The sequence below is a fragment of the Musa acuminata genome, chromosome BXJ2-11, assembly GCF_036884655.1.
Source record: "Musa acuminata AAA Group cultivar baxijiao chromosome BXJ2-11, Cavendish_Baxijiao_AAA, whole genome shotgun sequence".
Classification (NCBI taxonomy): domain Eukaryota; kingdom Viridiplantae; phylum Streptophyta; class Magnoliopsida; order Zingiberales; family Musaceae; genus Musa; species Musa acuminata.
This window is the reverse complement of record NC_088348.1, coordinates 23,306,077-23,448,939: the sequence shown is the minus strand read 5'-3', so window position 1 is coordinate 23,448,939 and position 142,863 is coordinate 23,306,077. Positions and strand designations below refer to the sequence as shown.

General features: G+C 38.8%; 10 protein-coding genes, 1 long non-coding RNA gene, 1 other non-coding gene and 1 pseudogene across 27 annotated transcripts; 8 read left to right on the top strand and 5 right to left on the bottom strand.

The window, feature by feature from the left end:
* The first annotated feature begins 17,399 nt into the window (after positions 1–17,399).
* Positions 17,400–23,980, top strand: LOC103971407 (protein ALTERED PHOSPHATE STARVATION RESPONSE 1). The gene is made up of 4 exons (XM_009385424.3): positions 17,400–18,607; positions 19,853–20,028; positions 20,898–21,121; positions 23,003–23,980. The coding sequence occupies exons 1-4, from the start codon at positions 17,548–17,550 to the stop codon at positions 23,796–23,798; spliced, it is 2,256 nt and encodes a 751-aa protein (XP_009383699.2). The 5' UTR covers positions 17,400–17,547; the 3' UTR covers positions 23,799–23,980.
* Positions 23,981–26,066: 2,086 nt separating this feature from the next.
* On the top strand, positions 26,067–29,180 carry LOC135626383 (pentatricopeptide repeat-containing protein At3g06430, chloroplastic-like). The gene is made up of 2 exons (XM_065131625.1): positions 26,067–26,603; positions 27,640–29,180. The coding sequence occupies exons 1-2, from the start codon at positions 26,124–26,126 to the stop codon at positions 28,747–28,749; spliced, it is 1,590 nt and encodes a 529-aa protein (XP_064987697.1). The 5' UTR covers positions 26,067–26,123; the 3' UTR covers positions 28,750–29,180.
* Positions 29,181–33,199: 4,019 nt separating this feature from the next.
* LOC103971409 (protein GFS12) lies at positions 33,200–45,123 on the bottom strand. 8 transcript variants are annotated; one of them, XR_001976264.2, is made up of 19 exons: positions 44,803–45,123; positions 43,375–43,409; positions 43,171–43,242; positions 43,019–43,101; positions 40,927–42,919; positions 40,284–40,611; positions 39,953–40,168; positions 39,790–39,862; positions 39,489–39,694; positions 39,337–39,399; positions 38,965–39,173; positions 38,565–38,676; positions 37,887–38,423; positions 36,164–36,459; positions 35,282–35,525; positions 35,132–35,205; positions 34,296–34,431; positions 33,699–33,913; positions 33,200–33,501 (listed from the first exon to the last, which is right to left on the bottom strand). XR_001976264.2 is itself a non-coding variant. In XM_018820578.2 (18 exons), the coding sequence occupies exons 1-18, from the start codon at positions 44,929–44,931 to the stop codon at positions 33,761–33,763; spliced, it is 4,959 nt and encodes a 1,652-aa protein (XP_018676123.2). In that variant the 5' UTR covers positions 44,932–45,123; the 3' UTR covers positions 33,200–33,760. The 8 variants fall into 8 exon arrangements, 4 of the variants coding, with proteins under 4 accessions (XP_018676123.2, XP_009383701.2, XP_018676124.2 ...); XR_001976263.2 differs by having other exon boundaries at positions 33,200–33,484; XM_018820578.2 differs by having other exon boundaries at positions 33,200–33,913.
* A 2,073-nt stretch (positions 45,124–47,196) lies between these two features.
* On the top strand, positions 47,197–48,350 carry LOC135626382 (short-chain dehydrogenase reductase 3b-like). Its single transcript, XM_065131624.1, has 2 exons — positions 47,197–47,330; positions 47,406–48,350. The coding sequence occupies exons 1-2, from the start codon at positions 47,317–47,319 to the stop codon at positions 48,181–48,183; spliced, it is 792 nt and encodes a 263-aa protein (XP_064987696.1). The 5' UTR covers positions 47,197–47,316; the 3' UTR covers positions 48,184–48,350.
* A 3,149-nt stretch (positions 48,351–51,499) lies between these two features.
* On the top strand, positions 51,500–55,587 carry LOC103971411 (gibberellin 2-beta-dioxygenase 1). Its single transcript, XM_009385428.3, has 3 exons — positions 51,500–52,010; positions 53,849–54,257; positions 55,110–55,587. The coding sequence occupies exons 1-3, from the start codon at positions 51,628–51,630 to the stop codon at positions 55,389–55,391; spliced, it is 1,074 nt and encodes a 357-aa protein (XP_009383703.3). The 5' UTR covers positions 51,500–51,627; the 3' UTR covers positions 55,392–55,587.
* Positions 55,588–56,659: 1,072 nt separating this feature from the next.
* LOC103971413 (shaggy-related protein kinase alpha) lies at positions 56,660–62,029 on the bottom strand. Its single transcript, XM_065131623.1, has 13 exons — positions 61,946–62,029; positions 60,696–60,877; positions 60,471–60,563; positions 60,300–60,359; positions 59,838–60,110; positions 59,451–59,525; positions 57,947–58,003; positions 57,720–57,860; positions 57,587–57,637; positions 57,401–57,496; positions 57,206–57,289; positions 57,001–57,103; positions 56,660–56,879 (listed from the first exon to the last, which is right to left on the bottom strand). The coding sequence occupies exons 2-13, from the start codon at positions 60,807–60,809 to the stop codon at positions 56,797–56,799; spliced, it is 1,230 nt and encodes a 409-aa protein (XP_064987695.1). The 5' UTR covers positions 60,810–60,877; positions 61,946–62,029; the 3' UTR covers positions 56,660–56,796.
* A 1,103-nt stretch (positions 62,030–63,132) lies between these two features.
* Positions 63,133–66,365, top strand: LOC135626381 (universal stress protein PHOS32-like). The gene is made up of 4 exons (XM_065131620.1): positions 63,133–63,379; positions 65,598–65,707; positions 65,803–65,921; positions 66,074–66,365. Exons 1-4 carry the CDS (start codon positions 63,202–63,204, stop codon positions 66,153–66,155), a joined length of 489 nt encoding a protein of 162 aa, XP_064987692.1. The 5' UTR covers positions 63,133–63,201; the 3' UTR covers positions 66,156–66,365.
* Positions 66,366–72,959: 6,594 nt separating this feature from the next.
* LOC135627543 (calreticulin-like) lies at positions 72,960–77,823 on the top strand (annotated as a pseudogene).
* On the top strand, positions 77,184–108,449 carry LOC103971415 (GTP-binding protein SAR1A). The gene is made up of 6 exons (XM_065131619.1): positions 77,184–77,205; positions 77,293–77,370; positions 77,830–77,902; positions 98,018–98,379; positions 98,464–98,595; positions 107,903–108,449. The coding sequence occupies exons 4-6, from the start codon at positions 98,251–98,253 to the stop codon at positions 108,221–108,223; spliced, it is 582 nt and encodes a 193-aa protein (XP_064987691.1). The 5' UTR covers positions 77,184–77,205; positions 77,293–77,370; positions 77,830–77,902; positions 98,018–98,250; the 3' UTR covers positions 108,224–108,449.
* Positions 108,450–109,904: 1,455 nt separating this feature from the next.
* On the top strand, positions 109,905–117,299 carry LOC135586194 (agamous-like MADS-box protein AGL65). Of its 8 annotated transcripts, none has more exons than XM_065132243.1 (8): positions 109,909–110,574; positions 111,312–111,330; positions 111,467–111,625; positions 111,726–111,787; positions 112,857–112,953; positions 114,469–114,513; positions 114,638–114,759; positions 116,846–117,299. In XM_065132243.1, the coding sequence occupies exons 3-8, from the start codon at positions 111,560–111,562 to the stop codon at positions 116,985–116,987; spliced, it is 534 nt and encodes a 177-aa protein (XP_064988315.1). In that variant the 5' UTR covers positions 109,909–110,574; positions 111,312–111,330; positions 111,467–111,559; the 3' UTR covers positions 116,988–117,299. The 8 variants fall into 8 exon arrangements, 5 of the variants coding, with proteins under 5 accessions (XP_064988311.1, XP_064988314.1, XP_064988312.1 ...); XM_065132241.1 differs by having other exon boundaries at positions 111,312–111,369; XR_010492414.1 differs by adding an exon at positions 115,640–115,917 and having other exon boundaries at positions 109,905–111,625.
* Positions 117,300–118,086: 787 nt separating this feature from the next.
* Positions 118,087–121,819, bottom strand: LOC135626709 (probable polygalacturonase). The gene is made up of 6 exons (XM_065132238.1): positions 121,656–121,819; positions 120,777–121,093; positions 120,076–120,196; positions 119,804–119,978; positions 119,617–119,687; positions 118,087–119,086 (listed from the first exon to the last, which is right to left on the bottom strand). The coding sequence occupies exons 1-6, from the start codon at positions 121,669–121,671 to the stop codon at positions 118,428–118,430; spliced, it is 1,359 nt and encodes a 452-aa protein (XP_064988310.1). The 5' UTR covers positions 121,672–121,819; the 3' UTR covers positions 118,087–118,427.
* A 2,021-nt stretch (positions 121,820–123,840) lies between these two features.
* Positions 123,841–128,782, bottom strand: LOC135627214 (uncharacterized). 2 transcript variants are annotated; one of them, XR_010492556.1, is made up of 4 exons: positions 128,677–128,782; positions 128,515–128,604; positions 128,044–128,433; positions 123,841–124,288 (listed from the first exon to the last, which is right to left on the bottom strand). It is a non-coding gene; the product is annotated as an uncharacterized LOC135627214 (long non-coding RNA). The 2 variants fall into 2 exon arrangements; XR_010492557.1 differs by lacking the exon at positions 123,841–124,288 and adding an exon at positions 126,320–126,458.
* On the bottom strand, positions 127,093–127,170 carry LOC135628044 (small nucleolar RNA snoR53Y). The gene has a single exon (XR_010492770.1). It is a non-coding gene; the product is annotated as a small nucleolar RNA snoR53Y (small nucleolar RNA).
* Positions 128,783–142,863: the final 14,081 nt, after the last annotated feature.

The following is a 142,863-nucleotide window of genomic DNA, read 5'->3' as shown; positions in this document are numbered from 1 at the left end:
CGATTCTTCAGCGCATCGTCCTCTCTTGTGGCCTATTGCCCAATCGGCCAGTTGACTCTGCAACTCCGATATCCTTAGCGCAATGCCCACTCTTCTTGGCCTGATGCCCGAATCCACGGCCTAAAGCCTTATGTCGATACGTCGACCGATCCACCAGCCCGACGTCCAATCTTCTGACATGTTCCTCCAGCGCAACATGATTTTCCTGCTTTAATTGTCTCATCCTGATCGAAGTATCCTACGTCACTCAAAATACAGATTAAATCATAAATACATATTAAGTGGTTTCATCATCAAAATATGAGATTCAATAGATAAACATACGAAAGTAGAACAAAAACTCTATGATTCTAAGGTTGTAATATCTTAAAGTGTAGAGTCTCTCCTCCTAGAGCTTAGTGACAACACTAAGGGAGGTGTGTGAGGGAACACTTATATTGAATCTTGGATTTTGATGATGAAATTAATTAATGAGTTTATGATCTAATTTACATTTTGAGTAATGCATGACTAACTTCGATAAAAAAAAAAAATAAATCGATTAAAGTAGAAAGAATAAGATGTTGGGCTAGACTGAACATGTCGGAAGATTGGATGTCGGTAGGAGGATCGATCGATGTGGCGGTAGCAAGACTTCGTGCCAAGAGTTCGAGCATCGAGTTGAAGGATCAGACATTGTGCTAAGGAGATCGGATGTTGCAGAGGTCAACATACCAATTGGGCAATACGTCGAAAGAGAGGATGATGTATCAAAGGGTTAGACGAAACGTTGGATGAACCAATGACATACCAGATAATATAGAATTCTAGTTTTGTAATCGGTTGTATCTTAACTGGTCATAGTTAGGTCATAATTGAGTTAGCTTTTGGTGTAACTATGTTAAGTCAATTAGGGGCCCATTGGGCCTGAGTGGGACTATTTTGGGCCAAGTGGAAAGCTCATTCCGTGACCCAAGGATAGGTGAAACTTCCTATTACCTGGAAAAGTTAATAGAACACTTTTTCAGGCTATCAGGCGATGGTACCATCAAGTCAGGTGGTGGTACTGTCCAGACACACTCTCCCAAACTGTGTCAGGAGGTGGTACCACCCAAACACAGTCTCCCAGACTGTGTCAAGCGGTGGTACCGTCGGACTGGGTGATGGTACCATCTAGTGTCAATGCTATAGGCAGTGGTACCACCCAACATAGGCGGTGGTACTACCAGGACCCGGGAAACCAGAGATGAGACCTTTTTTGGTTTTATTTTTGAAGTCATTTGGGGTTTATAAATACCCCAATCTTTCATGGTTAAGAGAGCATGAAAGGTAGAATAAAATTCTATGATTCTAAGGTTGCAAACCCTATTAGAAAGTTGAGTTCCCTCCTCTATATGCTTAGATGTTATTCTAAGGGAGAGTACGAGGGAATACTTGTAATAGAGGGGTGTAAAGATTTTCTCCTAAGCCTGTGAAAAGAAGAAAGAGTTATAAGAGTAGTTGATCTTCGCCCATTAGAAAAAAGATCGTTAGTGTACGCCGGTGGCCTCGATAGAAGAGGAATCGGGAGAGGACGTAGGTCACGATGACCGAACCACTATAAATTTGGTGTGCACTCTCTTTTTGCTATTCATTATTATTGTTCTTTGTTTTAATTGCTTATTACATTTACTTCAAGTGAAGCACACTTTCAATATCATTTCCGAAACGGGTTTCATCGAATCAAACTTTTCCAAATCATTGAGGTTTTTCCTCCTATGTTCAATAGGACGGACTACACATATTGGAAAACATGAATGAGAGTTTTCTTACTTTCTTTAAACTTTGATTTATGGAATATTATCAAATATGGTTTTTAATAACCTTCTAAACCTATGAATGAATGGAATAATTTTGAGAAAAATTTATTTTTGTTAAATGCAAAAGTTATGAATGCTTTGTTTTGTGCTTTGGATAAAAATGAGTTTAATCATGCTTTGACTTGTGAAACTGCACATGACATTTAGCACACACTTGAAATCACACACGAAGGCACAAGTAGGGTAAAAAAGTAAAATTTAATCTTTTGATGCGTAGTTTTGAATTGTTTTGAATAGAACCAAGCGACACCATTGGAGACATACACTTATTTTACGGATGTCATCAATAGGTTGAAAGCACTTGGTAAATATTTTTTAAATTTTAAACTTGTTAACAAAATATTAAGATCTCTTCCAAAAAGTTGAGATCCGAAAGTGACAGCAATACAAGAGACAAAGGATTTGAATAATTTTTCTCATGAAGAACTTATTGTGTCTTTAATTGCCTATAAAATAACTTGTATTGAACATGATAAACATGAAAACAACATTCCAAAGAACAGGAAGGATTTGACACTTTGAACAATAGAAGACCACTTGGGAGAAAACTCAAGTGATGATGATGATGACGACTTTGAACTCCTTACAATAAAATTTAAAAAGTTTATAAAACAAGAATCAAAGAATAAAAATGAACCTAAAAAAGAATAGAATAATTTGCTATGAATGCAATAGGCTATGGCACTTCAGAAGCGAATATCCTAACTAAAGAAGAAGGTGCTCGTACAAAAGAAGAAGAAAGCGTTCAATGCGATATGAGACGAAACAAGTACATCCGAAGACGAGGAGCAAACCATTGAAGATAAAATGGCGAACTATGCTTTGGTGACTTTCGATAACGAGGTAAGTGACTCAACTAAAACTCCTTTACTTTACTATAAAATTACTTGATGCATTTCATGAGTTATTTTTAAATATATATAAAATATAAAAAAAAGATGAGGGACCATGCTTCTCTTTCTAGTAATTTTAAAAATAAAAAAAATTGAGTATTATAATTGCATGGTAACTCCTAGAACTAAGTATGAAGAGCTAAATTCACTCAAGAAGAAAAATACATTACTACAATAAACAAAAAAATTTTGATTGAAAATAGTTTATGTTTAATGAAACCAGATGATTTAATGATGCATGATGATTTGAAGTAATGATAATTTTTGTGATTTATGGTTTATTGATCTTGATGACTCTTGTGATAGATCTTATTTTTTAATTTTAAATGATGATGCATGTTTTTGTTTGACATAAAAGACAAAGGCATACTTGTATGAAATAAATCACATAAATTGAAACACATTAAAAAAAAGAATGTATTATTCTTGAAAATATCTCTATCCATAAAATCTTATCGAGTTTTCAATAAGAGGTTAATCAATCTATTTATGTCATTTTGAATCTCTTGAAAGTGATTTTAATGATTTGACGATTTGAATTTGGATGAGTTTTATCTATATCATGATCTTGAATTCTCGGAATTATAACTTAAGATTTTCTTTTTATGAATCAAGATCTCCTATTCTTTATTCTCATATAACTCTTGCATTTTATTAAAGAGAATACTTATCTAAATAAATCATGATTTTTAATGACTTGCATTTTTCATTTAAATCAAGATCATTTATTTGTTGAATCTCAGATTTTGATGATAAAACTAATTGATAGTATTTATGATTTAATCTGCATTTTGAGTTATGTGGGAAGCTTCGATAAGGATGAGCCAATTAAAGCAGGAAGAATCATGTTGGGCCGGAGGAAAACATGTCAGAAGATTGGACGTTGAGCCGGAGGATCAATCGACAGAAGGCTTCGGGCCATGGTTTCGGGCATCGGACCAAGAAGAGTGGATATTGCACTTAGGATATCGGAGTTACAGAGGTCAACTGGTCGATTGGGCAATAGGCCGCAAAAGAGGACGATACGCCAAAGAATCAAACGAAGCATCGATGGACCAATGACATGTCGAACAATATGATTCATTCTTAGTAATAATTATCTAGATCGAAGTGTGTTTATGTGTGCAGGATTAACTATGATAGAAAGGCATAAAGCAAAATGAAGTCTTGGAGTCAAGAACGCGATTTCGTTTGGAGTTCGAGAGTTCATCGGAAGTCCGGACGTTCGTTGGAAGTTATGCCGGAACTGATCGAGAAGTCCAGGAGCTTGCCAAAGAAGCTCATCAGAACTCGCCAAGAAGATCGACGTGAAGTCTAGGAGCTTGCCGGGAGTCCGCTAGAACATTGCCGAGAGATCGTCAGAAGTTTGCCCGAAGATCGTCGGAAGCTCGCTAGAAGAAACCTAGACTTACGGACTTTGTTTAGCTTAGTAAATATTTTAAAATTTATAGTTAGCACATAATTGAGATTAGAATTGGGCCAACCCAATTAGGGGATAGTTGGGCCAAGTTTGGACTGTGTTGGGCTAAGAGAAATGCCCAAACAGTGACCAAACAAGTGAAACAATTGTGGCACAATCTCCGAGATTGTGTCAGGTGATGGTACCGCCAGTCTAGGCGGTGGTACCACTCAGACACAGTCTTCTAGGCAATGATACTGCCCAGTGTTAGGCTGCAGGTGGTGGTACTACCCAGTGCAGGCGATGGTATCGCTCGTAACTTGAAATTTCAGGGGATTTGAATTTTGGCTCCATTTTTTATGCCATTTGGAGTCTATAAATACCCTAGCTATTCATGTATGGAAAAGAAAGAAAAGTGAACGAAAACTCTATGTTTCCAGAGTTGAAAACCCTTGTAAAGTATAGAGTCCCTCCTCCTAAAGTTTAGAGACAATTTTAAGGAGAGTGTGAGAGAAACTTTATAAAAAGGGGGTGTAAAAGTTCTCTCCTGAGCTTGCAAAAGGAGAATAGAGTTGTAAGAAGGAGATTAATTTTCATCTATTAAAGGAAGATTATTAGTAGATGCTGGTGGCCTCGATGGAAGAGGAATCGGTGGAGTGGATGTAGGTCACGATGACCGAACCACTATAACTCAATTTGCATTTACTTCTTATAATTTATATTTACTGTAAACTACCCTTCTTTACTTGCTTTACATCCACTATACTCTTCTGTATGCTTTCAAGTTAATATCTTCCGAAATAGGTTTAATCACAATGAGATTTTCAAACCGACGTAATTTTTACCACTGCACTAATTCACCCCCCTCTTAGTATCGATTTGTTCCTAACAGTTGGTATCATAGCCTCGTTTTTCTCATTTGGTTTAACACCTAGAGAGAAATGGCTATTTTCGGCTTTCAAGAGGGTCGCTCTCTCATTCCTTCTCCCTTGTTCAATGGGACGGACTACACATATTGGAAAACTCGAATGAGAGTTTTCTTGCTTTCGTTAAATCTCGATTTATGAAATATAGTCGAATTTGATTTTCAAAAATCTTCTCTTCCAATAAATGATTAGAATGAGTTAGAGAAGAAGACTTTTTCTCTAAATGCAAAGGCTATGAATGCCTTATTTTGTGCCTTAGACAAAAATGAATTCAATCGGGTTTCTACTTGCGAAACGACTTTCGATATTTGGTGCACTCTTGAAATCACACACGAAGACACTAGTAGAGTTAAAGATTCGAAGATTAATATTTTTATGTATGATTTTTAGTTGTTTCGAATGGAACCAAGTGAGACTATTGGAGACTTGTACACCCGTTTTACGGATGTCGTCAATAGTCTAAAAGCACTTGGTAAAAGTTTTTCGGATTTTGAACTTGTAAACAAAATTTTAAGTTCTCTTCATAAGAATTGGGATTCAAAAGTAACTACCATACAAGAGGCAAAAGACTTAAACAAGCTTTCACTCGAAGAACTAATTGGGTCTTTAATGACCTACTAAATGACCAATGTAGTACAAAACGAACTTGAGGACAACCTTCCAAAGAATAGGAAGGATTTCGGACTTAGAACAATTAAAGACTACTCGAGCATAAGCTCAAGTGATAGTGAACTTGAACTCCTTACTATGAAATTTAAAAAATTCATGAAACAAAAATTAAAGAATAAAAAGAACGCAACTACTTACTATGAACGCAAGAAGAGGGAACTACTTTGGGATGAATTGAGCTCCTCCGAAGACGAGAAGAAAATCAACAAAGGTAAGGTGGCAAACTACGCCTTAACGGCTTTCAACGATGAGGTAATCATAATGCCCTTAGTTTACTTTGAAATTACATAATGCTTTTTATGAGTTATTAATTTAGTTTAGAAAAATTATTTTTCTTGAAAATTACATGTTTAACAATGTAATGAAAATGTAAAAATTATGATCATGCTAGTAATTTTGAAAATGATAATAAAATTTACATACTTTATGATAAAGAAATAAAATGTTAGATTTAAATCCAATGATAATCCTATGTATGTTTTTCAAGAAGAAATAATGTGTATTTTGATGATTTTCAATTTTGATTGAAACCATACTTGATGTCTTAATGAAAATATAATGATGATTTGAGATCATGCTTAATTAGTTTATCTTTCAAAATTATGCAGATCATGCTTAATTAGTTTATCTTTCAAAATTATGCATGATAATTCTTATGATTTATGGATTATCAATTTTTATCGTAATGTAAGTGACTTTTTTGTTTTAAATGATAATGCATATTTTTTTTTGCATAAAAAGACAAAAGTATGCTCATATAAAATCAAATTACTTAGATTAAAACAAAAAGGAAGAATGCATATTTTTTCTTGAAAATACCTCTAAAGCTTTTTGATTTTTTAACAAGTGATTCTTAGTGATGAATCTATCTTATGTAATCTCTTGAAAATGATCTTGATTTGATGATTTAAATTTAAATGAGCTTTATCTTGATTTTTTAAAATTTATAACTTGAGATTTCTTTTGCACGAATCAAGATATTATATCATTTGATCTCCTATATTTCTTTTATCCACTTATAAAAGAAAAGATTTGTTGAAATAAATCATATCTTATGGCATTCATGAAAAATTGAGATATTATGCATGAATCGAGTTCTCATGAGAATCTATTTACGTTGCCTTCATTGAATTTTCTTTTCTTGGAAAGATTTTGATTATTTGAATTTAAATCATAAAATTTCTTAGGCATGGATTGAAATTTTTTTTCCTATGTTTCTTTTTACGATTTACTAAAGAGAATATCTTTTTTGGAATTCATGACTTAAAATTTCTTTTGAATATACTTTATTATTTGATCTTCTAAGACTTTCTTTTAATTATTTAAGAGGAGATTTGTCAAAATGAATCATGTCTTTTGGTACTCACTATTGAATCTCGTATTTTGATGATGAAACTACTTGATATATGTTTATGATTTAATCTGCGTTTTGAGTGACGCTGGATGCTTCGATCAGGATGAGACAATTAAAGCAGGAAAATCATGTTGTGCCGGAGGAATATGTCAGAAGATTGGACGTCGGGCCGGTGGATCGGTCGACGTATCGATAGAAGGCTTCGGGCCGTGGACTCGGGCATCGAGCCAAGAAGAGCAGGTATTGTGCCAAGGATATCGGAGTTGCGGAGTCAACTGGCCGATTGGGCAATAGGCTGCAGGAAAGGACGATGCGCCGAAGAATCGGATGAAGCGTCGAGGGACCAATGACATGCCGGACAACTTGGTTAATTGCTTAGGATTAATTGTCTCAATCGAAGTTTTATTTTAAGTGTGCAGGATTAACTACGATGAAAGTAAGATATGCAGCAGGAGTTGCGCTGGAGTCAAGACAATGATCACGTTGGGAGTTCGAGAGTTCGACGAAAGTTCGGACAGTCGTCGGAGGTTCTGCGGGAACAAATCCGAGAAGTCCATGAGCTTGCTAAAGAAGCTCGTCAGAACTCACCAAGTGGATCATCGCAAGTCTAGGAGTTTGCTGGAAGTCCGCAGGAGCATCACCGAGGGTTCATCGGATGATCGACGGAAGTTCGCCGGAAGCTCGCCGGAAGAAGCGATTGACGCACCGGAGCAAGTTGCAGTAAATGTCTTAGGAAATATCGTAGTTAGCACAATGATTAAGTTGGAAATGGGAGGTGATCCCATTAACTTAATCTTGGGGCAATTGGGCCCCTGAAAAACCCAAATTGGGCCGAATGGATCAACCCATTCGGACCCTGATTTATGGCAGGAGGTGCAACCGCCCAAGCCAGGAGGTGGCACCGCTTGGGCTAAGTCTCCGAGCGAGACTGGGCGGTGCAACCACCCCAGTCAGGAGGTGGCACCGCCTGGGCTCAGTCTCCGAGCGAGACTGGGCGGTGCAACCTCCCCTGACAGGAGGTGGCACCGCTTGGGCTCGGTCTCCGAGCACTGGTTGAGCGGTGCAACCGCCTCAGTCAGGAGGTTGCACCGCTGGAGCTCGGTCTTCGAGCTCTGGCAGGAGGTGCAACCGCCCCTGACAGGAGGTGGCACCGCCTAGAGGCTCAGTCTTCGAGCTCTGCCAGGCGGTGCAACCGCCCCAGTCAGGAGGTGCAACCGTCATATCCCGGAATTTCGGGAATTGATAGTTTTGAGCTCCAAATTTGAACTGGGTTGGGGCCTATAAATACCTCACCCATTCAGCACTGAAACAGCAAGAAACTAACACCGAAATTCTGATCTTGTTTTGTGATTTTTAGAGCTCTAAATTGTTGTAAAGGCCAAAAGTTCTTCTCCCTCTTTTCTTCCAAGTTCTAAGCTGTAAAGAGAGGAGAGAAAATTCTGTAAGGGTTGTCTCCTAAGCCCGTCAAAAGGAGTGAAACTGTAAAAGGGTGGTTGGCCTTCGCCTATTGAAGGAAGGCCTCTAGTTGACGTCGGTGACCTCGTCGATGGAGGAAGCCAAAAGTGGAGTAGGTCAAGATTGACCGAACCACTCTAAATCTCGGTTTGCATTTACTTTGAGCATATTATCTTTACTACAAACCTCCTCTAAAGTTTACTGCTTTCTGCGCATATACGATCGGGTTTCAAGCTTGGCACTTTCCGAATCAGCGTTTAGACGTAAATCTGTTTTTTCATACGATCATCATATTTCAGTTTACGTTTACGTTTTGATTTCTATCATAACTGCAAACTGCCTTTATATCCTTGCTTAAACTGCATCTCGCCTAATCAAGTGATTTACGGATCAGCATTTAGACGTAAATCAGTTTCTTCGTGCGAATATCATATTTCAGTTTGCGCCTACTATCAGATTTGAATCATAACTGCAAACTGCATTTATATCTTTGTTGCATCTCACTTAAACAAAAGTTAAAGTGATTTACGAATCGGCTTTCTTACCGAAATCACTTTTAACGAACGAACGCAGTTTTTATCGTAAAAGGTTTTCCACTATACTAATTCACGCCCCCCCCCCTCTTAGTGCTCTTGATTCTAACACTCACATGATATGATTTTTCTTTGTATAATTTCTTGTATTCATAAAGTATATCTCATTACCGAAATTTTCTTAATATCTTCCATGTGATGACTTGAATATTTACACCATTATGTTCTTTCCTTCTTCTTTCTTGTTTACAATGAAAAAGAGGGGGAAAAAATAGCTAACATCTCAAGACAACCAAATTTGCTAGCTTGAATGATAAATTTAGACATGTTAGAGCTCCTAAATGTATAAATTCTTCTTATATATTTTCTGGATCATGATCTTTATTTCTCGATTTTTAGACTTGATCTTTCTTTTTTTATGATTGAAATAATGATTGGAATATTGATGTAATTATAAATGATGATTTGGTATTATGCATGTAATACTTTAACTTATGATAATGATGCATGCAATAATGAAATATTCATGATGAAAAATTATTTTGACATTCATGACTTGATTTTTCATCTTTGTTATTTATCTTTGTCATAATTTAAAAATTATTATAAAAGAAAAAAAAATTATAAAATTATATTCTTCCCTTCTTTTTACCAATGACAAAGGGGGAGAAAGAATTGCTAGTGTGCATCTCAAAAGAGAAAAATTTGCTAGCTTGCACAATTCAAAGAAAATACGAAAATATGCTAGAGAAGCAAAAATTGCTAACTTAGATATTTCAAGAGGCAAAAGTTGCTTTCTTGAACATCTCAAATATTGTTAGCTTACATATTCTAAAGTGATACATTGCTATCTTACTAGCTTGCTATTTTGTATTTTTTTTCAAAAACTTGCTAGCCTTCATACTTCAAAGAGAAGTAACACTTGTAAAATTTGCTAGCTTGCATGGTGTAAAATTTGTTAGCTTGCTTGATGTCAAACTTGTTAGAATTGCTAACTTGAACATTGCAAAGGAAGCAAAATTGCTAGCTTGCACTTCTTAAAAGAGAAGAAAGAACTTGCTATCTTGAAGATCACCAAGACTTGCTAGCTTACAATCTCAAGAGAAGTAATAGTGCTATCTTGCCTATCTTAAAAAGCAAAAAATGCTAAACTTGCACATATAGCAAAATTTACAAATTTATAAAACTCAAATTTTTGCTAGCTTGCATGATGATAAAACTGAAGATTATATTTATAATGCAATGATTTGAACTGTAATATGTCCTAAACACTTGATAGTTGAACTTCTCTTTTTTGTTGATGATGAAAGAGGAGAAGGATGATGTTATGCATAATTTTATGATAACATATTGCTTAGATTTTTTAATCCAAGAGTTCTATCAATATGACGTATTGATAGGAGGAGTTAAGGTTAACTTCATCATCAATTGGTTGTCATCATAAAAAAGGGAGAGATTATTGAATCTCGAATTTTGATGATGAAACCAATTGATAGTATTTATGATTTAATCTGCGTTTTGAGTGACGCAGGAAGCTTCGATTAGGATGAGACAATTAATGCAGGAAGAATCATGTTGGGCCGGAGTAAAATATATCAAAAGATTGGATGTCGAGTTGGAAGATCAATCGATGTATCGACAGAAGGCTTCGGGCCATGGTTTCGGGCATCGGGCCAAGAAGAGCGGATGTTGCACCAAGGATATTAAAGTTGCGGAGGTCAACTGGCCGATTGGACAATAGGCCGTAAGAGAGGACGATACGCTGAAGAATCGGACGAAGCGTCGATGGACCAATGACATGTCGGACAACATGATTCATGCTTAGTAATAATTATCTAGATCGAAGTATGTTTTATATGTGCAGGATTAACTATGATAGAAAGGCATAAAGTAAAATGAAGTCCTGAAGTCAAGAACGCGATTTCGTTGGGAGTTCGAGAGTTCATCGGAAGTCCGGACGTTCGTCGGAAGTTCTGCCAGAACTAATCGAGAAGTCCGGGAGCTTACCAAAGAAGCTCATTGTAACTCACCAAGAAGATTGACGTGAAGTCTAGGAGCTTGCTGGGAGTCCGCTAGAACATTACCGAGAGATCGTCGGAAGTTCGTCAGAAGTTCACCGAAAAAAACCTAGACTTACGGACTTTGTTTAGCTTAGTAAATATCTTAAAATTTATAGTTAGTACATAATTGAGATTAGAATTAGGCCAACCCAATTAGGAGATAGTTGGGCCAAGTTTGGGCTGTGTTGGGCCAAGAGAAAGGCCCAAATAGTGACCAAACAAGTGAAACCATCGTGGCATAATCTCCGAGACTATGTCAGGCGGTGATACCACTAGTCTAGGCGGTGGTACCACCCAGACATACTCTTTTAGGCAGTGGTACCACCAGACTTGGTGGTGGTACCGCCCAGTGTCAGGCTACAGGCGGTGGTACCATCCAATGCAGGCGGTGGTACCGCCCGTACTCTGAAATTTTAGAGGATTTGAATTTTGGCTCTATTTTTGAAGCCATTTGGAGTCTATAAATACCCGAGCTATTATTGTATGGAAAAATAAGAAAAGTAAATAAAAACTCTATATTTTTAGAGTTGAAAACCCTTGTAAAGTATAGAGTCCTTCCTCCAAAATCTAGACACTATTCTAAGGGAGAGTGTGAGGGGAGCTTTGTAAAAAGGGGATGTAAAGGTTCTCTCCTGAGCCTGCAAAAGTAGAATAAAGTTGTAAGAAGGAGGTTGATCTTTGCCTATTAAAGAAAGATCGTTAGTGGATGCTAGTGGCCTCGATGGAAGAGGAATCAGTGGAGTGGATGTAGGTCATGACGACCGAACCACTATAACTCAGTTTGCATTTACTTCTTGCAATTTACATTTACTATAAACAACCCTTCTTTACTTGCTTTACATCCACTATACTCTTTCATATACTTTCAAGTTAATATCTTCCGAAATGGGTTTAATCGCAATGAGATTTTCAAACTGATATAATTTTTACCGCTACACTAATTCACTACCCCCCCCCCCCCCCCTCTTAGTGCCGACTCGTTCCTAACATTATTATGATTCTTCCTTTTGCTATTCATTAAAAAGGATATTTCTTTTAATCATGATCCTTCTCTTGATTTCTCGATGTTCTTAAAATTCTCTATAATGTTTTTATTTAAGAGGATATTTATATAAATTAAATATTAATTTCTAAACATGAGATTCATTATGACTCCTATGTATTGATCATCAAATTGATCTCTTATGTTTTGAAGGTTTTCTTTATAATACAAAAGACCAATGATCTTTTTGTATTGATCTTTCATGATCCTTAATATCTTTCATGTGATGATCATTGATGTAAATTTTTGTATCTCCCCTCTTTTTCTTTCTTGTTTGCAATGATAAAGGGGAGAAAGAAAATTGTTAGCATCTCAAGAGAACCATAATTGCTAGCTTGAATGTTAAACTTAGGCATGTTAAATCTCTCAAATGCATAAATTCTTCTTATACATTTTTCGGATCATGATCTTGATTTCTTAATTTTTATGAATTGAGTTTTCTATAAATCAAGATTTTTGCTTTAACTAAAGAAAGAGATGTATTCAAATTAATCATGATATGTCACTTAACTTCTTGATATTTATGACTTAAATTTTATTATGTACAATTGCCTTGTATTTATGATTTGTATATCTCATGATATGATTGAATCATTGATGTAAAAAAGAGAGAAAAATTATACTATTGTATTCTTCCCTTCTCTTTGACAATTACAAAGGGGAAGAAAGTCTTGCTAGCTTGCACATAGCAAAGAAAAGAAAAATTGTTAGCTTATACATTATAAAAGGAAGCAAAAATTATTATTTTGCCCATCTCAAGAAGTAAAACTTCTAAACTTATCTCAAAAAAGAAGTAAGAATTGCTAGTTTGCAATATCAAGAGAAGCAAAAGTGTTATCTTGCCCATCTCAAGAAGCAAAGAATTGCTAAACTTGCACATCTCTAAAACTTGCTAGTTTACATATTCAAAACTTGCTATCTTACTAGCTTGTATATTTCAAAAACTTACTAGTTGTATTTCTCTTTTTTTGTTGATGACAACGGGGGAGGTATGATGATGATCATGCATGATATAATGAAATTTTATTATGTATGATGGTTTGGATGCAATGCTTGAGCTTATGATATAAGTAATGATATGATGTATTGCATATAATTCATGATTGAAATTATGGCATATGGATAGGGGGAGTTTAGTTTAAACTCAATCATCAATTGATTGTCATCATAAAAAAGGGAGAGATTGTTGAATCTCGGATTATGATGATAAAAACAATTGATGAGTTTATGATCTAATCTGCGTTTTGAGTGACGTAGGACTAGCTTCAATCAGAAAAGGCAAATTGATTAAAGTAGAAAGAATCGAACGTTGGACCGGAGTGAACATGTCAAAAGATTAGACGTCGGTCGGAAGATCGATCGACGTGTTGGCAAAAGGACTTCGTGCCATGAGTTCGAGCATCGGGTTGAAGGATTGGACATTACACCAAGGAGATCGGATGTTGCGGAGGTCAATATGTCGATTGGACAATACGCCAAAGGAGAGGACGATGCATCAAAGGGTTGGATGAAGCACCGGATGAACCAATGACATGCCGAACAATATAGAATTCTAGTCTTGTAATCAGTTGTATCTTAATTGGTCGTAATTAGGTCATAATTGAGTTAGTTTTTAGTGTAACCATGCTAACTCAATTATGGGCCCATGGGCTTGAGTTGGGACTGTTTTGGGCTAAGTGAAAAGCCCGTTTAGTGACCCAAGGATAGATGAAATTGCCCATGACCTAAAAAAGTCAAGAGCACACTTTTCTAGGTTGTCAAGCAGTGGCACCGCTAGGTCAGGCGGTGGTACCGCCCAGACATAGTCTCTCAAACTGTGTCAAGCAGTGGCACTGCCAGATTGGGCGGTGGTACTAGTCTAGAAGTTGTATGAGTCAACATGCCGATTGCGTAATATACCGAAGGAGAAGACGATACGCTGAAGGATCGGACGAAGTACCGAATAAACCAACGATATGCTAGATAACATAGGATTCATATTTATAATCATGTGTCTAGATCGAGTTAGTTTAGGACTAATTGAATCAGTTTTGTGATGAAACAATGCCAACTCAATTAGGGGTCAATTAGACCTATTGTTTAGCTCATTCAGTGACTTATAGTAGGGTCTAGCAATAGTATTACCCAGATTAGGCGGTGGTACCGCCTAGATATAGTCTCTCAAATCATGTCAGGTGGTGGTACAGCCCAGACACAGTCTTCCAGATTGTGTCATGTAGTGATAGCGCCAGACTGGGTAGTGGTACTGTTAGACTAGGTGGTGATACCATTAGTATTAGTGTATTAGGCGATGGTACCGCCTAATATCAAACTGACAAGCGGTGGTACCTCTAGTACCCGAAAACCCAAGGATTTAAAATTTGGCTCTACTTTTTTAAGTCATTCAGGGTCTATAAATATCCCACAAATTTCTGCTTAATAAACACATAAAAGTAGAACAAAAACTCTATGATTCTAAGGTTATAATCTCTTAAAGTGTAGAGTCCCTCCTAGAGCTTAGTGATAATTCTAAGGGGGGTGCGCGAGGGAATACTTGCAAAAGAGGGGTGTAAAGGTTCTCTTCTGAGCTTATGAAAAGGAGAAAGAGTTATAAGGATAGTTGGTCTTTGCTCATTAAAGGAAGACCGTTAGTGATCGTCGATGACCTCGATGGAAGAGGAATCGAAAGTGGACGTAGGTCACAATGACCGAACCACTATAAATCTGATTTGCACTTTCTTTCTATGTTTCATTGATATTACATTGAGTTAATTATTTAGTTTACTTACTCTAAGTCAAGCACTCTTTCATTATCGTTTTCGCTGAACGAAGATTTTTTAAAATCGATGTTTTTATCAAAAACACTAATTCACCCCCCTCTTAGTATTGATTTCAATCCTAACAGTAAGAAGATCTATCACGGTGGAGGCACAAAGTAAAATGTGTCCAAGACATGTTAGTTAGGAAAACCCGACCCGTGTAAAGAGATTTATCACAATAGAAGCCTAAGGTAAAATGTGTCTGCTGCGTGTGAGTCAAGAAAATCTAACTAACGTAAGGAGATTCATCACGATGGAGGCACAAAGCAAAATGTGTTTAAGACACACGAGTCACAAAAACCCGATCCGCTAAGAAGATATCTTATTGATCATATAGTATATATATGAATAAATATTTTTTAGTGTATTTATTTATTTGATATAATTGTTCTATATATCTGAACGATTTTTTTAATGTTTTACGGGGGATTATTAAGAGAAAATATCAGATTGTCCTAATTGTTATCGAGTCACGAGCGGAGGATTTCTAGAAGGGCGACTTGCATGCACGTCATCTCCCATGCACAAATTAGTTTGTGCAACAACTTTTCTTTCTATCCCATCACACATGGATGACATGGCACATATTTTTCTTAGACAAAAAGAAGCTATAAATCCTTCTTCCTACTTCGCGAGAGGTGTGAAGAAAAACCAATCTTATATAGTATTTGAGTTATGATTTTTTAATATGTTAGTATTAGATTATAAGGATTTTTTTTACGTTGATGCTTGAAAAAGGAGTCGCTCCGGATTATATCTTTAGGATGATTTTTCCAATCAAATATGCATGAAGGCAGAGAATATATATATATATATATATATATATATATATATATATATATATATATATATATATATATATATATTTTAGGATAGCGATTTACGTGTCCAGACTTTTGTTTTTATTTTTCTAATTTCAATCACATATTATTTGATTATATTTCTTTTTCTTTTTTTTTTTCTATCTTGGGCCTACATCCACTATCATCTCCAACTTGTAGATACAAGCCAATTTATCATTTATTGGATTGATCTCCTTCCAAAGGTTGTAAATGTTATATTTATCGTTACAAACTGCGATACAATATATCCTTTTAAATCCTCCATAACTTTTTAATCATGATTAATATTGGTTTATTTAATTTAAAAAAAATTAAAATAAAATAAAAGCATTTAATATATCCCCATTTTGAGGGCAGAATGAATTAATCGAGCTTGATTGAGCGAGGGACAATCTCTCGTTAGGCAATACGCTCCAATGATTAGAGCTATTATTGTTCAAATATTATGGTTGATTTGAAAAACCCATTCTGAAACCAGCCGATATGCTATTATTGTAGAGATTTATGGCAGGGTGATGAATCATAAACTCTTGATTGAATCTAAATGGGATACTACTAAAAATAAGCAGTGATGAATCTGTTCATGCATATTCCCAACAAGGTGGGGTTGGGTTCCTGATAAGATCGGAAGAAGGTGTTTGCTTAATCGCATGATTCATATTTTAGATTGTGTTAGTTTTTGATATATTATTATTACATCTTGATGATGAGACATACAAAGGTTATATTAAAAATTATAGGGAAAATATAATATTTTCAAATTTTGAGAGGATAGATAGATATGTTAAAAGTCCCCCCCCCCCCCCCCCCCCCCCCCCAAAAACAAAAAAAACTTGTATTCCATTTTATTAGTTTTAATCCCGGAACTAGTCAATAATACATAAACACCGAAACAGAGATACTGGTCGAACCAATAGCACTCCAATCCGATGAGGCAGCCAATTCCATCTCCAAACTCGAGTCAAAGCGAAGAATCCATTCTGAGGTGAGGATTCAAAGCCGTAACGAACCAACGTTCACGTTTGTAACCGTAGCGTCGAATCCTTTATTCGACCGTTGAGGTGATCGATTCATCGCGAATTCAATTGACACTATATTTGTCGACACGACAGGTCCTCTCGTTGGTGGATCGGGTGGGCCATCGATTAACCCACACTAATCCATACTTATGGAGGAAATCACATGATCGATTTTGGGAGCATATTTCGCAATCATGTGTAAACAAGATGGGTCTGGAAGCCACATGGATGTACTACGTGCCGTGGCCCAGTGGGGCCAAAGCCACGTCCTCATTTTAGCGTTTCGAGAAAGTGGTTTTATTCCGCCTCACCCGTTAGCGGCCGCAGAGGCGCATGGAAGGGGCCACCAGCGCCCCCACTGGCCCCCGTCCCTCCGCCTTTTTCCCCTGATTCTTTTACTTCTTTCCCACCCGCTCTCTCGTCCCCGAAACACCCACCCGCTTCGATGTTTCGGGATGTCATGGTGGGTCCCGCTTCTTGAAGGTTGGTGGGATGGGTGGGACGCGGGGGTAGGAAAGCGTTGTTTCCTCCTTTTAATAAAAGAACTCTTTAATCTTTATGTGGAGCGAGGCGGTGGGCTGCGGGCAGACTGCTGCGGTACACCTCTCTCTCTCTCTCTCTCTCTCTCTCTGGGAACGATACGGTCACCTGCGGACCTTCTGAGTTTTGATCTTGGGAGCTCACTCGATCGCTGTCGAGGGAGAGAGGAGGAAGGAGTTATGGGTTGCGCGCAGTCGAGGGTGGATAACGAGGAGGCGGTGACGCGGTGCAAGGAACGGCGGCAGTGGATGAAGGCGGCGGTGGCGGAGCGGAACGCCTTCGCGGCCGCGCACTCCGCCTACGCCGTCGCGCTCAAGAATACCGGCGCCGCCCTCAGCGAGTTCGGCCAGGGCGAGGCCCACGACCCGGGCCCCTCTTCCTCCACTGCCACTACTGCCGCGGCGGTCCCCGGCCCCTCCGGTGGCGTCCCCCCGGCCGTCCAGCCGCCCATCGACCCCCTCCCCCCGCCTCCGCCGCCGCTGCCGGAGTTCTCTCCGTCCCCTATCCAGCGCTCCATAAGCATGCCTGATCTCCCCAAGAAGTTCCCCTCCAAGGCCCAGCCGAACGCCTCCATCCGCGAGGACGATGACGAAGGCGAGGAGGAGGCGGACGAGGAGGAAGAGGAAGACCGCGACGGCGGCCTCGAACACCGCCGCCGCCCTGCGGGAGCCGCTGCCGCCGCGAGCTCCCCTTCCCCGTCCCCCTCCCCAGCTCCGCCTCCGCTGCCTCCTCAGCCCAGCCCTCCGCCCCCGCCGCCGCCGATGCCCGATTCGAAGGCCTTGGAAACTTGGGATTACTTCTTCTCCTCCATGGACGACAACATGCAGGGGCCATCGCTGACCCCGGCAGACGAGATCCGACCTGCGAGGGAGGACGCTTCGGAGGATCGGTTCAAGACATCAGCTCCGCCGCCTCCAGTCACCGATCACCATGTGGTCGATGGCGATGATGAGCCGGTGACGCCCGAAAAGGTGGTCTTGGAGACTCCGCTACCACCTAAGGTGCCGAGGAAGCCGAAGCAGGGAACGCATGCTCATCACCAGCACGCGGCGTCAGCACCAGCACTGGATGCCAAAAGGGGGAAGATGGTGCCGGTAGATCGCCCCAGCAATAATCTCCTGAAGGTGCTCACAGATCTTGATGACCTTTTCCTCAAGGCGTCAGAGAGTACACATGAAGTTTCCAAGATGCTCGAGGCCACTAGAATGCACTACCACTCCAATTTTGCGGATAGTAGAGGTACTTTGATCCTTTCCATTGTTTATTACTTTTAACACCAGTTAATCGATTTATCCGAATCTATGAGGCCAAAATGCTTGGCAATGGGGTTCTACCAATTTGGCACTGTGAAATGTCACATTGTCATGGTTTGGTAGAATCCGTATCCATAGACTATTTTTTTTGTTTTTGCTTACAGGTTGTAGTGGATTGCCTAGAATAAGTTCCTAATGTTTCTTCCTCTAATTCCTTGGACGACCATGGAATCCTAATCAGGGAAAGGGCATTATTTTTTTTTTTTTTTTTTTGCAAAGAATAAATGATGAAAATGGGATTCGAGCAGAGTACCTCCTTGTGATGGACTGTCAAAATCTTTTCCAGCTAAAGTAGTTGACACTTTCGATGGCATTATCTTTATTTGATACATGCTTATCTGCTGGACCATGTTGCTAACTCACAAACTATCTCAAATGTGGTCTACTAATGCTCGTTCATTTTTGCATAATATGGCAAATCGTTGGATGGGAATGCCATTCATCACTTGTTTCAACTATAAGCATCGGTGGACTTAGTGAGGGCCTTGCCAAAATATGCAGTCCATCTATTTTCTCTTGATTAAACCTCACTTTTGTATGTGCTTGGATGCATCATATTGTATTCCAGGGGTCTCGTTGAAACCTAGGATTATGGCATTGTCTACTCTCCACATGTCGCCTAGTACATACTGTTCAATGGAAGTGGCATAGGATGGGGAGGAATATTCAAGACAAACTCGAGAGTGTCTTCATTTTGATTTCGCTGCCGCCTTTCTGGTTTGATTGCATTAGGAAGAAAACATTGTTCTGGCTAAATTTTTGCAAATTTTTCACTAGTAAATGGCAGGATTGATGCCATTTTTTTGTTCTTCAGTGACTATTTGTGTTTTCCTGCAAACAAACAATAGAAAACTGGAAAACATATCCAGTGAAAACATAAGTTACATTCTTTCTTTGTTTCATGAGTCATTCCCACTGCATGTGAATTGGCCTTTTGCATCTTATCAAAATTAGCAAAAACTTGATGTCAAGAAAGCAAAGCCATCTTGGCTGCACACATTTCCTGTGCATCCGGACATTCTGAGCTCCACAAATTCTTGTACGTTCAAAAAGGGAGTTTATTCCTGATTTGGCTCATAGTTGTTTTTTCCTTGAAAAAGTCTTCCTGATCTGTTATGTTTTGCTCTCATATTTCACTTGACCTATTTGTAACTTTTTTGTGTTTTTACAGGTCACATAGATCATTCTGCCAGGGTCATGCGTGTTATTACATGGAATAGGTCATTTAAAGGTATGGCTGATGCAGATGGTGGTAAAGATGATTTTGACAATGATGAATGGGAAACTCATGCAACCGTGTTGGATAAGATCCTAGCATGGGAGAAAAAGTTATATGATGAAGTTAAGGTAAACGTCACATTTCCGTTGGAGCTCTATTATTTCTGTTGGCATCATAAAGTTTTGCAATTTTTTTATTATCTGTTATGATTACTTCAGTCAGTGAATTTCGGGGTATTTTGTATTGCCACACAAGGTGAAATTTGGTGCTTCAATTGATCCTGTTTCTTCGTTTCATGCATTGGTCCTTGTCTCACATTAGTCTATTTGTTATTTTAATAAATACTAGTTACAGGCTTCTATTATCGCTATAAACTTGGTGGTTTTCAGTTGCAAAAATATCTGATATTATCTCTGTGGAAATTTTTGGACTTGATATATGCTTGCAACTGAACTAAGTAGTTTTCCCTAGCATATAATGGATATCGACTGGGAAATTGAACTTTGGACTTCTAGCTATAAATTTAAGTTTCAATATGGAAACAGAATCCTAATTGTGAATAGACATTGAATCTTTGGCTTGTTGGAACATGCAAGTGTATCCTTTTTTAATAGTCTGCACTTTTACATGGAACATTTTTGCATCGCTAAAGTAAATTCTTCACCTTCTGCTGCCAACTTCTTGTTTAGTATTATTTCAAGGAATAAACCATGTCCCTCTGTCGGAAATCTGTTATTGTCCTCCATAACACACTTATCTGGTTATCGATGATAAAAAAAAAATATATTGCATCTGGCTATCAATTTAGCAAAAGCTTAGCCCACAACTGCTGCAGATTTCAAACAGAATCTGCTCGATTCTATTCAACAGAAGACAAGTTTGAAGTTGATCTTCTGTCAGTCTTGTCCACAAGAGGCTTCTTTTTCTTGTCACCGATTGTTCATTGTCATCTTGGGCTTTTTCAAGTCCGTAGTCTAACTGTAAACTTGGATGGCAGGCCGGTGAGCTTATGAAAATTGAGTACCAGAGGAAAGTTGCTTTACTGAATAGGCAAAAGAAACGTGGTGTCAGTAGTGAAGCATTGGAACGTACTAAAGCAGCTGTAAGCCATTTACACACTAGATACATAGTTGATATGCAGTCAATGGATTCAACCGTGTCAGAAATCGAACGTCTGCGTGATAAACAGCTTTATCCAAAACTAGTGGAGCTTGTTGAAGGGTAAGTCCTCGCTTGAAGTTTTATGTCCAGGATGTATATTCATTTGTGATTCATTGTAGGTAATGGCCTATCTTATTAATGCTTTATTTATTATTTATTTTTGGTAATTGTTCTGGTAATGCATTACTCCTGACTTCTTGCAATATGATTTACCTCTTTTGTGACTATCACTGCAATTAGGTGAGGTGTATGATTTTCTTCTTAAGATTGTTCAAACTTCAAAATTATTGTTAAAACCCAAAATAGTTCCTATTTTGTTTAGCTAAATCACTTCTACCATGAAAGAAATCCTGCAAATAACCTAAATTCTCTTTCCATCTTAACATTAGTAATAACCTTTTACCAATTAATAGGATCCTTCCAACCCAGTCTCCCCCCTTTTGGCAATATTCCTGAAGTGCAAATCACTTATAATTCAAAAAGACTTATTGCTTTATTTTGTTCTATGGGTTCGCATATTTCGCATCGCGTAGCTGTATGACACAATTCGTCTTCTTGTAATGCTGCAAAGGTGTATCCAGAATAATTTTTCATCTGAACTAGTATGCTTCATGTCTTGGTGCTTGACATGCAAAAATTACTCAGCTTACTACAAGCAGACTACCTGTCATATATGGTTATATCATTGACCAACCTAAGTCCTAGTTCGGTTAGGCTAGGCTGACAAAATTGTACTATTCAGTACTGAAAAGCTTTTCTTTGCAAAATGGTCAATTGGAACAACTTTTGCGACTAGAATCTAGATCATAGTCTAACCTGCCTAATCCTTGATTTGGGATTGGTTGACTCTATACTTGGTAGACTTACAATGCAATGGTCTAGCAACACCAAATATAAATTGGACAATATTGTTCCATGCAACACCTTAACTTTTGTGTTAACCTCAGATCAGTACTGCTAAACAGATTAAACCACAATAGGAAGGGAAAACCTTGACCCACCCAAAAACAGAATGCTGTTACCACATAAGACAGTAATGCACCCAAAAATTACTGCATGGTGAAGTTTATTGGCTTTTGATTTGAGAAATATGTCCCTAGATCATGACCGTATGATATCATTCAAATCATTATCTTGATATAGATGGTTGTTTTGTTTACTGTATCATGGTTTAGTTTACTGTATGACTGTATGATATCATTCAAATATGTCCCTAGATCATGACTGCAATGCACCCAAAAATTACTGCATGACTTGTTTTGTTTCCCAAAGTAGTTTCTAGGTCGTCACTTTGTTTTATAGCTTTGGTGAGTTTGGAGTGCAAATATTTAGATTTTCATGGTTTTATTTGGATAGGATAGAAGCTAGCCTTCTACATTTCCCTGGGTTCATACTTCATACTTGTGTTGAATGTCTTGGCTAATGGATCTTCGCCTCGAGACTCTCAACGATGCATTTAAAATTCCCCTTTACATAATAGCCATTACATTGTTACAGTTAACGTCTTTCATATTTATCTGAGAAGCTAGATAAGCTGAACCTAGTTATTTGCCAATGATCTATGTCTACATCAGATGCCATCGTCATAACCACTCTTGCAATCCATCAATCTTTGTCATGGTTGGCCCGGTTTCTGCTTCTTGGAAAGGGGTTAGAGGTGTCCAAGAACCTGTCTAGCTCAGAGAAGTATATACAAGTTCAAACCCCCAAACTGGCAGCATGTGGCTGCCTTGGTTTTTTGGTAATTGCTCTTGAAGCTTCTTGTATCACCTGGAGGTGCATTGATACTTATGATTATACCCCTTGTGCCTACAATTGGTTTCTCATGCTCAATCTGTGATTGGTAGACAGTATATATGGTCTCGGCTGTCTACACTATACTGCATGCCTGTGCAGTCACTAACAGTGTTCAATTCTACTAACTACTATCTGCCCTCTCAGGATGGCCCAGATGTGGTACGCAATGTACATGCACCACCAAGCCCAGCTGAAGATAGTCGAGGGTCTTAAATCCCTTGATGTTACAAATTCTCCAAGGGAGACAAGTGAACATCATCATAAGCACACCTTTCAGCTGCTTGAAATTGCCAAGGAGTGGCATACACAATTCAACAAACTTGTCAGCCATCAGAAAGAGTACGTGGATTCTCTGAATAGTTGGTTGAAGTTAACTCTCATCCCTATCGAAAGCAGCTTGAAGGAGAAAGTGTCGTCTCCACAAAGGCCGGCTCATGCCCCGATTCAGTCTCTCCTGCATGCATGGCATGATTATCTCGGAAAGCTTCCAGACGAGCTTGCAAAGAGTGCCATCCTCAGCTTTTCAGCAGTCATAAACACGATAGTGACACTCCAACAGGAAGAGCGAAAGCAGAAAGAGAAGTGCGAGGAGGCCCACAAGGAGTATTCGAAGAAGAATCGGGCGTTCGATGACTGGTTCCAGAAGTATTCACAGAGGAGGATGGGTTCATCGGTTGGCGAGCCCGATGGTGGGGAGGGATCAAATCAAAAGGACCCAGTGGAGGAAAGGAGGTTTATGGTGGAGTCACTCAAAAGCAAGTTTGATGAAGAAGTTGAAGCCCACAGAAGGTTGTGCAAGCAGGTGAGAGAGAAATCACTGAGTAGTCTCAAGACCCACTTGCCAGAGCTTTTCCGAGCTATGTCGGACTTCGCTAATGCTTGTTCCAAGATGTATGCCAGCTTAAAGATGATCACGGAGCAGGATCCTCCAACTAACTAGCTCCTTAGCAAATCTGCAGAGGTGTCTTTTTTGTGCATTTTCGTGTCCTAGTCATGTTGTGGTTTTCATTTGCATGTGGCATTCAGCCTGGTGAACAGCTTTGTGTTGGATTAGCTTAAGTTTATCAGTGCATGTATTTATGTTCCAACTGGGTTGGGTAAAGAAAGCTTGGCATCCCTCCATCTTTTGCCTTGTACCCATTTTTGTGAGGGTCCCGAAGAAACGAGACCTAATGCTGCTTGATGGGTGATGTGTTGCTGCAGTTCTACAATGAACTACTTCCTATGTAATGGCTCCAAAGGATAAAGACACCAAATAGATAGAGATGAATGTAGTTTTGATTATTATCATCGTAAATAGTTGAGAGTTTATCAAATTAATAGATCAAGTCGGATGTTGATAAATAATATCATGATTGATATAATATTGGATACGATCAGACTATGGCACAGCCAATAGCTAATATTCAAAATGGTGAAGGATGTAAGGATTATTAGTGGACGGATAGGGTGGGAGAAATGAAGGATAGGCTTGGATGCAGATAAGTATTCAACATTATTATGGTGGGTTCAATTAGAAAATTATTACTCAAATTCACATTATGATAAAAAAAAAAAAAAAAAGATTTTCGGATTCTAATCAAGAAAGAATTATTGGTGGATGAAATTAAAGATATTACAATATGAAATAAATCTTTGATGAGAATATTCTCTCTTAAATATCAAAGAATGTAAAGGACTGAATAAGAAATGATTACATGTAGATTGGACCGAAAAAGCATTAGTGTATTTTATTTTCTTGCGGAAAACCCATTACATCATAATCAAATTCTATTTTTTTGTGTTTGTCTTGCAATCTTTTGTTTTCAGGATATTTCTCCGGGAATGAAATGGAGAAACAAAGAATAAATCCTTCAAATTAATGCGTAACATTTTTCTTCCGAAAAATACTTTTTTTTTTTTCACACTTCCTTCGATTTTATTTCCCTTGAAGCATTGGAAAATAAACTTAATTTATTTATCTTTATCCCTTGTGTTTAGACCACAGTGAATGAAAACAAAAGATTATAGTGAATAAGCCATCATAAAAAGGTATATACACCATAAAAAAAAAGTGTGAAGATTCGTTATCAAATGGTTTATTTTATTTTATTTATGCTTTCCATTAAATTCGTTTATGTTATTATGGTCTCATGAACATGCTTGTTTATAGACTTGCAAGTAAAAGAGTCAACTATATATGTCATAAAAAAACTTATAAGTTAACGATGAAGTATATATCTAAACACCTTAAACTACAAAATATAAGTCTTTAATTCACTTTTTATATGTTTATTTAATCAATAAACTATTGTCGTCAAGATCTTGAAACTTAATAAAAAATAGGTCTTGATTTCGATTCTCGCCGAAGATTAGACCATCGAAGATTTAAAAAGTTTACGTTGAAATTCCTATAATTATGAAAGTAAAACTTATATATTCATTTACTCTAGTACAATCGATTTTATTAATGGAAACACGAAAACAATAAATAAAAAGATAATTTCAATATTTCAGTTAGTGGTAATGGACAACGACACCATTGGGGAGCCGCATGTGACTATTATGGATAAGAAAAGTGATGACAAGATATGAGAATCACTTTACATCTACATCGATATTGATGTAGTTGCCAAGCGACGAAAGTGCCGATCACTATGTCAATGTCAATACAAATGCTGAGTAACGAAAGGATCACCAATACATATATTGAGCGACCATTTCGTTGCTCGACAACTATATTGACGTCGACGTAAATGTAAAACAACGAAAGGATTATTCATTGTGTCAACGTCGACGTAGTTGTCGAACGACAAAAGGATTGTCATTGTTGCACATTGATGTAGATAGAAAATAGCCCTCATCTTTTGTCATCGTTCTCCTCACCTATAATAACCATATGTGACCCATAGCGGTATTATCATTCGTCACAATCGACACATCCATTACCACTAACTGAAATATTGAAATTATCCTTTTACCTATTGTTTTTATATTTTTATCAATAAAAACCAACGATGTTAAAATAAATAAATCTAGATATTTTATTTTTATAATTAAAAAAATATTAATATAAATTTTTTAATTTTAAAAATTAAAATACTAAAGAGATTTAATTATAGGGGTGATATGCAATTATCCCCTTAAATGCTTTCTCCTCCTCCTCATCTCCGTCTCAGGTAGTTGAGGCTTTAGTATTTTAATATATAAATAATAAACGATAACGAATAAAAAGCCTCTCGCTCCATCGTCTCCCTCTCTCTCGCTCGCTCATCACGCGCACGCTATGGTGGCCGTATCGTCGAGCTTTCTGTCTTCCTTCCCCCTCACTGCTCCTGTTCTCCACCTCGGTTCGCGATTCGACGTCACGAGGACGGCGGCTACCAAAACGGCCGTAGATGACGCCGGGGGTTTCGCTAGGGTATTGAGGTGCGCAGTCGGCCCTCGGCCCAGGAAGGCGTCGGGCGCTCCTCGCCCTCCTACGACTACTCGTTCAACTGCGACTTCGCCCCGCTTTCGCTCGACTCCCAAGCGCGCCCCGGTAGCGGCTGCCCCCGCGGCCGGTGCTCCACCGAAGAAGCGGCACTGGAAGGAGGGGGAGTTCCCAGGGATCTCCGAGAGCTCCGTCTCTCGGCGGCCGCGGACGCCCATCAAGAACCTCAAGAAGAAGGCGGACGACCGCGCCACCGCCAAGGCCTGGGCCTGCACCGTCACCGAGGCCCTCGCGGATCGGATCCAGAAGAAGCAGTGGCAGGAGGCGCTCGAGGTTCTCGAATTCCTTCTCCTCCTCCTCAAATCATTGTTCTTGTGTCATTTTGCCCCTTTGCCTACTTTAATTTAAAGTTCCCCCCAAGTTTACTCGATAAGAAACTAGAAAAACTGGTTGTCAGCTGTTTAGTCAATTTCAGTGAAGTAAAATGCCATCCGAACCTACAATTAGAAACGCTTTCTTGGAAGAGCTTGTGCATTACTTGGGAAATGTTGATGGGTTTGTGGGACAATAGCACAATGCTAATCCATTTAATCTCTGAGATTTAAGATTGTATTTTTTTATTCTTTCAGGTGATAACACAGGAGTAACATTTTGTGATTGGAAAAGGATTACATAAATATATGGAATCCATGGTTAACTAATTATTTGTTAGAGCTGCAAGAAATGATGTGGACAAAAAAGGATATTAATTTTTTTGTTCTTTTGTTTTCTGTGATCTGCATCAACTAAAACTAGTGTGTTATATGCGACAATGTCCAGTTACAACTAAACTCAAAACACTGGACCACAATACTTATATGATTACATGCTTGAGTGAATTTAGTCTCCATCAGTGTGGCTGGGTTAGCTTTGATCTGGATACTTTTGGTGCTTGATGTTTCTTTAAGAACATTGGCAACTGACACAACACCACAACAATCGAGAGGGGAAAAGAAAAAGGGGCAAAATAAGGTATAACTTAAGGACTCTGAATGTATATGTGTGATACAATTAACCAAATTTCATTTTTGAAGATACTCTTGCAATCTAGAAAATGAATTACTTGCCACAAAAACCATTGTGACTTTTGCTTTCTACTTGACTGTGACTTTTGCCGTGAGATATCAACACTGTCCAAATCCATCCTCTTTCATTTTATTGTTTGTGTAGATCATCTTGTTTGGACATGCTAAACTTTCTACTCTGCATCTAATTCAATGTTTGTGCCGTCGTCACTTTCTCACGGTCCCAAGTTTTCTGCTGTGGTTTATTTCCTTTTGTAGTTATCTATGTCTTTTGAACTTGTAATTTATATTTTACTAGTTTGTAGGTCTTTGATATGCTCAAGGAGCAATCCTTTTACTCTCCAAAGGAAGGCACATATATGAAACTCCTCCTCCTCCTTGGAAAATCAGGTCAGCCCATTCAGGCGCAGAAACTCTTTAACACTATGGAGGAAGAAGGTTGTCAACCCACTTCTGAGCTATACACAGCATTGCTTGCGGCTTACTGTAGGAGCAACCTACTGGATGAAGCATTTTCTGTCCTAGTCAAGATGAAGACGTTGCCCCATTGCCAACCAGATGTCTATACATACAGTACACTCATAAAGGCTTGTGTTGAGGCATCTAGATTCGATCTGGTTGATTCTCTGTATCAAGACATGTCAGAGCACTTGATAACCCCAAATACTGTTACCCAAAACATAGTTCTCAGTGGCTATGGAAAGGCTGGCAAATTTGATGAGATGGAGAAAGTTCTCTCTGGGATGCTGGAAAGTACAACTTGCAAACCTGACGTCTGGACTATGAATATCATCCTAAGCCTATTTGGAAATGTGGGTCAGGTTGACATGATGGAAAAATGGTATGAGAAGTTCCGTAGCTTTGGAATCGAACCAGAGACACGTACTTTTAACATTTTGATCGGTGCTTATGGAAAGAGACGGATGTATGATAAGATGACATCAGTTATGGAATACATGCGGAAGTTAGCATTTCCGTGGACCACCTCCACTTATAACAATGTGATTGAGGCCTTTGCAGATGTCGGGGATGCAAAAAATATGGAGTACGCTTTCAATCAGATGCGAGCCGAGGGGATGAAAGCTGATACTAAGACTTTCTGCTGCCTGCTTAATGGCTTCAGCATTGCAGGTCTCTTTCACAAGGTAGTGAGTACTGTTCAGCTAGCGGAGAGGCTGGAGGTACCAACTAACACATCTTTCTACAATGCTGTCATCTCCGCGTGCGCTAAAGCGGGTGATCTTCTGGAGATGGAGAGAGTTTTCAAGCATATGAATGAGAGGCATTGTGCTCCAGATACTGTCACATATCACATCTTGGTTGAAGCATACAGGAAGGAAGGAATGACTGATAAGATTTATGATCTGAAGCAGGTAAATCCAGGTATGGTTGAACTTGAGCTTGTAACTCCATGAAAATGCTTCAGTATGCAGGAAAGCTGTCAAAGATTCAGTAATGCCTTCTTTTCGGCAACGATGAACAAAGTTATCTGATGATGCATCATTGCAAAGATGGGTGGCTAACTTCTTATTTAAGAAGACTTGACTGGAGAGCAAGATATCGTTTTGTTTGCTCGATGATTTGACCCTCACAGCCCCATTTTGCCATGCCAAAGCAACCAAGGAGCAAGATCGTAACACACCGAGGGGACTCGATGACTGTGCATGCAGCCTCCCACTGTTATTTTATCACAGAATGCATCTATTTAATTATCAATGACATTTCAGCAGAGTTCTGCATTTGCTGTGGTACTTTCTTGTTTATTATCTGACAGTTTTAAGGTTCTCCATGTTCATTCTATCTGGACAATTTTGGTAAGTTCTACTGATTATGGTTGATTCTTTTATATTCCTATGAAGTTTTCTGATGGCTTGATTTGTGTATTATTTTATCTCCGAATAAGATGTAGTTAATATACAGTTTGTATTGGGACTTCCTGAAGAGGAAAAGGGTAAAAGTTGAATGTTTTGTTGGGCTATATGATAAATCATCTTTTATTTTTATAGACGCAAGCACAATATCATGAATTGTTGGCAACGAAGGCATGATATCATGAATTGTTCACAACAAAGGCTTTCATTGTAATGTTTATGGTTTTTAGTTTATGTATGCCTTAAGCGACATATAAGGGATTTGTTGTAGGTTTGGTAGTCTCATTGTGAGTTATCAGAGGGCTTTATATGCAATGAGTTGCTTGGACCTTTTACACACGAAGTCCATTTTTGTATTTTGTAGTATCTATAAAACATTTGCTTAATTGTCTACTTGTGGAATTGATAGTTGCACACTGACTCATTTGTTTACTAACTCGTTTCTTTTTCTTATGGGTCCCTATGGAACTATATAAGGTTACGGAGCAACTAATCTTTTAAGCGTGTCCTATGATTTGGCTAAAACTAGTTAAGTTCATAACATACGGTATTAGAGTAGAGTGGGACAAGCATACAAATAAGAACTTGACATACAACTTAGCAGTGTAGTGGGGTTGCATGGATGGCAGTTTATACACGTAATTATTTGGGGAAAATAAGCATAGAGGCATGGGGAATGGAACCCTTAAAGGAGTAGGACATCTAAGAATTGGTGTTTGGATGAATAATTAACCCCTCACTAGGACATCTAAGAATTGGTGTTTGGATGAATGATTAACCCCTCACGCATGAGGCATCATAAAGTCACGTGAGTTAGGATAAATATGTATTTATACAAAGGTTGAGATGATTGATTTCAAGTTATATCTCAAGATCATCAACCTAACTTGATGGTGCCCAATGCAAACTTGAGTGCTTAACAATGGAGGAGATCATGCAAATTGTGAATGAGTTGATCAACGACCAAAAGAGTTTGTGTAAAGGCTCATGAAGATGAGAGAAATTATCAACTCAAAGAATTTATTATAGGATGGCTTGTGTATAGACTATGGGTGCTTGTAGCCATTCCAAGGAGGAGATCGTGCAAATCGTGAATGAGTTTATCTATGATCGAAAGAGTTTGTGCAAAGGCTCATGGAGATGAGAGAAATTGTCGACTTGAAGAATTTATTATAAGATGGTTTGTGTGTGGACTATGAGTGAGGAGATCGTATAAATCGTGAATGAGTTGATCTATGATCGAAAGAGTTTGTGCAAAGGCTCATGGAAATGAGAGAAATTGTCGACTTGAAGAATTTATTATAAGATGGTTTGTGTGTGGACTATGGGTGAGGAGATCGTGCAAATCGTGAATGAGTTTATCTATGATCGAAAGAGTTTGTGCAAAGGCTCATGGAGATGAGAGAAATTGTCGACTTGAAGAATTTATTATAAGATGGTTTGTGTGTGGATTATGGGTGCTTGAAGTCATTCCAAGGTGACTGAAACTTGATGCTTAGAGTATGAGTATTTTCTCGTCTACATGATGGACAAGGATGCATATATAAGACTCTAAACTACAAGGTTCAACACATTGCTATGCCTTATTGGCATAGCAAAGGATTGTATTAACAAAATGTTACACGATCTAGCAAGTGCATTTGTAATGGTAATACTTTATGTTATTTATAAGATGGAGTATTTTAGAGATGCTGGTTTTTGAAACTTCAAAGAGACGTAAGGAGAAAAGTTTCTCTAATATGATAAGTCTTTAGAGATAAGCCTCATATTTTCGATGGATGATTCATGTGCAATAGACCACACATATTAAGGAGATACCTAAAGGTGGACTTCATAAATCTCAAAGAATGTCGAAATTGAGTATATTACGAGTCATCATAAGATCATAAGACAAACAGGCAATTTAGCTAATGAAGAGTACATTAGGCTCAACAGAAGATTAACTTGTGCAATAATGGATGCATAGACCATTATTATCTCAATATAGATTGAGTGAATCAACTTGGGTTGGACTTGTTAAAGAATCCAAATCATATAAAGGGACATGTCACTTACAGATGCTAGAGAAGAACCATGACATTCCTAAAGTTTCATTATTTCGACGGAGCAAGTCTAAAGAAAGCTTCGAGACACATATACCTAATTTAGATAATATGATTGACAAAGGCACCAAGGTAGGAGACTTGACTCAACTAACAGTAATAAAGTTGGAGTTTGATATCCTTAGCGTATGGTAAAAGGCCAGAGAAAAGATATTTTTGAAGAATATGTCAAAGTACTACTATTTGAGTTATCGAAGTGTTACTAATAGTTAAACTTTGTTAGGAGCAAAGGCCCAAGATTCAAATGGACACACCAATTTTAGTGAAGTAAAACTTTGCGAGATGTCAGGCAATGGACCACCCTAGAGCTACACTTCATTTGTGAATGACCTAATACTGTAGAGACTGATCGGGTGGACAAATGTCGATTGTCAGAAAAGTGAACATAATCAGAAGTATAGATGGCCTAAAACTTGTTAGAAAAGGCCATACATGAAAGGTTTCAGTCCAAGATTCTAACACTAAGATCAAAGAGCAATGGAGGGAGGCAACACAGAGTAGTGGATCATGGTGGAATAGTTAAAGGCGATGTGATGCATCAATATGTCTCACAAGAGACTTAATCATCCCAAGGGATGATTGGAGTTGTTGGGAGCTCTATTTTGGTGAGCAATACAATAGAAAGAAGAGCTATGAACTCAAAAAGTGAATTCCATGGTACCACAATGGAGATTTTCTATGCATTCATCAAATTTCAATAAATAGAAGTGCAATATCACAAAGGAAGATTTTCTAAGTGCGTACTAGTAAGTCTTGTTAGGGACTTGATCATATGAAGGTATGATCAGAGCTACTAGATGAGATCTTCCAAGTGTGCACTAGCAAGTCTTGTGAGAGACTTCTCTAGAGTTCATATTTGCTTGAAGAAACCCCACACAATCAGTGGACAAGGGCGGGTGAGTGAATGATTACTACTAAAGATGCAACAAACATAAGCCCTATAATATGAGTGGAGACCATGCATACAAGGTGCAATCTATATTTCCATCAGAAACGAACTACTTGATAGAGGTGTTAAAGCAGGTGGTCGAAATGGATATGAAATCAATGGTGAATGTAGAGGAACTTAGCTATCTAGAATCAACCATCGGATAGAATGAAGCTAGACTAAGAGGAAGTGTCATGATGTTGTAGTGTTGAATCTGTTGATTTGATGCTGGAAGAGAAAAGAAGGGGCATGGATGCAAGGTGGTGAATGATAGTGTGTGGGCATGAGAGAGCTTTATGGTATCACAAAGGTGGAACTTCTGAATAATCATCGATCACTTGCTCTCATGAAGAACACAATGGTCATGAAAGGGGGTTGAGATAGTGGAGAATACAATAACAAACTCCTAAGTACTAAGATAAGATAGAAGAGCAATGGTTACAACACAGCACTTCATTAGGCTTGTTTTAAAATGCTTCTTATCAAAATAGTCCAAAGTAGGTTGGTTTAATATGATGATGCTCGATCAAGGGACCGAGTAGGTAGCATGTGATGATGTAGTTTTTTTGCTTAGAGGATTAGACGGTAAAAATGATGAAGTAATTGGTACAATCCCAAAGAGATAACTAAATCTATGTTAAGATAATATTTCTCTTTCAGGATAACATTTTTTACATTTCAAAATTTCGAGACAAAAAGAAGATAAATTTTAGTAGCCAACTCAGGGAGGCAAGGGAAACTATGTAAACATGACCTCAACTTTTGAAAGAATTAGGTGAAATCGAGTATCATATTTTTCTTAATTATCTAATAAAAGAGCTTTATATACTTGAAGGATCATTTAGAGACTACTTAGAAGAAGATAATAAATGTCAAAATATATTTTCCTTCATTAAAGAGATCCATAAATAGTAATGAAAATCAATACAATTCGATCAACCCCACATCAAAGTTTAAGTTACTGTAGAGCTATAATGTCCGCAAAAACTTCAACAAATAAATCAAAGAAAATAAGAGAGTATTGCAAACTGTTGCAATGATCGATACAAATACAAATTAGACACAAAACGGTTCTGTCAATGATCGATACATGTCCATTGCCTGAGTTATTAAACCCTAAGACCAAAAAAAAAGAACACTTATGACCAGGCCGTTGCCGATGTGATCTGGAGATTTTAATTCTTGAGACCAAGCCGCTGGTGATGTGAGCTTTGGACGCCAGAACCCAGCTATCAGCCTCATGTTCCATCTTACAGTGCAACGAACCTCGTAGGTTTCAGTAACCACCGATTTTGCAGGGAAAAATAATTCAAATTTGTTCACTCTTATCTATCTAAATAATAGATTAAATGTACATAAAAAGAGGACGTTAGATCTACAAGGTATCGTTATTTTGCTATCATGAAAAATATGCAACACATCCGATGCACAAACTGTACAATAGGTTGGCAGAGAATGCTTACAAGCCACCGAGAAGCTCACGGGTTTGGTAGATCACTGCCCTGCTACTTGATTAACTCTTTATCTAGCAGCAGACCTTCAGAAAACCATCTTCTGTTCCAACAAGAAACAACCTCGAGAAAGGAAGAATGCTTATCGTGGAGAGAACCGATTGGCTTCTTGTTCCTCTATCGGCAGAATACAATGTCTGAGGCGAAAGTTGGTACCGTCCACCCTGCTGCAAAAGGTACAACCCAACCAGGATGACAGAAAGCGAGGAACGGTATGGAAACGATACCAAGGAGGTATGGCAAAGTTGACAAATAGAGTCTTTCAGAACATCAGAGTTCAAAATTTTAGTGGAATTAGGATCTTCACAGTGAGCTCAAATGAAACAGAAACTAGTTGGCAATAAATCACGTGTGCACGACATCAAACATCATTAGTAACTTCTAAATGGTAAAGAGCAAAATTAATGGTTCACGTACAGCATACAAAGACCAACTACTACCATTAACTCAGTATAACTAGATTCATGAAAAATCTCTTGAGACGAGGATAATAAATATTTTTTTTACAAAAATCTTCTAAGAAAAGGATAATAAACATGTAAAGCATACTTGATCTGCCGATGTAGAAAGAGACGTCAGAGCAATTTTATTTCTGGAAATTGAGATCACATCTTGAGACCACATCGCAAAGCTAGTGATGGCATCTGAATGGACTCGAAATACATTTAACTGAGAGGCTAGGCTCCTGCCATGGATACCCATGAAGAACAGTATCAGCTAAAGAATCATATTGCTTCAATTTAACACCAAATGTCAAAATTCAAAATATGATGCCATCTTTTTAGTGCTTTTGCCACTTGCGATGCAATTTGCATAATAGAATTTTCTCTTAAGAATTAGGAAACCATTGGATTTATCAGAGAATAAAACTAGCAGCTAACAGTTGAAACTACTCAAGGTCTTATTTTCTTCTTAAACCTCAAATAAACTCAGTACTAAATTAATTAAATTCAATTTGGAGGAATAATTCATACACCATATAGGGTTTGTGCTTCATGAGGAATCAAGTTTGGGAGTATTTCCCAAGGAAAGATTAGCACATCTTTTAAAAGGAAGATAGTCAAGTATCATGCATTTGTTGTTTTCTAAAGTTGCACCCATATTGTGGATTAATCTCATATATCATCCAATGAATGTAACATAGTGTTATCAAACAATACAAGTATATAACATCTGTACAATGATTATATCTTTAATAACATCTAAAAATTGTACACAGGAAATGCAATATATTAAGTGAATCTTTGTTAAGGAAAAAAAACTTGAACTCTGATTTATCTTTATCATCATCTGTGTACTTCTCCAATTCTTTGGCAAGTTTTAATTATATATCATGGAAACTACTTATATGACTAAAAAGAGTAATAAAAGCATAAATTTAGCACCCTCTTAGGTCCCAAACCCGCAAACTTCTGTCAAATGAGCTGGATACAAGCAGATAATCTTCTGGTGCAGCCAACTGAATAGATCAAAGGGTATCAATATCAGAAATATAATATGAAAAACCTCTGGTTTAAGTATTTTATGCAGAGTACCTTCGTAATATAACCATCATGTGCCCTCCAACGGGCAATTATGTTGCCACACCTCACATCAAGCAACCTACAATGACCTGAACTCAGACCAGTTGCAATCCAGGAGGGGAGACTTGAGCCTCCATCTGCTTGACTGTTTTCAGAACCACAAGAGCAAATGGCTGACACAAGAGATGAAAAAGAATATTCAGCAGCATCAGTCTTCCATAGTTGCAGTTTGCGGTCTTGCAAAACATCAATAAACCTGCACAGAATGTCCTGCTGCTTGATATCAATATAAGCCACACCGTGATACATTATCCCATTTAATGAACAATTAAGGCTAAAACTGCCACATTCGAGTAAGGAGTTCTTTCATACATACTAAACCAAGATCAGAAAGCAAACCTTAGATGTCATTTGATACTTTGGAATCAAGAAGGAGATATGAAGTAGAGAAGAATTTTAGGTAAAAACTTCAGATACACTAGTTCCAGTTGGAAAATACAAGAAAATTGGTTGTCAAAGAAACATATTTTTTAATTACCTCAGATTTCTGGAGAGCTACCATAAACAAAAATAAACAGACAAAAGCTATGCATCCCACCTTAGTCATAACTTAATAAAAAAGGCTGCATCTAAAAGTTGCGAACTTTTGTCTGAACATTCATGTTACATTAAATAAGATAAGAACGAGTCCATATGTTGTATGCTAGTAGCTTCTTACAGTTAATTTGGTTCCCATCACAACTCTTTCTGAACCAACTGAAAAAAATGTGTAACAAAAATCAACTAAAGAAAAAGATATGAGGTAAGACTCTCCTCAAAGAATTAAGAAAGTAAGAAAAATTAAATTCATGTAATATTATACTATTCAAACATGGCAGATGGCATCTAGATTACCTGACTGAACCGTTTCCCATGCCAGCAACAAGTTTGTTTACCGAGTCTAAGTAATGCATGCAGGTGTACAAACTACCACTGAATGCATTAGACAGTATGCCACCAGTGAGTTCATTGGCTATAAGCATGTTGCTTTGCTCTATAGCCACCTTATTGGCAGTTGGCAACGGGAAGCTTATTGATGATTCGGCATATGCTGATATTAATTTTCCAGTATCACCGTTCCATACATGAATGGTACCATCACAAGAAGCTATCCTTCCACTTACAGACAATGTACATATGTCATTTACAACCTACAAGGTATAAAGCCTTTTTAATTAGAAAAGCATAGCAGAAAAAAATTTCACTTAGAAAAGTATATGGTCATGAAAATGCAGTTCCATTCACATGCCAAGAAAAAAATAGGACAGTGACTACAGTCCAAAACCACAAGTCAGACAAATGTTAACAAGGATACCAAGATATTCAAAAAATTTTACCAGCAACTATCAACCATTGATAAGTAGGAATAATTTAAAAGTGTTTTCAAACATTATTTATCATCAAGGAAACAATGATGAGAGTTAAGCAAGAACACGGAGCGGGAGCAAACTGCTAGAAGACGTACTATGTGAGAAATGAATTGTTGAAGCCAAGGATTACAGATTTTCATGCAGCACCTCAGATTAGAAATCAGCAACAAAAATTAAAACAAGTAAAGCACCCTAATCTTTAGTATAATGAGAATATCATCCTCCAAATTGTACATAGGAGCATCTATGTAACATGGAAATCAATAGGAAGTAGAAAACATTAGCAAACTAGACAAAAATACATGTAAATAAAGCCAGGTTATTCACATGACTAGCATTAAAAAAGAGAATCCATTCAGTTCTAGTCCTTGTTATGAAGGAACGGTGGATATATTGTGACATGCGACATCTGCAGGCATATTATAAAAACACATCACATTCTTCTGATGTGTACTTATGCTACTAATTCAGAATAATTTTTCTGAGTTGCCCACAGTTATTACTAAAGTTTGGAATGTATGAATGAATGACTGGATGAGAAAAACAAAGACTTGAAACATATATAGTCGTAAAAGAATGAAGTGGGGTTTGGCCAGCATGGTTTTTCGCCATCATATGTTGGAAACTATGGAAAGATAGAATCAAGAGAATTTTCCAAAGGAGTCAAAAACTTCATTCAGACACAGGCAGTTACATGACTTCAAACGATTTCTATTTCCTAGAACCTATTCTTCTTCTGTAGTTTCTTCCTTGATATTCATCATTCTGTCGCTTTCTGTTACTTCTCTGTAGCCTGCTTTTTCTCTTGCCATCCTTGTACTCTTTATGAAACGAGAACAACAGGCTTCCTGTCTCTTCTCAAGAAAAAGAAAGGGATAAAGACTGTAGAGTTTGTGATGAGCAACTTCTGCATATCCAACAACTTTCTATAAAGTCCATCACAAATTAAAACTATTTCAGATCATTTAATGAGCAGCAATCACTGAGTACAGAGGATCTAAAAAAAGTATCAAAAAATTCATTGATCCATAAAACTGAACAAGAGGTTTTTTTCTTGCACATAAATCTTAAACACAGAAGATATCCGCATGATGTAACTAAGAGGAATCACCTATAATTAATCAAAAGAATGAAAATACTATTAAAAAAGTTGTTGCTTCAAAATATTGAAATATCAGGATCAGAAAGAATCCTTGGCAGAAATTAACCTCATCATGGCCATAATAGCCCGATATGCAATTCATTCTTGCTAATTCCCACTTCTGAACACTACCCTTGAATCCAGGACCAACACCTCCAGTATAAAATGTACATTCGTCATGACAAACAGCTATTGATCTCACTGCTCCAGGGTGTGCACGGGCTGAGTAAAGAACCGATGCTTTGATCTTCCAAGGTGGTTCATCTTTCAAGCTTCCACTGCGACCAAGAAAATCAGGCGCATCTGAGCTAGCATCAGGACTAGGGAACCAAAACCATGGCATATGATTCTTGAGATCTGTGGTACCATAATGCTGCTCAGAGAGCTTAAACTTTTCAGTATATGGAAACTCATTCATATCTTTGTTGGAACTTAACAGACTTGTGCCACTTTTAGCTCCTTGAGATTGTGGTACAGACCAGCCAACATCATTTAGCAGTAATTTTGCTGGATTGTAGACGGAGGAAGAAATTCTGCCAATACTAAGCCTTTGAGCACTAAAACTTTCACCACTACTTCTATGAGTTTCGCCCACAATATCCCACTGAAAAGTACAGGAAATATTAGGACACCTATTTACATGTGAACTACAAACTGCAAAGGACCCCTGTGCTTCCCTACATTATAGAAGCACTGTTCTTTGTCCCCATCAAAATAAGAGTTCTTGCAGCAGTTCAAGGGATACCTTCCAGTTGTAGTATCTTTGAAGAATTTGCTCCAAAAGAAACCATGTAGAACAGCATTGACGAAGTTTCTCTATGCTAATAAGAGATGCCAAGAAAGGATACAGCAGCAAACTGCAAAAGAGTCGTGCATAATTCAGCTACCAGGACATTGGCAAGGTTATGGGACACTTAGAAACAAAGAGATTCCAAAAGAAACCATGTAGAACAGCATTGACAAAGCTTCTCTATGCCAATAAGAGATGCCAAGAAAGGATACAGCAGCAAACTGCAAAAGAATCATGCATAATTTACCTACCAGGATATTCCCAGGACATCAGCAAGATTATGGGACACTTAGAAACTAAAAGAAAATAGCGATTTCTTGCAGCAGAAGTTGAAAAGAATATGAACTAAACATACACAAGGTCCATTCTACTCTCAATCTGGATGTCCTCTTCCACTTTTTGCTTAGAGATCCTGACATTCCTTCCAGATGCATCAGGTCCAGGGGTTGCTGATTGGGAAAAGGCCAGCTCATCAAACAAAATTTTCAGTTGTGGCAATACATACAAGCTGGTGAAATCTGGCCCAAGCCTTTTACAGAGTGAAATTAGTGCGGCTGCAGCAACCTGGCAAGCAATTATAAGATAGCATTGATAAAAAAGAATATAGATATGCCTTTATGCTTGATTCCATATACTGAGCAATAAATTAGTGTGGTAAAACACATCTGGTGACAAAAATTTAGTCTAATTGCATAAAACTGAAAAAAGAGAACAGAAGAGGAACTACCTGAACCACAGATAGATCCAACTGAGTCTGCATAAGAACCCTAACATGGAGGCAAACTTTGTCCTGCAAATTAGAACAATCAACAAATTTTTATAGGTTTCACAAAGTTAAATAAAAACAAGAAATAAATAAAATCAAGAAAACCACCTCACCTGAATCAGCTCTTTTAGAATGGCCTCTTTTGGCATGACCGTAATGAGACCATCTAAAGTAGAAAAACTATCAATCAGAGTTAACACATTCCAGCTACGCATGGGTTCAGGCTTATTGATCTGTGAAACATTGATACATGAGAGAATAATATTTCTAAGTAAAGGCAAGAGCTGTCCGCTGATAAAAGCTTCTCCCAGAAGGCTACCTGGCAATCAAATTGATCATGCTAGATTAGAAGTCCAACTCATCATCAATGAAAATGAAATCAAAGACAATGGAGAGCCCAATTAACTGAAGTACCAATTCTAACCAAAGCATCAATTCCATCAGAACAGAGTCCTTTTCCAAAGGAATGGATTAGTGGTAAGATAGTCTGGAAGATGAAGCATAAGTTAAATGTAATTTAAATGTCTGTTATTACACACACGAAGTCTACTTATAGGGTACCCATGCAGAAAAAGACCTGATGAATTGTGATAGGATAACCAAGCTCATCGCTTGAACCAATCAGTGCCACAGATGCAGCACATGCAGTTACTTTGTTAGGTGGATTGACTAAATTTGCAATAACAAAAGAATGCATCTTCTCCAGATATGCTTGTTTACCCAATTGCTTCCACAAAACCCTCACAAAGGAGTCCTGAAGGAGAGAAACCTTCAGATGAGAATATTGTGATGCCTGTAATGATCATACAAATGTTTAGACAGGAACAATTTTGTCTTTATGAATAATGTTCCATGCAGGTAATGCAATTAGCTTAAAAATATATATATTCACATTGGTAGTGACCTGCCTGTAAAATCTTCTGAATGATGGGCAAAATCAATGCTTTTATAGCAGGAGAACTCAAGCAATTTATAAATTCCTTTAGTAGACACAAAGCTGATTCAGTTTCAATATCCGAAAGAGATGATGTCATAAGGGGTAAGCAGAAAGAGGCACACATTTCTGCAGCAGACGCCCCCATTGATTTGAGGGCTCCTCCACTTGCAAGTTTAGCAGCATACTGAAAGCAGTAACCACTGTTAACCAAAAGCTGAAGTGGTGCAAGAAACAAGAATGCAGACCTGACTGATGGAGAAAAGTATGGTGACTCGAGAAAGCATTTTGCTGATGGCCTCCTGATGAAAAAGAAAAGGTTCAGTGCATGTGCATTAAGTTCTCCTAATGCATATAACTAAAGATCAAAAACAGGATAAAAAAGTAAAGCCATAAAGACAAAATAGAGTAACACTGAGACAAAGACAATGTTTTAATGTAACTCAAGCTGCCTATTCTGTCACATAAACTAAATAATTTCACTGCTTTCCAAAAATACAATCACATGTCCATGGAAGAATATCTTGCACAAAGATGTAAGAATCATGTTATTTGAGAAAGCCTAATATAGAGTTAGTGTTTCAGGGCAGGATCCTCATGAATGGCATCAAAAATACCTTCTCCAATCCCTGTGGATAGATGCTTTAACAAGAAGTGCAACATGAGGAGGCAGTTCCTGAATTGCTCGTGGCATGACACCACTTTCTTTGTATGCAGCAAATGAGACAGTATCAAAAAGTGGTCTCTTCAAATAAAGTTCAGCCAATATGCAACCATAAGAGAATATGTCCTTGGCATAATTATCAGAACATACCCCCAAATATGATGACTTCTGTCTCCAGTTGAGAGACTCTTGAAAGCCCATGGAGAGGTTATCATCAGCCTCAAAGCACTCAAGAAGGCAACCCAAATCAAAATCGGATGGAACTGAAGTCGTATCGCTAGTTTTTTCTAGAGTGCCTATGATAGAAAGATCACTTAGCTGAGACTTTAAAGAGCAAGTATAGTCAAGAAACTCCTCCTGGTAATTATAAACAGAATCGAGGTGGCGTGTTTGTTCACAAAATAGAGTAGCTGTCTCTAGATTGTCCAAATACCTAGTTCCTGAAAGAAGTTCCTCAGGATCCAAATGTGAGGATCCATTAGTGATGCTAGATATTTCTTTCCCTTCATGTTGCAGTTGGCACTTGAAACATGATTCTTTTAGGCCATGATACTGAGAATGTGGCGTGACACCACGCCGCATAGGGTGTGGTTTAGTAAAAAGTTGCAAGCGCCCCGTCGACTTTGGTGTTGATGGATTAGAAGTAGGCAACATCACATTCTTGGCTTCAACAGATGCTTCGCCTGAGAGTTTGTAACCAAAGGTGATGTCAATCCAATGATGAATTTGTCGTGATACACGATCACTTTCTAACGCATCACGATGTATCGAAATAAAATCCTCTGGCGATGTTGTCCAAGATGGCAATGCCAGGTCACTCATCTCAGAGTGAAGAGATGTAAAAATTCGAGGATCACAATAGAACTCAGGAATGCATTCATCTGGAGTCCACTGGTAAAGTCTCTGCATGCTTGATGGATACTCATTAGGCTCGTAAACAGATCTCACAGCAGACCGAAGTACTGACAAAGGTAACCTTCTTGCTTTATAACTGCAGACTGCGAGCTCAGAGAGGCATTCATCTGAAACATGATGAGGAATTTCCGACGAAGAATATGTGAAATCCAATTGTTCATCACCCTTGGCCAACCGCCATTTGCTTTTTGTAAGGTCTCTCCACCCAACATGAGAATTTTCATCAGGATTCACACTGAAGTCTATGACCCATGGCATTACCATATGGAATGAGTGGTCACCCCACCTTCTACCAGCTAGCTTGTTTAACAAAAGAAGGTACTCATAGTTGCTCAGATCACCTGCCCACCAGCGCCTGAAACTGGTACTCCAAGTCATAGATGTTGACAATCCAAAGTCAGCATAAATTTCTTGACAAGGGCACTCCTCTGCGAAACAACATGCTTTTCTGGAAGCAGAATGAGAAGCTTCTTTCAAGCACACCATCTCACTAATGTTCAGACATGCCCAAAGTGATTCATTCAAATGTATGCTCGAAGGGCTTATGTTACCATGGGCAAATCCTAACCCATGGATGTATGCTAAAGCAGAAAGAATCTGGTAGGTCAAAAATCTTATGTGCCAATCGGACTTCAAAACTGTGGGGCTATATTTCAAAACATTTTCCAGAGTATATGGAGCTTTAGGATGCAATAAGTATGAATATACAGGTGCTTCTAGAATACCTAAAACGGGGAAAATATTAGGGTGTCTAATACTACCTATAAGATTGCTTGCAGAAGCAGGGTAAGCAACTAACTTTAGAAAGTTTGCAACATCATAGTCAGTAGTTCTTCCTTCTCTAAAAAAATTTACTAATGAACTGGAGTTGTTCCCAAGTGCTCCGGACAAATACTTTAAACTGAGGTTTCTGATTGTGGCATAAGAAGCTCTACCAACATAGGCATCTGGAGTTATTGCAGCAATGACCCTTAAAAGATATTGCTGATCATGAGTGCTAACAGAAATTTCATGACCCACAGCTACCAGACCTTCACCAACACAGATAAAAGAAAGTAAGGAGACATCTTGCTATGAAGATTGTAAGTCATTTCTACCAATATTATTGCCAACATCTCTTTGGTACTGACCTTCCTCTGATGGAGACTGTTTATCTTTACCACCTGCACTATCCCCAAGACTTCCTGAAGAGTTGCTAGAACTGCAAGGACCCCTTCAAGTCAAGAGTTAACGGATATATACATGCTCTTTTCAGTATATGAAATATAATGTGATGACTTACATATCCCGCCCCAAGGACGTAATCTTTTCATTAAATAATCCCATCAGAACAAGTTGAACAGAGACCTCCTCACTGCAATTTTGCTCCATCAATCACAGTTCACTAAAGTAAGGTGTAATGAAAAAGCAGGCAGATAATTTTTTCTTTGAAAAAACATTTCATATTATGTTGACTTGAACAATAAATTCTAAAACTTAATTTTACCTTAATAAATTGTCTACTTCCCCCATCAAGTAGACCTACAGTAAGAAGAAGAGGGATCATATACCAGCAAAAGTAGTGACATAAAACCAACTGAATGGTCAAGTGGTACTCATAACAGATTCAAAAAAGTTCTACACTGAAATGGTGTTTTTATGAACGTAATTTTACAAAAAATAGGGCAATCCACTCAAATATAGAATTGGCTTAGCATTAGTTATTCTTTTAATTAATAGCCCAAAAGACAAAAAAAAGTGGCTTCAATGAATAAAGAGATTATTTGTATCTTAAGTCTATCATCAGTGTTTGGAGTCCTAAACATCAAACTAACTAAATGATCCATGGTATAATCTCTAAACTGAAATATATAGTATAAAATTAAACAAGTTACTACTCGAACAATAATTTCAATTCATTATGGAGGTAATTTTCAACCAAACATGATCCAGATTGAATAGACTGAATTGCATGCTTGGCATTCTTTTAAGACTTTACTCAGATCAAATACCTTAATGATGATGATGTAGTTGTTTTGAAAAATAAAAATAAAACTTTGATGTTGTTGTAGATGGGAAGAAGATCTTCGAAGCCTCTTCCATCAGTATGGAATAGCTGACGCCTCATAGGACATCTAAAGGTTAAGTAGGCTCTGCGTAAGATTTACTGACCCAGCTTCAACCACCCAAATCTAATAGTGCATGTACAACAAATGAAAATTTAGCAAATATAAAATTTAAAAGAACAGTAGATTTGTATTTACGTTTTAAAGCTCCTGCAACCAAAGAAAAGCATTTCACCAAGTAAGAGTCGGTGCTTGTTCTAGAAACCATAGGAGACTGAGAAATCTCTGAACTAGCTGACCGATAATATAAGAGCAAGGATTCATATCCAGGAGCTTTTCTTCAAGCAACAGCTTTTAAGGATGATATTTACAGAAACGATCCATGGTAATAGCCTCATCACTTGTAAGGATCAGCCTGTGAACGTCGAGTGGCATAAGTGTGGTATAAAGGTGTACACGTCTCTTGTTGATTTCATGAACATGGAAACATGATCTAAAATGCTGGTCGAAACCAGTAAGTACCGACCTAGATTCAATATAGCCAAGAACAATGTTACTCTCAGAACAAACCACAATCAAATTACCCAACCATCTCGTGATGATGCCAGATCCACATAACGTGGTAATGGCTAGTTAAGTTGACTTCATCATTCTTTCACTGGGGAACGACTATCATCATTTCATTCAACTCAACTACTCTCCTTCCAATTTCACACCCGAGTACTACCGTTTTCTTCCCCGGCTCAAACCCAAGCTATTACCCTTAAAGCAACGTTAGAATCAAAAACCAATTGGACTTTCAAGTGCCACTTTCTAAAGAATTAACTAGAAAAGGAAGAATGAATTTAGGGAGAAAGAAGGAATCAGACCTGAAGGACGGCGGAAGAACCGAAGGGGAGTGCGGTGTCGGAGACCCCATAGCGGAAGAAGAGATCGGTCGAGAGATCAGAATGGACCTGCCGCTCCAAGCACTCGAAGCAAGGATACAACTGCTCCATCGTCGCCGGAGGAGAAATTCAAGCGGCGATCGCCGGCCCACGCTCCGATCTGATCCCGATCGTGCGGTCGCAACCCTCGATCGACTCCGTTGATATACACCGCGGCCCACGGCGTCGAGGGGCTCACTCCGCCATCGGACGGATGATTTCGTTGAGATGAGATCGAGTCGAACGGCTTCGAGTCCATCAGACAGAGTGATTATTGGTGTACAAGAGTTTCTGATCGCAACCCATTTCTAGTTCGGATTCGGATTCGGATTCGGATGCGGATGCGGATGCGATTTATGGGATTCATATCCGGATCCATAAGCATATGAATCCGAAACGAGGAACCATCAGATGATAGAATTTGAGGTAAAATTAGATAGGGCAATTTAGGGCAAAATTAGATAGGGCAATGTTTGAGAAAAGTCTCAAATTTATTTTGGATACCCTCATTTCCAAATTACCTACAAAGAATCCTTTTATCTTCATTTATAATAGTCGAGACCCGATTAGACCGAGTTATTCAAACCTGTTCGATGTTATTAGTTTTGACGGGTTCCGATAATTTTGGTTCAGTTAAATTAATTATTATAATGTTTCTCGAATAGAATTAGAAATGCGATTATTCTCATTTCAAAAATATTATAATTTAATCCTAATCAATTTAATTTCTTACAAACATTAATTATTAACTTAAACATATATATCAACATTTCAAAAAAATATTTTATGTTGATAGTTATTATGTAATTTTTGAATGAAAATTAAGAATGTTTTGACGTATTTCAAAATTAAAGATGATAAGTTCTTAATTTCTTTTAGGTAACCTTAAAGCTTATAATTTTTTTTAAAATTCATGTAATAGTCATTTTTATTACTATAAAGAATGATATAAAAATATTCTTAATTAGAATATTTTTCATACGCTTACAATATTTTTGTCAGTTAATCAAAACACATTATAACTAATAAAAAATTATAACTCGATTTCTATTAATTAAACTTCATTTGGAGGTATTATAAAATTATTAATATATGAATTTGAATGATTTTAGATGAAAATTTATGAAGCATATTTCAAAATAAATCATGAGAAAAATTCTATTTTTTTTCCACTTTCTCTTAAATTCAGGTCTAAATATTTTTAAAAAAATATTACAATATTAGATAAATTCCCGAATAAAAAGCCTATGTTATTATATTTTCTCGTAAAATACCAATATTTTGGTATTTTCTCTGACACAATTATTTAATGATAAAAGTATCCTTAATTGCTGCTTCTTTTTTTGTTTTGGTTCTCCACACACACACACACACTCTCTCTCTCTCTCTCTCTCTCCCTTTTCAAATTCATTATATTGAACCAATATATTTTATAACTTAAACTTGTCCAAAATAAATAACAATAAATAAAATAAAAATAAACATTACTATATATGTAATAATGAATTATATATAAAATATTGTAAAAAATAAAAATAAAAAATTATGAAAAGAGCAATGATACAATTTCAAGAAACCTTGGAATTGACCAACAAATGATAACTTTTCTTTTTAAGCCTTTAAAATGAGTATTTTTATTTATTATTTCAAACCTCCAAAGAGGAAGCCACATATAAGTTTATGGATTCACTTCATAATATGTATATAATGAAAGCTACTCCGACATATGTGGTGTTGAGTATATAACTCTTTGTTGGGAAATATATGTCTTGAATATGTAGAAACGATCCTGTGCACAAGTCAACCAGATACTTGACAAAATAATAAGCAGACTAGAAGACAAATTTAACATGTAAATATATATATATATATATATATTCTTTCGCTATAAAATAATATGTTTGCAAAATTCTTTCTAAACTAACTTAATGATGTCAAATAACATGAAAAAACAAATATGATCTCACATGAGTTTCAAAAAAATTAGGGACAAAACTAAGAAGAAGAAGAAGAAGAAGAAGAAGAAGAAAAATCAATACCCAAAAAATATGATAATTATATTTGAATTTGACTATGCAATTATCGAATCTTTCTCTTCTCTCCACGTGACAGGATTTCTTTTATTTTCCACTTACTATGATCTATTTTTTTTCTTTTTCTTATCATCTAAGATATGGTTTTAATTAATGATATGGTGATACTGCATGTGGGTCATAAATAAAATGCTACGCTTCAGATCAGTGAAGAGTTGACTTTTAAGGAAACACCAAAATATCCTCATTAATTCCCATCACATTCGTCCTTGTAAATTTTGCCTTAGATCTGTAAGACACTCCCAAAACACGCCATGTGCATCTGCTTCATCTCCATTCCCCACATCTACACAGCAGAAAGGAAGCCCGAAGCTCACATTCCTTACATCTCCTCCTCTTGGTTTCCTTCTTCTTCCTTCAGCAAATGTCTACTTTACGGTGAGCTTCTTGATTGCATGTTCTTGTGGTGTACAGATCGCATGTTTGACTCCAAGGTTTGTGTGGTTGACTTAGGTTGGAAGGCAAGGTGGCGATCATCACCGGGGCCGCGAGTGGCATCGGCGAGGCCGCCGCGAGGCTCTTCGCGTCCAACGGCGCCACCGTCGTCGTTGCGGACATCCAAGATGAGCTGGGCACTCGAGTGGCCGCCTCCATCGGGCTCGGCCGATGCAGCTACAGGCGCTGCGACGTGACCAGGGAGGAGGAGGTGGAGGCGACGGTGGACTACGTGGTGCGCACCCACGGCCGGTTGGACGTTATGCTCAGCAACGCCGGCGTCCTCGGCCCGTTGGCGTCCGTCCTGAACGTGGACCTGGGTGAGATGGATCACGTCATGGCGGTGAACCTGCGCGGCGCAGCCGCGGCCGTCAAGCACGCGGCCCGGGCGATGGTGGCCAAGGGCACCCGCGGGTCCATCATATGCACCGGCAGCGTCACCGCCTGCCAGGGCGGGCTCGGTCCGGTGGCCTACACCGCCTCCAAGCACGCGCTGGTGGGGTTGGTGAGCGCCGCCGCCGGGGAGCTGGGCCTGCACGGGATCCGGGTGAACTGCGTCTCGCCCTTCGGGGTGGCGACGCCGCTGGCCTGCGGGTACCACGGCAGGAGCCCGGAGCAGGTGGAGGAATCTTCCTGCGCCGCCGCCAACCTCAAGGGCGTGGTGCTCAAGGCCCATCATGTGGCGGAGGCGGCGCTCTTCCTGGCCTCCGAGGAGTCCGCGTTCATCAGTGGCCATAACTTGGTCATCGACGGAGGGACCACCGTCGTCAATTCCTGCTTTCGGATGATGAGATAAAGCGTGGTAAATTGGCCGAGAGGATGCAAGGAGGTGACGAAGACGATGGATTGGATCCTTACACCTCTTGTCCTCGTTCCTTCATCTTGTGGGAAGGAATCATCTCTTATATCACCAAATGAATACGTGCAAAACCTTTGGATTTGTAATCTTATTCCAATTCGACATCTTCGCAGCTTCTTGTTTATCGTCGCTCGAAGTCCAGAACGCGAATATAAATCAACATGTAACGTCATATGCAGTGATTCAATGATTTAACATATTACATAAATTGATAGGCCATCAAAATTCAAGATGCTATTAGAGTCAGAGCCATCGGACTTAATATGCATCTATAAGTTTACCTTAAATATGAGAATTAGGAGGTTACGATTAGTCTTTAAAAAAGAACTAATAGAAATTAATAGTTAACCGAGATTAACTACGATGACATGTAGATAAGTCTTTTAGATTTCGTATGGTACTGCAAAAAAAGATTTTTCTTACTCTCTCTCTCTCTCTCTCTCTCTCTCTCTCTCTCTATATATATATATATATATATATATATATGGTCATCCGGTCCGGTGGGCTGTGTTATGGGCCATTATTTTCATGACCATCACCATCGATTAAAGCATCGTTTTGCTGGTAGATATTATGGAAATAATCAAAAGAAAACTGGTTTTGCATGTTTCTTTACTATGAGTCACGGAAATCAACTTAAGCATGGCAGTATACCGCGTACATTGATCCTCTTAGAGTCAAAATTTTTGCATCGTAATATACGTTAGGGTCACAGGAATCATCAGTTTGAGAGCCTAATTTTTTCCTGCTCGGAGGAGATTTAGATTCATCAGAACAGCTCATCCAATTACTTGTGTGACACAAAAGATGATGAAACCGGTCAGCAGAACAAAGTACTCAGCAGCTCTACCATACATCCGTCCTGCTCTAACTTGGTTTCCACCCTCCATTAGGTGGTCATGCGGTCCTAGAGAACTCCCGTCTTCCAATTGCCTCCATTTCCCATGCATCTTCTCGTTTGTTGTTCCTGCTGTTGTGCTTTCTGTTGTCGGTTTACGGAACCCCGGCATGCATGAGCATCAACAAGTACAGCAGAAGCATTACTTTAATGGCGATGACGAGGAGGAGGAGGCATGTGATGACAAGTAGCTTCGCATAAAGTTAGGTTAAGGTCGCTAATGACGAGCACAGAAACAGCTAGAGTCCTGGGTTTCGGTGCTTTTTCCCTCGAGGTGGTCCATAGTTTGGTTATCATATGATAGATGCATCATGAGGAACATCTTGCTACGTTTCAGAATCATCAAGAAAGTACAACGTTATTGGTTGTTCAGTGGAGGAGGAGGAGGAGGAGGAGGAGGAAGAAGAAGCTTCAAGACTTGTCAAAGTGCATGACTTTCCACATGCTACTCTTGGGCAGCACGACTCAAAAACTGTATGCCCGATCGATGAATGTTGTCCGCAGCGGAGTGGTTGATCGCCGTCTGCGTGAATTGTTTAGACCTGATTCTGAACTCCCAAGCTTGACTGGCTGCTCACAGAATCATCAGAAGGTGACAAGAGTCGCCCTTGGGTTGATGCTCCGTCGTCCTCATCAGAATCTGTAGATGGAGACATGGAAAGGAACAAGAGATGCTGATGAGCAGCAACGTGAAGAGTATATGTCGCTACATGCATGGTCCCAAACTAGTGGATGAAATTGATGGCTTCCTTGTTTGACTGTGCATTGCAAAGAGCATGAAAGTTCCTTCTTTTCAGGAAAGGTTTCAGCTCAAAGAGATTGATGTGTTATAAGCAGAACGTTGAGGCCAAAAAAGACGGAACGAAAGAATTTATTTCACCAGAAAAGAATGAAAAAAAGAAGAGGCAGATCGAGAAGAGATAACATAAGAATAAATAATAATGATAAATATAACGCAAGAAAAGCCGATAAAAACAGTGCTTTTTTTCGTTCCTTTCGTGTGATGAGCAAGCAAGCAATCATCACCAAAGCAGACGAATTGCCTCAAAGAAGAATAATATTTTGACCTCGATGCACGAGACAACACTCGATACGAACAAATGATTTCTTTACGTAGATTCTGTGGATGACAAAAGCATCAGATGAATCGAGCGACATTAGTCACTTTCCGACTCACTCTATCATATATATATATATATATATATATAAAGGTAATCGGCATCCATGTCGAAAGTGTCATGTAGGAACTCATCGATTAATCTACTTGAGTTGGCTCCTTGTCGGCCTCATGGAGAAGGGAAGCGTGACGTATTTGGTCATCCATGTGAGAAGTCATTGAGGACCGGGCCATAATTTATTCGACCGTCTTATTTTCTCCGAATTTTACTGGTTAGGATTTGCCGTCCATATGGGATGCATTACGTTTAGGGATGATCAATCAAGGTTTCCAATATCTGTGCATGTAGATCTACTCTACCACCTGAAATATGGATCTGAAATGCTCACTCTATATCATTTCATGATTAATGTAGTAATCACGATCGATGATTATAAATCATTAAGGCGTTCGGAATCCCACTTTGACTTTTCACGTTATAATCAAAATAATGTATTATATATATGTTTATTTAAATCGGACCGACGATGGGATGAAAAGTAGGAATAAAAAGGAACGGGCGGTTCGGAAGGACAAACCCGAATCCTTTTATTTTGGTGAGCCGGTTCGGCTTTGGGTTAATCAGAAGCGGCTGACTTGGCAACTCATCATTGACCCAACTGTCGGGGCGGATGGCCCCCGCGGTGGGCCCCATGGATCAGCCAACCACCACCGTCCTGCGGTGTTGTCGCAGCCACGATTCCGAGTAAACTCGAAGCTGCTTTTGACTTACGCACAGATGCGCATAATACTACTACACCGATAAAGAGAAGTATCCACTTGCACCAACAGAAGTCGTACTCCGTCGCGCGGGCGAGAGAGAGAGAGAGAGAGAGAGGGGTTTTGTGGAGCAGCTGTATGTATCTATGTGACCCGTCCAAATCAGATTATGATATCAACTAATCGGATGTGGAGATGGGTTGGATAGTCGAATGAGTCGTTGTTAAGGTTGGGAAATCGATAGAGGGAAATTTATCGTACTCCATCTGCTATCATTTCACAAAACTTAGAGAAAAAGAAAAAGAAGAAAAGATTGCACCAGGGTCAGCGTCTGGTTGGGAATCTCCTAGTTGTTGTTCTACCTTTTGGCATCCACATATACACCTTCCTCAATCTTCCTCCTCCTCTTCGCACCACACCGCACACGATATAAAGCCCGCATAGCCTCCTCCCCACCGCACAACCTCCATGGTGTATGTCCTCTCGCACCCTTCTCAAGCTTAGCCCACTTCCCTACTCCGACTCCCATTCGCTGCCATCCTCCTCTCTTCCTGGTCCCTTAGCGCTCGCCTCCAGATTGTGTTCGCATGGTGGAGCAGCAGAAGCCATGGTGATTGCGTCGGTCACGGCAGAGAGCAACGAGAGGATCAGGACCCTCGAGTACCCCGTGGTCGACCTCTCGTGGAAGAGAGGCCGGGCGGCGGAGCTGCTCGTGCGGGCCTGCGAGGAGTTCGGCTTCGTCAAGGTGGTCAACCATGGCGTGCTCAGGAGCGTCATCGCCAAGATGGAGGCCGAGGGGGCGAGGTTCTTCGCATTACCTCCCTGCGAGAAGCAGAAGGCCGGCCCGCCCACCCCGCTCGGTTACGGCATTCGGAGCATCGGCTTCAACGGCGACATGGGGGAGTTGGAGTACCTTCTTCTCCATTCCAACCCTTCTTACATCTCCCAGAAAGCAAAGACGATATGTAGAAAGGATCCAATACATTTCAGGTATGCCGGGAATGGATCACCAACCTCTCTCTCTCTCTCTCTCGTATGCATAGAATATATGGTTGAAGAACTCGGCAGGCAAGCATGCAGAGCTATTAAATACTATGTTTCTGGTGCTTTAAGATTCCTCCTTGGCATTGTATGACATCATGCTGCCAATCTCGGAATGCACCAACATGGATTCAACATCGCTGAGAATGGCGATCGAAATCTTCTTTCTCAACGGGGATGCGAGAGAGAGAAAGAGAGAGAGAGAGAGAGAGAGAGAGAGAGAGAGAGAGAGAGAGAGAGAGAGAGTCCATGATTGTGATCTTAGAAAAAGCATTGCTAATGGTGGCGGATGTATCTCCTTCAATCATTGGTTGGTTGAAATCGAACCCTACTAGGTAATTACTAGAAGAAATCACCGAACTCTCAGTGAGGAAAAGGATTGACAAGCATATCTAAATGCTTAATGACATTGACATGTGGATGAGATCAAGAAGGTGTCTCATCAACCAACAGGGACCCGACATTTCAACAGGAAGGATGAACATGTCCTCTCATTTCCTCCTTGTAGAATTCCACAGGAGTTTGCAGTCATATTACCTATTACCGTCGTATCGTAGAATTTGAATTGCTGGGTGTTCTAGGCGTATACATGATCGCATCACCCACTTCTCCTCATAGCTAGACTAGGTTTGGTTCAGCAATCACGGAATTAGGTCGAAGGATAATCCCCTTGCTTGCGTTGATGCTTCCTCGCCACTATTTCATCTCATGCCTTGGCTTGAGAAGGTAATCAAATCAACGCCCACCTACCCAGGCCTAAGGAAATTGCAGTGCATAGCTCATAACTCATAGTGTAGAGCCTGTAGAAGCTTATTAAGGTCTAATGTCAGGGCTGATAGGGGTTGTCATGCAAGCTAAGACCATGATGCTGTTGAGGTTTCTTAGAGCAGGCACAGGCACATAATGAAGAGGAAAGATGGGAGAGAAAGAGTAGGGTTAGAATAATGGAGTACCCATCTGAGAAAAGGCACACCCGGTCGTACTTGTCAATTCCTGTCAGTGGCAGGACAGACAACTAAGGGCTCAGAGACTCAAATCCACAGCTCAGTTCTTAGTGCACATGCCTACGGCTAACTGTGCAGAAGCTGAGCTGAAGCTGTTAGTCTAAAGCAGTCATGAATAATTTGGGGAAGTGGATCCGGAGTGGTGGAAAGAAGGGCATGGGGGTGGGCTCTAGTCGATTCAAAAGCAGGAATTATCAGGTTCCAGCGGTGGAGTTCGTGTGTCCGGCTGTGGCTGTGGCTGTGGCGGGGTATGTGTATTTTCTGTGAACCCCATGCTCTCTCTCTCTCTCTTTCCCAGCTTACCCCATGAACTCTCACCAGCATTCTTGGTCAATTGAAGCTCTTGTAGAAGAGTCACTGGAACGAGAATCAAAACTACGGAATGCACAGCAGAGTAGCACAAGGGATCATGGGTTGGGAACAGGCACAGAAAACCACTATGCAGAGGGAGGGGGGAAACAGTCAGGTCCCACAAGAAGTACATCACACCTGAATGAAAGATGCTTGCCTCCAGCCATGCTATCCATTACAAGCCAAACAAACTATAGATGCACATACCCTGGCCCCCCTCCTTTTATGGTAAAAAAAGAGGGGTTAGTGGCACCAAAAAGGGGATACAAAGGGGAGAAGCAGTAGCTTGGGAGGGAGATGACTTGTAAAAATGGTGTCCTGTCCTCTCACCTTTTGCTTGTGCCTGCATGTTTCCATGGTGCAGCTTCCTTCATCCATCTGCTTCAGCTGTTTCATCACTCACTCACTTTCTTTTTGGTTGTTCCTTTACAGTGGGGTGGTGAATGAGTATGTGAAGCAAGTGAGGCAGCTGGCATGTCAGCTACTGGACATGGTGGGAGAAGGGCTGGGGCTGCAGGACACCCGAGTCTTCAGCAGGCTGCTGCAGGACAGCGAGAATGACTCCTTGGTCAGGCTGAATCATTACCCTCCTTGGCCCGGCAGCGACAGGGCCGGGGGTGATGCCGACCGCGAGCCCGCCGCCGGCAAGTCCAGGGACAAGAGAAGCGGCGGCAGGATCGGGTTCGGGGAGCACTCTGACCCGCAGATCCTTAGCATCCTCCGCTCCAACGACGTCGACGGCCTGCAGATACTCTCGGCGGAGGCGGACGACGGCGGCGTGTGGATCCCGGTGCCGGCAGACCCGGCGGCTTTTTATGTCATCGTCGGCGACTCGCTCCAGGTTAGTATACGACGCCTGTGGGGCGTGCAATCATCGTTTTTGCTGTCGCCTCCCACCACGTCAAGATTCGGAGCGTATCTACGCGTCCTCTCATACATCTAAATCATATCCACCGTGTCCTCGTGATTCCCACAGCTCCACCTCATCCTGTAAAATCGATCCTTTCCTTTTTCTTTTCCCTTCATTTATACGAGTAATAATAGGTGGTTAATCTTTGGCAGTTAATGTAATATAACGAGATTCAAACCCAACTACACGATAACTAGTCGATTCGGATAAGAGATTCCCACCACCCTTCCACTGCACCCAAATAAAATGATTCTTGTCGTCATTCATATTCGATAGATTCACTGATCTGATCATTTTATAAGATGTTTTATATCATCTATCAGTCTCTCTATCTATCTATCTATCTTTCCTAATCTCTGGTTGGATCGATCGTTTCTTTTGACATATCGTATCTATCGGGTTCGATCAGATTTGTTTATTTAAATCAGAAAACAAATAGATTAATAGGTGTTTTTTCCTGGAAAGAGAACGAGTGATTAATAGAACCAATAGCACTGCATCCTTTTCCCCTCCCTCCCTTTTTCTTTCTTTTTGGAGAAGGAAGAGAGGGAGGAGACTGCTTTTGATGGGTCAAACGTGCGGTGGCACTGATACGACTTCCGTGTATCCCTGTGCCAACAAACAATGGGACCCACATGAACCCCCTACTCTCTCTCTCTCTCTCTCTCTCTCTCTGTGCGTCCGTGTGTTTCTGGAGATGGATCGAGGAAAGACCAAGAAGAGAGATGTCGCAGAAGAAGTGACTGACCTCGGTTTAATTTGCGTGTGTATGTGTTGACGAAGGCGATGACGAACGGAAGGCTGGTGAGCGTGAGGCACAGAGCCATGGCGAACTCCTGCAGGCCGAGAACGTCGACGGTCTTCTTCGGTGCGCCGTCGCCGGGCACGCGCATCACGCCGCTCCCTCAGATGATCAGGCCGCACGCCCCCCGGCGCTACAAGTCCTTTACCTGGGCCGAGTACAAGAAGGCCATGTACTCCCTCAGGCTCGGCCACAATCGCCTCGACCTCTTCCTCGCCGATCCTGATGATCGCGACCAAGACTCAGGAGGCATCTCCAACTAACTCGAGAAGAAGAAGACGAAGAAGTGAGGGGTCTCGTAATCCATGTTAACCCAAATTTTGATATGATAATTACCTGCACATAGGATAGTTGATGGGCTACAGTGTTTTTCCCACTGAGTGTAGTCTCTGCTTTTTTTCTCTCTCTCCTTCTTTCCATCTTTAGTGTGATACTCAATGGTGTGTATATTTCTTTTTCTTTTTTTTTTTCTTCTTCTTCTTCTTCTTCTTAAAATGAGGCTTTGAGTTTGCACTTTCTGTATTTTCTTTGCAATAAAAAAGAGTTATGAGTTTGTGAATCTCGTGGAGTAAAAAACCAATGGAACTGTTCATGTGGGATGAACTGAAGCAGTAGGAGGGAGAACTGCACAACCCCGACTTGTTTCCCATTGTAATTCCACAGAATTCAAATAGTTCATGAGCAGGTTCAACCTTTCTTCTAATTTTTGATAGTTGAGTGGGTGTGCTACGACTTTATGCTCCTCTAAAGTGGAGAAATGATGGGGAGATGTGTCCCCATCACAAAAAGTTGCCGTGGTGGATCAAAAGTTGCATCAAAAGGCTATTTGCATATTACATTGTTTTGCTTAGAATCATTCTTTTCACCAAAATTGACTTTCGCCTTTTTCTTTTTCTCTTTTTAAAGCTTAGCAAAATCAATACACAATCAGCATTTTTTTCTCCTGACTTTTTGTTTTTGGAATTGTTCCGAATAAATATTAGGTATTATAAAGAATCAAACAGTATTATTTTATTATTTTATAATAATATCAGACTATACGAGTCGATATATTACCCAAAATAATAAATACACTTGAGATATTGTAAGTTAAAAGAAAAGCAAAACAATGACTATTGAGAGAAGTGTGATATCAAGTGGAGCAGCACCAGAGATTGGGTCAAGATTGATGCACTGAAAGAATGATGCAAGTCAACATCGTGAATAACCATAACGAGTGTTCCATCTAAATTTCTCTGCAAATTCATCACATTGGTAACCTTAAACTCGATCTTTGGTGAGCTAAAGCAGAGTTCATGAAGATGTCATCAAGAAAGAAGGATGGATTTCTACTCACCTTATATTGGCTGCTTTCTTTTTTATCTTTAATTTCTTTTGCTCGAAAACAAATTCAAAGTAACGTTCCAACAACGACCACATTAATTTGTGGATGAAAACATCCTACATTTTTTGCACACCAAAATATTGTACAAGTGTTCCAGAAATAGGTAGCACAGACGTCAACCAATAACGACAATAAGAACCACGAAGGTGACAATGACTAACAATAATTAAGATATATGGATTCAAGAGGTACATGCACAACATTCATAGAATTAAGAGGAAAGTATATTTCTTATACCTGGCAAGGACACATGCGCTATTTCTTAGCAATATTGAGTAAACAGATCATAGTCCTAAGAAGGCACATTGCTGTCTTGCATGCTCAGGGATCAACTTTAGCACAATCTCCATCGGAACTCCCTTTAACTCTGTTGATCATGCATAGCCAATAGAGATGCATTATTTTCAAAAGGAGAAAGGATGACTTGGATAACATCAGAAGAATGTAATCCACAGTTACACAGCAGTGTCATTCCAATCCAGACTTACCATGAGGCTTGAAGTTAAAGAGAGGAGGTAGATAACGACCATTTGGTAAACGAGCATTTGGATCTCGAAGTTCATCAAAAAACGGGTGAATCAATGCCTCCAACTGCACATGTAGAAACCTAGTTAGGCATCCCAAATTTTTATCTGGACATATGATATATGCCCTTGGGTACAGTACTTAAAAGGATGCCCTTGGTATACTCACAGCAGTGCTCCTCAAGTTTGGAGAATACTGAAGAAGCCTAGAGACGAGATCTACTGCTTCAGGTGGCATTCTTTTATGAAAAACCTGACAGAACGTTCTAAGATTTGGTTATAACTGTTAATGGGACATCTAAAAGGAAATAGAAAGTTGGGAATTTGGAAAATAATAGCATGATGAGAAGTTATATGAATATACCTTGTGCCATGGGTGAGCTTTGATCTGTGGAAACTTGAACTCTGTATAATTGGGGTTCATGCATTTAATTTCTTCTCTTGTTGGGGTACCCAAAATCTGCACCATGTCAAATGAACAGATAAAAACAAAAGTTGTGATATTAAGAACACAGCTATAAGATAGAAATGGGAAAAATGCAGGGGGGACCTTGATAATTTCTACAAGTTGATCAACTCCGCTCTCACCAGGAAAGAGAGGCTGTCGATGAAACCAAATCAATCATTTGCAGGAAAAAATTAATTCTCTTGAAATTCTTCTAAGGTGGTATGTAGTGGTATACCTGTCCAAGGAGGAGTTCAGCAAGAACACAGCCAGCTGACCATATGTCAATTGCTGTTGTGTACTCGGTGGCACCAAATATAAGTTCAGGTGCTCGATAATATCTTGAACAAATGTACGATATATTTGGTTCCCCTTTCACCTGTTAAAACCAATAAGCGATCTAAATTCAGCGAAAGCCACTCAAGGAATCCATTCGTAGCACAACAGAAAGGATCAAAGATGTACCAAAACTTTGGCACTCCCAAAGTCACAGAGTTTCAGCTGGTGTGTATGTGGGTTGACCTGTTACAGAAAGTCTGGTTGGTATTTCTATTGTTGGAAGTTCAAAGATATAACATAAGCAAACACAGGTAAAGCATCATATATCCATGACCATCCACATATATAACTAGAGGGGTGGACATCATCATCGGGGCCAACATCTATATACATATATATATATATATATATATATATATATATATCTAAAAGTTGTATGCTAATACTTGCAATATCCTCCCATGTTTATATATTAAATAGAATGTTCCATAAGGTCTGTTCCCTTGAAAGCTAGATATGAAACCAAATTTTAGAATGCAGCATATCATCAGTCTCCTGAAATGCTTACTTGAATGATTTGCTATTATTATACTGCCCTGAAAAATGATGTGATAGAAACTATTCTCCATGATAAACAGTGCTGCCCCAAACCCCCCATCAAAAATCAAAAACACACAAAAAAAAAAAAGAATAGCATGTTCTTTAATTTCCATCTCCATCACGTGAGGACACGAGTTTAAGAGGTGATTAAAGTTGAATTAGATAAATAAACAACTCCACCAAATTAAGTGCAAGAAATGTTTTATTAGCTCTATTTACCACAAGAGGTATAGGTAGAGGCTTGAGGAGGGGCATAATAAAAGATGTACCACCTTCTCCCAACAATTAACACTAAATGTACATTAGCCAATGCATATGTGGCTCCACCATTGTCTAGCTTTGTGCACCATTGTATAAACCATGGTTCGTCGTACTGAGGCATACCGCTCGGTACGGGCGGTACATACCAATTTAATAGGGGACCAATACGAGCAATACAACGATACATCCCACCAAACCATGTGTCGGTACACTCGGTATGACTCAGTACGTACCATACCAACAGCTGGTCGGTACACTGGTATGAACCAGCAAGGCATGTGTGGTTGCATGCAAATCGACAACCGATCGATTATGCATGTGTGGACCGGTACGACTTGGTGTGGATGTACCATACTAATAGCTAGTTGATACATCGGTATGGACCGATAATGTGGTAAAATCACATACAAATATACCATGTACAATACATGTGAATTTTTAACAAATAAAATAAATGCATGTCTGCCTACTTACCCATGTCAAACTAATAGGCATGTATGATGCATGCAAATGTAATGCACGCACCTACATTTTCATTTTTTTCAATAAATAAAGCAAATACATATGCATGTATGCATAAACATGTTAAACAAAATTTGCATGTATGTTTAAACACACGTTAATAAGCACTTCAAAGTAACCCCATGTTACTTAAATGGCAATGTAAACCTCAGTTTACAATCACATGCATCTCCTCTTCTCTGAACAAAGTTTTATCCTTGAAAAAAGGGATAAGACCTCTATATCTTTTGTCCTCATATCCGTATGAAGCTGGGTATTCCATAAAAAAAAGAGAACATGTTTCCATGAAAATAGTGAAATAACATACCAGAAGATTTTGTGGTTTTATGTCCCTGTGGCACACCCCAATGCAACCATGAATATAAGCCAATGCTCTACAAATCTGTCAACATAAAAGAAATATCAGGATATGTACCTTTTGAAGTTTCTAGAATTCGTTCATTCAACTAATGGACCGGATGATATGATAAAACCATGGCATCATTTAGAAAAAAGCAGAGGAGAACTATAAATATGACCCGTTAAAAACTAGATGCCTGGGGAAATTATCCAAGCATACAACATATTCATGAATCTAATAAACACAAGGCCAATGTGGAAAGCGTTATAAAGTAAAATCAGAAAACTTTGTTTCAGATAGAACTTCCCCAAAACAAAATTGCCAAATGAAGATTGATAAGAAATTTGGACTTACCTGATACATGTAAAGCTTCACATATAGCAATGGCATACGCTGATTCATCTTGTTATAGTGCTTGATTACTCGATGAACAGTCTCAGGCACATACTCTAGCACCAAATTAAGATAAAGCTCTTCCTTTTCAGTTGTTGAAAAGAAGCAGTGCTTCAAACAAACAACATTTGGATGATCAAGAATACGCATGGTTTGCAACTCTCGGTTCTTATATCTCTTGTCTTGAAGAACTTTTTTTATAGCAACTGTCTCACCCGTCTCAAGACACTTTGCCTAAAGATAACAAAGATTATTAGGAAAAGATAGCTAGAACAATAGTAGATATACATATAGCACAGAGCTACATGTAGTCCTGTAAAACCCTCTATACTAATGCACAAAAAAAAGTAACAGTAAGGAATACACAAGTATAACCCACTCTTGTCAATGACAACGAGACAAGTTGTGAAATGTTAAACTCACCTGGAATACAACTCCAAATGATCCATGCCCAACAACACGTTCAGCCATGTAACTTATAGTCTGCCAGACATCCAGCATAAGTAACTAACAAAAGGGCCAGAAACCTACAACTGGATAACAATGATGATGAATCAACCAAGAAACGGTTACTTGGCAAACTAGCCAGTTTACCTGTTTGGGTTGGCCATTTCTGCCACCTATAGTTGTCACAATTATATGGCCTGTCTCTGTCCCATTACCATCAATTACAGTAGCTTCCACTTCCTACAAATAGCATCCAATGAAGACTAATACATAACTTTGGCTTTGAAATAATTACAGTTTTCTTCACTTGAAGAAATGGGAAATAAAGAAGTACACCATTGATCCTATCCATCATTCGGTGTATCCACTTACCTTATCATCTCTTATTTTCATATCATTCAATTCATCTGGCAAACTATCCACGCAAATACTAGTACCATCATTATTTTTCAACCCCGACGAGGGTGCCAAGCTCACCGAAGCCATGTGCAAGGTACTTTACTAATATCTATATCAGTACCTCATATAAGCAACAGATCCTAAAGCAAATACCTGTTAAAAAAACAAAATGCATATCAACAAGACAGGCACGCAGGACTTTTCTCTAACATTAGGAAACCTAACGCAATGTTTAAAAGTGTGCAAATATGTAGCACATAAATGTGTGTTTGCTGAATAAAAGCTTGTGCAACGAAGCACACAATCAACCTAGGTTTCAGCTTCCATGCACATCGAAAATGAATATGAACTATGTGTTTCCAGTGCAAAGACAAAATCATACTGTCCACGCATGATTAGTACCTAGGAGTTAAAGCTTGTCTCAAATACCGCAGATTAATGTTTGGAATTCAATGCAAAATTTTCAAAACAACTTAATTGATTTCAGATTTCCATAACAAGTATCCATAATTCTTGCTTCGAGTCTTTTTCTTCGAAAAAAATATATGCCAGTCTCCACTAACTAAATGGGCCAAAGCTACGGCATCCAAGATAAGAAGAGGCTCCGTCATCGCTTGGGAAGCTCAAGCCTACCTAATTTGTAAATGCAGAGTCCTTAAAAACGGAAACTAATAAGTGAATTATCATAGGAGAATGTATAACGATCTTGAAGCTACAAGATCCGAAACAATACCAAATGATTCAAGTCAAAACACGAAAACTAGCACAAAGGGCCTTCATTTCTGTGTCCCGGAAAAGGAACTAGAAAAATACGAAACCGGCATTCTAATCTAAAGTAAGAAGAAGCTCAAAATCCATTCTTCGGAAACCCCAGACCCGAACAAAAAGCAATATTACGAGGCTTAAGCCCTGAAAATTTGGCGGATGAGGAAGCACGAAAAAAATGAAAAGCGGAAAACCCTAAAAAGATCCCCTTTCAGGCGAAGTAATTCCAGATCCCGACTCAAGGAACGACAGAAAGTATCACGAAGAGAACGGCTAAATGAGATCAACAACCACCGGAAGATCAAAGCCAGCTCAGCCCAAAAAGATTTGAAGAACATGGTAGAAAGAAATGATTCAGGCCGAATTCCTCGGCGAGCACAGATCAAGACAGCGATCCGACAACAACAATAACCGGGAACAGATGCCGTGAATGGAAAGATAGAGATCGATCCTTTCCTCTCTTCTTCGTCTCCTTCTGGCCTTCGCCGTTTCTCTCCTCCTCCGAGGTTTGAGGCGGGGGGGGGGGGGAGAAACGAGCCAAGTGTGAACACGGGTCGGGATTTTCTTTTAATTTTTTCCAACACATATTTTTTGCTATTTTTGAAAAACCTTTTTCATATTAGCCCCTGAAATATTGGCATTTACAACCACATAAGGATCTATTGTACATGAAGAGAGAAAAAAATATATGAAAAGAATTAGATCATTTTATACAAATTGTTAATGGTGAACAAAATAAATAAAATAAAAGAATTAGATCATTTTATAATATATATATATATATATATATATATATATATATATATATATATAAAGTAGATTTTTTTTTTTCAGAAAATAAATGAAATTCGAGCTCAAAACTTATGATGAATTGTTAAAATTACAAACAAAAAAAATATAATAATTAAAAAAATATTGGGTTAGTGGTGATTTGAAAATCTTTATCAGAATAAATTGATTGACAGACTCCTCTTATTGGTTTCTGACCACATAGTGCCTCGAGGGATTGGTTGACAGACTCCTCTTTCATATTTGAATGAATGATTGAAAGCAACAAAACCTTATCTTCTTTCAAGGTAAGGTTTAAAGATGCCTAATTAATAGCTTAAAGTACTTGATGTTTTGTGAACCTCCCACTTATAATCTGCCTGTGTGATGCATGCACTAAACCTTAACAGTCTTAAACTAAGATATAAAGAATCAGCTCTAGTACGAGAACAAATCAACACCCCTTCAAAAATATTGAAAATTATGAGAATTACAATAACAATGGTTAGATTATTGAATTACAAAAATCTGTTGGTAAATAATATCGAGAAACCGCAAAAATTCTCGGATGATAACTCATGTGGTTAATAACTTGTCCATCATTTTCTTACTGCATCAAGTTTACTGCAACACTCATAGATATCACATGGTTTGCGTCGTGATGAATGAATGATACACGCCGACTGCTACGCAGGGGAATCTTGGTCGTCCTGATCGAGTTAATTTCGATAAGCACACCCCTTGTTTTATTAGTTGCACTCGTTGGTGCAAACGCCACTCGTCCATGTCACCCGTGTTGTGAGAAAAAAGGGTGGGTATTCTTATCAGACTACTTCGATGTGTGGTCTCTATATTTGTGCCGTTCGTCGACCGCCTCATCATCATTCTTCCTCGGCTCTCCTTGGATCGCTTTGCGGAGCGAAGACGAAGGCGCAGCGAGCAGTCGATGGCGGCGGATCGTAGGGTCGGGGTGGCGATGGACTTCTCGCCGTGCTGCAAGGCGGCGCTCCGGTGGGCGGTGGAGAACGTGGTGAGGGACGGCGACCACCTCGTCGTGGTCAACGTCCAGAAGGAGGGCTGCTATGAAGAGGGCGAGATGCAGCTCTGGGAGACCACCGGATCTCGTATGGATCGTCTGCTCCCTCCTTCTCTCTCCTCCGATCCCCTTCGCACTTTCCCCCTTTCCCTTTGGTTCCTCTGATTCCTTTCATTTCGTTCAAAGGGAACTTTCAACTTTTTCTCGCTTTGTTAACCCCTGTACTTGATGTCGACCCCAAAAAGACTTTTGGTGTTACGATCGTCCTTTTGTTGAAAAGATCGAATTTTTTCGGCCTTCCTGCACGTAGAAGCAGATGGAGTGACGAAAGTCAGGGTTGCAATAATTGCAACATATCTGGTGGGTGTTCATTGAATGAGACTCTAGGACTCGATTATTGTTTAGGTCAAGGTAAATCTGGTGACAAGTATTATTTAGGAGTGGACAAGCTATGATCTCGATTTCGCTATATGATGAATTGCAACTCGTCTAGGTTTGTGATTTGTGTCCAACTAAGTACTGATGGCATTCGCTCAACGCTACACGCTTGCCAGTTCTTTTGCATTTCTTTATGGAAGCTTTGTTTGCTAGCTTAGGAATTCTTGATCATTAATTCCAGGAATATTTATTTTTCTGTTGCTTCCAAATTTCATGACTTTCATCTAGTAAATTTATCTCTAGTTCATGTAGGATATCAATGCAATAAGAAATCATAGAAAGTCCTCCAACTTTTGTGGCTTCACTGCAAGTATAAATGTGATAATATGGCAGTTGATTTGTATTTATAAATTCTACAGCATAGAGAATACTTTAGAACAACGTCCACTTATGTCTCTTTTTTGTGTTATGTGTTCGGTTAAGAGTTGGCATATCCACTAGGTAATCTCACAAATTGAAACGTAAATGATGCTAGAAGAACTTTGCATGATTCCACATTATTATTATGCAGTGGATGGACAAGCAGTTGGCGAGAGAATTGATGGTAAAGAAAGTCATAGTTTTTATCATATGGCATAATATTTAAACTTTAAACTTAGCATACTAAAAAAATGCTGAGACAATGTGATTGTGCTCATTCTTTTAATTGTTTTCTCAGTATTACTGGCTTATAAGTCCCTGTTTTTAAATTAAGAATGGACTTATTTGGGCCAGAATGGTAAAAACGTCTTGGATCGGATTCATTAGAAAACAGTGGTTGAATTGGAAATCCATACGTTGTTATGTAGAATTAGCCTATAGCCAGCCTACCGATACAGAACAGAAAACACTAGAGTGCTGTGTAAGCATTTAAAAGCATTTGAATAAGTTAAGTATACATGCAATATGACATGATAATATTTAACCTTTTCTAGTTTCTGTCTCTTGGTGTTTCCTTCTACACAGTTTAATTTTGGTAAATTGTTCGAGGCTCTCCTTCTGTGGTACCAATCATAGCCTTCAACCTTTTCTTCTCCTTGTGACGAGAACATATTAGTGTAAGCAATAAATCTTTTGTAGTTTTAACATATATTCATATCTGTACATTTAGTGGGTAGTTGATCGAGAGTTACTAATTTTGAATAGTAATATGTTAATGCTACAAAACTCTAAACATTGAATTCACTCTCTTCGTTAGGTTAAAATTCAACATGATTAATGTCATCTTAAAATGTTTTTTTTTTTTTTTTTGAGTTAGCAATCCTCTTGGATCAACAAAATCCAAGCAAGCCAAGTTTAATTTTGAAGCACTTCTCAGTGTCAGTTTGCTGAATTCTAGATGAGAAAATAAATTCACATCAGATCTTGCTTGCCCTGCTTGCAAATGCACTTTCGTGCTGGGTTTTAAAGCTTGGTTCATCTTTTAAGATTCCTTCCTTGGTTCACCTTGTCTTTTACTTTGTTGGTTGTCTACATGACCATTGAGGTTGTCAATACCAATATTAGTCATATAACAAATGTGACTCTCTCGAGCTAACAGCTCTCACTTTCCAATTTGCTATTGTATTTTTTATTATTTAAAAAATTGAAGCTACTTATGGATAAGAAAAAGTTCCCTAAGAAAGTACAGCTTCTCTATCTCTGTCAACTGAGTTAAGTTTATGATTGCAGCAGAGTTATGACTGTGATATGCCAAACTTGTTCCTGCCTATTCTGCTTGTAGTTATATACTTTAATCTGTGATTCATGTCAGTATGACGTTCTAAACACATTGCCATTTGATAGTCTCTATCTCCTTTTCTATTCTGATATTTCTGTTGTTTATCAGCCTTAAAGAATGTGTTTAGCCTCTTGCAGTAATGGTTTTTGGTTTGTCCAATGTATGGCAGCATTTATCCCACTGATAGAATTCTCTGACCCTGGAATTGCAAAGAAATACGGGGTGAAGCCTGATGCTGAAACTCTGGACATTCTCAATACTGTAGCCAGGCAAAAGGAGGTAGTCTCTATTTGTCAATTTTTCTCAAGCCTAACAGTGAACAGATACCAGTTTTCTATGTTTAAGGGACTTGTTATTGTGCTACAATATTCCAGATTGTTGTTCTGATGAAGATCTACTGGGGAGATGCACGCGAAAAGATATGTGAAGCAATTGATACCATTCCTCTGAGCTGTTTGATCATTGGGAATAGAGGGCATGGGGGGATTAAGAGGTTGACAAGTTCTCCTTTTGCTACTGACCTTTTGTCCAAAGGAGAACCTTTTTATGTTGAGACTTAATAGTCGCAAGATGTGCTTACGGCAAGTACCCATTTTACTGTGTCATTTATGAATGATTAGTGATGCATTGATTTTTCTTCTGTAGGCTGCTGTTGGGTAGTGTGAGTAACCATGTGGTGAACAATGGTACCTGCCCAGTCACAGTTGTCAAGGGTGTTGATCATTAAAACTAGTTCATCTGCTTCTTCCACGAGGACCCCACGCCCTGCTGTGTTGTCGTGCTTATAGAACTTGCCATCACCTTCCTCTAATAAAAATGGTGGTGTCTGATGAGCATGTACTTGTAACTTACAATGTGTATTACTTTTTCTGTTGACCGGATACTGTGACAAGTCTGCTGTCCAGTTTTTCGGAAATAATCATCTGAGGTTTCATGATGCTGGATTCTGTAAACTGGGAGCATGTTCGATTTTGTTATGCATCTTTCCACACATGATGATCGTGGTCTGGAATTGTCCAATTCTCTCGTGTGTTAATCGTGGTAAGTCAATTTGGTCACTTGTTTGAATCCTTTAGCTAATTGCAATATGAATCCATAATTGCTTCAAAACCAGCATGGAAGCTTCATTTTTCTATTATGTTGCAAATTCTAAACATATAATTTTGCAACATTGGAATGTGCTGTTAATACATTTCATGTTCTCTCTCGCATGTATCATTTCCATGTTCTACTGCATTTCATGAAGGCCATGCGGCAGGCAAAATGCTTCTCATTGTCATATCTGGATCTTTTCCATCATGTTTTACTCTTCATCACAAACTGTTAATAAAGGCCGATTATATCTTCTTTAATTGGGTTAGTTATTGGGAGGGAGAGAATAAGAGAAATTTTTAGATCAATAATTATAAAATATACAGGATAATTGATGGAGAATATCAATTTTTTTTATTTTATGAGTAAATCAAATGTATGGAATATCTTCCTTTAGTTAATTAAACTCGGCCAATATCATATGCATATATACTGTTAGAAAAATATGACAAAGAAGAGGATAAAAATATTTTGAAAACAAATAATAAATACAAGATGAAGAATACTATAGGAAATATATTTAGGCTTAAAATGTATATAAATACTATCCTAAAAATAATATTTGCACCTTCTTCTCAATAAGATTGTTATGAGTTTGATGTAAATAGTTTTAGTGGATATGATAAGTCTTTAGAAGATCTGTATTGAACAAATAATAAAGAATCTTAAAAGAAAAATTAGAGAATGTCTAATTCAATCACTCGAAGAATAAATAAAAAGAGTACGAAAAAGATGTCATCCTAATTTACTCTTAAATACCTATTTATATATTTTTTCACAAAAGACATAACCTTTAAAAAATAACTACCAAAGAAACCACATTTTCAAATAAATCTTTTGAAAATATTTTTTTTTTTATTTGAACAATTTATAACAATCACCCACTTATTTAAATTTAAAATTTTCTTCAAGTAATTAAATAGTATTTATGAATAAAATAATATATTTTTTGATTTGAATATTACCTTAGCGTAAGCATCACAAATTGAAGTCGAAATCCCAAATAGCATAAAAGCTATGAATTTGTTATTCCTAATGACAACACCAGTGATACCACACACATAAATATAACATCCTTATATTCTTCATAAAATCTCGTTCAGCCCTAATATGGTCTTAGGCTTATCCAAGTTTATGAACTTTTATAAGAGAAACTCTAACTTTCAATTGAAGTGACACCACTTCTAAGTTCATATACGTGAAGTTCTTATACTACCTTTGTCACTCTTTGAGATACTTATCCTAACTTGACTGAACTTCATTAAGAGTATAATTAACTCAATACTCATTTGGTGATAACTAACACTTTAACATTTTTAGATGGGACTCGTAAAATGTTTCAAAGTACTGAACCACTCCACATGTCAATGACTTGTTCTTCTTACCCTTTGAACTCTTCGTTACTCATTTCATAATGTTGAGTAGGGTTGCTATTATTGATGGATCTTTTATTCAATGAGTTTTAGCCTCATCTAATTTGATGTTGATCTTACAACTTCTCTCGTAAGAGGTTTGATAAATGGACCAGCCAAATTCTTACTTGTTTTCACAAATGTGAGTGAAATAATTCCACTCTTGATTAATTTCCTCATATAATCATGTCTAAGACTTATATGTCTTGACTTTCCATTATATATTTCGCTATACGGACCAGCTAAAGTGGTTTGACTATCACAAAGTATATAAATTGAATTTACACTTTTAGAAGTCAATGGAATTTCTAATAGAAAGTCCCTCAACCATTCAGCCTCCTTTCCTGCATACCAGAGCAACAAATTCTAATTTCATAGTTGAGTGAGTTATATGCATTTATTTCTTGCTCTTCCAACAAACAGTGCCACCTCCCAAGGTGAACACCCAATCAGTAGTGGATTTGTTATCTCCAAAACTCGATATCCAACTTGCGTCAGTATATCCTTTTAAAATAGTATGAAATTTTGAGTATTGTAGGTCATAATCTTTTGTTCGTTTAAGATACCTAAGAACTCTTTCAATAACCTTCCAATGCTCTACATTTTGATTGCTAGTAAATCTACTCAATTTATTAATTGCAAATGCTATATCAGATCTTATGCACTGCGTTACATACATAAGACTTCATATAGCACTTGAATATTCTAATTGAGCCATTGTTCTTCCAACATTCTTGATTAATTTGATACTTGGGTCAAACAGGGTATTTGCTTCTTTAATTTTTAAGTGACTGAATTTCTCCAGTACTTTCTCTACGTAATGAGTTTGACTCAAAACATATCCTCTACTATTTCTTTTTACCTTACTTTCTCTATGTAATGAGTTTGACTCAAAACATATCCTCCACTATTTCTTTTTACCTTAATACCTAGTATAGTATCAATTTGCCCAAGACCTTTCAATTTAAATGTTGAAGATAGAAAACCTCTTTATTTCTATAATACCTTTCATGTCGTTGCTCACTATTAGCATATCATCAACATAAAGGCAAACTATCACCATATGGTCATCACAAGTTTTGAGATAAATACATTTATCTGTAATATTATGAACAAATCCATTAGAAAGAATTATTGCATCAAATTTCTCATGCCACTATTTTGGAGCTTGCTTTAAACCATACAATGACTTAATAAGTTTACATTCTTTATGTTTATTTCCCGATAGAATAAAACCTTTGAGGTTATTCCATATATACCTCCTCATCAAGTTCTTCATTTAGAAATATCATTTTGACATCCATTTGATGAACATAAAGATAAAAAATTGATGCTAAAGCAAAAATAATTCTAATAGATATGATCCTAGCCATAAGAGCATATGTGTCAAAATAATTTATTCCTTCCTTTTATCGAAATCCTTTAGCAACTAACCTTGCTTTGAACGTTTAGAGAGTACCATTTGTTTGATACTTCCTACAAAATACCTATCTACAACTAATAGGTTTAGAGGCAAAAGGTAAATCGACAAGTTTCCATGGTTTGACATAATAGAATTCATCTCATCATTAATAGCATTTTTCCAAAAAGTAGTATCACGAGAGGCAATAGCTTCTTTAAACGTTTTAGGATCATCTTCAACTTGTAAAATAAAAGGAATTATTTTTAAGACTCTCTCATTAGTTCATTCTACAAAGTAAAAAGAAATACTTTGAGAATCAATCACATCTTATCTTAATGTTTTTGCTTTTCATACATGAGTGCTTCTCCTTAATTAATGAGATTGCTCTCCAACCTCTTGTGAACTTGATTGATGTCCAATCAAAAGAATATTATGTTGCTCAGCAACCTTTTAAGATGTCTCCACTAGTGACTCCACCAGTGACTCTTTACTAGTTGGAGGATGAACATTATTACTTGAAGTCATTAAATATTCAAAGAACTCAACATTTCGAGATTCTATTATGATATTAGACTTCAAATTAAGAAATATATATGCTTTGCTATTTGAGGCATAGTCTATAAATGCACATTTGATTCTTTTATGTCCTAACTTTGTCCTTTGAGGATCATTATTCTTACAATATGCAAGACACCCTCACACTTTAAAATAACCAATGTTAGGTTGTCTTCCTTTTCATAACTCATATAGAGATATCTTATTCTTTTTAAAGGAAATTCTATTTAAAAATATGACATGTAGCCAATAAAGCATCTCCCCACAAATTATAAGATAATTTAGCATGCAATAACATAGCATTAATCATCTCTAGATAAGTTCTATTTTTTCTTTCTGCTAATCCATTTTGCTCAGGTGTTCTAGGTGTTGAACATTCATGAATTATATCATGTTGTTCACAAAATAAGTTAAATTCATTAGGAAAGTATTCTCCTCCTCTATCACTTCTTAAAACTTTAATTTTCTTTCATAACTGATTTTCCTTTATATTCCTTAAAAGCATTAAAAACATCATTTTTATGTTTCAATAAGTACACATATATGAATCTAGATATATCATCTATAAAAATAATGAAATATCTATTATCTCCTGGTGTTAATATATCATTTAATTCATATATATCATAATGTATTAAGTCTAATAAATTAGTATATCTTTCAACACATTTGAAGGGTTTTTTCATCATCTTTGATTTAACACAAAATTCATATTTATTAAAATCATCAAAATGATAATTTATTAAGCCACACTTAACCATTCTTCTAATGATACTAGCTCCAATTTATGCTAATCTATCATGTCATAATGAATAAGAATCAATAATATAAATAGAAGCAACGCCTTTATTAAATTTAGAATCATTGTTAATAATATATAATTTAATCATTCCCTTAGCCGAATAGTCTTTTCCAACAAAAGTTCTATTACGGGATAGAATTAGATTCTCGGATTCAAATACAGATTTAATTCTAAGTTTGCTAAGGAGATTCTCATTCACCAAATTTCTACTCATATCTGGTACATAAAGAACATTAGTAAGAGTGACTTTCTTTCCCCAAGTAAAAGTGAGTTTCACATTTCCCTTGCCAATCACCTTAGAACGAAATTCATTTCCTATTTGAATCTCTTGCCCTTCTATGACTTCTTTGTAAGTCTTGAAGAGTGCTTTATCATAGCAAACATGGATGATAGCATAAGTATCATACCACCAACTAGAAACCTTGCCAAATATGACATTCACTTCGCTCACCGTAACGATTATATTATCATCTCCCTCAACGGAGTTGATTTCTGTTTCTGGCTTTTTTAAAATCTATAATCCCTAGTAAAATGATCAGATTTTCCATAAACAAAATAACCCCTACTCTTTGGCTTCTTAAATTTTCTTTAATCCCTTTTGAGGCCAAAATGATTCTCCTTGTTTTGCTTGCCTTTGTTGGAATTCTTAGGTTAATTCACAACATTTGCTTTTATATTGCCAAAAGCGTTCTCACTTTTATCTTTCATCCTCGATTCCTCCTCGATTCAAAGATATTTTTAAATTTATTCTAAAGTGAACAAAATCTTCTTTTTATACCCTTTCCAAGATAATGACAACTTGATTATTATAGCCCCTACTTTAGGAAGTTCGATTTTTTTAGCCTTCAATTGATTAACAATGACCTGCAACTCATATACTTGTGCCAAGATTGACTTGTCATCCACAAACTTATAATCAAAATATTTAGAAATTAAAAATTTTTTTGTACCTTCTTCCTCAACATGATTCTTGAATTCCAAAACATTCCAAATTGCTTTTGTAGATGGTTCCACCGTATAAAGATTATAAAGCCGGTCCAAAAGAGCATTAAGAATATGTTCTCTACACATGACTTCATCTTCATTTCTCTTCTTTTGTTTAGCCTTGACTTCATCGGTGTTATCGTCGGTTGGATCAGGAATTAGTTGAAGATTTGGATCAAGTACATAGAAGATCTTCAAAGTAGTCAACATGAATTTTATCTTATCTTGCTAACGGGTAAAATTCGTTCCATTAAAATGATCCAAACGAACAAAATCTTGATTCAATAATTTGATGGTATTTGTGGCTTCCATGGTGAATTTATATAAAATCACAAAATCTCGTTTTTAGATTGTTGAAAAAATACGACGAAGAAGAGGATAAAAACACTTTGGAAACAAATAACAAACACAAGATCAAGAATACTACAGAAAATATATTTAGGCTTGAAACGTGTATAAATATTTTTCTAAACATGATATTTGTACCCTCTTCTCAAAAAGATTACTATGGGTTTGATGTAAATAGTTTTAGTGAATATGACAAGTCTTTAGAAGATGTATTGAGTAAATAATAAAAAATCTTTTAAAAAAAATAAAGATAATTCAATGAGAATAAAGAAGAAGAGTATGAAAGAGATGTGATTATGATTTACTCTCAAATACATATTTATAAATATTTTATATTATCTTTGAAAAATAACTACCAAAATAATTACAAAGGAAATCATCTTTTCAAATAAATCTTTTGAAAATAATTTTTTTTTTATTGGAACAATTTATGGAGGGATAAAACCCAATACTCTTCGAATCCGGATCGTAAAATCCCATGAGTCGATTTGAACCAATCCCAACAACGTCATTTGGTTGAGTTCAGCCGCAATCGAGACTCCGACCTCGCACGCAATAATGCCGTATGTCATGATGAAATAACCCATATAATATCCGAATCATAATCTTTATACCCCAATTTTGCCCCTCTTCGTTTTGGTAAATTTCAAGTTTGTTTCTCGTACTGCTCGCCAGGAAGGAATGCTGCTGGCAATCGAGTAAATATGATCAAATTGTTGGTTTATTATGTTCCCATGTTTTTTCCACCACAGTAATTAGCCTTTTTTTTTAAAACAAACGAAAACGAAGCAGCCTAAGGAACACCAGACATGACGATTTGGATGCGTGGCGGCACTCCATTGGCGTGAAATCATCTCATCGGACAGGCGGTAAGGTAATTTTACTGTAGGTTACCTACAGTCGCGAACCTCCACAGGGATGAGAGATAGCTCTGAAATGACGACCCGGATGAAGCCTCCTCTCGCCGCCGTCCTTGCGATGGCAGTTGCCGTCGTCTCGGTCGCCGCCGCTGAGGTATACTTCGAAGAGCGATTCGGAGGTATACCCTCTCCATCATTGCACTGGAGATCTGTGGTCTGCTCTCTGCTTCTGCGCTCGATATCGACCCGCATTTCGATCTATCGGTAGTATTTCTGCTTTCGTTGATACGATCTCTCTGTTTTCGATGTGTATCGACTTCGATCTAAGGACGAGTGCTCTTTGAATCTTAGGCCTCGCACTGGGACGCTGATTAATTAGATTAACATTTGGTTTGATCTTTGATTGATCGATTGATGCGTTATCAGATGAACGCGACATGTGTTGGAGTTGATGGAATCGAGAAAATTGATTATTCCAGTTCCTTTGCAGTTGACGCTTCTCAATTTTGCACGCACGGCAGGAAAATTACTGATATTTTAGTTTACCTACATTTTGGTATAGCGGCGGTTCTTCTTCTTGTTCGTTGGTGGTCTCTACTAGGGTTTTAGATGTTAGTGCTTATTGTCTGCTCATGAGCATTGCGTGAAGCTGATCATCATGGCGGCTAGTTTAGAGCGTTCTGACCAAATTCACCAAAAGGTCTGATCGCCTTAAATCTTTGCCATGTGTTGTGACCTGCTAGATTGTTGTGTCAGAAGATTTGGATATTCGATGCTGAATAACTGTGAGTCGCTTGAGAGTGGATCATTTGTTTGTTTGTGGATTTTGCTTCTAATGCCTGTTGGATGTATCCTTGATTAACTAGTTGTTAGTCTAAATTATGATGCAGATGTTGCAAAGAGATATTTTCAATCCGGTGAAGCTATATTCTTACTATCTGTTTTGGGATTAAGGATTTAGAATAATGGAATTTTTTTGTGTGTATAAAGATATGGTTATGCAACAATCATGGAGAGAATGGACTTTCATAGCTCTGAATTGAACTGTCAAGTAATTAGAAAATTGTTTCCTGCTAAACATTACTTATATACACTTCTCTATATCCGCATGGTTAATTTAATTCTGCAATTTTTCGTTGCAAAATGAAGATGGATGGGAGAATCAGTGGGTCATATCTGACTGGAAGAAGGATGAGAACATGGCTGGAGACTGGAACCACACATCTGGTAAATGGACTGGTGATCCTGAAGATAAAGGCATCCATCTACAGTTACTAAAGCTCACTGTATGATCCTTGCCGCAGAATTACTGTCCTGAGCTTTGTAGAATATAATTCCACAGAAAAACTGTAAGCATCTGTTGCTATAAGATGCCAGAGGAATTCAAACTACTGAAGACTACAGATTCTATGCCATTTCGGCAGAGTTTCCAGAATTCAGCAACAAGGACTAGACATTAGTTTTGCAATTCTCAGTCAAACATGAACAAAAACTTGACTGCGGAGGTGGCTATATTAAGCTTCTTAGTGGTGAAATTGATCAGAAAAATTTGGTGGAGTGACCCCCTATAGGTACTTCTTACTTTCTTGGATAACCTCCTGGGTAGTAATTGATATTGCACCATCTTTTCTTCCTTGTTGGTAATCTAAATTGATGATCTGCATTTGGAAATTGCAGTATTATGTTTGGCCCAGATATCTGTGGGTACAGCACCAAAAAGGTTCATGAAGTCACATGTGAGACTGACCAGCTAACACATGTTTACACTTTCATTATCTTCCCGTATGCCATGTACAGCATCCTTATTGACAACAATGAGAAGCAAACAGATAGCTTATAGTGACTGGGGTATTCTTCCTCCCAATCATATCAAGGATCCCAATGCCAAAAAGGTAACTGTTGTCTTCATGTGGTTCATCATAAACTATTTAGGAGTGCATAGTTTCACACATAATTAGTTGTCTGATCTCATTGTTCTATGTGACAGCCAGAAGATTGGGATGGCAAGGAGTATATCCCTGACCCCGTGGACAAGAAACCAGAGCCAGTCTTAACTCAACTTCATTAACATTTATCTTTTTTTCTTTTTGGTTGAAGGGTTGAGTAGAATGCCGCTTACCAATGGTTGTAGTTCTTAACTATTTGTAAGAGGGAGATACCGTGTGGCTTATTTTATTTACTATTGTTTGCATAAAGGAGCTATTGAATAACTTTGCATTATGCTGTTCATTGACTTGCAAAAGGGTTTCAAAAGTAAGTTCCAGATCAAACTTGTACTACTATAATTTTGTTCCTGAAATGGGGGACATGTAAGTCAAGGAAAAAATGTCAGTCTTTTATTAACTTATTTGTACATGCATAATCTTTTCCTAACAACCTACACTTACTCAAATGAACATATCATATTGGTATATTTAGATTACATCAGCTATTCAAGTTGCCATCTGATATTTTTTTTAGCAATAACATGAATTCGAAGTCACTGCATTTTTTGCTTGAATTGCAATCATGGCACACCACCTTTCATCAATATCTGCTTGTTAAATGTACTTTTTGACAATAACAAACTAAGTTGATCTTATTGATGAAGGGGTATGATGACATCCCTAAGGAGATTCCTGATCCTGATGCCAAAAAGGTACTGCTATTATTTGGAAAAAAAGAAACTAGTTTGAGGAAGTGGTGTTGTGTCATGTCCGCTGTATCTTCTGCTACTGCATAATTGTTTTTATGCATTTTTTTTGCAGCCAGAAGATTGGGATGAAGAAGAAGATGGTGAATGGATGGCCCCAACCATTCCAAACCCTGAATACAAGGGGCCCTGGAAACCAAAGGTGTACAGAGCACCTCATTCATCAAAGAATCTGCATTAGAGCATGAGAAAAGAATCTAATTTATTATTTTGGTTTCTTTACAGAAAATTAAGAATCTTAATTACAAGGGAAAGTAGAAGGCACCATTGATTGACAATCCTGGTATTTATACTATTTATTTCCTGAATTTGAATGTGCTCTGCCTTATCAGTCAATTAGAGTTTAACCTTTAATCTTTTTGCAGACTTCAAGGATGATCCTTACATCTACTATGTCTTCTCCAATTTGAGATATATAGGCATTGAGTTATAGCAGGTAAATCTACTCTTCACCTCACTTGAACCTAGTTTCCTAGTATTTATTTTGTGATTCATTATTTTTTTGCACATTTCAGGTTAAATCTGGGTCTTTGTTTGACAACATTTTGGTCTGTGATGACCCTGAGTGTGCAAAGAAATTTGCCAAAGAAACATGGGGCAAGCATAAGGATGCAAGTGAAATTTTTTTTACTGTTGTTAAAATCTTATAGGAGTCTAAACTGCTACAATGACTTTTGGTTTGCCTCTTGCAGGCTGAAAAGGCAGCATTTGATGAGGCTGAGAATAATAAGGAAGAAGAGGTATGTTGGCAATTTCTTTTCCTAAGAAGCTTTTTTGTCCAATATCTCGTTCTATTACATGTGCCTAATTTATCATCTTATTTTCCTTGCAACAATCATTCCATTATCTTTTGAAGTTTCATGAGCTGGACCAGAAAATACAGTGACTCAGATGTGAATCTGTTCCTTATATGGTTTAATTTAGACTGTTATATTTTGTTCGTTTAATGGATGAGCAAATGAACTTTTAGACAATTTTATTTGTGTTCATCATAACGGAGAACAAATGAGGTTCAAAATTCTTAATTATTTAATGTGATGATAAACTTCGATGGTGTTAATTTTTGTTTTAAAATTTTGATTTTGAACTCCCTCTTTATCTCTTATGAGGTTTGAATGTTTTAGGAGCTGACTTGACATCTACTTGACCTTACACAAGCTGCATTACAGTTTGCACAAGTTGTTGAAACAGTGGCCTGCACTAAATGCAGAATCATACACCTATTTCAATTTTGTTATAACCAATTTTGACTGGTTAGTTCTTCGCATACATTCTAATCTGGTTTCAGTCACCAATAAACTGACAACCTAAATGCAATACAAGTGTCAGAATTTTGCTTGTTGGATGTCTTATTTGCTTTTCTTGGTTGCCCCACAATAAATTTGCATGTTTGATGTGGTGGTCTTTATTGTTTGATCTATGGGGAATATGGAAATGTGTAATTTACCTTGCCGTTTATTTGCTGTTTTAGTGGGAATTTGTTATTCAACTGAGATTTATCTGCTTCGCTAACTTTCTTATTATTGAGTTCAAGTACTGAATGTGCTGGGTGTATAGTATTAAATACTTTCTAAACAACGCCTTATTCCTCTTATGACAGGATGCCAACAACGATGACTGGGATATAGATGCAAGTTACTCGCTGATCTTTCTGTAGTTCTTAGATCTTTTGTTCCCTCATTTGATGTTCACTTTTTGCATTGTATGATGATAACAGGAAGAAGATGAGGATGATGCAGAAGATGGCGATTCAAAGTATGATTCAGATGCAGAAGATGAAAAGGAGACTCCTCATGTAATACTCTTTTAACTTTCTTCACTCTGATGCCTTCTGTTTCTCTAAATTCGTACCAGTTATATTGTGCAAGTGTCATTGTCGCATCTATATTGTTCTATCCCTGCCACTTGATCTATTCCCTCGATGGTTTCAGGATTAGCTCTAGAGGAAATCGAGAGAGTTTTCCACGATTTTCACAGACGAGTTAATTGGGTAGTATTCAAAATTGCAGTCACCTTGAGAACCATTTCATTTCATGGAGAGAACAACTTGAGCGGAGAGCATTGTTGCATAACCTATGCGTGTCCTTAAACCTGAACTTTTAGAAGCATTTAGTCCATTTTCCTGATGCAATGAATGGTGTTAAAATGGACTAACGACATCTTTTATTCTTGTCATGTCACCTTTTTTTTTGTTTTGTTCTTCCCTTTCGTGGTTTCAAGTACCATATCAAGCCGGAGATGTTTTCAATTGTAGGTTTGAATTGCAACGACGTGTACTGCTCGGAGGAAACCCAAACATCGAGTCATGTCTTTTTCCCCGGAACAAGGTTATGCCCAAATGCTCTTAATCTCTCTTTTTCCTTTTTGTTGAGATGCTTGCTCATCGTCCTAAATTAGTCTGAATCAATTATAACCATGCAATCCCAGAGTTTGATAGCAACACCGCCTGCTACTACCTCTCCAAATCCTTGTTTTTATATTTTGCTTTCTAAAATGTGTAGTATAGGATGGACGCTTAATGAACCTGAGACGCTGAATTCAAATTTTCCTAGCACATTGTCACGAACGGTCGTTGCACACCCACAATAACTTCGTTCAACGAATCGTTCGTCGCTTTTGCATGCTTGTACCGAGACATGGTAGCATGTTTTGCCTTAGTTTTATGTATTTTTGCTTGTAAAAATGCATGTTCAAATAGGTTGCAACGCTATAGTGCGATCGCTTGTTGCGTCGGGCCGAATTGTCCAAAATAGCTCTATTTTCATGTGTCACTGCTTGTTTTCTACAAGCCGTAGCTACACGCGAAACGTCAGCCATCTCAACACCCTGGAACCCCCCCCCCCGGGTGGCACAGGGCTGGATGAGGCTTCGGTATATTGTCGGGCGTTGAAAAATCTTCACAAGTTCGCACGTTAACTTGACAGGAATTTGCCTTCGCGCTCGGCACCTAGTGAATAGTTGTTTGTGGATTTGTAATTTTTCATTCTACCTTCTAAAGTCCTTGTTTTCTCCTTCATCTTTATTCTCTCTTGCACTCAAGGCGCTTGTTGAATTGATTGTAAAGCTTTCCTCTCCGCGAGACATCAGGACTTGTCAATCGCTCGTTTTTAATCTAATCAACTTTCTATTTTATAAGTCCTTCAGGACCAGTACGAGGTTGCAACTAGGCTAAATCTTTGCAGATACATATGTCGCAAGGGCGCCTCATGACTTAGGCAATCCCAACTAAGTCCGATGAGTTGGCGCAAGAGTGCTTCATGACTTAGGCAACTTCAGTTAAGTTTATGACTTTGCCGCAAGGGTGCCTCACGACTTAGGCAATTCCAACTAAGTCCGTGACATTGTGGTATCAGAGCAGGCAAGCAATTCGAGCAAGCAGCAAAGAAACTTCGCAATCTTGCCATGGCCAAGCATCGTGGTGAATCGAGCAAGGTGGGGCAAGCCGGACCATTGCCCCAAGCAACCGCAGGTGGGCTGCAAGTGCAAACTCGCTCTTATGTTGGTAGAGCCATGTTGGAGGACCGTGATAGCGAATATGATGAATGAGAAGTTGGCTACTCTTCGCGAGCGGAGGAGGTGCAATCTGAAGTGCCAACCGGGAAGAAGAGCCATAAGGAGAGACTCACAACGGCGGAAACCCGCTTGAATGTTCTTGAAGCAAGCTTAGAGGAACTCTACTAAGGCCAACGAAGGCTTATTGGGGTAAAGAGCTCGTATGAAGAAGTTGAATCCCGAATTGACAAGGCTGAGGCCATAGTGGATCGACTAACAGATGATACCAAAGAGTCTGTGCAACATTTGCACGAAGTTGTGGCAGAACTCACTTCCAGAGTGATAGCGCTCACAAGGGCACTAAATGCGGGAGGGAGCAACACCCATGTTCCGCCACCACAAAACTTGAGGGCATCTGAGCCTCATTGATATAGAGATGCTAGGGACATAAAAGAGCTAAAGAATTTCTTGTTTGATATGGAACAATACTTTTGAGCTAAGTGGACAAAGTTTTAATATAAACCATGTATCTGAACGAGGATGCAAAACTTTAATGGCGAACCCGTTGGGAGGAGATCCAACAAGGTCGGTGTTAAGTGGACACATGGGAGGACTTAAAGCAGGAGTTGAGAACTCAGTTCCTACTCGAGAACATAGAGTTTGTCGCAAGGCGGAAGTTGAGACAACTCCGCCATAGTACTTCTATCCGAGACTACGTGAAGCAATTTTCTGCGCTAATGCTAGACATACAGGATATGTCCAAGAAGGATAAGCTATTTAGCTTCCTCGATAGCCTGAAACCATGGACTCAATAAGAATTACATCGAAGGAATGTCATTGATGTGATCGGGGCAATCGTGGCCGCAGAAAGGCTTACCGACTTTGTTTCCTCGGAGGACTCGGGGAAAAGGAAATAATCTTCAGGAAATCGCCCTCCAAAATATTCTCGATGGAAGGAGCCCGAGGGCCAACAAAGGAAGAAGAGTTCCCACAAAGGGCCAAGCTCAAAAGGCAAAGCCCCAAAACCTGGCAGATGCTTTTTGTGCGGAGGGCCGTACATGGTGAGGGAGTGCCCACAAAAACAAACACTCAATAGTTTAACAGCTTCAATCCACCCTCCAAATCAAACAAGGGCAAGGTCATCACCCTCAGTTCAAGCAGTTCAGAATCCAATAGCGATGATGAGGAGTCGCAAGATCCCCGAATGGAAGCAATGCGTTTGTTGAGTGCATTGCGGGTCAAGTAGGGGAGAACATAAAGACAAAGCCATTGAAAGTAGGGAGTAGTGAGCTGATGCACGTGGACATTAACCTTAATAGCCAAACAACCCATGCAATGGTGGACACGGGTGCTACCCACAACTTTATTACTGATCGAGAAGCAAAGCTACTTGGGCTGTGATCTTAGAGAAGAACCTAAGTCAGATGAAGGCGGTGAACTTGGAGGCCAAGTGGATCTTCGGGCTAGCAAAGGGAGTCCCTATCAAGATTGGAACATGGAGCGTGAACATGAACATGATGGCGATGCCATTGGACGACTTCCAAGTGATTCTTGGAATTGAGTTTATGCACACAGCGAAGTTGGTTTCAATGTCGTTCCTAAACTCCCTATGTATGATGGGAGGTGACGACCCTTGTGTGGTTCTCGTCTCTTGGAGAGGAACCAGGGACCCCCAACAGATATCGACATTACAACTGAAGAAAGGGGTATGAAATGGTGAATTAACATTCGTGGCTATTGTGAAGCTAGAGCCACTCGACGAAGAGGTCACTCATAAACCTGCTGTGGTGGTGAATGTTCTGAAGGAGTTCACAGATGTTATGCCATCCGAGTTGCCAAAGACTCTACCACCATACAGAGGCGTGGAGCATCATATTGAGTTGGAGCCAGGAGTGAAGCCTCTAGCGAGACCACCCTATCGCATGTCCCCTCTAGAGCTAACAGAGCTCAGAAAGCAGTTAGATGGACTGCTAAGCGGTGGTCTCATCCATAGCTCCAAAGCATCATTCAGAGCTCCAATTCTCTTCTAAAAGAAACAAGATAGGAGCCTCCGACTATGCATCGATTATCGAGTCCTCAACAAAGTGACGGTGAAGAACAAGTATCCGATCCTACTCATCGCGGACTTGTTCGACCAATTGGGCAAGGTTATGTATTTCTCCAAACTTGACCTCCAGTCAGGGTACTGGCAGGTGCGCATTGCTGAAGGCGATGAAGCGAAGACTACTTACGTGACCAAGTATGGAGCGTTTGAGTTCTTGGTAATACCTTTCGGCTTAACCAACACTCCGACCACGTTCTGCACTCTTATGAGCCAACTATTTAAAGAGTATTTGGATAAGTTTGTGGTCGTCTACTTGGACGATATCGTCTTCTATAGCCAAACGCTCGAGGAGCATATCGAGCATATTCGGATAATTTTCAAGGTTTTCTGGGAGAACACTTTGTTCGTGAAAAGAGAGAAGTGCTACTTTGCTCAAACGAAGATATTATTCTTGGGGCATCAAATCGGTGATGGCTCCATTTGGATGGACAAATCAAAGGTGCAAGTTGTTGCGCAATGGCGAACTAAAAAAAAGGTGCCAGAACTAAGATCCTTCCTTGGTTTCGTCTATGTATGATGGGAGGTGATGACCCTTATGTGGTTCCCGTCTCTCGGAGAGAAACCAAGGACCCCTAATAGATATCAACATTACAACTAAAGAAAGGGGTACACAAAGGCGAATTAACATTCGTGGTTGCTGTGAAGCTAGGGCCACTCGACGAGGAGGCCACTCATGAACCTGCTGTGGTGGCAAATGTTATGAAGGAATTCACAGACGTTATGCCACCCGAGTTACCGAAGACTCTGCCACCACGCAGAGGCATAGATCATCATATCGAGCTGGAACTAGGAGTGAAGCCTATAACAAGACCACCCTCTCGCATGTCCCCTCCAAAGCTAGTAGAGCTCAGAAAGCAGTTAGATGAACTGCTAAGCGGTGGTCTCATTCGTAGCTCCAAAGCACCATTCGGAGCTCCAATTCTCTTACAAAAGAAATAAGATGGGAGCCTCCGACTATACGTCGATTATCGAGCCCTCAACAAAGTGACGGTGAAGAACAAGTATCCCATCCCGCTCATCACGGACTTGTTCGACCAATTGGGCAAAGCCTAGTATTTCTCCAAACATGACATTGAGTCAAGGTACTGGCAGGTGCGCATTGCTGAAGGCGACAAAGCGAAGACTATCTGCGTGACTAGGTATGGAGCGTTTGAGTTTTTAGTAATGCCTTTCGGCTTAACCAATGCTTCGACCATGTTCTGCACTCTTATGAACCAACTATTTAAAGAGTACTTGGATAAGTTTGTGGTCGTCTACTTGGACGATATCATCATCTACAACCAAACACTCGAGGAGCATGTCGAGCACCTTCGGACAATTTTCAAGTTTCTTAGGGTGAACACTTTATTCGTGAAAAGGGAGAAGTGCTACTTTGCTCAAACAAAGATCTTATTCTTGGGGCATCAAATCAGTAATGGCTCCATTCGGATGGATAAATCAAAGGTGCAAGTTGTTGCGAAATGGGGAACTCTTAAAGAAGGTGCCAGAGCTGAGATCCTTCCTTGGTTTCGTCAACTACTATCGGTGCTTTATAGTGGGGTATTCGAAGCGTGCAACTCCATTGACGGAGTTACTGAATAAGGAGTAGCCTTGGAGGTGGTTTGATAAATGTGAAGCTGCATTACAAGATCTGAAGGCTCCTGTGTTGGAATAACCGGTGCTCAAAATTTCTGACTATGGGGAGCCATTCGAAGTCCATATAGATGCTTTAGACTTTGTTATTGGAGGAGTACTCATGCAGAAGGGTCACCCGGTAGCCTACGAGAGCTGCAAGCTCAACGAGACCGAGTGACGGTATCCGGTGCACAAGAAGGAGATGACAGTGGTGGTCCACTATCTTCGAGTTTGGCGACACTACCTTCTTGGATTATGATTTTGTGCTGAGGACAAACAACATCGCTTTGAGCTATTTTCAAACTCAAAAGAAACTCTCCCCATAGCAAGCACGATGGTAGGACTTCCTGGCTGAGTTTGATATGGCAATGAGTACAAGCTCGGGAAAGCAAATGTTGTGGCCGATGCATTAAGCCAAAAAGTGGAGCGAGTGAATGCCATACAGTTGGAGGGCAGAGGCCAAGCAAGTCAGTTTCACTCCAACTTCCTTTCCAGGATCAGGGATGGACTGTATAGTGATCCCCAAGCAGTAACCCTGATGCAGCTTATCAAAGAAGGCAAGACACGATGATTTTAGGTTAAGGAGGGACTCATTTACACAAAAGGAAATAAAGTTTATATCCCTTGGGTGGACAATTTGAGATGTAAACTCTTAAGAGAGTGTCACGATTCCCTTTGGGTTGGACATCTTGGTATTCACAAAATGTTAGCTCTCGTGGAGAGGGCCTTCTACTGGCCGAAGATGGGGATTGATGTGGAGGAATATGTTCAAACGTGCCTCACTTGCCAACAAGACAAGGTAGAGCAGCGGAAGCCAGTAGGACTTTTGGAGCCATTGCCTGTATTATAAAGGTCGTGTGAGAGCATTTCCTTGGACTTCATATTAAGTTTCTCGGCAGTTGGGGGACTCGAATCGATACTTATGGTAGTTGATTGATTTTCAAAGTATGCAACTTTCATTGCCGCACCCCTATATTGTTCAGTAGAGGAGGTGGCCAAGTTGATGATGAAGAATGTGGTGAAGTATTGGGGAGTCTCATATAATATCATCAGTGATCGAGATGCTCGGTTCCTTGGATGATTCTGGACCGAGCTATTCAAATTATTTGGGTCTAAGTTATACTTCTCCACAAGCCTCCACCCATAAACGGATGGCCAAACTGAAAGGATAAACTCGCTCTTTGATTAATATCTTTGGCACTACATGAGTGCCAACCAACGAGATTGGGTGACGTTGTTGGACATAGCCCAATTCTGCTACAACTTATAGTGAAGCTCTACGTCCAACAAGAGCCCCTTCAAAATCATTACAGGGCAACAATCGTCAACTCCTCACACCTTGGCTATTGGGTATACTAGTAGTCCATCAACATATCACTTTGTAAAAGAATGGCATCGAAATGCAAATATTGCGTGGGCTTACCTGGAGAAGGCAGGCAAAAGGATGAAGAAGTGGGCAGACTTGAGAAGGCGACCGTATGAGTTCAAAGTCGACGATTTGGTGTTGGTAAAGCTCCAACCGGCATCACTCCTATTTTGTAGGAACATAGTATACAAAGGATTGATGCGCAAGTATGAAGGACCCTTCCTAATTATCAGTAGGGTGGGCAATGTCTCCTACAAGTTGCAACTGCCGGCATAGCTCAAAATTCATAGTGTTTTCCATGCCAACAACTTGAAAGCCTACCATTCAGATCTGCAAGATGCTTCTCGAAGTGTTTTAACTCGGCCACCCCCCACCAGAGCCTCCTACGGAAAGCGAGTTGAAACTATTTTAGTGGAACGCAAGATAAAGCTACCTAATGGTGCTGAGCATACCGAGTACTTGGTGAAGTGGCAAAAGCTTCCTCGAATCAAAGCCAGTTAGGAGCCTAAATATGGCCTATGACATGAAGAAGCAGTCATTAACAACTACCAACAAGCATCAATGAGGGCGTTGATAGTTTAAATGGGGGAGAATGTCACGAATGGTCGTAGCGCATTCGTAATAACTTTGTTCAACGAACCGTTTGTCGCTTTTGCATGCTTGTACTGAGACATGATAGCGTGTTTTGCCTTAGTTTTGTGTGTTTTTACTTGTAAAAATATATGTTCGAACAGGTTGTAGTATTGTAGTGCGACCGCTCGTCGTGCCAGGCCAAACTGCCCAAAATAGCTCCGTATTTACGTGTCACGACTTGTTTTCTGCAAGCCGCAGCTGCACGCAAAACATCAGTCATCTTAGCACCCTAGAACCCCTCAGGTGGCATAGGGTTGGATGAGGCTTCGGTATATTATCGGGCCTTGAAAAATCTTCATAAGTTTACACATTAACTTGACAGGAACTTGCTTTCGTGACCGACACCCAGTGAACAATTATTTGTGGACTTGTAACTGTTCATTCTACCTTCTAAAGTTCTTATTTTCTCCTTCCTCTTTCTTCTCTCTTGCACTCAAGGTGCTACGTTTGTTTCCCCTCTTAGTGTTGGATAACTACCTATATTTCAGATTTTTAAAGCCTTCTCCACTTGGCTCAAGATATCTGTCATTTTGATAACTTAGAATGTCAATATGAAAGATTTGTTGCAACAAATCCCAACTAAAAAAAGAGATGAAATGATATAATAAATCTCTGGCTTTAAGAGAGATGTACCAGAACTAACTTCGTTATTTTTATACCATAACATGATGCCAACATAAAATGAGTATGGGTGACTTCTGATATATACACGAAATTACAGTTTTTATTTTTTTTTTAAATAAATAAATTAAATAATATTTTAGATTTGATGAATAACGTAACTAAAAATAAGGATTTCTTATTTTGAGTTAAGACCAATAGTGTCATTTACACATCACCCTTCCACCGGCAACATCTTTAAAATATCTGCCATTCGAATAAAGTAGAATGTCAAGGTGAAAGATTTGCTGCATTAAATCCAAGAACTAACCTCATTATTTTTCTATGGTAACATGATTCCAACCTAAAATGAGGATAGGTGAATTCTGATACATACATAAAATTATTATTTCATTTCTTTTAAAAATAAATAAATTAAATAATATTATAGATTTGATGAATAATATAATTAAAAATAAAGATTTATTACTTGGAGTTAAGGCCAATAGTGTTATTTATGTTGAACTTGATTATGAAACCAATTGATAGTGTTTATGATTTGATCTGCGTTTTAAGTGACGCAGGAAGCTTCGATCAGGGAGAGACAATTAAAGCAAGAAGAACCATGTTGGACCGAAGAGAAACATGTCAAAAGATTAGACGTCGAGCCGAAGGATCAATCGACGTATCGACAGAAGGCCTCAGGCCAAGAAGAGCGGAAATTACGCCAAGGAAATCGAAGTTGCGGAAATCAACTAGCCGATTAGGCAATAGGCCGCAAGATAGGACGATGAGCCGAAGAATCAGACAAAGCGTCGATAAACCAATGACATATCGGACAATATTTGATTTAAGCCTAATAATAATTATCTAGATCAAAGTAGATTCTAAGTGTGTAGGATTAACTACGATAGCAAGACATAAAGCAAAATGAAGTCTCATAATCAAGAATGAGACTTCATTGGGAGTTCGAGAGTTTGTCGAAACTCCGGACGTTCGTTAGAAGTTCTATCAGAATTGACCGAGAAGTCCAAGAGCTTGCCAAAGAAGCTCGTCGTGAAGTCCAGGAGTTTGCCGGGAGTCCATTGGAACATTGCCGAGAGATCATCGGAAGTTCGCTGGAAGATCACCGGAAGCTCGCTGGAAGAAACCTAGACTTGGACTTATTTAGCTTAGTAAATATCTTAAAATTCGTAGTTAGCATATAATTGGGTTGGAATTGGGCCAACTCAATTAGGGGCCAAATGGGCCAAGTTTAGGCTATGTTGGGCCAAGTGAATAGGCCCAAACAGTGACCCAATAGGTAGAACCAATGTGGCACAGCCTCCGAGACTGTCAGGCGGTGGTATCGTCTAGTGTTAGGCTGCAAGCGGTGGTACCGCCCATACCCTAAAATTTCGGAGATTTGAATTTTGGCTCCAAGTTTTGAAGCTATTTAGGGTTTATAAATACCCCAGCTATTCCTGCATGGAGTAGCAAGAAAGGTGATAAAAAACTGTGTTTCTAAAGTTGAAAACCCTTGTAAAGTGTAGAGTCCCTCCTCCTAAAGTTTAGAGATCATTCTAAGGGAGAGTGTGAGAGAAGCTATGTAAAAAGGGGTTGTAAAGGTTCTCTCCTGAACCTGTCAAAAGGAGAATGGAATTGTAAGGGTAGTTGTGTTATGAAAGGGGTTGGCATTAAGAGGGAGGGTGAATTAGTGCAACGGTCAAATCACATTGGTTACGAAAATTTCTTCGTTTCGTATGATAAAACCGATTTCGAAAATGCTTAACATTGAAAGCAATAAGAGGAGCATAGCAAGTAATGAGAATGTAGTTTACAGTTTAAAGTAAATTGCTCAAAGTAAAGCAAACCAGATTTTTATAGTGGTTCGGTTGTCGCGACCTACATCTACTCCGTCGATTCCTCTTCCGTCGAGGCCACTGACATCCACTATCGGTCTTCCTTCAATAGGCGAAGACCAACCACCTTTTACAACTCGATTCTCCTTTTATTGGGTTTAGGAGATAACTCTTACACCCCCACTCACTCCTCTCTCAAACTATTCTAACACTTAGAACTTTTGAGAGGAGTTTATATAAGAGTGTAGCAACGTTTCTTTCTATTTTCACTCTTAAGTCTTGTGTATATTAACCAAGGATGAGAGGGGTATTTATAGGCTTCAAGTTGATTCAAACTTGGAACCTAAAAACATCTTATCTCGGGTTTCCTAGGTCCGAGCGATACCACCGCTAGTGTCAGTTCTGACACTAACACTACATTGGGCGGTACCACTGCTTGGGAGGCTGTGCTAGGCGGTACCACTGCCTGGACTAGCGGTACCACCGCCTGCAGCCTCTCGGAGGCTGTGTTTGGGCAGTACCATCGCCTGACACCATCTCGGAGACTGTGCCACGACGGTACCACCTCTTGGGTCATTGTTTGACCCTCTTATTAAGCCCAACACAGTCCTTACATGGGCCCAATTGGCCCATAATTGGATTGACCCAATTTCAAACCCAATTATATACTAACTACGAAATCTAATACATACTTAAACTAAACAAGTTTGTAAGTCTTGGTTTCTTCTAGCGAGCTTCCGACGATCTTCCAGCGAACTTCCGATGATCTCTCGGCAATGTTCCAGTGGACTCCCGACAAGCTCCTAGACTTCACGATGATTTTCTTGGTGAGTTCCGACGAGCTTCTTTGACAATTTTCGAGACTTCTCGGCTCATTCTGATGGAACTTCCGACGAATGTCCAGACTTCCGACAAACTCTTGAACTCTCAACGAAATCGCATCCTTGATTCCAGGACTTTATTTTGCTTCATGCATTGCTATCGTAGTTAATCCTGCATATGTAAAATACACTTCGATCTAGACAATTATTACTAAGCTTGAATCATGTTGTCCGGCATGTCATTGGTCCATTGACGTTTCGTCCGATTCTTAAGCGCATCGTCCTCTCTTGCAGCCTATTTCCCAATCGGTCAGTTGACTCCGCAACTTCGATATCCTTGGCGTAATATCCGCTCTTCTTGGCCCGATGCCCGAATCCATGACCCGAAGCCTTCTATCGATACGTCGACCGATCCTCCAGCCCGACGTCCAATCTTTTGACATGTTTTCCTCCGGCCCAACATAATTCTTCCTGCTTTAATTGTCTCATCCTGATCGAAGCATTCTGCGTCACTCAAAATGCAAATCAAATCATAAATGCTATCAATTGGTTTCATCATCAAAATACGAGATTCAACAATCTCCCCCTTTTTGATGATAACAACTAATTGATGATGGAGTTAACCTTAACTCCCCCTATTAATATGTCATATTGATAGAACATTGAATTCAAGCTGAATTCAAGTCATTGTAAATTTCATCATGAATATTTGTAATAAATCATCATGCATAACATGATCATGCTTCTCTCCCTTTGTCATCAACAAAAAGGAGAAGTTCCAACTATCAAGTGTTTGTGATATAAGTTCAAATCATTGCATGTAAAACATAATATCAAGTTTTATCATCATGCAATTTGTAAGCTAGAAAATTTAGCAAGTGTTACATCATGCAAGCTATCAAGTTTTAGATATGCAAGGTAGTAAGATAGTAAGTTTACAACATACAAGCTAGCAAAAATTTCAAAAGCAAATGCAAGATAGTTTTCTTATTGAAGTGTGTAAGCTAGTGATTCTTGCTTCCTTTTGCAATGTGCAAGTTGCAAGTTTTGCTTCTTGAGATTGGTAAGATAGTGATGTTTAAGATAGCAAGCTCTTTTTTCTCTTTTGAGAAGTGCCATTTTTGTTTCCTTTACAAAGTGCAAGCTAGCAAAATTTTACATTATTTTACAACAATCAAACTAGCAATTTGATAAGTGTTACTTTTATTTGAAGTATGAAGGCTAGCAAATTTTTGAAAAATAATGCAAGATAATAAGCTAGCAAGATACAATGTTTTACATGAAGCAAGCTACATGAAGTACGTTTGCATCTTCTCTTTAGATGTGCAAGCAAGCAAGTTTTTGCATCTTCTTGACTTGTGCAAGTTAGCTATCTCCCCCTTTATCATTGTCAAAAAGAAGGGAAGAATACAATTTTGAATCTCTTTTTCCCTTTACAATAATTTTCAAATCATGACAAAGGATGAATAATCAAAGATGAAAAATCAAGTTATGAATGTCAAAATAATTTTTCATCATGAATATTTTATCATTGCATGCATCATTATCATAAGTTGAAGTATTGCATGCATAATATCAAATCATCATTTATAATTACATTAATGTTTCAATCATTATTTCAATATATTTGTGATCATTATAGTTTCAATTTACAACATGCATTATTTTAAAACTTTACATATCATCCTTACTCTATGCATGATACTAAAAATAAATCAATCATTATATCATACATGATACTCATAAGCTAGCAAATTTATATCATTTTAGAGCATCAAAACAATATCATGAGTATTTTATGCATTCATATCATCAATATCACTTTCAAAAGATTCAAAATGACATAAACAACTTTATCAATCTCTTAGTGAAAAATCGATAAGGTAGGGATTTGAGAAGTTTTCAAGAAAAAGCTTTCTTATTTTTATTTATTTGTTTCATACAAGCATTCCTTTATCCTTTTTTTATGCCAAATGAATATATATATCATCGTTTAAAATGAAAGTGCAAGATTTATTACGACAAAGATCAATAAGCCACTTTCATTATGGTAAAAATTGATAATCCATAAATCATAAGATTCATTATGCATAATTTCAATTTATAAAACCATTAACCATGATTTTAAATCAATATGCTCAAGTTTTTATATGAAAACCATCCATCTTGTTTAAAATCGAAAAAGCAACATTTCATCGTGAATAACTTCAGAGTCTCATGCATAGAATAAATCAAGCATGATTTCATTAAACATAAATCATCTTCAATCAAAATCATGAAATCATCAAGATATACATTAATGCTTCTTAAACTAATCTTGTTAGGTGTATAAACATTATATTTATATCTAATATTTTATTATATTATTACATCATTAAAACATCAAGCATGATTTCATAAGGCATTCAAAATCATTTTGTTTGTTTATCATAAAACATGTAATTTTCATGATTATTTTCAAAATTACTAGCATGATCCCAATTTTTAGTATTTTCATTACATTATTAAATATAAAAATTTCAAGAAAAATAATTAAACTAAATTAAAAATAACTCATAAAAAAACATCATGTAATTTTGAAATAAATTAAAGACATTTTGATTACCTCATTGTCGAAAGCCGTTAAGGTATAGTTTGCTACCTCGCCTTTGTTGATTTTCTCCTTGTCTTCGGATGAGCTTGATTCATCCAACATTGCTTCCTTCTTCTTGTGTTCATAGTAAGTAGTTGCATTCTTTTTGTTCTTTAATTTTTATTTTATTAACTTTTTAAATTTCATGAGTAGTTCAAGTTCACCATCATTTGAGCTTATACTCGAGTGGTCTTCATGTGTTCTAAGTGTCAAATCCTTTCTGTTCTTTGGAAGGTTGTTCTTGAGTTCTTCATATGCATTGCACGTCATTTCATGGGTCATCAAAGACCTTATAAGTTCTTGGAGAGGAAAATAGTTTAAGTTTTTTTATTCTTAAATAGTCGTTACTTTTGAATCCCAAGTTTTAGAAAATGAGCGTAAAACATTATTCACAAGTTCAAGATTCGAAAAACTTTTATCAAGGGCTTTTAAACCATTGACGACATCTATAAAACAGGTATACATGTCAATAATGGTTTTACTCGGCTTCATTCGAAAAAGTTTAAAATCTTGTATTAAAAAATTGATTTTTGAATATTTAACTTTGATAGTATTTTCATGTGTGATTTCGAGAGTGCGCTATATGTCAAAAGTCGTTTCGCACATAGAAACTCGATTAAACTCAATTTTATCTAAGGCGCAAAACAAGACATTCATAGCCGCATTTAAAGAAAGTCTTCTTCTCCAAATCATTCCAATGGTTCATTGGAAGAGAAGATATTTGAAAACCAAATTCGACTATGTGTCATAAATCGAGATTCAATGAAAGCAAGAAAACTCTCATTTGAGTTTTCTAATAAGTGTAGTCCGTCCCATTGAAAAAGGGAGGTCGAATAAGAGAGTGACCCTCTTGAAAGCCGAAAAGAGTCATTTCTCTTTTGTGTTAAACCAAATGAGAAATCACGAGGCTCTGATACCAATTGTTAGGAAATGGGTCGACACTAGGGGGGGTGAATTAGTGTAGCGGTCAAATCACGTCGGTTACAAAAATTTCTTCGTTTCATACGATAAAATCGATTCCAGAAATTCTTAACTTTAAAAGTAATAAGATGAGCATAGCAAGTAATGAGAAGGCAGTTTACAGTTTAAAGTAAATTGCTCAAAGTAAAGCAAACTAGATTTTTATAGTGGTTCGATCGTCGTGACCTACATTCACTCCGTCGATTCCTCTTCCGTCGAGGCCACTGGTATCCACTATCAGTCTTCCTTCAATAGGCGAAGACCAACCACCTTTTACAACTCGATTCTCCTTTTATCGGGTTTAGGAGATAACCCTTACACCCCTACTTACTCCTCTCTCAAACTATTCTAACACTTCGAACTTTTGAGAGGAGTTCACACAAGATTGCAGTAGCATTTCTTTCTATTTTTACTCTCAAGTCTTGTGTATGTTAACCAGGGATGAGAGGGGTATTTATAGGCTTCAAGTTGATTCAAACTTGGAGCCTAAAAACATCTCATCCTGGGTTTCCTGGGTCCGGGCGATACCACCGCTTATGCTGGGCAGTACCACCGCCATTGTCAATTCTGACACTAACACTACACTGGGCAGTACCACCGCCTAGTCTGGCGGTACCACCACCTATAGCCTCTCAGAGGCTATGTCTGGGCGGTACCACTGCCCAGATCAACGGTACCACCGCTTGACATAGTCTCGGAGACTGTGCCACGACGATGCCACCTCTTGGGTCACTATTTGGGCCTCTCATTGGGCCCAACTAGCCTATAATTGGGTTGGCCCAATTCTAAACATAATTACGTGCTAATTATGAAATCTAAGACATACTTAAGCTAAACAAGTCCGTAAGTCTTGGTTTCTTCCTGTGAGCTTCCGGCAATCTTTCGATGAACTTCAAACGATCTCTCGGCTATGTTCCAGCGAACTTCTAGCAAGCTCCTAAACTTAATGACGATCTTCTTGGCGAGTTCCAATGAGCTTCTTTAACAAGCTCTAAGACTTCTCGACCGGTTCCGACAGAACTTCCGACGAACGTTCGGACTTCCGACGAACTCTCGAACTCCCAACGAAATCACGTCCTTGACTCTAGGACTTCATTTTGCTTTATGCCTTGCTATCGTAGTTATTCTTGCACATGTAAAACACACTTCGATCTAGACAATTATTACTAAGCTTGAATCATATTGTCCGGCATGTCATTGGTCCATCGACGCTTCGTCCGATTCTTTAGCGCATCGTCCTCTCTTGCGGCTTATTGCCCAATCGGCCAGTTGACTCCGCAACTTCGATATCCTTAGCGCAATATCCGCTCTTCTTGGCCCGATGCTTGAATCTACGGCCCGAAGCCTTCTATCGATACGTTAACCGATCCTTTGGCCTGACGTCCAATCTTCTGACATATTTTCCTCCGGCCCAACATGATTCTTCCTGCTTTAATTGTCTCATCCTGATCAAAGCATCCTGGGTCACTCAAAACGCAGATCAAATCATAAATACTATCAATTGGTTTCATCATCAAAATACGAGATTCAATAAGTTGATCTTCGCCCATTGAAGGAAGATTGTCAGTGGATACCGGTAGCCTCGACGGAAGAGGAATCAACTGAGTGGATGTAGGTCACGACAACTGAACCACTATAAAAATCTGGTTTGTATTTATTTCTTGCCATTTACCTTTATTGCAAACGAAATTCTTACTTTTGCTACACTTTTGTATGCTTTCAAGTTAAATATTTTCGAGATCAGATTTTATCATACGAAGAAATTTCAAACCGATATTTTTATCCGCTGCACTAATTCACCCCCCCCCCCTCTTAGTGTCGACTCGTTCTTAACAGTTGGTATCAGAGCTATGTTATTTCTTATTTGGTTTAACACCTAAGAGAAATTTACTCTTTTCGGATTTTAAGAGGGTTTTTCTATCGTTCGTCCTCCCATGTTCACTGGGACGGACTATACTTATTGGAAAACTCGGGTGTGAGTTTTCTTACTTTCTATGGATTTGAATTTATGAAATACTATCGAAAACGATTTTAAAAAGTCTTCTACTCCAATGAAAGAATGGAATGATTTGGAGAAGAAAACTTTTTCTTTAAATGTTAGAGCTATGAATGTTATTTTCTGTCTTAGACAAAACTGAATTCAACCAAGTTTCTATTTGCGAAACGACTTTCGATATTTGGTACACTATTGAAATCACACACGAAGGCACTAGTAGAGTTAAAGACTCTAAAATAAATATTTTGATGCGTGATTTTGAATTATTTCATATGAAGTCAAGCGGGATTATTGGAGACATGTACACTCATTTTACGGATGTCGTCAATAGTCTAAAAGTTTTTGGTAAAAGTTTTTTGAATCTTAAACTTGTGAATAAAATTTTACGATCACTTTCTAAAAATTAGGATTCTAAAGTAATGACAATATTCCAGCGGACTCCCGGCAAGCTCCTGGACTTTATGACGATCTTCCTGGCAAGTTCTGATGAGCTTCTCTAGCAAGCTCCTAGACTTTTCGGTCAATTTCGACAGAACTTCCGACGAACTTTAGAACTCCCAACGAAGTCTCGTTCTTGACTCTGGGACTTCATTTTGCTTTATGCCTTGCTATCGTAGTTAATCCTACACACATAAAACCTACTTCGATCTAGACAATTATTATAAGGCTTAAATTAAATGTTGTCTAGCATGTTATTGGTTTATCGACGCTTCGTCCGATTCTTCGGCGCATTGTCATATCTTGTGGTCTATTGCCCAATTGGTCAGTTGACCTCTACAATTCTGATTTCCTTGGCGTAATTTTTGCTCTTCTTGGCCCGATGCCCGAACCCATGGCCCGAGGCCTTCGATCGATACGTTGACCGATCCTTTGGCTCTACGTCCAATCTTCTGACATGTTTCTCTCCGGCCAAACATGATTCTTCTCGCTTTAATTGTCTTTCCCTGATCGAAGCTTTCTACATCACCCAAAACGCAGATCAAATCATAAATACTATAAATTGATTTCATCATCAAAATCCAAGATTCAACAATGTAAAAATTTGCTAGCTTGTATAATGTAAAATTTATTAGAATTGCTAGCTTGAACATTGCAAAGGAAGCAAAAATTGCACTTCTCAAATAAAATGAGAAAAACTTGCTATCTTGAACATCACCAAGAATTGCTAGCTTACTGTCTTGCACATTTCAAAAGATGCAAAAATTTGCTAACCTTCATGTATGAAAAACTTGCTAGCTTGCATGTTCTAAACTTGCTATTTACTATCTCGCATTCTTTTTCAAAAACTTGCTAGTTTTCATACTTCAAAGAGAAGTAGCACTTGTTCTAATATAATGTAACATTTGCTAAATTTGCTAGCTTGCATATTAGAAAATGATGTAAAATTTACCAAAATTACTAGCTTGCATGAAGTAAAACTTGCTTGTATATCTAACGAGAAGCAAAAGTGCTATCTTGCCTGTCTCGAGAAGTAAAACTTGTAACTTGCACAGTGCAAAATGAAACAAGAATTGCTAGCTTGCACACTTAAACAAGAGGAAAAAAATGCTATCTTGCATTCTTTTTTGGAAAACTTACTAACTTAAACATTGCAAAGAAAAGCAAATATGCTAAACTCAACACATCTCTAAAACTTGCTAGCTTGCATGATGATAAATGCAATGATTTGAAATTATATATCAAAAGCTTGTATAGTTGCACTTCTCTTTTTTGTTGATGACAAAGGGGGAGAAGTTATGTTGATGATATGCATATAATGTATTGCAAATATTCATGATGAAATATTACTTTGACTTGAATTCAATTTGAATTCAAGGTTCATCTCACATATGCCATATTGATAGGAGGAGTTAAGGTTAACTCCGTCATCAATTGGTTGTCATCATCAAAAAGGGAGAGATTGTTGAATCTCAGATTTTGATGATGAAACCAATTGATAGTGTTTATGATTTGATCTGCGTTTTAGGTGATGTAGGAAGTTTCGATCAGGGAAAGACAATTAAAGCAGGAAGAATCATGTTCGGCCGGAGAGAAACATGTCAAAAGATTAGACGTAGAGCCAAAGGATCGGTCAACATATTGATAGAAGGCCTCGGGCTATGGGTTTGGGCATCGGGCCAAGAAGAGCAAAAATTATGCTAAGGAAATCAGAATTATGGAGGTCAACTGATCGATTGGGCAATAGACCACAAGATAGGACAATGCGTCGAAGAATCGGACGAAGCGTCGATAAACCAATGACATGCCGGACAATATTTGATTTAAGTCTTATAATAATTGTCTAGATCGAAGTAGGTTTTAAGTGTGCAGGATTAACTACGATAGTAAGGCATAAAGCAAAATAAAGTCCTGGAGTCAAGAACGAGACTTCGTTGGAAGTTCAAGAGTTCGTCGGAAGTCCGGATGTTCATCGGAAGTTCTATCGGAATTGACCGAGAAGTCCAAGAGCTTGCTAGAGAAGCTTATCGGAACTCGCCAAGAAGATTGTCATGAAGTCTAGGAGTTTGTCGGGAGTTCGTTGGAACATTGCCGAGAGATCATCGTAAGTTCGCCGGAAGCTCACCGAAAGAAATATGGACTTACAAACTTATTTAGCTTAGTAAATGTCTTAAAATTCATAGTTAGTATATAATTGGGTTGGAATTAGGCCAACTCAATTATGGGCCAAGTTTGGACTATGTTGGGCCAAGTGAAAAGGCTCAAACAATAACCCAACATGTAGAACAGACGTGGCACAATCTCCGAGACTATATCAGGTGGTGGTACTGCCTAGACTTAGTCTCCAAGACTGTCAAGCGATGGTACCGCCTAGTGTCAGGCTGCAGGTGATGGTACCGCCCATACCCCGAAATTTTGGGGATTTGAATATTGGCTCTAAGTTTTGAAGTCATTTGGAGTCTATAAATACCCCAGCTATTCCTGCATAGAATAGCAAGAAAGGTGATAAAAAACTCTATGTTTCTAAAGTTGAAAACCGTTTAAAGTGTAGAGTCCCTCCTCCTAAAGTTTAGAGATCATTCTAAGGGAGAGTGTGAGGGAAGCTTTGTAAAAAAGGGTTGTAAAGGTTTTCTCCTGAACCTATCAAAAAGAGAATTGAGTTGTAAGGGTAGTTGATATTCGCACATTGAAGGAAGATCGTTAGTGGATACCGGTGGCATTGACGGAAGAGAAATCGACGAAGTGGATGTAGGTTATGACTACCGAACCACTATAAAAATCTAGTTTGCATTTATTTCTTACTATTTACCTTTATTGCAAACAAAATTCTTATTTTCACTACTCTGCGTGCTTTCAAGTTAAGCATTTTCGAGATTTGAGTTTATCGTACGAAGCGTCCCCCTTTTAGTGCCGACTCATTCCTAACAATTTAAACATTACCTTAGACTAGCAAGATATTTTGAATATCTATTATTAGGATAAAATAGAATGTCAAGTGAATAATTTGCTGCATTAAATCTCAGCTAAAAATAGCGAACAAACGGGATCACAATAAATCTCTAGCTCCAAGGGAGATGTACCATAACTAACCTCATTATTTTTCTATGGTAACATGATGCCAACATAAAATGAGTATAGGTAAATTCTAATATATATACATGAATTTATCGTTTTATTTTTTCAAATAAATAAATTAAATAATATTTTAGATTTGATGAATAATGTAACTAAAAACATGGATTTATTATTTTGAGTTAAGGCCAATAGTATCATTTATACATTACCTTTAGACTAGCAAGATGTTTAGAATATCTGCCATTCGAATAAAGTAGAACGTCAAGGTGGAAGATTTGCCGCATTAAATCTCAGCTAGAAAAAGAGGAGAAACAAGATCATAAATCTCTCGCTCTAAGGGAGCTGTATCAGAACTAATCTTATTATTTTTCTATGATAACATGATGCCAACATAAAATGAGTATATGTGAATTCTGATATATATATATATATATGAATTATTATTTTATTTTATTTTTAAAATAAATAAATTAAATAATATTATAAATTTGATGTATAATATTACTAAAAATAAAATATTTATTACTTTAAGTTAAGACCGATAGTGACATTTATACATCACCCTTAGACTAGCAAGCTATTTACAATCGTTTGATATGATGTGAATATGCAAAATGATATTTAGGAATAAAACAATTAATATCAATAATGCAAAAAAGAAATAGAGGAAGATGCAACAAAATTTAAGAAAAATAAATATTCTCAATTTGATTAAGGAAAACGAGTATGTATTAAAAAGCGATAAATGATGCTCTCAAATATTGTTATGTCGGTAGCAGTGATTAATATTTCTTTTATTTTATTTTTCTTTATTTCATCTCTAGCAAAATAACCGGTGGCAAAGGAATTAATGGATCCTTTGACGCGCAGATCCGGTAACCCGCATCCAACTCGCCAACTTCAAAACTGCCCCTATAGATCTGCTATTTAATTACCTTGTAAGATAACGTCCGCTTAGTCTCCCGCCCCTACCCGACCCCCCCTCTTTCGGCGATCAGATCGGTGGTGACGGATCGGAAACGATTCCGATCGCCAGATCCCATCTTCTCGGCAGGGTTCCCGGAGAGATTCGATAGATCTGGTCGCCGGCCCGTCCGCCCGCGATGTTTCTTTTCGATTGGTTCTACGGAGTTCTCGCCTCACTTGGGTTGTGGCAGAAGGAGGCCAAGATCCTGTTCCTGGGGCTCGATAATTCCGGGAAGACGACGCTGCTTCATATGCTCAAGGACGAGGTCGGATCCTTGTCCATCTGATCAGTTTTGTTGATTTCTTTTGATCGAAGGGCATTTTGATTGGATTTGTTTGATCGAATGCAGCGACTGGTTCAGCACCAGCCAACGCAGCACCCGACATCGGAGGAGCTGAGCATCGGGAATATCAAGTTCAAGGCGTTTGATCTGGGAGGTCATCAGATCGCACGGCGCGTGTGGAAGGATTACTTCGCTAAGGTGCGTCATCTTTCTACGATCCTTTTTGTCATGCTTGGTTAGGCATCCAATTCTTGTTTCGGTTGTTTTAGGTCTCTTCATATGTCTGTTTGAAACACGTTATCTGGTTTTTCTTCTTCTTCTTCTTGTGCGGATACGGTTCTTTTTATTGCTCAGTTATTCTTTTCTTGTCTTGGTACATCTTCTTCCTGATCTCGTTTCTATAGTTCTTGTGGTTTTGAATTGAGAAATCCCTAAAAATTATGCTTGTGTTCCCTCTGGCTCCTCTGTTGTTTTGGTAGTGGTTTATGTAGGTACAATTCTGTTGTCCCTCGTTACTCTCTTTAGTTGAATTCAAAAGCACAACAGATGTTGCTTATGAAAATATGATTTATAGGATGGAGCTTCAGAGTGGTTTTTTGAGGATTGCCTCCAGTACATAATTCGACCCAGACTCCTCTGTCTCTGTCCATCACATATATCCCGTACGGTAGAGCCTCATGCGTCAATACAGTAGTGTCTGCTAAAAATACTGTCAGATTGGTCCATACCGAAAGGTATTTTATCGGTTCGTTAGTGAACCCTCCCTTCGCCTTTTCCTCCACCACCCCACCTTTTGGATACCACTGCACATACTGTGTGTTGCAGCCATGGAATACGTCTTGTGTCTCGTACCCATGATACTATTTTGCAAGCGAATTATTTGAGGTCGAGGTTCACTATTTGGTAATACTTTCTTCCATATACATTATTCTAAATTCTAACTGACACTCCAAATAGGTATTTCTTATTAAACTAGTCAATTGACAGACAGATAGATGAATTTGGTTATTCCTTTGAGTTGGATAGAAGGAGTACGTTCTATTGGGCATCATGTCACCGGCCCAAATGATAACGAACGTATCAATCTTGCACTAAAGGTTATCACGGGGTGTTAGCTTCCCGTGCGAGGGTCTTTTTTCGACGATCTAAGTTAGTACATCAATCATGATGAGTAAAAAGAGTATATAGAAGGGATGACACTTACATTGGCTTATAGCTATGATTTTGCTTCGTGCAGATAGGGTTGCAATATAATATAGGTTCAAAATATCCAACACGATTATCAAAATCGAACCGAATCATATGGATCAGATCCACTTACTAGATTAGTTTGGTGAAAAAGAAATTAAATCAATCCATATTAATCAATATTTTTGCTAGCTTGAATGAACCTATTGGGTCACATAACACCGAACCATATAGCTAAGGTTACTTAAATGTCCTTCATATAAGTCTTATTATAATTTATTATAGAAGATAATTTAAGTGATTTTAAATTAGGATTAAGAGGAGAAAGAAAGTGCTATTCCTAATTCTTTTCCTTCCACCACTTACCCTCCGACCCATCATTTTTTTTTTGGTCACTCATCTTCTCATATCCTTTCTTATTTGAAAACTCTTTTACGATCGATCACAAGTTTCTATTTGTTTCTCCTTCTTTACCACCGATCACTCCTTTCTTTTTTAAAAGATTTTCTTCAATTTTCTTCTTTTTGCCATGATCACTCTCTCGCTTTTGCAATTATTTCTCTACTGATTCCTTCTTACAGTATCTCATTGTATGTGAGTGAAAATTTTTAATATGATATGTAATAAACTTAGCAGAATCATCGAGTGGAATTTTGATGACTAAAAATAATAATTTTGATTTATAAGAAATATATATGTATCCAATATTTGAATCATGATCATTAGGTTTGCTGAACTATTTTTTTGATATTGAACAATTTATTTTGAATGAGACTAATGTTTTACTTTTTGAATATTATCATGTCATTTAATCAGGATAAATATTTATGTTTACATTGTAGGTTGATATTATTCATTTTATCTCATTCTATGTTCCTATATGACCAAGTTTTGGGTTCAATCATGTTTAAGATTGTTCCATTTTTTTATTAATTTTGATTTTTTTAATTTTAAAAATATTTTTAAATACTATATATATACTTAAGATATTATATATTTTAAAATATTTCTTAATTAAAAATGCAATCCAACCAAATGATCTTTTGATCTGACCAATAATGCATTGATCTAAGATTCGGACGTGTTGCTATCTGATTCGGATCTCTGCGTTCTAGATAGATGCTCTGTCCAAACAGTAAGAATGTTCGGTGAGAGATTTCTAAATTGGTCACCACATTAATGTGTAGATGTAACCATAGTAATATCCAGATGTGAATTCGCACATGGACCGGCGCTCCTGACCACGGCCTTGGTCAGCTAGGTGGATGTGAAACCTTTTACAAAATGGCTACCCAGCTAACATCATGCACAGGTCACCGTCAAGACATTCACATTTGATTGGTTACGGAACACTCTGAATTGACGACACCAGCCTACGTTCTGAACAAGGCGTAGACTGATAAATACCTCTGGGGATGCCAAAACATATGGTGAAAATTAAAGTATTCATATTGTTATGAATGCCATTTAATTTGTACCGACAAAATTTAACAATGAAAACTCATCTTTCTCTTGCTCCGTAGGAAAAGGAAAGAAAAATCCTTCACTTTCTGTCATATCACAATATCTCCCTCGTTGTCACGAACGATCGTCGCGCACTTGTAACAACTTCGTTTAACGAATCATTCGTCATTTTTGCATGCTTGTATAGAGACATGACAACCTATTTTACCATGGTTTTGTGTATTTTTACTTGTAAAAATACATGTTCGAATAGGTTACAGTGCTACAATACGATCGTTCATCGTGTCAGGCCAAAAAGCCCCAAAATGGCTCTGTTTTCATGTGCCACGGGTTATTTTCTACAGCCCGCTGTAGTGCCCAAAACGTTAGCCATCTCAACACCATGGAACCCCCCGGATGGCACAGGGCTGGATGGGGCTTCAATATATTGTCGGGCATTGAAAAATCTTCACAAGTTTGCACGTTAACTTGATGGGAACTTGCCTTCGTGCTCGGCACCCAGTGAGCAGTTGTTTGTGGACTTGCAACTGTTCGTTCTATCTTCTAAAGTCTTTGTTTTCTCCATCCTCTCTTTTCTCTCTTGCACTCAAGATGCTTGTTGAATTGCTCGTAAAGCTTCCCTCTTCGCGAGACGTCTGGACTTGTCTGTTGCTCGTTTTTAATCTAATCAACTTTCTATTCTACAGGTCCTTCGGGACCTGTACGAGGTTGCAACTAGACTAAACCTTTACGGACGCATATGTCGCAATGACGCCTTATGACTTAGGCAGTCCTAGCTAAGTCCGAGGAGTTGGCGCAAGGGTGCGTCGTGACTTAGGCAACTCAAGCTAAGTTCGTGACTTGGCCGCAAGGGTGCCTCATGGTTTAGGTAATTCCAGCTAAGTTCATGACCTCGTGGTATCAGAGTGAACAAGCAATTTGAGTAAGCAGTGAAGTAACTTCGCAATCTCGCCATGGCCAAGCATCGAGGTGAATCGAGCAAGGCAGGGCAAACCAGGCCATTGCCCCAAGCAACCGCAAGTGGGCTGCAAATGCATACTTAGTCTCATGTTATTGGAGTCACTTTGGAGGATCGTGACAGTGAACATGATGAGCGAGAAATTGGCTACTCTTTGCTAGCAGAGGAGGCACAATCTATAGTGCCAATCGGGAAGAAGAGCCATAAGGAGAGACTCATAATGGCAGAAACCGGCTTAGATGTTCTTGAAGCGAGCTTGAAGGAACTCTACCAAGGCCAATGTAGGCTTCTTGGGGTAGAGAGCTCGCAAAAAAAAGCTGAATCCTGAATCGACAAGGTGGAGGCCCTAGTCGATCGATTGTCGGACGACACCAAAGACTCCATGCAACATTTGCATGAAGTCGTGGCGAAACTTACTTTCAAAGTGACAATGATCACAAGGGCACTAAATGTGGGAGGGAGCAACACCCGCGTTGCGCTGCCACAAAACTTGAGAGCACCCGAGCCGCATTGTTATGGGGGTGCCAGATATGCTAAAGAGCTCGAGAATTTTCTATTTGACATGGAACAATACTTTCGAGCTACGAGGCCTAATTCTAAAAAAACCAAAGTTTCGATAGGAACCATGTATTTGAATGGGGATGCAAAACTTTGATGGCGAACCCGTTGGGAGGAGATCCAATAAGGTTGGTGTCGGGTGAACACATAGGAGGACTTAAAGCAATAGTTAAGAATTCAGTTTCTACCTGAGAACATAAAGTTTGTCGTAAGGAGGAAACTAAGACAACTCCGCCAAAGTACTTCTATTCGAGACTACATAAAGCAATTTTCTATACTAATATTGGACATACAGGACATGTCCGAGAAAGATAAGCTGTTCAGCTTCCTCGATTGTTTGAAGTCATGGGCGCAACAAGAACTGCATCAAAGGAATGTCACTGATGTGATCGGGGCAATTGCTACCACAGAAAGACTCACCGACTTTGTTTCCTCCGAGGACCCGGGAAAAAGAAAATAATCTTCAGGAAATCGCCCTCCAAAATATTCTCGTGGGAAGGAGCTGGGGGCGAACAGAGGAAAAAAAAGTTTCCACAAATGGTTAAGCTTAAAAGGCAAGGCCCCAAAACTTGGTGGATGCTTCTTGTGCAGAGGGCCGCACATGGTGAGAGAGTGCCCATAAAAACAAGTACTAAATGCCTTAACAGCTTCTATCCATCCCCCTAAATCAGATAAGAGCAAGGCTGTCGCTCTTAGTTCGAGTAGTTCAGAATCCAGTAGCGATGATGAAGAGTCGCAAGGACCCCTGATAGGAGCAATGCGTTTGTTGAATGCTATGCGGGGTCAAATGGGGGAGAACATGAAGGCAAGGCCACAAAAAGCAAGAAGCAGCAAGCTGATGTACATAGACATTAAGCTCAATGGCCAAACGACCCGTGCAATGGTGTACACAGGCGCTACCCACAACTTTATTGTCGATCGAGAAGCAAAGCAACTTGGGCTGATGTTGTAGAAGAACCCAAGTCAAATGAAGGCGGTGAACTCAAAGGCCAAGCGAATCTTTAGGTTAGCAAAGGGAGTTCCCATCAAGATCGAAACATGGAGCGGGAGCATAAACATGATGGCGATGCCACTAGACGACTTCCAAGTGATTCTTGGAATGAAGTTCATAAACGCGGCAAAGTTGGTGCCAATGTCATTCCTAAACTCCCTATGTATGATGGGAGGTGACGACCCCTGTGTGGTTCTCATCTTTTGGAGAGGAGCCAGGGAACCCCAATAGATATCGGCATTACAACTGAAGAAAGGGGTACGAAAAGATGAATTAACATTTGTGGCTGCTATGAAACTAGAGCCACTTGATGAGGAGGCCATTCATGAACCCGCTGTGGTGGCTAATGTTCTGAAGGAGTTCACAGACGTTATGCCACCTGAGTTGCCAAAGACTTTGCTACCACACAGAGGCATTGATCATCTTATCGAGCTGGAGCCAGGAGTGAAGCATCCAGTTAGACCACCATACCGCATACCCCCTCCAGAGTTGGTAGAGCTCAGAAAGCAGTTAAGTGAATTGCTAAGTGGTGGTCTTATCCGTGGTTCCAAAGCACCATTCGGAGCTCCAGTTCTCTTCCAAAAGAAACAAGATGGGAGCCTCCAACTATGCGTTGATTATCGAGCCATCAACAAAGTGATGATGAAGAACAAGTATCCCATCCCACTCATCGTGAACTTTTTTGACCAATTGGGCAAAGCAAAGTATTTCTCCAAACTTGACCTCCGGTCGGGGTACTGGCAGGTGCGCATTGCTGAAGACGATGAAGCGAAGACTGCCTATGTGACCATATATGGAGCGTTTGAGTTTTTGGTGATGTCTTTCGACTTAACCAACTCTCGGGTCATGTTCTGCACTCTTATGAACCAACTATTCAAAGAGTATTTAGATAAATTTATGGTCGTCTACTTGGACGATATCATCATCTATAACCAAATGCTCGAGGAGCATGTCGAGCACCTTCGGACAATTTTTAAGGTTCTCAGGAAGAATACTTTGTTCATGAAAAGAGAGAAGTGTTACTTTGCTCAAACGAAGATCTTATTCTTGAGGTATCAAATCGGTGATGGCTCCATTCAGATAGACAAATCAAAGGTGCAAGCCGTTGCGGAATGGCGAACTCCGAAGAAGGTGCTAGAGCTGAGATTCTTCCTTGGTTTCATCAATTACTATCGATGCTTCATAGAGGGGTATTCGAAGCATGCAACTCCACTGACGGAGTTGCTAAAGAAGGAGCAACCTTGGAGGTAGTCTGACAAATGTGAAGCTGCATTCCAAGATCTGAAGGCAGCAACTGTATTGGAAGAATCGGTGCTCAAATTATCGGACTATGAGGAGCCCTTCGAAGTCCATACAGATGCTTCAGACTTTGCTATTGGAGGAGTACTCATACAGGAGAGTCATTCGGTGGCCTAGGAGAGCCGCAAGCTCAATGAGACCGAGCGACGGTATCCGGTGCATGAGAAGGAGATGACAGCGGTGGTCCATTATCTACAAGTTTGGCGACACTACCTTTTTGGATCATGATTTGTGCTAAGGACATACAATATCGCTTTGAGCTATTTTCAAACTCAAAAGAAACTCTCCCCAAAGCAAGCACAATTGCAGGACTTCCTGGCTGAGTTTGATATGACAATGGAGTACAAGCCCAGAAAAGAAAATGTCATGGCCAATGCATTGAGCCGAAAAGTGGAGCGAGTGAATTCCATACAATTGGAGGGCAGAAGCTAAGCAAGTCAATTGCACTCTGACTTCCTTTCTAGGATCAGGGATGGACTATACAATGATTCCCAAGCAGTAACCCTGATGCAGCTTATCAAAGAAGGCAAGGCACGATGATTTTGGGTCAAGGAGGGACTCGTTTACATAAAAGAGAATAGGGTTTATGTTTCTAAAATTTAAGGCATGAACTCTTAAGAGAGTGTCACGATTCCCTTTGGGCTGGACATCTAGGTATTCACAGAACATTGGCTCTCATGGAGAGGGCCTTTTACTGGTCGAAAATGGGGATTGATGTGAAAGAATATGTTCGAATGTGCCTCACTATCCAACAAGACAAGGTAGAGCAGCGGTAGTGAAAGCTGGTGGGACTTTTGGAACCGTTGCCTGTGCTAGAAAGGCCGTGGGAGAGCATTTCGTTGGATTTCATATCAAGCTTGCTGGTGGTAGGGGGACTCAGATCGATACTCATGATGGTCGATCGATTTTTAAAGTATGTAACTTTCATTGTTGCACCCCTACACTGTTCAGCAAAGGAAGCAGCCAAGCTGATAATGAAGAATGTGATGAAGTATTGGGGAGTCCTGCATAATATCATCAGTGATCAAGACGCTCGGTTCCCGGGATGATTCTGGATCGAGCTATTCAAATTGTTGGGGTCTAAGTTATACTTCTCCATAAGCCTCCACCCCTAGACGGATGGCCAAACTGAAAGGATAAACTCGCTCTTTAAGCAATACCTTTGGCACTACATGAGTGCCAACCAATGAGATTGGGTGAAGCTGTTGGACATAGCCCAATTCTCTTACAACTTACAATGGAGCTCTACGTCCAACAAGAGCCCCTTCAAGATCATCACAAGACAACAATCGTCGACTCCTCATACCTTGGCTATCGGGTATACTGGGAGTAGTCCATCAGCATATTATTTTACAAAAGAATGGCACCGAAATGCGGATATTGCACGGGCTTACTTGGAGAAGGCGGCAAAAAAGATGAAGAAGTGGGCTGACTTGGGAAGGCGACCGTAGGAGTTTAAAGTCGGCGATTTGGTGTTGGTGAAGCTCCAACCAGCATCACTCTAATTCTTTAGGAATAAAGTATATAAAGGATTGGTGCGCAAGTATGAAGGACTCTTCCCAATTACTAGTAGGGTGGGCAACGTCTCCTACAAGTTGTAGCTATCAGCGTGGCTCAAAATTCACAATGGGTTTTATGCCAGCAATTTGAAAGTCTACCACTCAGATCCGTAAGATGCTTCTCGAAGTGTTCCAACTCGACTACCTCCCACCAGAGCCTCTTACGAGAAGTGAGTTGAAACCATTCTGGCGGATTGCACGATAAAGCTATCCAATGGAGCTTAGCAGATCGAATACTTGGTGAAGTGGCGAAAGCTTCCCCGAATCGAAGCCAGTTAGGAGCCCGAAGATGCCCTACGATATAAAGAAACAATTATTAGCAACTACCAACAAGCGTTGACGAGGGCATCGACAATTTAAGTGGGGGAGAATGTCACGAACGGTCATCGCGCACTCGCAACAACTTCGTCCAACGAACCGTTCGTCACTTTTGTATACTTGTGCAAAGACATGACAATCTATTTTGCCTTGGTTTTGTGTGTTTTTGCTTGTAAAAATACATGTTCGAACAGGTTGCAGAGATACAGTGCGATCGCTCACCGTATCGGGCCAAAAAGCCCTAAAATGGCTCTATTTTCGTATGCCGTGGGCTGGTTTCTATAGCTTGCTATAGCACCCAAAATATCAATCATCTCAGCGCCCTAGAACCCCTCAGATAGCACAGGGCTGGATGGGGCTTCGGTATATTATCGGACGCTAAAAAATCTTCACAAATTCGCATATTAATTTGACAGGAACTTAACTTCGCACCCGACACCCGTTGAGTTGTTGTTTGTAGACTTGCAACTATTCGTTCTATCTTCTAAAGTTTTTACTTTCTCATTCCTCTCTTTTCTCTCTTGCACTCAAGGTGATTGCTGAATTGTTTGTAAACTTTCCTCTTCGCGAGACGTCGGGACTTGTCCGTCGCTCATTTTTAATCTAATCAACTTTTTTGTTTTACAGGTTCTTCGGGACCTGTACGAAGTTGCAACTAGGCTAAACCTTTGCGAATGTATATATCGCAAGAGCACCTCATGACTTAGGCAATCTCAGTTAAATCCGAGGAGTTAGCGCAAGAGTGCGTCACGACTAAGGTAATTCAAGCTAAGTTCGCGACTTGACCGCAATGATGCCTCGTGGCTTAGGCAATTCTAACTAAGTCCGTGAGACTGTATCATCCATAAATATGCTTTGCATTCATCAAGTGTTGTGCCTGAGCCTTCCTTTTTCTAATCTATTTAGCAAATTAGATCTTAAGAATTAGGCAAACTATGTATCAATTTCATAATACACTGGAATCGATCAATTTGTTGCCGATGCTATGCTGCAGATATGCTCAAATGGTAGACCCGATGATGCACCCTGATGGTTCGTTAAACTTTGTCACCATCTCTAGCTGACTTATTCGTGAAACATTCTTGCGAGCTTGTTCGTGACTTATTCTTTTGTTGACCTGCTACTCTAGTCATTTTTGCCTCTGTACAACAAATGTGCTTTTCTAAATAGGTGGACGCAGTGGTATATCTAGTGGACGCATGGGACAAGGAGAGGTTTGCAGAGTCCAAGAAGGAACTGGATGCGCTCCTCAATGACGATGCCTTGGCAAATGTCCCGTTCCTCGTCCTGGGGAACAAGATCGACATCCCACATGCGGCATCTGAGGAGGAGTTGTGCTTCCACCTAGGCCTGCACCACTTCATAACCGGGAAGGGCAAGGTTAAAATTACCGACCCCAATGTCCGCCCCGTTGAGGTCTTCATGTGCAGCATCGTGCGCAAGATGGGTTACGGTGATGGCTTCAAATGGCTTTCGCAATACATAAAATAGGACCCTATTTTGATGTGGGTCAACCTGTCATTTGATTTTGGATTTTAGTGGGATGCAGTGCATGGCCATCCTGATGTTTTCCATTCGTTTCGCATAGTACACAGACAAAGACAGGATTACATCTTCCCCTTCGAGCTATAGTTCCTCATGCGATGCTCGATTTTTTGTTGCTACAACTTGATCTGTTACAGTTTCTCATGAGCAATTTATACTTGGATTGATCTCTTGTTTTGGGACTGATGGTCCACTGACATAGACGCAGCTAACTAATGTTTGGTGTTATCAAACCAGCTTAAGCTTCTATTCTAGATGAGACCTGGAAGTGACTCTGTCCTAGCTTAAGGGCTTTATATTTTGGGTCTATAGTTTCGATGCTAAATTGCCAAGTAGAAAGATTGCTGCTAATGTGCCCCACATATTGGTTGCTTCAAAGTAAGCATGCATAGCTTTCTGATGCCCTTTCTTTGAACAATCAAAATTAAGGTAACATTCGGACAATCACTCGAGATACTAGGTTATTCATTATGAATAATAAGGGCAGTTTTTCAAGAATAATTTACTAATATGGTGAAACAATCAATCTGTTGCTTATGTCAATGCACTTCATTTATCCATCTTAATCAATATGGAGCAAGGGTTACTTTAACTAAGCCAAGTACTACCAGCTCTACTATAATGCACGGATCGGTACATTCGTGTCTTTCTTTGTCTCCTTATGACTTAAAAAGCCAAAGGACGAGCAAGAAACAAGTCTTTTTCATTCTTCACCCTTTTAGATCCTGGTTTTCATTCCGTGTGCATTATATATATTTTTTTAATGCCCCAACAAGAATATAATATATTTTATTTTATTTTTTAAGCTTCTACATCATCAACTAGATTTTCAAAAATAATTAAAATGCTGACTAAAATATCTCATAAATAAATAAATAAATAATATGATGTAATACGATAATTCATCCATTTAACTTGTTTAGTCTAATCACTAATCTAAGATACTTAAATCTAGCCGTCACAGGCGACGTGATGATGAACTTTTCGTGCGTGCTGCATCGTGTGGAAAGATCGAGTTCTGTACGATGATGGTACGTTGTTACACATCTACCCTTGCTGAGTTTTAAGAATAGCGAACATGGCCCTACATGCTGTTCCTATTAAGATTTTAATTTGAGTTGATAATTATAATTAATTATTTTTAGTATTCTATTTTTTTTTTCTTTCGAAAGTCAATTCTTATATTTATGAAAGTGAAACATTTAACCCATTACTTCAATAAAAAAAAAATTAAAATTTTTTTAATCTTATAAAATTATTTTTTAATCATATATAGAGATTTTAATATTTTATTTTTATAAATATAAAGATCATAATATAATTTTTAAAAATATAAAGATCGAAATACTAAAAATAATTAATTACATAAAATAATATGTAATTAACTTGTTATATACGATGCTTAAGCATAATAATATATTGGAAGATATATGTGACATGTATTTAATTAGATAATTTAATCTTTTTCTTATCATTCTTAAATGAAAAAGACGAGCAATGAAACACGCAAAAAATATTTTTTTTTTTCTTAGCATTCATTTTTTTCCTATGTAGAATAGTGATATCGAGTGGCAAGTGCCGGCCGGTCTAATTAGAATTGGGCAAAAGACCCGGCCCTGGGAGGGATCGACACCGTCCGGTCCGGTCCAGTTCGGTGCGGTGCCCGACCTTCAGAGATTTCCAAGGGACACCGCGTTCGTTGGGCGGACTCTTACCTGCTGCTTTTTCGTCTCCAGATCGTTATTCCCGGCTTTCCGCTCCCTCGCTTGCACTGGATTGCCATTCGATGAGTTGAATTAATAGGCGCAACGATCGATTGTTGGGAGGGGGAAGGGACGTCAACCCGTCGAATCGTTGCCCTGCGACTTGCTGCGGGTCGCCAGAATCGCCTTCAAGCTTTTGATTTTGAATCCGGTTGTTCTCTTGCTGTGATCTCTGTCTGCAGCGCGGCGCCTCGCGTTGTCGCCTCCTCTTGATTGCGTCTGGAGAGTTTGGAGCCAAAGGTCGAACATTTGAGGACCGCGGAAAGCGGGTTGGACCAGAGGTCGAAGCTTCGTACGATTTCAGCAGCACATACAGGGGACGGAAGGCGGGAAACTTATAAGGGTTTCGATGGGGAGAGTGAAACTGAAGATAAAGAGATTGGAGAATAGCAACAGCCGGCAGGTCACCTATTCGAAGAGGAAAACCGGGGTGACGAAGAAGGCGAAGGAGCTATCTATTTTGTGCGATATCGACCTGGTCCTTCTCATGTTCGCGCCTAATGGGAAGCCTACCATATGCGTCGGAGACCGCAGGTACTAGCTACTATTACCACTCGGTCATCTTTCATGGCCATGCGGTTGTTTCAATGATTTGGCAGTGCTCTTTGCTATATCAGATTTTGAGAAACATGTTCTTTCTTTTTTTGTCTGATTGCTGCTGAATGTTTCTAAGTGTGATGATGCATTTTGAGTGGGTTATGTATGTTGTTTAGTTGAGGTTGAACCTCAGGGTCATGGTAAGGTTGCTAGGTAAGTAAAGTTTGGGAGTAAGGTTGCATGCATTGACCCTTTCTAGATCTTGTATTTGGCAGGAGCCATGTGCATTGAGCTGCCCTTATATTTGTTGTTTAATTCTGTAAATAGTCTTTCATAGGCAATGGAATGAGATCCTCTTGACTGGCAATGTCCGCTAGAAGTCTTCTTACGCATGACCATGTATATTAATTGATTAGTTCAAGTAGAGGACATATAATAGTTACAATATGGAAATAGATGTGGAAGCACTATCCTCTATTATACGAGGGTAATTTTTTGGTAAATAGTAAAGGTGTCCTCCCATAATTCCCCTCCATCTCTTATGCACGTTTACTCTAATGCATTCTTCTTTTTCTCTAGTCGCAATACTGAGGAAGTTGTTGCAAGGTTTGCTCAAGTATCCCAACAAGAAAAGGGCAAAAGGGCATGCTCAAATTCTCATTGGCTTTTAAATGTGTTTCTTTGTTAATTATATGTCTCTGATGTCACCTTTCAACTTTTTGTAATTTTAACAGAAAGTTGGAGAGTCTTGAAGTAAGTTTGTTCGCCATTCTGCAGTGATCAATATATTGAGTATGATCATTCCATCTTTGTTACAGAAACTTCAATTCAAGCATCCGAGGATCATTATCACATACTTTGCAAAACTTATGTCCCCTTTTTTTTCTAGGTTCTGAAGAAAACATTCAAGAAGTTGGACCACGATGTTGATATCCAAGAGTTCCTTGGTTCCAGATACTGATAGTTTTTATATACTTGGCATATGTTGCAAAAATGTTCCAAATTTCTTATGCTCTTTTGTTTTTCTTGCAGCACCCAAACGGTTGAGGTATTTATCATTTGACATTTCCTACCACATCATCATTTTCAGTAAATATCATTGTTGAACTATTTGAAATTCCTGTTACTAATTAAAACCCTGTGTGCAGGAGATAACTAATCACTGGTCGTCATTGCATGGTCAACTATTAGATGTACAAAAAAGACTCAGGTGCTGTACCTTAGTTTTCTATTTTTTTTGTCTTTTTTTTAATATGATATACTGTGATTTCATAGTGATGGCCTGTAGCTACTTCAGTTTTGCAAGTCATATAAAGTGTTGTAGCAGGACACCTCAACTTCCAAGGAATCATAAAACTATAAGAGGAATAATTTCTGCAGATGTGGATTTGTCATTTAGAACAAGCAACATAGGTCAAGAAACTGAAAGTTGTTTGCTATGGCCTTTTCCTTAAATTTAGAAAGCCAATTCAGTGCATATAATGGAAGTTTCCAAGATAAGACCCACTGAAAAATAGTTTGAGAGTCCTCTGTAATAAAGATTGTAGTTGGTCAGAATTTATGTTATCCTTGTAAGGCAGAAACAGTAGTTTTGGTCTCCCCTTGAGGGAGAAAGAAATTTATAATTTTATGTAACCATATATAGACTCCCCCAGAGGTATATTTGTGCTTCTCGTGCGTGTAACTTTTCCCTTACGGAGCTTAACAATTCCATTAGCTGACGGCAAATGGCTGGAATTAGGAGTTTTCTGTTGTATCTGAGAAGAATCCAAAGCCAAAGGTGAGATTAGAAGTTGGGTATTAGAAAATGAATCATAGGCAGAAGCAGGAGTATAACTAACTGTCTTCTATCATTGCTCCAGTCCTTAAGTTGTAAAGTGAGAAGATTTTTAAGATCAAACAATTTCTTTCTTCATGATGTACGATCGAACAATTTCATTAAGATCAATGTTATATCAGCTTCTTCACCAAGAACACAATGAACTTAGAAATAGCTACTACAGGACAGTCTTCTACAGTTCCTTTTTCCTGATAGGACGTTTGTTTTTCCATATGAATGATTGAAATGCCATTTGTCCTAGGTACTAATCAACAGTTTTACATATCTGTAAACTTAGTCTTCAATTGTGTTTGCGAAACTGAAGTTGATGCACATTTGAGTCCTTTTAATCATTCCTAGTTCAACCATAAATGCTGCTGGAAAACAATTTTTAGGTTGAAAATACTAGTTATTCCAGCTCATTTTGTGTATTTAACAATTTTTTTTACTTTTCCTCCAGCAATTGGGCTGACCCAGACAAGATTAATAACATAAACCATATTACCACAATGGAACAATCTCTTAAGGAATCTCTTGTCCAAATTCAAGTGCATAAGGTAAAACATATTGGGGTTCTGAATTTATGATCATAAATGGACCATTTTACTGAAGCTTCTGTTGTTTTTGGTACAAATAGTTTTCTTTTAATGTATATGGATATTGCCAATGAATTAGAGAGCCTTTTGAGTATATCCATAATGTTGTATGCAATACCATAATCATGTTGACCTGAAGTAACAATTGCAGAGAATTCCTTCTTTGGGGGTTTAGCTTGGTCGCTTTTAATCCTATGAATTTTGAATAGCAATTGATAATCCTGATCATATGGTAATGATAACACCATCAAATGACAGTTCATAAAGTTCTTGGCATGTTAAGATTTACCATTCTGACTACTTTCCCTCTCTATAGTGAATGTGTATTAAGTTTATGAGAAAGCAATTTAAGTCATCTCTTATATCTAAATATTCAATTTATCAAAATTTTGTTTGTTAGCTTGGACAGTTCTTCTAAACTGCAAACTAAAACCAAACAGAAAGGTAAAATTACCAATTATTATTTTACATTCCCCATGAAACTGAATCAAAGGTACTTGTTCGGTGACTTTGCTAATGGTTCATTTGTATACCTTCTCTAGATAAACTGGCATGTGAAGTTTATGGGAATATAAGTTGTTTTAAGACAAAATACAATGCTTCAGAACTTCTATTCAGTATGTTGTCATCCTCTAAAAATTGAAGCTATTTAGATGTTATATGGAAGTTCAGAAATATGGCAGCATATATCTCGTAGTTTTGGTACATAAACTATTACAAAATTGATCAGGTATTATGTTACTCAAACAGCTTCTATCCAACAACATGCAAGGATGAGCAAATTAATTACAAAATTGATTAAATGTTGTGTGACTCAGAGAGCCTTCACCAATTAAGCATGCAAGGATGAGCTTTAACACGTGAACCAAACGTTTAAGCCAAAATGACTAAATAATAGGTAGCTAAATCCACACTACAAGTCTATCATCTTTTTATTCTTCTGATGTAGAACGAGTATTAACAATCTCTTCTTGTCAAATCTTAAATCTTTGACATCCTCATTGGGCTTATACATTAGCTTAGGCATCATGATGTCTAACTTTCAAGTTTGCAACTTTCTCATCAAACACCATTATAAATCGGAGTACAACAATCTCCTCCACTAGTACCAATAATGTCCACCACAACAAGAATCCTTATAACAAGCTTCGTTTTAGGCTTAACTCAATGCAATGCCTATTCTCAAAGTTCATATGACAACCTTAGTCTTGCTTGTGTCAACCCATAAGATTGGCTCAAAGGGGGTGTTCACGACCCATGCACTCTTCTACTAGCTCAACAACTTGCAAGCTCAGTCTGGAAACTGGTCACCTCATTTTTTTAGTGATATGCCACTATGTTCATGCACAAGGCCATTGCCTTATGACTTTCCTTGTAACGGACAACATGGATATAGATCATACAATATTCACTCTTACTTTCATGTTTTATAAAAGTTTTACTTTTGAAAATTCTTTGTTTTATTTGTCTTGACAGGAGAACTTTGGAAAGCAACTTATTTCTGTAGATTACAGTGGCCAGGTAAAATGTCTTTTTAGTCGTGTCCTCCCTTTCAAGTGTTTGTTGCTCTATGCAAGGGAAATGGCACATGCATATTTATAAAGGGAACAAAGCTGATATAGTTCTGTCACTTTTGTTGTTCCAGAATGACATCCATCCATCCACAGGATTAGGCTGTGAGCAAGGAGCCTCACCCGTTTCATGGCTTCATATCAATGATGATCAGCAATTGATGCTTCCACAAGATGCTAATCTGCTACCTTGGAGGTGAGATGGCAATATAATTGCTTCCTATCATTCTTCATTTAGTAAGTAGCTATTGTTATTTTTCGAATACAGTCGTAATTTTGTCTTATCTGTGCTGCTTCTTGTTTGCCCAATCATATACTGCAACCTATCATTCTTCATTTACTAAGTAGCTTTTGTTATTTTTAAGATACAGCGAGTCTTTAGTTATTTGCTATCTGTGTCATTTCTTATTTGTCCAATCATAGCTTCTTCCTATCATTCTTCATTTATTAAGTAGCTGTTGCTATTTCTAGGATACAGTCATTTGTAGTTTTGTGCTATCTTTGCTATTTATATCTCCAATCCTAGTCTACGAACGTATGGTCACATTGCAATGATTTTCATGAACTTGTAGGGCCATCAGCAACTGAACTAATCCATTTATCCATAAAAATGGTAGCTAATTCTTTTTTATCAGCTTAACTGGATGTTGAATGTTCATTTTACCTATATCTATTTTTTTCCCTTTTAGACTTGGTACTTGAACGTTTAGCAGTGTTAAGTATCCACTAATTTCAACTGCAACTTGTGTGATGCTTTTCAACTTTCTAATGTACTTCATTTGGGATATCAATTTTAAGCAAGTTGTAGTTTTTGGATAGTTATTATTGACACTTTGAAAGATTTCTCTGAATAAGGATATGATTTGTTAAACCACTATTCAAGATCAAAATACTCCAAGATCATGTCCAACCTCCAACTACATGTGAATCATCACCAGGACCTTCCAGTTTCAATTAATTCAAGTACAATCTAGAGTTGTCCAAACTCTCAAGGAAAGTTGATGTCTTATTTTTTAGAGACATTGGATGCTCCATGGGCACATCTCTTAAAACTTATCATGCATACTTCAGCACAGGTGAACAGACAGGGGCCAATGACCAAATACAAGAGGAGTGCTTGCATGAATATAGTCAGAATACATGTTTGAGGTGACAACTGGGAGGACAGTATCCCTACAACTCTTACGGTTGGAATTTGCTATGTGAAAGAACATTCAAGCCTGAGGCAGAAAAGAGCTTGCAGGAAAGTAGTATAGATTACCAAGTGAATCACTTTGATGCTAGCTTTCACAATTGGGTTTCCACATCTGGGACATGTGGTGTTGCAATATATGATGAGCAGTCATACACCCAAGTAAGATTTTGAATCATGTTTTCTCTTGTTCTGTTCCATAATTGGTTGATTGAAAGTGCAACCTGAAACATTGGCAACCACAAAATTTAGGAGGTTGCATGGTCATGCTTGAAGGTTTTGTCCCATCCACCTATGATGTATCTACACTCACCAGCGGTTGTATGGTTTGCCATGCACCCCAGCCTAACAGGTGTTCCCTGCATCCCCAGCTGTAAGTGTTGGTTCCTGGGTCAGGACACATTTTAGGACACAAGACATTTTCAATTAAGATTGAGATATTTCATGACACCAAAAGTGTATATGGGATATGCTTAGCACTCCAAGAATGAAAGGGAGACACATGATGCCTATTTGTTCTTTTCCTTGAGTTGAAGTTAGATTGAACTAGAAGTGATCTCTGCTCCTAATTTATATCTTTAAATGTGTTGTGATTTTTCATTTAGTTATACATTCTGCCACTCGATGCTTTCCCCCTCTTAAATTTTGCATAATCTCCTTCCAGTGTGCATATTTCGAACTTCTGAATTAGTAAACCAACTTATCTAGTAACTATCATTTTTCTTCTTGTTATATTCGATATTGTAACTGGTAATTTGCACCTTCAAGTGATGGGATTATCCTAATTCATGCAATATTGTATCTGATATTTTGTTAGCAATCTCAAAGCTTTAAATTGCCTGATCTTAGATGTCAGGATCATGGCCAATGAGAGGGTAAATCCTCTGTTACCCTTTCTGATGTCTTTCTCAGAATAAGAACCTCAAATCTCATAAAGCCCTCGTGCACACGGAAGATGCCTGGGATATGTAATGAGAAAGCCCTGTAGATGTCAGTTTGACGTTTTGCCTGATTGATGATTTCCTGCTTGCCATTGCTTATGTTTTGCCTATTAATCTAACTCTTGTTTTCACTGAACCTAATTTTGCAGCAATATTAGAGAAAAGAGCTGGCTGATGGCAGGAGTCTTCAGTAAATACAAACTTAATCCATTGCTTCGAACAATATCTAGGCAACTGGCGATACGAAATGGAACCATAGAGTACTGGTATGATCGTTGTGTATTCCTGTAACAGGAGAATGTTTTAGATAATACTCTGCCGATGGTGCTCAACCGTGCAGCCATTCAACCGTGTTTAGGTTGTTTGTAGGTCATGAGGTTTCGTCTTCTCCTCTTGTTTCTTTTTCCTTTTTCCTTTTTTTTTTTCCCTGTAGTTGTTGATCATTCTCTGGACTTCTCTGAACTTCTGCCTCCTCTTGTGTACCGATAAACTGCAACAGAGATTATTGACTTTGTAAAAGTGTTGATGTGAACCAACTTGACAATGTCAAGTTTTTTGCTTATGATCAGGACTGGATCAATCCATCTTGAGTTTTGATGTTCACCTTTGTTCTGATCTTTTCGAGCTTAGCATGCTAATTCAACATGAAAAAGTTAATTGTGGTGTGGTTTTTCTTAGCGCTGAATAGATTCCTTTGTCTGAGAACTGTTCCGATCGACAAGACGATTTAATCATACACCACAGTTAGAACTCTGGGAGAACTATTCTCTGGCCATTGAAGTTTCCCTCACTTGAGAGAATTGAGTTAGAATGATGAGCTGAAAAATTGTCCTGGTGATGTTATTGATATGATATTGAGACAAAAGATGTCCATATTGTCAATGAGAGGTGTTTCACAAGGGCTTTTCTAAGGAGTTACTCTTTCCAAGCCAAAAATGAATCATAGGCTATCATCACCCATCCAATAATTCATACATGTACCAGTTGTTCTTTAGCTAAGTGAACCTTCTTCCTTGTCTTCCTATGATATGCCACATCATTTGGAAGCTTGTGTTTGTAATTAACTCCTACTAGTCCAACTTCATCAGCAACAAGATGATGGTAGCACAACCTGTCAACACCTGTGTTGTCCATTAGTGAAAGAGGTAGGAGTTGCTGATGTGTCAATCAAGTGTTGCTGGTCCACCAGTTTGCCAATCAAAACTGTGGATGCTGGAAACTTGCACAACAAACAGCCTAAGATGAGCTCATGGCAGGTCAAGACATTGACAACACAAGCATGAAGCACAACTCAGGAAACAGTGGCAGGCATTTAAGTGGCATGTGTGTGCCATTTCATGTCAAGCATCCAACCACCTCTTATATCAATCACATTAAACCATGTGGCATATGATAGAAGAATACTCCAACAACATAAAACCATTTATCTAGAAAGAGTAACAGCAAATGCAATGGTATGAAGCAAACCTGTGGATTCCAACCACTACCAAAAACTTTTCTTACAGATTGAATGAACAAATGTAGCTGTACAGGAATGCACATTGCCATCTCTGATGCCAACCTTCTTTTCATTTCAGACCAAGACAGCTGATGAGGTTGATGAAGGAAGAAGCAGTGTATCAAATGGTAGAAGAAAAAGCTCTTGTTGGGATTTATTGGAAAGAATCAGCTCAAGCCTCTCAATTGTACATATAGGCTGAAATGAACATAATCACAGGAAAGAAGTGCTTATCAGGCTTCTGCGGCAGCAGTGAAGTCGAGGGAGAAGCAAGAGAACGAAGAATTCGAGTTGAGATCAGAGCATGGATCAGGGAAGACTGATTCAGAATATCCAGAGACATTAGAACATGACCAAGAATTAGAAGGATCTGATGTAATGGACAGTGCGATATTTGAAAGACAGATAGCAGTGAAGGGATCATTTTCAATTCCTGAGAAGAATCCGGCGGTGGATATGTTGGTTCCAACAATGTTCTTGAGTGTGACCTGCTTAATCTTCGGGAGAGCATCTGGATCATACTCATCATTTGGATGACCACCACAGTGACCGGTGAACCGAAATGCCTCATGCACGTTCTCCATCTCGACATTTGATACAACTATGTCTTCGATGAAGCCACCTCGCCCTCTTGTGGTCTTGAAATTTATGCCGGTTAACGAATTGTCGATATGGAGATGCTCGACGTATATGAATGAGATTCCACCTGACATCTCACTGCCAAAAGCGAGAGCAGAACCGAGGGGTGTCTGCAGATGGACTTTGCTGATATGGATATATGTCGAAGGCATGCCATACGAGATGCCATAGTTGTCCCAACCACTTTTAAGGGCAATCGCATCATGTCCAACATCAATGCTGCAGTCTTCAATGCATAAATTGGAGCAAGAATCTGAAGAGCCCAAATAGGATTGATAAAGATTAATCTGCTATTCCATCAGCTAAATAGGCTTAAATATTCAGAACAAGAAGATTGGTCTGTCATCAATGATTTAACAATGTACTTGTGATCACTTTTGGCTGAGTGAAAATTTTGTGAACAATGAACACGAAAACTTTTTTCTCAATGATGTTAAGAAAAGTATTGAGTTTTGTCGCTTTTAGGAGTTCTTGCGAATGAGACTGAGGATCATTTAGGAATTTATATCAAGGAAATGAGGATCAACTCCTATCGATCCAAACTGTGTAGTACAGCATCAAATTTACTCTTTTGAATACACATAATAAACTAATTTACAAGGTTTAAAATCAGGAAAAACATTAAATGTGGAATTGCTTTCCGAGAGAGGAAAAATGGGTTTGACAACTAAATGAAAGTTTAGCTAAGATTTGTTAACACATAACATTCGCAGAGAGGAGTATGAAAACATAAGAAACAAAGCTGATAATAATAATAATAGTAATAGGTACTTGCATTATTACCTGGTACTATGCCATTTGTATATGGAGAATCGGACGAAGCATGAATTGTTATGTTCTGAATCTCAACATTTCTGCATCACATGAACATGACTCTTTTGTGAGAAAAATTCCAATTCCAATTCCAAAGAACAAAAACAAGTCGCAAACTTTGCTTGAAAGAACCAAGGAAACAGGATCCATAATATACCTGCAGTAGACAGGATGAATGCTCCAGGCAGGGGAATTCAAGAAAGTCAAATTTGAAACCACGATATCATTACAATTCACTAGTTCGAGAAGGTGAGGACGGCTATAGTTCAGAGATTGCGAGGAAAACCACTCCCACCAAATAAGACCTTGTCCATCGATGGTGCCATTATCACCTGTCGCGAAGATTAAATCAAGTATTTTACACTCAGAAATAGGACTAGCAGCCATAAACATGAAATTTCTGTGTGTGACACATCAAAGAAGCCATGCCTGTTATCACTACATCAGTCAAGTTATATCCATTTATCAAGCTGCGATGCCTTGCACCGGGTAGATCTAATCCTTGACCATAAGAGGGTAAGGACTCAACAATAGGCCATTGTGATGAATCCTGAAAGCGAAAAAGAAAAAAGATTAAGTGACCATTTCGAAAATTCTAGTCTGTGGATATAAAGGCTGTGACGTCAAATCCCTCTAACATCTTATTTCTCAAATTCCTTTATCTTAATTGCAGCACATCGATATCTCCAGGGCATAGAAGACAACATTTTGACTATATTTCCCTCATTCCAGAATGCAAAGTATTTATATAAGAAATACGAATGATTCAAGTGAATTAAAACCAAAACGAAATCATGAAGAGTTAATTATGCTCCGGTAACTTGGTAACCGCTACCAAATTTCGATCCACAAGCACCGAGGCCAAGAGAAATATATACATCATATTAATCTGAAGATTAAGGCAGCAGTACCAATCGAAGCAAGTCCAATTCCACTATTTCGAGTTCAGATCTGGCACTGAAGATGCCTCTTATCATTTACTTCAACTACGGTAGTGTGCTATAATTGCCGAACATATTTAGAGAACATTTATTTGGTAGAATCAGAATACTTATTATAGCTAAATTTGGCTAGAATTAAGAAGAAATAGCAGACAGAATAAATTGATGTCTATTCATTATAATTCAGACCTGACTCCCGATTATAATGGCATCTTGCTCCAGGAAGAGCGTGAGATGACTGGTGAGATTGAAGCTTCCAGTGAGCCATCTCCCCTGAGGCACATAGAGCTGAGCACCTCCTTTGTCGGCAAATGACCTCAAATAGAACACTGCATTCTGAAAGGCCACTGTGTTCAGAGTAAGTCCATCTCCGACCGCTCCAAACTCCGTGATGGTCACACTGTGTGGCCTTGACGTCGAGATGTGCTTGTAGTTGCAGTAGCCATCACTGCTTCCACTGGCTTCAATGGCGTCCGCGACAGCTAAAATTAGTATCACAATTGCCTCTGGAAGACAGGCAGCAACAAATGCACAATGGTCAGCACCTGAAATAGCATGTGTGCTTTCTGGAATTGGCAGCAATTCGACATCAATGTAAAGACCAGCAAGAATGGATGGCGGTGATGATTCATAACAAAAAGGGCAAGCCATTGTGCTGGTCACTTTCCATCAGCAATCAAAGAAACAGAGAAGGATGCAAAAGGAGTCGAAGCTCTCAGAAGGATGAAAGAAGAGATCTTTGCAATATTTGCTGCAGAAGACCTCAAAACATTTGTGATCCGAATGGACCATTTCACACAAAGCAAGGACTGATTGCATAACTACTGCCATTGGTTGAGCTTAGAATCACAGTTCATATAGCCACTTCAATAGAGAAACTCATGGTAGAAACGCTAGAATTTGGCATGGCGAAAGACGGATGAAAATTACAACTCCAACAAAAACAAGGAGATAAATCACAAAGCTACCAATATGACATCAACCCAACACAGTGGAGTGCTGATCACCAAGAAAAATGAATCATTTATCTTAGAAAACAATGAGAAAAGGCAAGGAAAAAAAACATACTTACTAGCCTCTTCATGAATCCCCCCTTGAGACAAGGGGCAACAGAAGGCCAGAATCAAGCTGTTCCAACAGCAGAGGATTGAAGAAGAAGAAGAAGAAGAAGAAGAAGAAGAAGTAGGATTACTGATGTGAGAGAGCAATAGGAGGAAGCGCAGGGAGAGGAGGAGGAGGAGTGGCACAAAAAGCCAGGAAGCTGTCCATTTATAATAAAAGAAAACTAGAAATGATAAGGAAAATAGCAGGAAATCCAAGTGTAGATTGACCAAAGACTTGAGACTCAGATTCTGACACCATTAGGAATTGCTTGTGGTGATGTAGACAGGAGAGTGGCCAGCCAATAGGAGTCAGTGGGTGGAGACATGGAAGAGTCACTTTTGGGTGGGCAATTTAGTCTTCATGAAACAGAGCATATGGAAGCAAGAAAAAAATAAGGAAGACAAGGGGGTCCTCCTCTCCATGCCAACTAATAATAACATTTCAGTGGCTCATCCCCTTAAAAACCATTTCCTGAGAGAGAGAGAAAGATAGAGAGAGAGAAGAATTTTACAGCAATGCAGTAGAACTTCAGTTAACAATGTTGCCAACAAAACACGACAGGAAATCCAATACAAGTAAACGACTGCTGTCTTAGAAAAAACCCCTAATTATTTCTCATTCAGATTCTTTCCTCTCATGCTCTTGAATAGCAGTGAAAGAGTCAATGCATGCTATGTATGTGTATATACAAGGAAATGGCATTCGGCGGCTCACACAACACGATAGGAAAGACGGTGCATGTCAACGACTGTTGCCTTAAGAAACCTGTTGTGTTTTCAGCCACATCCTTTCCTCTCATCTTCTCCCCATGCCAACTAAATTTACCACAGTGCAGCTCCTGAAGATAAAAATGTTGCTTTCGTCTGGATCAGAGTTGCTGATCTTAAGGTACAGAGGATTTGTATCAGGTACAAACATGAAGTGTGCATATCTGTGTGTCAGAGAGAGAGAGAGAGAGAGAGAGAGAGAGAGAGAGAGAGAGAGAAGAGAGAGAGTGGTGGACAGAGCAATGTGGACACCAGCTTAGTGAATCAGGGATTGGTTTCATGCAGATGTTTGAGTGGGGGGATGGGGATGGGGATGGGGATGTGATGTGAGAGGAAATGGCTGCGGCTGTAGCCGTGAGCGAAACAGAGCGGTGGGGTAGAGTGGGTGCATGGGACTGCGTGTCGCATGTGGGTTGCCAGGGAGGAGGTGGCCCCCCACACCTTCAATCATGCCCTTTAGCCTGGCGTTGCTCAATCACTTTTTGACATAAACATCTGTTTACACTAAACATTGTAACGCACTCGCACTCTCTCTCTCTCTCTCTCTCTCTTCGAGGGCTGATGAGAGGGAGATGGTGACTTGGGAATGCCGGTTGGGTCCACGGAAGCATGGTGGAGACAGAAACCATGGGAGGGGTGAGCTGTGATGTTTGGTGAGAGGACGAGGGTGGCGAATGAGAGGGAGATGTTGAAAGGCCTTTTGGTTCACTCGTATTCAATTGCGTTGATGAGTTCTTGGAATTCCACTCTGCCCATCTGTTATTTCTTGTTGTTTTCTCTGTATTCTCCATCGATGAAGACAAGCTGTGTTTTGACGGGAATGCTTCGGGAGTCGGCCAGGCGGTGGGGGAACGGTGAGAGCGTGGGTGAGGAGGTTAGGTCAGGAGAGCCCATAGAAATGAAGGCTGGTGAATCACTCACTCCATTTATTTCTCGAGAATCATACAGATAACCAACCCACTTCGAGGTTAGCATGCATAGTCTGGTTGGGTATGAAGGCATTTGATTCTTGAGCTCCAAAGAAGATAATTAAGAATAAGGAATCTTAATCGATATGAATGATTGGGTGTTGCTGCCTCGGTTGGATTATGTCGAGGAAACAGTTGGTACTTATTCTCTATGCTTCTCAGATCACACCACTTGGTTGCTGGTTCTTACTTCACTTTTCTCAGGATGTGTTTGTTATATATGCTATCATCGCAAGGTCTCAGGCTGAAGGAGCTGAACGTGTTATCCTCCACACTCTGAATGTGTTTATATGCCGACGAAAGATGGAAGCTGCTGAATGTGTTATTCTCCCCACTCCTTTAAACATGATTGCAGAGTTTAATTGCACCTGTACATTTAACTACTTGTTCTAAATAGACTTGAAGATGATTCACTTGCAGATCACCAAAAGATGTATATATAGGTGAGTCATGAATTCTGTCATCTGACAAAAGATGTATATATCGGTGAGAACTGAAAGCACAGCAACTCACCTCCACTGGTACCAAGAAAACATGCACCTTGATTGGAATCGAATGGACCTGAATGTCCATGATTCAGATGGAAACCCGAAACAAGTAAGAAATCCTTGAGATCCTCAGTTGCTGCATCCCCCAATTCTACAACACACGACAGTAAAAGTAAACCCTAATTGACTGAACTGTTATTGCTCAAGAACAGCTCAACTGACTCGGACGCTGAACCCACTGCTGTTTCTTCTTCCTCTGGCCCTTCCTCCCCTTAGAGGGTACGTAAGGCTTTGTATGGCTGTGCGGCACACCAGGAGCTTTACCAATAGTGTTTAACAACTTCGCAGGCATTCTTTGGGCCTCTCAAGAGAACCTATAGACAGAACAAGCTAGATCGGAGAACAATTTAAAGCCACTACTGAGAGTCTTTTCACTTAAATTGCTCGTACACAATGCTCAAATCTTAACAAGCTATATAAACTAATCCTGAGTAAATCAATCCTGAATATTTTTAAAGCCACTACTGAGAGTCTTTTTACTTAGAAATGCTCCTTCACAATGCACAAATGTTAAGAAGCTATATAAACCAATCCTGAGTGAATCCATGGCACAGTATCAAGCCCCTGGAGTCCATAGCAATGCAAAGAGTTCATAGGAAATGCATCATTCTGTCAAAAAAGAAATAAAAATGCCTCAAAGCTAAAATACTGTAGCACCAGACTCGTTTCTATGATGCAATTGCATTGTCCAACAAAATGCACTGCACTACAGATGTTCTACCAGTCACAGTAAGCACAAGATCTTACCTCAATATTAAAAGAATCTACTCCCTTAAATATAGTTTCAATCCCTTGGAAAGAAAAAGCTGCAGTCGCTATGGGTATTCAAATCAAATCAAAAAACCGAACCGAATCAAACCTGAATCGAATCGGTTCATTAATAATTCAGTTTTGAATGCTATAAATGATTTCAATTTGGAAGGATACTTTTCTTCAATTCGGTTAACTGGTTCGGACCCAACCAATTTTAATTTAAAAAAATACTAACTCAACCCAAAAGCCCCAAAAATCCTACTAAAATCTCTTCCCAAACTCGACGAGTTCACCGCCCTTCCTTTGTCTCTGCGGATATGAGTCTTATTTTTTTGTCATCCTTCTTCGTTAACAATCCTTTTGTTTATTTGTATGATTCCTTTGTTGATTTGTATGCATCAATGCATATCCTTCTCATTAAGAAAAATAGGGCCGCATGTGAAGTCGTTATTCCTCTAGGGCATCTTTCAATAAAAAATAAAAAGCCACTTGTGCATAGGTTCAATTGTTTAGAATATATAAAATGATATTTGTGATATAAATTTTTTTAGAATATAGGTCTAAATCTAATTGGGTCAAAATTCTGGTTTGGTTTAATTACACTGAATTGATTCACCGAGCCAAATCGGTTCATTTGATATATACATATATATATATATATATATATATATATATATATATACACACACACACGCATACGTATATGTATATATATATATATATATATTGCACCTTATATTGCTCAGATATTGTCATTATGTATTTTCTCTGATGTTCCAGAAAATGGAAGATCTCATAATGAGCTGGGATTATGAACAATATCATCACTGCAAGGGCAATGAAAACATAAATACACAGTTTGATACAAAGAGCATGTTGAACTGACTAAAACAAGAACCACCAGACCGTTACATGTCAATATCATAATTGTGATAAAGCAAAATGTCTACTCCAAAGATAATGGAGCATGTATAACATCATTGAATGTTAAAAAAAAAAAACCGTGTTGTTTCAGTTCCTGCCACAAAAAAATAATAACAACAATAACTACAATAAAACCGTGAGTTTCAACTATTTGAGATTGATTTCATAGACTTTTGCTACCATCAATTTTTTTTGCTATTAAAAAAAAGGGGATCCCTCATAAAGTTTAACAAATCATCATCGAAGTATTTCAGCATTAGCATGGTACAACATAGGCATCATCAGGAACCAAAACAACACTAAAAATCAAATCCGAAAGAAAAAAAAATGAGTTTTTTTTAACAACAGTGCAAAAGCAAAATTAAACCCTATTACACCTACCATATGTTTGATATCAAAATATAGAAAACATTAAAATCTCACCAACCACAATGTATCAGATGAACTTAGTTCACAATTTTGGTAAAAAATAATAAATTTTGGAAAATTCACTAGAAAAAGCTCCTCTTATTAGCAGAAAATCCAACACGAAGAGAAGTTTCTATGTTGTAATTGCATTCTCCAACAACATGCACTGCATTACAGATATTTCACTAGTCACAATATGCACAAAAACATACCTCAAGATTTAAGAGGATTGACTCCCTCAAATATAATTTCAATCCCTTGGAAGAACTGAACATAAAGAATATATTTTCAAATGTGAAGTCAGTCATACTGATCCTTATTTTCAAATGCTTTATCAAACATAAAAACTCAATCCCGCCTTAGAAGTAATCACTTGGATGAGGAATTTTCTAATGATGTCTGCAACAAGTCACCACACGTAAGAATAAGGACACACCCAACTCTAATTTGGTTGCCTGGTTGAATGCCAGAGATATATTGCAGCAAGCATACATCAGAAAGTAATTACATCAAAGTAAAGTCATTTAGATCAAAAGGCATCAAGATACTAATCACAAACACTAGTCTTCCAAAAACAAAGAAGATTGTACTCTCAAGAGTTACATGACATCACCATAAACAAAAGAAGAGGAAGCTTAACAAATATTCATTACTCCATGAATATAAGACTCTTCAAATAAAAAGGAGAAGCTTGGATTAATACAGTTATGGTGTATATTGCTCAGATATTGTGTTATGGTGTCTGTTCTCTGATGTTCCAAAAAATTGGAAGATCTCATAATGAGCTGGGATTAAAATCAATATCATCATTGCAAGGGCAATCGAAACATGAACACACTATCTCAGACCAAAAGCATATTGAACTGACTCAAACAAGAACAAGCCGATGTTACATGCCAAAACCTACCAGCTCCATTGCAACCAAAGATAAGTAACGGTAGAATAAATTAATATACCACAAAACTCCAAAAAACAAACCTACAATGTTGCAGTTCCTGACATACACAAATGAAAAAAGAAAAAAAAAGGAAAGTGTTCCCTCATAACGTACAACGAATCATCATCAAAACATTTCAGCATTAGCATGGTCAACATAGGCATCATCGGGAACCAAAACAAGACTAAAGATCAAATCCAAAAGAAAAAAGCAATTTTCCTTAGCAACAGTGCAAAAGCAAAATTGAACTTTATTACACCTACCAAATATTTGGGAATTTTGCTAAGGTAATAAATTTTGGGATATGCACTAGGAAAAGCTCCTTTTACTCGTTGACTGATCAAAACAGTCTAAAGGGATTGAAGATTCTATGGCATGGTTTGCAGAAAGGTTGAGCAGGAACAACCTTGATCCAATACTGAAGCCAACTGATTATTCAGGCAAATACCCATACTCGGGCAGTATTCAACGTGATTAGGTTCAAAATTCAAACAGACTGAAACTCGACATGGAGTAGCCAGGACTGGTGATAGTGACATCAGAAATTTTCAACCATACCAACAAAAGGTCATTTACAAAGGGCCATTTCCATTTTTACAAGCCTTGAGCAACAGCAGTTGAGTAACTTTGAGTTTTGAATGAACTCAGAACAACTTATACTGCTAAAGATCAAGAAACTGCAACAAGAAAACGATATCCAGAAAATTAAAGTCCTAAATCAGAAGTTCATCTATATAATTTTAGCATTCCTAATTGCAAACTGTAAGACATGTAAGTAAATTCTTGAGATACAATAATGCCATCATTCTCCATAATTCACTAGCAAACGGTCAATGTTCACAACTTTGGAAACACTGGTAGATGCAGATTTGAAGCACACTCCAGTCATGGCAATTTCACAAGGGTTCAAGAAATCATGTCTGCTAATTATAGTGATCACTCAAACAGAAAAAGAAGAATGAACTAAACAGATAAAGAAGACAATACTAGCATTCTATGATATCATTTCCATACTGATCGAACTAAGAAATAAGAGGTAACCAATACCATGTTCTGCCCAAGAGGAGCTCGGAGGGCGAGCTGATCGAAGGTCAAGCACTCCCCTCCAGACTTCAGGATCCTTGCCCTAGCCGTCTCCGTGAACTTCAAAGCCGTCACGTTCAATGCCGGCACATCGGACACTCTCTTATCATCCGTCACAGTCCCAACGGCTTATCTTGTCGTCCTAATTCCAACCGGAACATTAATGCGGCTCGAGCCTAGAAAGATATGAAGAATACTTGGCAAAGAATAAGAACGAAGAAAAAAGATTGATCCTTTCCTTGCATGAAAGTGATGAAACTCTTGAGGGAGATGGGCGGCCGGTTGATTTTGCTCATGAACAGCCGCTTCAGGATCACTGTGTTGAACTTGTTCCCGGTCCTCCGCACCAGAAACCTGTAGAGTTGATCAAAAGAAGCACAAGAAGAAAGGGATCAAGCTAAAATCGCCAAACTAATCACAACAAGCCAGGCTGACCATCACGAGGAGATTGAGGTAGACATCATCGGATTTGGGGGCGATGCAGCTGGCCTTCTTGCTCCGGCCGCCGGCAACGAGATCGATACCCTACCATGAACATCAAAGAGAACAGGGTCAGCAGAATTCCACGAAGAGGAAAGAGAGGAAGGGAGGAATTACGGAGAGTAGGCGTTCAGACGATAGTCAAGAGCCCCAGTCATTCCTTGCTCGGCGACACAGTCGGACTTTATCTAGGATGGGAACCGAGCAACGAGGGTTTGTCGATACTATATATATATATATATATATATATATATATATATATATATATATATAAGCAATCCAACTTTCAAAAATTCTCACAACTTCGTTTGATCACGTGAAAAGATTTTTTTACCTTTTTCACTATTGAATCTGTCGGAGCCTGTCTTCCTACGTAGACACTACATCCTCAAACCCCATGAGTCACACCTCCTCCTTCCTTGCTTATAGTCACGACGAAGAAGCCTACCACCAAATGTGAAAGTTTGAGATATAATTTTAGCATTCCTTATTGCAAATTATAAGACATGAAACTAAATTCTTCACATACAATAATACATCATTTCCCATAATTAACTAAGATGATACATTATAGAACTACCATCCATAAGTGACTCGAGAGTAGATAGACGAAGATTGATTGTCAAATAAATAAACACAATTAGAGGTGGCAAAGGTTTTATGATGTTATAGTCCGAGTTCATCCCACAAAGATTAGAATGCAATAGAAATATCACTAGAAGGTGACATAATACAGCAGATCATAGTGGAATAGTTCGAGGCAATGCAACACACACGGGAGAAGTCTCGTGAGAAACTTAATATAAGAAGGTATGATCAAAATTAGTGGGAGCTCCATTTCGGTAAATAACATGATGACAAGAAGAGTTATGGATTCAATGAGTGAATGTTATAGTACCGCAAAGGTATGTCTTCTATATGTGCATCAAATTTTATATCGAATGAAAGCCTTGATCATTAGTATATGTGGTTGTGTACAATTGAGGGAGATTTCGAGTACAAGTACTAGTGAATCCCATGGGAGGACTTAATCATATAAAAGTATGAGCGAAGTGGCTAAAGAGTTGAACTACTTTATAGCTCATATTCGCTTGAGAGAACCCGATAAGTCAGAAGATAAGGTCGAGCAAATGAATGTTGCTATCAAGGATGCAAAGGAAAACATAATTTGCACGAGCCCTACAACATAATAGTGAATGTCATTTATGAGAGTTACAAATTATCTTTCCATTGACCAATGGGAACTAACATAGAGGTATTGAAATAGTGTTAGGATCCCTTTATTTTCTAAGCTTTTGAATAATGTTTTGTTGAGTTTATTTAGTTCGATAAGAGTCGGATAGAAATTTATTTAATATTTATTTATTATTAAGAATCCAAGTCCTTATGGACTTTGGGTGGAACTCTATAAATAGGGATGTAACTATTTCTTTTCGACAAGGAATAAAATATTATTCAGTCTTTTGATAAACCCTAGGAGGTTGATCCCCTCGAAGTGATCAAGGAGGTTGATCCCCTCGAAGTGATCATCCCCTTTTCTCACTTTTCTTCTATGATAAAACCCTAGGGTTTTATTATTTGGTATCAGAGCAGCGATCCTCGACATTCTTGCTACAGTTATCATCATCATAAAAAAAAAAATTCTATAGCCGCATCCTTCTCAAGCGAGAAAGAAGCTCGACCAGCGAAACAAAGTACATTGCTCGCTAGCTAGCGACCACAACCACCGTTGCTTCCCAGCCAACGGACCACCACCTCGTCAATCCCAGCCCTCGGCGACCCCCACGCCGACATTGCCGCTGTTTCCCGGCCAGCAGACCACCTCATCCTGCTTGAGCAAGAAAGGGCCATCACCACTGTTTTCTGGCCAACAGACCTCCCCCCTCGTCGATCCCAGCCCTCGGCGACCCTTGGTGATGCTACTTCTAACTACGCCACCACCACTACCTCTCGACCTCGGGCATCAACTTCCTCGCGACGATCGAAATAGATGATTGCCCTTGTTCCCAACCACGCCACCACCGATTCCTCTTCTCCACTGGCATTCACAACACCGTTGCCTCCCCCCTTACTCTGCATCTTTTGCCGTAGAAATAGGGCAACTCACCAATTGCCCTTGTTCCCAACTACGCCACAACCGATTCCTCTTCTCCACCGGCATTCACAACACCAATGCCTCCCCCCTTGCTCTGCATCTTCTACTGCAACCGCCTGTTGCCACCACCGCAGCCTCAACCCCGGTCGCTTCAACGACGCCTCCCCCTTGCTATGCATCCTCTGCCACAGCCGTCGGTTGCCACCACCGCAGCCTCAACCCCGATCGCTTCAACGCCGCCTCCCCCTTGCTCTACATCCTCTACCACAGCCGTCGGTTGCCATCACCGTAGCCTCAACCCCAGCTGCTCGGTGATTGCTCCCTTGGGTCATAGCAACTACAACCACACCGATGTCATCGCCTTCCAGCCCCTGGGGCTCTCACCCCACGCAGTGATAGAAATAAGGCAGCAACTCTTCCTCCTTGCAGTGATCACAGCACTGCCCTCGACATCCGCTTCCTCGACAGCTTCGCATCGACAGTGCTGATGCCCTTGACCAGACATCAGAAACAAGAACTAGGGATTTCTGATTTGCAATCCTACGTAATAGTTACCGATAACTCAATGAAAGCACAAATTGATCCATTGAAAACCAGAATTGAGAACCGGCTACAAGAAACCCTTAACTGTTAGGATCAAGTCGACATTAAGAGGGGGGGGAGTGAATTAGTGCAGCGATAAAATCACGTCGATTCAGAAAATTTTATTCGATGAAAACATATCGAAAAAGAGTTTAACTTGAAAGCGTATGAAAGCATAGTGAATGTAAGAATTTAGTTTGCAATATAAGGAAATAGCATGAAGGAAATGCAAACCAGATTTTTATAGTGGTTCGGTCGTCGTGACCTATATCCACTCCCGATTCCTCTTCCGTCAAGGCTACCGGCATCCACTAACGATCTTCTTTCAACGGGCAAAGATCAACTACCCTTTTACACCCCTCTTCTCCTTTTCACTGGTTTAGGAGACAACCTTTTACAAGTACTCACTCCTCCCTAAATAGAATTCTAAACTTTAGAACTAGAGGAGGGGATCTCTCAAGTAATTTATACAACTTTTCCACACTTTTAAGTTCTCTGTGCGTGCTTATGTTAACCAGGGATGAGAGGGGTATTTATAGGCCTCAAGTGGATTCAAACTTAGAGCCTAAAAGTGTCTCATCCCCAGTTTTCAGGGTACTGGTGGTACCACCGCCTATAGCACTGATACTGGGTGGTACCATTGCTTGGGAAACTATGTCTGGGTGGTACCACCGCCCAGACTGGCGGTACCATCGCTCGACAGTCTCGAAGACTAAGTCTGGGCGGTACCACCGCCCAGACTGGCGATACCACCGTCTAACACAGCCTAAGAGACTATGCTACAGATGGTTCCATCTGTTGGGTCACTATTTGGGCCTTTCACTTGGCCCAACACAGCCCGAACTTAGGCCCAATTGGCCCCTAATTGAGTTGACCCAATTCCAACCCAATTACGCCTAAAACCTACTTCGATTTAGACAATTATTAAAAAACTAATCAAATGTTGTCTGGCATGTCATTGGTTCATCGATGCCTCATTCGATTCTTCGACGTATCGTCCTCTCTTGCAGTCTATTGCCCAATCGACCAATTGACCTCCGCAACTCTGATTTCCTTGGTGTAATTTTTGCTCTTCTTGGCCTGATGCCCGAACCTATGGCCCGAAGCCTTCTGCCGATACGTCGACCGATCCTCCGGCTTGACATTCAATCTTCTAATGTGTTCCACTCCGGCCCAACATTATTCTTCCTACTTTTAATTGTCTCTCCCTGATCGAAACTTCTTGCATCACTCAAAACGTATATCAAATCATAAACATTATCAATTGGTTTCATCATCAAAATTCGAGATTCAACATTAATGATTTCAAAAAGAGCCTATTGGAGAACTTTAGCTGTTAAATCTCGGATTTTGATGATGAAGTCAATTGTCATTTGTTGTCTAACCTATATGTTGAGATAAGTGTGCAGGATTAACTACGATGAAAGTAAGACATGCAGCAGGAGTTGCGCCGGAGTCATGACAATGATCACGTTGGGAGTTCGAGAGCTCGACGGAAGTTAGGACAGTCGTCAGAGGTTCTGCGGGAACAAATCCGAGAAGTCCATAAGCTTGCCAAAGAAGCTCGTCGGAACTCGCCAAGTGGATCGTCGCAAGTCCAGGAGTTTGCCGGAAGTCCGTAGGAGAATCACCGAGGGTTCATCGGATGATCGACGGAAGTTCGCCGAAAACTCGCCGGAAGAAGCGATTGACACACCGGAGCAAGCTGCAGAAATTGTCTTAGGATTTACCGTAGTTAGCACAATGATTAAGTTGGTAATGGGAGGTGATCCCATTAGCTTAATCTTGGGGAAATTGGGCCCCTGAAAGACCTAATTTGGGCCGAATGGATCTACCCATTCGGACCCTGATTACTGTGGGAGGTGCAACCGCCTGGGCTCAGTCTCCAAGCGAGACTGGGCGGTGCAACCTCTCCTGACAGGAGGTAGCACCGCTTGAGCTCGGTCTTCGAGCTCTGGCAGGTGGTGCAACCACCCCAGTCAGGAGGTGCAACCGCTTGAGCTCGGTCTTCGAGCTCTGGCAGAGAGGTCCAACCGCTCCTGATAGAGGTGGCACCGCCCAGAGGCTCAGTCTTCGAGCTCTGCCAAGCGGTGCAACCGCCCCAGTTAGGAGGTGCAACCGCCTGATCCCGGAATTCCGGGAATTGACAGTTTTGAGCTCCAAATTTGAACTGGGTTGGGGCCTATAAATACCCCACCCATTCAGCACTGAAAGGTAGCAACTAACACTCGAAATCTTGACATCTTTCTGTGATTCTTAGAGCTCAAAATTGTTGTAAAGGCCAAAAGTTCTCCTCCCTCTGTTCTTCAAGTTTTGAGTTGTAAAGAGAGGAGAGAAAATTTCTGTCAGGGTTGTCTCCTAAGCCCATCAAAAGGAGTGAAACTGTAAAAGGGTGGTTGGCCTTCGCCTATTGAAGGAAGGCCTCTAGTTGACGTCGGTGACCTCGTCGGTGGAGGAAGCCAAAAGTGGAGTAGGTCAAGATTGACCGAACCACTCTAAATCTCGGTTTGCATTTACTTTGAGCATATTATCTTTACTGCAAACCTCCTTTGAAGCTTACTGCCTTCTGCGCTTTCACGATCGGGTTTCAAGCCATTTTCTTTCCGAATCAGCGTTTAGACGTAAATCTGCCTTTTTCGTACGATCATCATATTTCAGATTGCGTTTATGTTTTGAGCTTTACCATAACTACAAACTGCCTTCATACTCTTGCTTAAACTGCATCTTGCCTAATCAAGTGATTTACGAATCAGCATTTAGACGTAAATCAATTTCTTCGTACGAACGTCGGATTTCAGTTTACGCCTATATTATGGTTTTCATCATAGCTGCAAACTGCCTAGATTAACTTTAATATCATCTTGCTTAGAATTGGATTTTACACAGAAATCGTTTTATCATTCGAACGCTGTTTCGTTTTAATCGCAGAAAGTTTACCGCTGCACTAATTCACCACCCCCCCCCCCCTCTTAGTGCTCTCGATCCTAACAATTGGTATCAGAGCGGGGTTAACTCTAAAACGGATTAAAACCCTAGAGAGATGGCTTATGCCGAAAACCAAGAGGGCCATTCTATTACACGTCCACCCATGTTCAATGGGACGGGCTACACCTATTGGAAGACCCGAATGAGGATCTTTCTTATTTCTATGGATTTTGAACTTTGGAATCATGTCGAAAACGGTTTTTCGAAGTCTTCTCTTCCAATGATCGATTGGAATGATTTGGAGAAGAAGACTTTCGCTCTTAATGCAAAGGCTATGAATGCCTTATTTTGTGAACTTGATAAAAACAAGTTTAATCGTGTTTCGATTTGTGAAACCGCATTTGATATTTGGCACACACTCGAAGTGACTCATGAAGGCACAAGTAGAGTGAAAGAGTCAAAAATCAATCTTTTGTTACACTCTTTTGAACTTTTTCGGATGAAACCGAGTGAGACTATTGGCGACATGTTTACCCATTTCACGGATGTCGTCAACGGTCTAAAAGGACTCGGAAAAAGTTTTTCGGATTTTGAGCTCGTAAATAAGATTCTAAGATCCCTTCCTAAGAGTTGGGATCCTAAAGTCACTGCTATTCAAGAGGCGAAAGATCTAAACAACTTCCCTCTTGAATAACTAATTGGGCCATTAATGACCTACGATATGACTTGCAAAGCTCATGAAGAGCAAGAAGACATTCTTCCAAAGAACAGGAAGGATATGGCACTTAGAACTTTGGAAGACCACTTGAAAGAAACTCAAGTGATGAGGACTGTGACGATGACTTGGCACTTCTAACAAGAAAATTTAAAAAATTCATTAAAAGAAACAAGTTTAAGAATGATACTAAAAATAAACTTGAACCCAAGAAGGACCAAGTTATTTGCTATGAGTACAAAAAGCCGGGACACTACAAGAGTGATTGTCCCCAAGTCAAAAAGAGAACAATAAAGAAGAAGGCGCTCAAAGCAACATGGGATGATTCTAGCGCGTCCGAAGAAGAGGAGTCCAACACCGAGCAAGTTGCTCATTACGCCTTAATGGCCATCGGAGAAGAGGTAACGAATTTAATATATACAGATATATCCTTCGATGAATTATTAAATGCCTTCAATGACTTATTTGATGAATGTAAAATTATTGATAGAAAATACAAATTGCTAAAAAAGGAGCATGATAGTCTTACTTGTGATTTTGATAAGTTAAAAACTGAATATCATGATAGTTTAAATTCATGCATCAAATGCCATGATCTAGAAACTTTCCAAATGGAAAACTTGCTACTTAAGGACACCTTAAAGAAATTTGAGGTTGGTAGCAAGTCACTGAACATGATCCTTGCAAACAAGGGTCACGTTCCCAAAAGAAGTGGAATTGGATTTGTGAGAAGTCCTCACCAAAATCTAACCACCTTCATAAAAGGCCCCATCCTACATGTTCGACACCAAAACAAATGCAACTTTTGTTGCAAATTTGGACACAAGACGCATTATTGTCCATTCAAGAAAATTAGTCCAAACAAATTGATTTGGGTTCCTAAAGGAACCATGATAAACTCTATGCAACATGATAAACAATGTAAATCTATCTTTGAGGCACCCAAAAGCAAATGGGTACCTAAAAATCATCCTTTCTTGTAGAAACCTATACCATCGCAAGCTAGGAGCAAGAGATGGTACCTTGATAGTGGATGCTCAAGGCATATGACCGGAGATCCATCTCAATTCTCTAAGCTCACTAGCATAGACAAAGGCTATGTCACCTTCGGAGACAACAACAAGGGTAAAATCGTTGGCAAAGGAACCATAGGTAACAAATCCAACTTCTTTATTGAAGATGTTTTGTTAGTTGATGGCTTAAAACATAACCTCTTGAGCATTAGTCAATTATGTGATAAAGGATACATTGTCAGATTCGAATCTAATGCTTGCATCATTGAAAAACCACACAAAAACATGTCTATGATTGCATTAAAACAAAATAACGTATACACTATTGACATCAATGATTTGTGTAATGAAATATGTTTTTCGATTTTGAATGAGGATGCTTGGCTATGGCATAGAAGATTAGGTCGTGCTAGCATGAAACTAATCACTCAAATATCATGAACTTGTAAGAGGAATTCCTCATATCAAGTTCATCAAAGATAATGTATGTGATGCTTGCCAATTAGGTAAACAAATTAAGGGTAGCTTCAAATCTAAGAATCAAATAAGCACCTCTAGACCCTTACAATTAATCCATATGGACTTGTTCGGACCAATCTCTACATCAAGTCTAGGAGGTAGCAAATACGCCTTCGTCATTGTGGATGACTATAGCAGATATACATGGACCTACTTCTTAAAACAGAAAAATGAATGCTTTAGATATTTTACCAAGTTTTGTAAACTTGTTCAAAATGAAAAGGGTTCCATGATTTCGTCAATTAGAAGTGATCACGGTGGAGAATTTCAAAACCATGATTTCCAAGAATTTTGTGAACTCAACGGATATAACCATAATTTCTCTACTCCAAGAAATCCTCAACAAAATGGAGTAGTAGAAAGAAAAAATCGAAATTTACAAGAAATGGCAAGAATCATGTTGAATGAACATAGCCTACCCAAATATTTTTGGGTCGAAGCCGTAAACACCGCATGCTATATTTTGAATAGAGTTCTAGTAAGACCCTTACTCACCAAAACTCCTTATGAGTTATGGAACAACAAAAAACCCAATGTTTCATATTTTAAAGTCTTTGGGTGTAAGTGTTTTATCTTGAATGAAAAGGATAACTTAGGAAAATTTGATGCTAAATCCGATGAAGGAATCTTTCTTGGTTATTCTTCGGTTTCTAAAGCTTTTCGTATCTTCAATAAAAGAACTTTAATTATTGAAGAATCTATTCATGTTGTTTTCAATGAGATTTTCGAAATCAGGAAAAACGATTTTGATGATGATGTTAATTTTGATTCCTTGAATTTAAATGAAACCCCGTCTCCAACTAGCAACTTGGATGCATCCACTTCCGAAACATCCTTACCCAAGGATTGGAAGTATGTAGATGCTCATCCTAAAGAGCTAATCTTAGGAGACACATCAAAGGGGGTTCAAACACGATCTTCTCTTAAAAATTTTTGTGTCAACGCCGCTTTTCTCTCCCAAATTGAACCCAAATGTGTTGACGAAACCATGAAAGATGATTCATGGATTATCGCAATGCAAGATGAATTAAATCAATTTGAGAGAAATGAGGTGTTGACGCTTGTTCCTAGGCCTAATGACCATTTAGTTATTTGTACTAAATGGGTCTTTAGAAACAAGCAAGATGAAAATGGTATCGTGGTTAGAAACAAGGCTAGATTAGTGGCCAAAGGTTTCAACCAAGAAGAAGGTATCGATTACGAAGAAACCTTCGCTCCTGTGGCTCGATTAGAAGCCATAAGAATGCTCCTTGCCTACGCTAGTAGTAATAATTTTAAGTTATTTCAAATGGATGTTAAAAGCGCTTTTCTTAATGGCTTTATTTCCGAAGAAGTCTATGTTGAACAACCTCCTGGATTTGAAAATAATAGCCTCCCTAATCATGTGTTTAGATTAACTAAAGCTCTCTATGGTTTAAAACAAGCTCCGAGGGCTTGGTATGAGAGACTTAGTTCTTTTCTTATTGAAAATAATTTCATGAAAGGCAAGGTTGATACTACATTATTCATCAAGAATTTTGAAAATAATTTTCTCATTGTTCAGATTTATGTTGATGATATTATCTTTGGTTCTACGAATGAATCTCTTTGTGAATCTTTTGCTAAAACTATGAGTCTTGAATTTGAAATGAGTTTAATGGGAGAGTTAACATTCTTCTTAGGTTTACAAATCAAACAACTAAGCAATGACATCTTTATTAGTCAAACTAAATATGCTATGAATTTACTAAAAAAGTTTAATATGAATAACTCAAAAGCTATTAACACTCCTATGAGCACCTCCACTAAGTTAGAAATTGATAAAAGTGGAGAAAGCTTCGATCAAAAAACTTATAGGGGTATGATAGGAAGTTTACTTTACCTCACTGCAATTGGACCAGACATCATGTTCAGTGTAGGACTTTGTGCTAGATTTCAATCAAACCCTAAGATATCTCATCTCAAAGCAGTTAAAAGAATACTCAGATATTTTAATGGTACCACAAATCTAGGATTATGGTATCCAAAATCAGAGAATCTTGAGTTAATTGCTTATGCTGATGCAGACTTTGCTGGCTGTAGACTAGATAGAAAAAGCACATCAGGAACATGTCAATTTTTAGGACATGCCCTTGTTTCCTGGTCATCTAAGAAACAAAACTTGGTTGCACTATCAATAACCGAAGCTGAATATATTGTAGCAAGTGCATGTTGTGCACAAGTTGTATGGATGAAAAACACCTTAGAAGATTATAAAGTTCATCTTAAAAATATTCCCATTAAATGTGATAACACAAGTGCAATATGCTTAACAAAGAATCCTATACAACACTCAAGAACAAAACATATTGATATTAGACATCATTTTATACGAGATCATGTTACTAATCATGATGTAATCATAGAGTTCATTGATACTAAACATCAACTAGCCGATATTTTTACAAAACCTCTAAGTGAAGAACAATTTGATTTTATAAGAAGAGAATTAGGAATGTTGATGTGTCCGAATACTTAAACTAGTTAAAATTATTTTTCGGACTTTATTGAATGATCAAATCACTTGATTGCCATGTGTTGAAATGTTTTGATTTTTGAAAAACTGTAGCATAATCTTGTCCGAATGCATGAAAGAATTCATCCCATTTTCGGACTCGCTTAACAGTTGGAATGACAAAAGTCAAATACACTCTTATGAAAAATATTTTGAAATGGATTTGATAAAATGACTTTCCTCCTTCATGCACAAAGGATTATAACAGAAAAAGGGAGAAGAAGTATTCAAAGCATTATACGTATCATGCCTTACTTTATATGCTTGATAACTTACTTATATTATTCTCCTGGTATCACATCTATCATGCTTTTTGTTGATGACAAAGGGGGAGAAATATATGAATTGATTTGATGCTATAAACACTGATGCTATGATTATGCCATGCCTGCATCATCAAGAGATATATGAACAGATGCCATATATAGAAATGCAACACTTGCTAAAATATTTGAAATATGTACATCATGTAATGATATCAAAATCTTACTTCACAGCTTTACATGTTGATATCTTACAATATGATGAATTGCTTCAATTATCATCATTCAAAATTATTGTGTAAGAATGAATGTCAAGCCTTGACATTATCTTCAGAGATGTCACTTGAATTCTTAGGTCTTGAATTCAAGAATGACTGATCTCAAGTATGGCATGTAGACAGGGGGAATTAAGGTTAACTCCATTATCAATTGATTGTCATCATCAAAAAGGGGGAGATTGTTGAATCTCGGATTTTGATGATGAAGTCAATTGTCATTTGTTGTCTAACCCATATGTTGAGATAAGTGTGCAGGATTAACTACGATGAAAGTAAGACATGCAGCAGGAGTTGCGCCGGAGTCATGACAATGATCACGTTGGGAGTTCGAGAGCTCAACGGAAGTTAGGACAGTCGTCGGAGGTTCTGTGGGAACAAATCCGAGAAGTCCATAAGCTTGCCAAAGAAGCTCGTCGGAACTCGCCAAGTGGATCGTCGCAAGTCCAGGAGTTTACCGGAAGTCCGCAGGAGAATCACCGAGGGTTCATCGGATGATCGACGGAAGTTCGCCGAAAACTCGCCGGAAGAAGCGATTAACGCACCGGAGCAAGCTGCAGAAATTGTCTTAGGATTTATCATAGTTAGCACAATGATTAAGTTGGTAATGGGAAGTGATCCCATTAGCTTAATCTTGGGGCAATTGGGCCCCTGAAAGACCCAATTTGGGCCGAATGGATCTACCCATTCGGACCTTGATTACTGTGGGAGGTGCAACCGCCCAAGCCAGGAGGTGCAACCGCTTGGGCTCAGTCTCCAAGTGAGACTGGGCGGTGCAACCTCTCCTGATAGGAGGTAGCACCGCTTGAGCTCGGTCTTCGAGCTCTGGCAGGCAGTGCAATCGCCCTAGTCAGAAGGTGCAACCGCCTGAGCTCGGTCTTCGAGCTCTGGCAGAGAGGTGCAACCGCCCCTAACAGAGGTGGCACCGCCCAGAGGCTCAGTCTTCGAGCTCTGCCAGGCGGTGCAACCGCCTGATCCCGGAATTCCGGGAATTGATAATTTTGAGCTCCAAATTTGAACTGGGTTGGGGCCTATAAATACCCCACCCATTCAGCACTGAAAGGTAGCAACTAACACTCGAAATCTTGACATCTTTCTGTGAATCTTAGAGCTCAAAATTGTTGTAAAGGCCAAAAGTTCTCCTCCCTCTGTTCTTCAAGTTTTGTGTTGTAAAGAGAGGAGAGAAAATTTCTATAAGGGTTGTCTCCTAAGCCCGTCAAAAGGAGTGAAACTGTAAAAGGGTGGTTGGCCTTCGCCTATTGAAGGAAGGCCTCTAGTTGACGTCGGTGACCTCGTCGGTGGAGGAAGCCAAAAGTGGAGTAGGTCAAGATTGACCGAACCACTCTAAATCTCGGTTTGCATTTACTTTGAGCATATTATCTTTACTGCAAACCTCCTCTGAAGCTTACTGCCTTCTGCGCTTTTACGATCGGGTTTCAAGCCTTTTTCTTTCTGAATCAGCGTTTAGACGTAAATCTGCCTTTTTCGTACGATCATCATATTTCAGATTGCGTTTATGTTTTGAGCTTTACCATAACTACAAACTGCCTTCATACTCTTGCTTAAACTGCATCTTGCCTAATCAAGTGATTTACGAATCAGCATTTAGACGTAAATTAGTTTCTTCGTACGAACGTCGGATTTCAGTTTACGCCTATATTCTGGTTTTCATCATAGCTGCAAACTGCCTAGATTAACTTTAATATCATCTTGCTTAGAATTGGATTTTACACAGAAATCATTTTTATCATTCGAACGCTGTTTCGTTTTAATCGCAGAAAGTTTACCGCTGCACTAATTCACCCCCCCCCCCCCCCCTCTTAGTGCTCTCGATCCTAACATTAGCAAGTTTCAACAAGGTGGAAGTTTAAGTTCTGTGTTAAATAGATCTGGAGATACAGGAAAATGACCCCAAGAATATGACACAAGCTACCCATATATTAAGGTGGAATTTCCAAGATGAGAAGATGGGGTTCCGACCAATTGGATCTCTATAGTAGAAATTTTTTTTCATTTTCACATAAACCCAAAAGAATTCAAGGTAGAAATAGCCTCAATCCAATTAGATGGGGTTGCAATCCAATGGTATGATTGGTACGAAACTTGCTATGGAGTCCCCTCGTGGGAGCAATTCAAGAGAGGGCTTCTTGTTCGCTTTAGACCATCTGAATATGAGAATGTTGATAAACAACTCACCAAAATTTATCAGATTTTTACAGTATTAGAATATCAGAGCAAGTTAGAACGATTGTCAAATCAAGCTAGCGATTGGTCTGAACGATAACTGGTGGGTATATTCATCGAAGGACTTAATCTAGATATTCGATGTGAAGTTAACGCTCGTCAACTCCGCACTATGATCACTGCGATATCATTTGCACGTTTACATGAGGAAAAAATCAGCAGGAAAAATCGTCAAAATTGAAGTGACAATAAACATATGATCAGCAAGCCACCTGCCCCATCTATTCCCAACCGAAACCCTAACACTCGAAGGCTAACCCGAGAAGAACTCAAGGAAAGAGCAGCGAAGGGTTTATGTTGGCACTATGATAAAAAGTGAAGTAGGGAGCACCGATGTAAACAATGGCAACTTCTGATGATTGAACTAATTGGGGAGGAACCAGAAGCTAACAATGTCGACTTTGATCATGAAGGTATAGATTTTAATGACGATATTGGACCTATCATACATACAGTGCATGTATTAGCCAGCTACTCTAACCCATAAACTATGAAAGTTGGAGGAACTTTAGAACATCAGCATGTTACAAGTTTGATTAATACTAGAAGCACTAACAATTTTATGGACAATAAGGTTGTTGACCAATTGGCCTACCACATTGAAAACGGTAACAAATTTGAAGTAAAGGTCACTGATAGACGAATTTGAACTTATGATAGCAAATGTTCGAAAATAAAGTTGATTATACATGGCCAAGATAAATGTCACTGATGGACTTATCTGTCCTCAATTATCGTGTACCTATAGTCCCTTATCCATCTAATATCCTAGAGACCGTATACCGAGCATGGACGTGAGTGATCTCATCACAAACTGTGTGCTATGTCACACGTGCCATCACTCACGTGATTGGATTGCATGACACCTATGTCATAGTACTCACTTCTTCGATTAGATTGAGGAGGTGAGTACTTAAGTATAAAGTTCACCTAGTTCCTCAAAGACCATGTGATTCTTTCCTAATAGATACCTCCTTATACACCTTAGTTCAATGGTGTGTTCGAGAGGAGGATTCGCACACTGTTAGACATGGTGCGGTCTATAATGAGTTTCGCCGATCTACCTATCTCATTCTAGGGATACGCCCTAGAGACCGCAGCTTACTTTCTGAATAGAATTCCAACTAAGTCGGTAGTGTC

What these genes read in the sequence shown, in the direction of transcription:
- LOC103971413 (XM_065131623.1), bottom strand. Translation starts at nt 60,809, where the DNA reads ATGGCTTCGGTGAGCTTGGCACCCTCGTCGGGGTTGAAAAATAATGAT. An exon ending in TGAAGCTTTACATGTATCAG is followed by an intron (nt 59,526 to 59,837) that starts GTAAGTCCAAAT and finishes TTATGTTGACAG; the next exon opens with ATTTGTAGAGCATTGGCTTA. An exon ending in CTTTAACTTCAAGCCTCATG is followed by an intron (nt 56,880 to 57,000) that starts GTAAGTCTGGAT and finishes CATGATCAACAG; the next exon opens with AGTTAAAGGGAGTTCCGATG.
- LOC135626709 (XM_065132238.1), bottom strand. An exon ending in CCATTATAATCGGGAGTCAG is followed by an intron (nt 120,197 to 120,776) that starts GTCTGAATTATA and finishes TTTCGCTTTCAG; the next exon opens with GATTCATCACAATGGCCTAT. An exon ending in TACAAATGGCATAGTACCAG is followed by an intron (nt 119,087 to 119,616) that starts GTAATAATGCAA and finishes TGGGCTCTTCAG; the next exon opens with ATTCTTGCTCCAATTTATGC.
- LOC135586194 (XM_065132239.1), top strand. Translation starts at nt 111,560, where the DNA reads ATGTTGCAAAAATGTTCCAAATTTCTTATGCTCTTTTGTTTTTCTTGC. An exon ending in GCAGCACCCAAACGGTTGAG is followed by an intron (nt 111,626 to 111,725) that starts GTATTTATCATT and finishes CCCTGTGTGCAG; the next exon opens with GAGATAACTAATCACTGGTC. An exon ending in GATGTACAAAAAAGACTCAG is followed by an intron (nt 111,788 to 112,856) that starts GTGCTGTACCTT and finishes CTTTTCCTCCAG; the next exon opens with CAATTGGGCTGACCCAGACA.
- LOC103971411 (XM_009385428.3), top strand. Translation starts at nt 51,628, where the DNA reads ATGGTGATTGCGTCGGTCACGGCAGAGAGCAACGAGAGGATCAGGACC. An exon ending in AAGGATCCAATACATTTCAG is followed by an intron (nt 52,011 to 53,848) that starts GTATGCCGGGAA and finishes GTTCCTTTACAG; the next exon opens with TGGGGTGGTGAATGAGTATG. An exon ending in TCGTCGGCGACTCGCTCCAG is followed by an intron (nt 54,258 to 55,109) that starts GTTAGTATACGA and finishes GTGTTGACGAAG; the next exon opens with GCGATGACGAACGGAAGGCT.
- LOC135626381 (XM_065131620.1), top strand. Translation starts at nt 63,202, where the DNA reads ATGGCGGCGGATCGTAGGGTCGGGGTGGCGATGGACTTCTCGCCGTGC. An exon ending in CTGGGAGACCACCGGATCTC is followed by an intron (nt 63,380 to 65,597) that starts GTATGGATCGTC and finishes AATGTATGGCAG; the next exon opens with CATTTATCCCACTGATAGAA. An exon ending in GGGCATGGGGGGATTAAGAG is followed by an intron (nt 65,922 to 66,073) that starts GTTGACAAGTTC and finishes TTTCTTCTGTAG; the next exon opens with GCTGCTGTTGGGTAGTGTGA.
- LOC103971415 (XM_065131619.1), top strand. Translation starts at nt 98,251, where the DNA reads ATGTTTCTTTTCGATTGGTTCTACGGAGTTCTCGCCTCACTTGGGTTG. An exon ending in TTCATATGCTCAAGGACGAG is followed by an intron (nt 98,380 to 98,463) that starts GTCGGATCCTTG and finishes GATCGAATGCAG; the next exon opens with CGACTGGTTCAGCACCAGCC. An exon ending in GGAAGGATTACTTCGCTAAG is followed by an intron (nt 98,596 to 107,902) that starts GTGCGTCATCTT and finishes TTTTCTAAATAG; the next exon opens with GTGGACGCAGTGGTATATCT.
- LOC103971407 (XM_009385424.3), top strand. Translation starts at nt 17,548, where the DNA reads ATGGGTTGCGCGCAGTCGAGGGTGGATAACGAGGAGGCGGTGACGCGG. An exon ending in CAATTTTGCGGATAGTAGAG is followed by an intron (nt 18,608 to 19,852) that starts GTACTTTGATCC and finishes GTGTTTTTACAG; the next exon opens with GTCACATAGATCATTCTGCC. An exon ending in AGTTATATGATGAAGTTAAG is followed by an intron (nt 20,029 to 20,897) that starts GTAAACGTCACA and finishes CTTGGATGGCAG; the next exon opens with GCCGGTGAGCTTATGAAAAT.
- LOC135626383 (XM_065131625.1), top strand. Translation starts at nt 26,124, where the DNA reads ATGGTGGCCGTATCGTCGAGCTTTCTGTCTTCCTTCCCCCTCACTGCT. An exon ending in AGTGGCAGGAGGCGCTCGAG is followed by an intron (nt 26,604 to 27,639) that starts GTTCTCGAATTC and finishes ACTAGTTTGTAG; the next exon opens with GTCTTTGATATGCTCAAGGA.
- LOC103971409 (XM_018820578.2), bottom strand. Translation starts at nt 44,931, where the DNA reads ATGGAGCAGTTGTATCCTTGCTTCGAGTGCTTGGAGCGGCAGGTCCAT. An exon ending in ATCCTATCACAATTCATCAG is followed by an intron (nt 39,863 to 39,952) that starts GTCTTTTTCTGC and finishes TTCATCTTCCAG; the next exon opens with ACTATCTTACCACTAATCCA. An exon ending in TGGATCTATCTGTGGTTCAG is followed by an intron (nt 39,174 to 39,336) that starts GTAGTTCCTCTT and finishes ATTGCTTGCCAG; the next exon opens with GTTGCTGCAGCCGCACTAAT.